This window comes from Phaenicophaeus curvirostris, chromosome 2 (assembly GCF_032191515.1).
Source record: "Phaenicophaeus curvirostris isolate KB17595 chromosome 2, BPBGC_Pcur_1.0, whole genome shotgun sequence".
In the NCBI taxonomy this organism is placed as follows: Eukaryota; Metazoa; Chordata; class Aves; order Cuculiformes; family Cuculidae; genus Phaenicophaeus; species Phaenicophaeus curvirostris.
The window spans coordinates 33,905,277-34,049,455 of record NC_091393.1 but is presented as its reverse complement, the minus strand read 5'-3'; the positions used below and the strand labels follow the sequence as shown (position 1 = coordinate 34,049,455).

At 39.9% G+C, this 144,179-nt stretch overlaps 1 protein-coding gene across 1 annotated transcript; it reads left to right on the top strand.

The window, feature by feature from the left end:
- The first annotated feature begins 35,068 nt into the window (after window positions 1-35,068).
- On the top strand, window positions 35,069-140,070 carry LOC138717806 (prolyl endopeptidase). Its single transcript, XM_069851661.1, has 15 exons — window positions 35,069-35,242; window positions 36,538-36,612; window positions 43,787-43,920; window positions 46,932-47,062; window positions 49,595-49,804; window positions 52,285-52,406; window positions 67,439-67,544; window positions 90,107-90,298; window positions 98,709-98,906; window positions 101,276-101,379; window positions 123,795-123,931; window positions 129,825-129,919; window positions 132,817-132,948; window positions 137,225-137,381; window positions 139,529-140,070. Exons 1-15 carry the CDS (start codon window positions 35,069-35,071, stop codon window positions 139,821-139,823), a joined length of 2,262 nt encoding a protein of 753 aa, XP_069707762.1. The 3' UTR covers window positions 139,824-140,070.
- The last annotated feature ends 4,109 nt before the right edge of the window (window positions 140,071-144,179 follow it).

The window sequence follows — 144,179 nt, the reverse complement described above, 5'->3', positions numbered from 1 at the left end:
AGAAACCCTCTTCAAAAAGTAATACCCTCATGCTCTCTCTATGGCCTGTGTTGTTGGACCTGTTCTCTTGACCAGCTCAAGCTCCTAGCCCATTGAAGAGCTGGAGTGTGCAAAGAAACTGACTTTGCAGATGGTCTGAAGCAGCTCTGGAAACATATCAGACATTGCAGGACAAAACCAGAAATCATTTGAACTATTCCCAGGACTCCCCGTGCAACATTTGTTCCAAAAAGAAGAAGCAATGGCAGAAAGGATGCGACTCCCAGGCTGTTCTTTGGGCCCGGGATCTCCCTCTCTAAGACAGTTCCCCAAGGTATCTCTCAGGATGGGTCCCAAGAGGCATTTATTAGAAATCTGGATAGCACAGAGTGTCTCCCCTTCTCTTGCTGACACGGCAGCCTGAGCAGCGGCTGAGTTTAGAGGCCCCAGGACAGGGCATTCAGATGAAGATATTAGTAACAGGAACCTGGGGGGTGTTTTGGCTGTAATTTTAAGAAGTGGACGAAGTAGAGAGAAAGGTGAGGTCAGCAAGAGTGCAAAAAATAGGTCCGAAACAACTGCCTACAAAGGTCACAGCAATTCTGGAGCCTATTTCCCAGTCTTTGTAGACCCTTCCCAGCCTCTGAGCACTAGATGTGCGTCCCGGTGTGCTAGGCCTGGGAGTTCCTAGGAGCAGCTGAGACTAGCCCCACCACGCTGGTGGCAGGAGGCCAGTCAGCTTGCTGCTCACCTCTCTGAGATGTGCCTTACACCTGCTTCAGCCCCAACAGAGCCTTTCCAGAAACATCAGCATTACTATTGCCTCCACAGGACCTTCCAGACTTGGAAGACCTTTCCATCTGTAGTACCCTGCTCTGCTCCCTGGATGATGCTCTCCTGGCCAGCCTGGTGTCTCTGCAGCACAAGACAGCCACCTTCACAGCCTGCTTTTCCCCAAGCAATGGTCTGTGTCTGAAACAAGACAGCCGGGCTTGGCTGACTCGTGGAGGATGCTGGAGACTGAAAGGGGGGAACAATTTCTAAGCACTTCTGTTTGGACCTGGAGGAAAGGAAGGAGTGCTAAGCTGTCCTGCTGTCTGGCAAGGAGTGATGGTGTCAGGCCAGGCTGCTCTGACATGTGTTTATGATGAGCGGTTGACCAGCCTCCAAGCCAGACAGTCGGGCTGGATCTCACATGTGTGGCTGCAACACCCCTACATACCATCTTGCTGCCTCTCTGGGGGTGAGCTGGAGGGAAGGCAACCAGCAAGTCAGGACACCACATGTCCTGAAATCCATGCCTTGTGGGCAGTATTTCACATCCAAAGAAAGACCACACCTATTCATGCTTGTTTTTGCTGCCTACCTGTTTATGCACAGTAGCTACAGGCAGTACTTTTGCCCATTCATTTTTCCCAGGCCCACTACTGCTTCTGGGTGAGCAGGGGATGGAGGAGGATTCCTGAGCAGCCCATGCTGGTGAGGCTACACCACTGTATGGGTACCCTGCAAGGAGGCACCCTTGCCTCCATCCTGGTGCAGCCACTTTCTCATCAAACACAGGATGCCTGCCACTGGTGAAATAGGGTGGCAGGATTTCATTGCAAACCAGGGTCCAGGAGGGTAGTGGGTTGGTCTCACTGAATGGTAGTGGGGCTGAGGAGAGTACTGCCCCCAAACATGGATTGCCTTTGGGATGCTACTGAGGTTGCAAGAAGGAAAGGGGACTGTTGGAGGAGTGGTGACTTCTGGAGGGCTGATAGGGACACTGTAACAGGACAACATGGACAAGGTCTGCATGAATTAAAAGAGCCAGTGGTGGGCATGAGCTCAATAGCATCTTGGTCCTGGGTTCACAACAGATGCAACTCCTTTCAGTCAAGGGAGAAGCTCTTTTGTTTTCTTGGCTATGCATGAGGAATCCAGAGGCTGAAAATCTATTTATAGCTAAGGGTAATCAAACATGCATTGACTTTCTGCTTTTTCTAAAAAGTGATTTTAAAAATCATGTTTGAAAATACTGAAGAACTTGTGCCAAGATATTTCCATGGGGAAAAAAATTACTTCACTCATATTTTTAAATTCAAATAAGGAATGTGCCCTAAGTTTAATTTAGGAACAAAACTGCTGAACATAAATATAAAATGACGTGAACTTTGGCATATATCTGTTGGAGAGCTGGAATTTAGTTCTCCATGCTAGGGATGAGTGGATGGGTAAAACATGTAGGAATATCCCTCCTTCTTACTTCACACCATTACAGAACTTTTGCCTGGATTACTGGCTAATAGAATACTCTAATTGCTCTGATGACTAGTACGTTTGAGTAATGATTTGCCTGTTGGGGGAGAAGACAGAGGCTTACAACTGATTCATCTCATAACGTCTCTTTCTAAGCAAGTATTTATTTCATTCTCCAGTGACTAATTGCACACCGAGACTAGGTTCTGAAAATAGTAGATCCAAGTGTAACAACATTGTTTTCATTTTCTGTGGACCTAGCGAAGTCAGGAAAGCTGCTGTGCATCCACCAGAGCTCTCTACCACCCCTCTTGGTGACAGCCAAGCCCAGTCTGGCCTTTGACCAAAGGGAGACCAAACAGCTTCCAGAATTCTGGACCAAAAGGGAAGGCCAGAGTAATGAAATAATTGTTTGATAATGCTTCATCTTGACCTTATCATTATTTGAGTCTTTATTAGGCCTTTTGAACAGGGGTCTAAGACCACTTTGGTGCACAAGCTCAACCAAATATTTTGATGACAGCAAAGGGTTCCTGTGAGACCCCAGAGCAAACCCATGCTGGGAGGCAGAGGAGGCTACCTTCACCTTGCAGCAAGGCCAGTCACAGCACAAGTGAGGCTAAGCAGGCTTGGTGAGGGTTCCCACTGCCCGTCTCAGAGTGCTTTATGTCAAACAACCCCATTTGGGCAAGCCACCTGGTGCATGCTCCTTGCTGAAAAGGCCCATGTCATGGGCAGCCAGATCCTCTGGGGAAGGCAGGGAGCCTGGATGCTGAGCTGCCCTGAGAACAATGTGCCTGCATGACACACACACCTTGGCAGCCCAGAGCCAGACATACAGACTTTAATCATCCCCTGACCTGTGTCTCACCTTACAGTGTGCATTTACCCAAAGAAACTTCAGTTTGATATGCTACGATGTACTATACCTGGTTAAACAACCAGAGTTAAAATAAACGCAACCTCTTCTAAAGGATTTGGGGAAATTAGGGGTGAAATGTGTTGCCAGCCTGTCAAACAAAGAGTAAATAGTAGTTTATCTGTGTGTAGCTGGGTCAACGATTCATTAATTTATCCCCTGGGGTGATGCTGCTAACTGTTCTTTTGAAGGGGAACGAGTTTCTAAAGACTAGGAATCGCCTGTATGGATACAAACTGGGAGGTTATGGTCAGTCCTAAGATGAACAGCATGGAGATTTACATCAACATAAATGACATGAAATCATATCTTTTCAGTTATGTATCCCTATTTTCAGTAAGCCTTAGGACATTCACTTGCTACACTGATGAAAAGCTGCTCAACAACCTCAAGACTTAAAGTTCTAATATGTAAAAGTTTAGTATATCCAGGGATATACATAAAGTGGTCTTAGGAGGGAGAACAAATGGAGGGAAAAAATGCCTCCCATACAGAGGGGGAAATATTTTCTGACAAACAGCATTTGGTGAAGGTGTAGGTGTAGCGTCTAGTGCTTAGAGTCCTTCTTGGTAAGCATTGCCAGTCTGAAAAGCCTTGGGTATTTAGTAGTGCTCTCCCTCTTCAGCAGGAAAATAATCTGTCACTTCCATTGAAAGGCAGATCTTGTGAGAGTTTTGAAAAGTCCTTCCACAGGTGAATTAAATAAATCACCGATGGAGGCAGCTCAGATTTGCTAAAGGTATTTCTTCAAAATAAAATTACCCCTCTTTCAGCAGATTTATTCCTTAAAGGTGCACTGGGTTAGCTTGTCTGAACTGTTGCCGAAAACATTCACAGAAGAGTCATGCTAATTGTCATATTGGACATTGAAACTATGCTGTGTGAACAAATTTTTTAAAAGGTTTTTCTTTCAAGCTTGGTGAGAAGTGTCTGCCACCCCACAATCAGTTTATTCATTTGAAAGATTTAAGTCTCAAGCTGGATGGCTGCTGAAAGCCTGCAACAGTTTCCTAACCTAAGGCTGGTATGGTCATTTTCATGCAAGTGATCTGATCAAGTAAGACATGGCTGGTACAGCCAACCTCCATTTCATTGGAGCTCCAAGCAGGAAGGAGACTTCAGTTAGTAGGAACTCTTCCTATGAAGATACTTTGGTTTTGCAATTTAAGAGGAATTGAACACTCTTGGCTTGCTCAGTACTATGTCAGTGTGTGCTGGTTTAATCTGTCCCCTTTTAGCATAAAAACATAAGGCAAATAACTGTAAATCAGGCTTAGGCCAGTGAAATTAAGGAACTGTCCTTCTGGACCCTGCAGGTCTCTGGAGCTGTATCTGCAGTGCCAGTGTGACTAGCCACATCTTCACTTCATAACATGACCATGGCTCCATGTGGGACTCATTTCATTAACATGCTATAGCATCTCACTTGTACTTAAATCAGCGCGGCTTCCATGTGTTATCAAGTCCAAGCTGTATCTTTTTATGAAAGTGGCTGGAAATCACCCCATTTAAGTTTACACACCTGCACACCTAATTCCTCTGTCCTATTTCAGACACATACCTCTGAATGAGTTGAACTGAACCTCAGATGTGCCCATTTCTCTTCAATGCTTCTAAAAAGAACCTTGAGAACTAACTCAGACATAGATACCTACATGGTAGACATTTAATTTTGGACTAAAAGTCCAACCCAGTACAGAAACACAGCAGATTCCTATGTAGCTCAGTTTAAGCTAGCTAGACATACACCAGGTCCACGCTGAAAGTCATAGCTGTGCTGTCATGGCAGCAAGCCCAGGCTAATAAACTGTATTGATGGAGTGGCAATAAAAAAGAGGCTACTTGACTTCTAGAAGGGAGTGAGCTAGGTAGGGCAGAGTCTGCTCTAATTATACAGAGAGTGAAAAGGCAACTGTCTGCACTTGTTTGTGTGCCTTTTCTGCATTGTTTAGTCTTTATAAAAACTTGTGATTGGCACTGGATCTGTTCTGGATTCAGGATTTTGACTGAATCAAGTGCCTCCTCAAATGTGCTCATTAGGTAAATTCTACTGTAACACATTAGTGCAGAGCAAGTCAAGAAGCTTATGTCTTGCCAACTAAAATGTTATCCAGCCTACGACTTAATAACTCTTAAAAGTCTTGCCAGATTTGCTATGAAGTGTGAAAAATTCACCTGAAGCACATAGTCATGCCAAAAGAACTCTAATGTAGATATATCAGCAAAAATGTCCTTCAGCTGGTGTAGCTTATTTACATCAATAAAAATTATAGTTGCTTATAGCTGTATTTAATATGCATCCTTGCGTATGCAGACACTTTTTTATATTACACATATATACCAGTTGCTATGGTATAGGTAGACTTATAGCAGACTATTATTGAATACAAAGACTCTGCTGGAGGAAGATTTCTGGATATGTTTTTTGTGATGTTTGAAATGTACATTGTGTTAATGGAAAGATTGTACACTTCTCCCAATCTTTCTTAACAGGATATAGGTATAGTGTTCCCAGGGTAGGTTTTTAACTTGTTGGGGGCTTTTTATACAAACTAGTTAAATTTTCCTAAATGAAGAAATGTAAACTATTCACGGCTTTTCTAAACTTAGAACGAAAACAACGTATAGTTTGAGACTCAACATGCAACAATTTAAATATATGAGTTTATTCATTTGCCCAAGGCTACTTAGGGCCTGATCCAAAGCCTATTTTAAGACAATGGGAATCTTTTGACTGGCTTTAGGAGATTTTGGATCAGGCTTGGTGGGCTATAGAAAAACAAAAAGAAAAGAAAGAATGTTGTCACAATTCAGCCAAATAAAGGAAAGGATCTGTCACTTATCATGATTTGAAATTAATTGCATGAAAAATTAGATTTATGCCCCTCGAGATCAGAGGGAAGCTGGATTCAAGCACTTTTTTCCCCTTGTATTTTATAATATTTTGTTTTCACTTTGTTAGCTTATTTTCAAGAAGCATAGAATCACAAGGTTGGAAAAGACCCACTGGATCATCGAGTCCAACCATTCCTATCAAACACTAAACCATGCCCCTCAGCACCTCCTCCATCTGTCACCTCCAGGGATGGTGACTCAACCACCTCCCTGGGCAGCCTGTTCCAGTGCCCAATGACCCTTCCTTTCAGGTAGTTGTAAAGAGCAATAAGGTCTCCCCTCAGCCTCCTCTTCTCCAGGCTAAACAACTCCAGTTCCCTCAGCTTCTCCTCATAAGACTTGTTCTCCAGCCCCTTCACCATCTTCGTTGCTCTTCTCCGGACTCACTCCAGAGCCTCAACATCCTTCTTGTAGCGAGGCGCCCAGAACTGAACACAGTATTTGAGGTGTGATCTCACCAGTGCCGAGTACAATTATAGCACTGTCCTATAAGTGCCATAACCAGAACTGATATTCATGGTTTTCCAGAAAAAAAATTCAATTCCAACTTTGTTATTGTTATAATTGCAACCTTGGTTTTGCATATGAAAAGAGAGAGGGTGAGAGATGAGTAACGATAAACAGAGATTGACTTTTGCTGCTTTTTTATGCAGCAGCAAAGTTCTGGCTCTTCTGGCTGCCTGCGCTTGAACCCCCTGCACCCTCCCTGTGCGGAGCCTGAGGTGCTGCTGGCCCTGGGACCCTGGTGAGTGCTGCCTCCAGCCCGGCCATTCAGGGGGCACAGGGGAAGGCACCTCCTTCTTAATCTCACCCCAGTGCCTTGGCTCTGCTCTTACTCTAAATGACTTGCAAAATAAATAAAATACATTTTAACCCAACTTGGAAGTGATTTTTGAAGAAACTAAAGGGAATGCACATGCTTTTCTCAGGCAGCCTTAGGAAATGGTTTATAAAAATCAAGAAAGTGAAAATGAGGGACTCCTTTCAATCTTGTTTTCTTGCTCAAGCAAACAAAGCTCTGTTTGTTTATTTGGGACAGATTTTCAACTTGAGCCAAGCAGATTTGCTGACTAGTCTATTCATTACCCTATAAAAATTACTCTACTTAAGCAATCAACAAGACTCATCCTGCAATTTCCATGTGCTCACTATCAAAGTAGGAGAGCTGAAAAGCTCTGCATATGAGACGCATGTGGGGGATCCAGGGCGCCCTTCTAACAAACCACGTTACGACAGGCTTTTTGGTGCACGGCCACATTCCAGAATTTCCCTTATGAAAGGGAGACATGCAGCAGCACATCCTCCTGCACACTAACCCAGGAGCTGCAGCAAGCTGTTTGTCAGGGCCCTAAACAAAGGATGGGTGAAATTGTTTTGTCTCATTTCCAACCCACTTGAATGTCATGGGTTTTAAAGTTCATCAGCCTTGAATGGTTATTTGGTTTGCATTCCTCCGAGGTGAGGCTGCAAGGGTGGGGTAAAGCAGGAAGAGGTCCTGGATGAAAAAAAATGGGACAGAGCAGACAAACAAAAACAGAGTGACAATAAATACAGGAGCAGAGAGGAGGAAGGAAAACAGTTAAAATAATGAAGTATGGCCTATATGTATTCTCTATAAGGCATCTTATTGTATGCCACTGACAAGTGCTTCAAAGGTAAATGCAATTGTATTTATATTTATAAGACTTAGGGCCTTAGGGCCAATTAGCGGGTGAGAGGGAGAGAAAAGAGGTCAGAGAGTTAGACTTTGAAGAAATGTGGAATAATGGGCTTTCCTCACCTCAACAGATACTCTTTTACTGTATGTAAACAAACTAGAGATGGGGTAAGGGAAACCTGAAACATTAAATGCAGGAACAGTAATGATTAATTGTGATGGGAGTTTGATTATTGGGATAGGATTTAATTAGGAAGAGATTAGTTATATGGAAAGATAATGAAGGGAAAGGAATCACAGGAGAAACTCCAGTGGCAAGGGAATGAGGGAGAAGGAAGAGAGATGGAAGGTAAAAATAATGAGGGGACTGGCTGGGAGAAGCTGCAGTAAGTTAGCGCCCCCATTTCTCATGCAAATTCTGCTTTCATGTAAAAGTGATGCCAGCTTGGGGGTATTGTAAGGCCTCTTCCATGGAAGCTTTTTTCTTATCAATCTCCATTTTCCTCAGGATGAACAAAAGCTTGTGCTGAACTAAATGGACAAACAAGGTCCATCTCTGCTTGCAGAAATGCATCTTCAGATTCTAGAAAAGGAAAGTTCTAACTCAATCTCTTGACCAAGGCCTGAAAATTAGCTCCTGGTGGCTCTTGTCCCCCCTCCGCTTGTGACCTGGATTCTCCAGGGATCACCTCTTGGAAAGCAGCAACTGGGTTCTGTTCCCAGGGGACTCCCAGAGCCCCCACCAGAGTAGGATACTGACAGAAAGATGGCACATCCTTCAGCCTTCTTCCCTATTTGACTTTCACTCAAGGAACTCTAGTGCAGCGAGTGGGAAGGGAAACAGCTGCAGTCCCTGCCAGGTCACCCTCCACCCGCTCTTGCAGCCCAGCAGAAGTGGGAGAGCCTCCACCTCTTCTGCCTCCCTTCTCGGAGCTGCCCCAGGGCCAGCATAGGTCTGCACCACCCTTGTTGCCAGATTGTATTTAGAGAGTACATTGAGTTCCTAGCTATTAAAGAAAGACCTGAGGGTGTTGTGTGCGCTGTGGAACACGTGCATTGTGCTAGATCACTTTTCAATAGAAGGAGTGCCATTAGCAGCTGAACGGGTGGTGTGAGGTAATGAAACATTGAAAGAGCATACACTGTTCTGGGAGGCTCCGAGCAGAGCTCTTGCATCACCGATGGCATTTGGCTAGTGCTGAGAAGGGTGGATCAGGCACCTTGCTGCTCTCTGTAGCCTCACCTGCAGCTTGCACTTTTCCTTGGCATATTAACACCCTGACTGACACCAAGCTGTCAGCATCTTCTTTTGCTCAGCAGGAATGCCAGGCTACACTTTTTTTTGCTGTAGCTACCAGAGAGCCTGTAATTTTCTGGTAGAATGCAAATGAGAAATTTCAGCAAAGTGGATGCAATAACAGAATAAATGTTAATGGTATAATACCCTACTTTCAATGTCTCCACCTGCCTTCTATTTTCACTTAGCTTCAGAGATAATCCCTAATTTAATGAGCTTTTGTGTAGGCTTGCTAGCAGAATGCTTTCAATTGTGTCTTTAGAGCAGAAAAGTATGTTTATCAGGCAGATTTTTTCAGTCTTTTGCAGCTGCAATTAAAATGTTTGCAGAAAAAATATAACTGTGGTTAAATTTCTGATTACTTGCTTGTGGTCTGCATTGTTTTCTGGATTCAAAAAAACTACCACTCTCACCTCACATGATAAAACCTGACAGAAAAGAGGATCTACACATGATGCCTTCCACAAATTCTCCAGAGCAGAGGCTTGCAAGCACTTAATTGTTTTTTATTTAGCCTTTTAACTGAAAGTTTTTAAATTACCTTCACTTACTAGAAACTTTTTGTGAGGGTAAAAAAAGTGACACTGCAGAGAAACTCTTGCTTTCCTTTGTCCTGTTTGATGAATGGATATTGGCATAAAGTATCTGCTAGGCTCTTGGCATTTTCCATATCTGACATTTCTGTGCCTTCAACAAAGGAAGAAGTTTGTTTGTTTTTTTTAATCTCTACCCTTCTATTAGAAATCAGAGAACCTAGCTCATGCCTGTCATTAAAAATGAAACGGTGATTATTGTACAGCTCTATTGTTTGTTAGATAAATTCATTAACTAGCAGTAATGCAGATGGAAACCTGGCATTGCTGTTCCGTGCTCAGTACCTACAGGTAGTGTGAAACAGTGCCTGCCACAAACCCATGCAGCTGAAATGTATCATTCAAAGGACAAGGAGAAAGGAAGTGATCCTTAGGCAGGAAGCTGAGTTATGCAAGGATACAGCCTAAGTCTGTGTCAGCGCAAAAACCAGGACAAGTCCTCTGAGTTCTTAGTGCATTTTTCTTAAGGTTGTGTCTTTTTTTCCCCCCATCAATTAAAATCATTTTAATGATTTCAGTGTAAAGCAGCAGGAATTCTCCCAAACACTTTGACATCTTAAACGCAAACCTGAAAAATCATGAAGATTATCTGGCGATGCTTTCTGCAGCCCGTGATACCTTCTGCAGTTATTTTTTTGACTGAAGAGGTTGCCTCAGATAACCCAGGGAGACGAAAGTACTTGCTTCTTGGCTCCTCAAATAAGCAGACATTTCTTACTGCTGTCCTCCCTGCCCACTTCCTATTTCTCACAGCAATCGCTGAGGATCGCTCCTAACCTATCAGGATGTGTCTGTGGCGTTGTTCCAGGCAAGTAAACAACACTGGACAGTTTGGGAATACCAGACTGGGAAGTGTTTAGAAGCTCCATCGTGGGCTGTCTCCTTCATTGTGTTAGCAACTGAACCACCCAGTGCTTGTTTCCTCCAAATAGCAGCCCTGTAATTGTTTCCTCTTGTCTAGTTCATTTTTAGAACTGTTTTAATTTTGCCCATTGTTGACCCTGCTAGTTTAGTCTATTAAGCTTTACATACACATGGAAAAAAATAACAGCACCTAGCTTCCTGCCTTCCATCAGCCTCAAGAGTAACTCTCAGGGCAACACACACAAGGAATCAGGAAAGATGTATTTTAAGCCGTGATACTATCATGGTGGCAATTTAGAAAGTTAAACTGGGCAGGATTTAAGGCACAAAAGGCAACTCATCCCATGCATTGTTCACTCATGTCGCATACTCTGCGAAGCAAGGAGACTGGATTCACTACCTGCAATTTGAGATGGTGCCCAGGGACTGTCTTGTGGCAGTATTATGTTGCAGTGGTATTAGTTTTCTCTGGTTTTATTTCATACTTCCTCTTTCTCCCAGACAAAAACTCCAGGCTCTTTGTGAAATTCTTGGGAGAAGCTGCCTATTTCAAGATGTTATAATACTTACTATTTTGAGCTAAGCTCTCTGATAATTTCTATTAATATGTATTCTCATCTCTATGTTTAATGCACTGTAATGTCTTCACCCCAAGCCATTTCAGAAGAATTTCATCTGATTTCCCAACAATTTTCTTGTTGTCTGTTATAACCTTTTAATAGTGTATTGGCTTAATGTTGCTTTCTAGTAGCTGCCCTGTACTGGAAAGAAGAGCTCTTTTTTTTTTTTTTCCCACACAGCTAATGGAGTAGCTTGTGCATGTAGAAAGACGGGCATTCTGGTTTGACTCCTGTAGGCTTTGGATTGGGTCCTGGTTACTGAAGATCTGAGAACCTCACACTGGAGCTCTGAGGCCATCTGCATCCACATCTGGACTCATCTATACCCAAATGGCCTCCTAGGTGACCTTCTGGCAACCTTCAGCACTTGATAGAATGTGTTGTCCGTGGCAGAACAAGAATGTACTGAAGCATCTGTTACTTTAGCAGAACAGTGCTAAAACCAAGGTGCCAGGAGGAATTTCAGCCTTGGAATAACCCACATTGAAGGTTGGAGCGCCTGGCTGTTGAGGTACCTAGAAGGCTGAATGGGGAGAGATAAGCACCCAAGAATGAATTCCCACCTGAGTGCTTGACTCAGCATGACAGGACTTCCAAATCAAGCTATAATAAGCACTGAAAAAAGAAGAATCAGGAATAATTTTCTTTTGCTTGGATTTGGCACTCTTGTGAAACTGGGCTTCAGAGCCTCAAATACTTTTCCATGCTTGGGGGAGTAATATCATGCCCTGTATTTGCTTAAGCCTGGATGAAGAAGAAAGTATACGTGCATACCTTGTGTGTGATGCCACAGTCCCCTTACCCAGGAAACCGGAAATCTGGCTTGTATCCTCAGTCTCAAAGGGCTTGACTCCACAGTTCCCACATCCCAGAAGAGCCCTGTAAGCACCAGATCAGTTCTTCTGGGAGAGATAAACCTCCACCCTTCCTGCTGGAGATGAGTCAGGATGAGCTGCAACAGGTCAAATCAAAGGTCCAAAAGGCGAGTAAATGAGAAAGCATCTGATGCTGTGCTCTCCTGAGGAGGACATGCAGCAGGAGAGATGAGGTATTCCCATCTGCCAAAGAGCCTTGGGTACAGGGACCCGTGGTGGAGAGATGCAGCAGCACCAATTCACTGAGAACCTTCCTTCTCTGTTCAGAGAACTGAGTCCAAAGTTGAAACATTTTGGTTGCAAATATTATAGTGGGTTTTGTTTTCCTTTTCCAAGTAAAATCTGTTTTCAGTTAAATTTACATAAAAAGCCTGGAAGAAGCTGTAAATTTTAGGGGTTTATTATACTTAGATGAGCAATCACATAATATGTAGACAGAAAGTGGGAGATGATATATGATACGTTTATATACTCAGCCCTTTTGTTGACAAAGCAATTTTATCATCAAGAAGAACTGTCATGACTTGTAGCCTGAATGACTTTTTCTTGCGTACAGTAGTGTGACAAGATATACACCAAACTCCTATCTTTGGTTTGCTATACATATTTGCCTTTTTATTTTTTTCATGTCTTGTTGCTTTCCCAAAACCAGAAAGTGAATTTAAATCTCCAGTTCTCTTCAACTACATTTTCCTGATTCCAATCTAATTTCTATTTTTGCATTTTAAAAACAACACAAAAAAGGACCTTGAATTTATAGAAATAATCAAGGTCAAATTAAGATGCTCTCTGTGAGCAAAAGCATAGGTGGAAAACAGAGATCTGTGTCTCTTCTCCATCTGAAGCACCTATTGCTGGACGCATGATTTAGTCGCAGTGGGAAGGAGGCTGAGCACCATTAGCTGGCAATAGGAACAGATCATATCACTGGTTTGATAAGGAAATGCAGCAAGTTTCATTCATGGCTGTAATGGCTATCTAGCACTCCCTGGTTTGCTGCAGCTACAACACAGGTTCAGAAATATGCCTATAGAAGAAAAAAGGACATTTATTTCATGTGTGCCAGTGGTATTGTTGCCAAGCTCTGATTCAACAATAATGTGTGCACATTTCTGAGAACTGGAGACTTAAATTTATTTCTAGTTCAGGGTGCTGCATTAATTTATCTAAAAGTATGAAACATGTGAGTCCAATATTTACTTGAACTACAAGACTAAGCCTAAGAGTTTCCAAATGCACTGAGCTTTCTTCCCTTCTTTTTTCAGTGTTTATCTCACGAAATACTTCTAAATGCTACTGTGTACTTCTTCCAGTATTTATACTTGAATGAAACATAATGCTCAAGATAGCAATGGGTTCTAAGTCAACTGTGAACATAGATTTTGCCATTACCAAAAAAATATGCTGGCAACAATAGCAGAGTGCCCCAACAATGAAAGAAAAATCTGGAAGCTTTCAAGTATTTTGAAACCAAACTCATGAGGCCTCATATTAAAATAAGGACATGTGGTTTCTCTGCTCACCAGGCACTGCTTTTACCTTCATTGTAACTACATAGTTCCTAACAAAACAAGGCCTCTTGACCTCTTCATAAAGACAATTGATAATAGGTAGAAATTTCAGCTGTTTGAATAATTGCAAGCATTAACTGAACTGCAACTCTTTAAGCACTCCTGAAACTCCAGTGCTTCATCTATTATCCTGAACAATGTGAGTGATATATCATGTAGAGAAGAGTGACAGTGTTTGCTGACATTCCCGTTCGTAGAAAGCAAGAGGAAACCTAATCCTAAAAGATCCTGACAACACTGGTTGCCAGAATTCTTAATTTTCAAGGAAAGGAGAGCTACTGGGTGTTAAATTGCATGTGCCTGCATGCTGCTGCTTAGGGATTAATGCATGAGAGAAAATCCATTTATGAAGACTCCAGTGGCATGTTAGTGTGCCCTAAAAGTAAATACATGACAGCTTCTCCCTGCTCTCTGTGCCATCTGGTATGACTACAACACTGTTTACCCACCTGCACGTGCCTCAGCATGTTATGCAGCGTATGCCATGATATCATAGCTAGCGCTGTGTCACTTGAATGCCTTTCAGTGCATTAAATGACACAAAGAAATGAAGCAGAAAGAGTGATGTGACATTTCTCAATAGGAAGTGTTTATCTCTGTTCCGTCAGTGTTTAATTGACTTGCAAACCTCTCAGGACTCTACAAACGTTAAGTGAAGAGATCTTTAGTAGACAGTGACACTTTACACTGAGTGTTTTTAAACTTTTTCATAGTATAAATATTCAATAAATAATACATTTTATATACACAAACTGTGAACACTAACAATGACATTTACCTTTCAGTTTCCCTATCTATATAATTGTAGGAAATTTATGTTTAGCATGCTAAAACTATATGTGGTGTTACACAGTGAAATTTCTACTTGCTCATATTACTTCACCTTTCTTTATTTCAGTCTGTGCTTTGGCGTCTTATGGTGTGATCATGAAACGTTTGCAAGTATAATAATTGTCATTAATGCATTAAGTGCATAAGTCAGTGTCTATCATATGTTGTTTGTTTTCTTGTCCGCTTCCCAGGAGGAGAAGCATACAGTTGTTTGGTTTTGCTATAGAGTTCTGCCCTTTTTTTGCCTTCCATTTGTTTTTTTTTTTTTTTAATATGTACGTTACTATGTGGAATCTAAGACTACCACAAGCACTTGGATACGGACAGCATGACTAAAAGGATGCTGAGCACATGTATTCCATATGTCACCATCTACCACAAGCCATATATTTCCTAGCATACCACAGAAAAAAAAGATTTGTGAAGATTCTTGTGGGACTATGTAGTGCCACAAGAAGGGAGCAAGAAAAAAGCAGGTCAGGGGAGGTGATTCTGCCCCTCTACTCCACTCTTGTGAAACCTCACCTGGAGTACTGTGCCCAGTTCTGGAATACCCAATCTAAGAAGGATATGGAACTCTTGGAATGGGTCTAGAGAAGGTTCACAAAGATGATCAGAGAGCTGGAGTACCTCTGCTATGAGGACAGGCTTAGAGAGAGTTGGGATTGTTCAGTCTGGAGAAGAGAAGGCCCCAGAGAGACCTTATAGCGACCTTCCAGTACCTGAAGGGGCTACAAGAAAGCTAGGGAGGAACTTTTTATAATGGCATGTAGTGATAGGACAAGGGGGAATGGCTTTAAACTGAAGAGGGAAAGATTTAGACTAGACATTAGGAAAAAATTCTTCACTATGATGGGGGTGAGGCACTGGCACAGGTTGCCCAGGGAAGCTGTGGATGCCCCATCCCTGGAGACGTTCAAGGCCAGGCTGGATGGGGCCTTAAGCAGCCAGGTCTGGTGGGAGGTGTCCCTGCCCCTGGCAGCAGGGCTGAAACTAAATGATCTTTAAGGTGTCTTCTAACCCAGACCATTCTATGATTCTATGATTCCATAAAATCAAGACCACAGATAACTTCCCATTTATATTTGCTGTTTGGCTTGCTCAAAGGGTAGCCAGAAATTATTTATTTGCCTCTCTGTAAAGAAGCCCCCACTGCCTCCCCCATGGGCCTTACCAATTTGGCATGAGGGAAAATGCGTTCTTGATCCCAAATCTAGTCATTACTTTATGTACCCAAGGTTAGAGTCCCAGTACATCCTGCATAATATCCTTGGTCTTACTGTGGATGATGTTTATTGCTGCAAAAGGAAGCAAGAAGAAATTATTTTAAAAACAAAACAAATTGGGAGCTGAGTTTAAAGTCAAAGAAGAGGAAATAAATCTTTGCTATCTGCAGGTGGCCAGCAGAAACATGAAGCCTTACATTGATGTGACAGAGCTCATCTCATGAGCAACAGGGATCACATCCACTTTCAGTGATGATCAGAAGATCCAAATATGAAACAGCCAAAGACTGATGGCTCAAAAATTAATCTCTATGCTGGGTTCATTTTGTTTTGCCATTTAATCCCACCCATACATTAATCTTAGAAGTAATTTTGGATTCTTTCTCCTACAATTCTGTTAGGAAGACTATTTCAGAACCTGCTATTGCAGTGGTTGAAAAATGTCTTCTATTTTCTTTTCTAAATGTAAGTGGTCAGTAATCACTGCCTACAGGGCAGGCAAGGTCCAAGAAATGGGCCCCAGTATGCTAGGCTCTTGAAGGGGAAGTTGGCAGAATTTGTAATATTCCTCAGACCCCACAGGAGTTCATGAGTCTAACTCTTTGACTTTTGCAGAGATTGTCATCCTTATTACATTTAGTTTCACTACAGCAGAGGAAAGTTTTTGCTGACTGTGGTCTTCACCCAATAGCCTGAGAACTTGGTTTGTGCCTCTAATAGTTTCTGGAAGCTGGAAAAGAAAAGGATTTCAATAGCTTCAGATGAGCTATGTCCTGTAGTGTCCTATGCCTTTTGAAGTTTCTTCAGCATTGAAAGCCTTTGTATATCACATCACTACTGTACCCTAGTGAATAGGCATAAATAAGCAAAGCCAGGTCATCATCTACTGAGATTAGAAGGAAACTCTTCACTAGCCAGTGGTGACAGAAAAGCAGCCCTGTTGTCATCTAGGGTGAGCAGTACTTCAACAATATTTATAGATTGCAGTCCAAATCAACCTATTAAAGCCAAGAAAAATATTTACTATGGCTACAAAGTCATCAAATTACTTTCTAGCATCCACTCACTCAATTTCTGTTACAGCATTATTTCAGATCAATCATCATAATCTGACCTGCCCAACAAATAGGCTGTTCTGGTAGTACCAGTATAAAAGAAATGTGGAAGAGATGTAAACATTAGGACTTCCTCCAGGGAGGTATTGGTTTATTTCTTTGACCTGAAATTGTACTACTTCTCTCATTTTCCATCTATGTTAGTATAAATACTTTCCTTTTAAACAGGCCCTACTGTCCTTATTTAAACTAATCATAACTGAATTTCCATTGAGATCCTGCTGACTAAAGATGTCAGCAGGCACTGAGGAGCAGCTAATGACAAAGTCTGTAAGATTTTGTGCACTGCTTATATTTCTGTTACTTTAATAAGCTTCACCTATATTTCTTGCTTGATTATTTTCAAATGTTAAATATTCTCTGGGTAGGCACATGATCTGCACGTCACAGATTTTTCCCTGTGTTTCTGCCATATTGCAGCAAAACAGTTTAGCAAAGCAAGGAAGAGAAGAGGTTGTAATTCCATCTCAGCCATGTCTGTGTTGTCATATGACAGCGTGCATGGCACTCTGCCTGTTACATGCACAGTTGAGGCAAGGAACTCAGGTTACCATGATGCACATATCTCTGCAGACAGCTGTTTAATTGCACAGGACCGGTGTCTGTGGATTGCAAAGCCTGTTTCTCCTTCACCTGCCAGTTACCAGGCTGGTGCTGCTTATCTGAATAGGTGTCAAGGAGGCCTTGCTAGTGATAAACACTGTTAGCTAAAAGTGTGTAGCAAATTGTTTTTCTATCCTAAGGTCCAGCTCCACGTTAATGAAGTTTCTTATAACAGTACTTATTTTTTAGTACCTGATATATCACATAATAGCGTCGTATAGCAGTATTGTGAATTCTCATTGTATCAGCTATTCTGGCACTTCTGAAATAATTTGCACTGCAAACACAAACAGCCATTTTTTTTGTTACTTAAAACACTCCTTTCAACTTTCATTGTCATGAAGACAAAATGGCTTCAAACAAAAAAAAAAATCTCTAAAGCAAACAGATGAATGAAGGGTCATGAATCCTTAAAAATAACAATGCCACAGGTCTATTTTGGTAGTTCTCTTGGCAGAGTAATATGGAAGCTTCTCTCAAATGAACTGCTTCCAAGTTTCAAGGGAACAGGTCAGAAATAGATTTTTCAGGAAATTGACAAAGTTTGGGTACGATAAAGAAAGTAGTTGATTAAAGGCAAATTTTGAATTTACCTATCTGACTAAGTTACAGCAGCAGCGCACTTGTCTGTCAAACAAGACACCAGCATGTTTCTTCTTCTTAACCCTTTATGGTTTATTTTTCTAAGTTAAATCTCCATCCTTTTCTTAGCAGAGACTTTATCTCTGGAGCCACAGATAGCCTTTAAGCCAGCCAAGGAGAGGACACAGTACAATAAAGGACATAGAGGTCTTTGTGATGACAACAGGAAAAGCTTCAAGGAAGAAAAAGAGAGTGGTGCTGAAGGATGTGTGCCAGAGAGGGACAGGGAGGGAGGGGATGCTGGAGCCAGAAAGGGAAGAAGGTGAAGGAGTCCTGGAAGTCACTGTTATTTGAAGAGATGGCACAGATAGGCAGAGAGCGGCCGCTGACCTTTTGCAAGCTTCATGTTACAGCAGCCATCAGCTGCAAGCACCAACAGAGCTGGTCCATCTTCGGCAGTACTCCAAGACAGCCCCTCTCTGACTTACTGCGACTCCTTTCTCCTTTACTGACAAGACACACTTTCCACAGCTTCCTATTTCAAATGCCTGTGAACCTCCCGACTACTCAATCAGGCTGCGTTCACTCAACATAGAGCTGGCAAAAATTTGCACCAGAGGGTAGCAAGAGGAATGGGTGTTTCGATTTCCTCACCAAAATACGCCAGCTTATCTTTAATCATTGTGAAAGAAGTCAAAATAGAAGTCTGAAGCATTTCCAACTTTTCTTTTCAAGGGGAAACTACATATACAAACGATTCTATTGTCAGGAAATAATACATTATAAAAGGGACAGAAATTATGTGGGAAGACTTTCTCTTCCTTTTCAAAACCTTTTTTTGCTGAAGATAATAAGTCTACAGTTTTGGGGGGGTTTTAAATACGGAAAATCAGGAATTTCTCAGTTATTTTTCTAATTTAAATTTTACCTCAGTAAGTAACACTAACTTTCTTCTGGCCATCTCTCCCTATATATGTATATTAAACTGGAAAAAGATACAACACAACTGGCATTGTTACGATTTTTTACATTAGTCATAAAAAGAAAACGACACATTCAAACTTACCATGCTATTAATAGCAAAATAATTACATTAACTGGGATGCTTTCTCCCTAAAGATCCTAAAGCAGTGATGTACTGACAGTCAGTCATTCTTCTGCTGAAACTCAGCACCTTGTTGGCAGCAGCTCTAGCTGGTTATTTAAGACAGGACGTGAAATGCATGTCCTTTAATTGCAGGAATGATGTATGTGGCTAGAACTGTACTTTGATATGGCGTTTGGTCACGTCACACATTTAATAGCTATGTTATTGTGGCAAGTGCTAGGCATTTCTCCACAGCCCAAGCGGTCAATATAATTTCATCTGAATGATGGCATCTTCAATAGTGCAGTACTACCCTAAACATCAGCTGGGACACTGATTCAGTGCTGGCTCAGAGAGGATATTCTAACATGCTAAATTACAAACATTGTACTCTATACAATGTGTTATCTGGACATTTTTTTCTCAAAGCAGCATCTTTTTTAATCTTAGTTTTGAGAACTGAAGAAGAGCTAGTACATAGGGTGTGAAAGCCTCCTAGTCACCATTCATTCTTAGTTAGCTGTTCTGATCTGGGCGGGCTGCTAAACAAAAAGAAATAGAAAAATGCTGCTCATTCTGTGAGATTTCAGCAGACATTTTATTGTAGTCTGTATAGATCCTCAAAATAACTTTCACTGACATCCACTCCATTTTCCAGAAAATTGTAACAGAATTTGCTTTCTTTAAAAGTGGGAGAAATAGCAAGTTAAATCTTGCAGACAGACTTGTTCAAACTTATACGTGACTCATCATGTCCAGTGAATATACACATAAGCACTGCAGAAGGTATCACATCAAGAAAGTGCAGCACAGCTTCTTGTGATCTCAATAAGCCTGTTGTGTTTGTTGGTTGGAAGCTTTTTGTATCTTTTCTATCTTTTGGCTGTTCCCTTGTACCAGAACTGCTTTCTGAGGTATGTGAAGAGGTATGGCCTCTTAGTTACTTCCCCCAGCCTGTTTTGTGAGAGTAAGACAAGTTAATTGTGCCTGACGATATGGATGACCCTTTCAAGTCATGTAAAGTGATACTGCTCTGCTTATCACAGGTAGATAACCATTAATATTACGTGTACTGTCTATGGGAAGAGAAAGGGTCTTGTTTGTTTTGAATGTTTTCAAAGGTAGGAAACAAAGGGTCCTGTGAGGACACCAGCACACAGCAGACAGTGCAGCCATACAAACTGAAGTTAAAAGGCAGGAATCTGCAATAAAAATGGGTGAAAGACAAAAACCTGGCTGTTTCTTTGCAATAAGGCTAAGCCATTTCACTGAGGTGTACAGCAATACAGAAGTAGAATAATGCTGCATTTAACTCAAGCAGAGTTCTTGGCTGGAGTTCCCTCTGGGTCAATCAGTATTTTTCCTGAATGAAATCCTCAATTCTTATTCATTTTTAACCAGGCTTATGTGTAATAAAATCTCTTAAAATAATTGGCATCTCTCAGAATCTAGGCCAGAGATCTTTCAGCCAGATAAGGCTCAAAGCAAAGGGAGTCTAGAAACTGAAGCCTTTGCATTGTTGTAACATTAATCATTACAGCTTAGGAGCACAGATCACAGTCTTTCAATCTAACCATAAACAAAATGTCTCAGTGCAAGAGTCTGTCTCTGCAGCCATGGGCACCGCTTAGTTTATAGTAGAAGGGCAAGGCAGGATGAGGATAACTAGTCAGCTGGGTAAGTGATGGGAGGATTTAATGAGTTTGAGTTCACCTTGGTGCAGTATTTTATAGCCACAGAACAGATTTTTCAGCTTGATTTGGCCTTCTGAGACCAGTGGACTTTGGATCTAGCCTTTAAACTCCATGTTTAAAAACCCCGAACAATACAGCTTCCTAAAAAGCCCTGAAGTAAAATGCGCCTACATGTATTGCACACGGAGGAACCACATTTTTTAGTCAGTGGAAAAAGTCTCATTATCTTGAGCTAGCTTTGGATCAAGTTCCAGAAGGTTTGGAAAAGACATTGCCAGTGTCTGAGGGCTTCAGACAGCCTCATTTTTTTAAGTGGAATATAATAGCTACTAGTGTTATTTAAAACGTATAACGTGCACTATGTGATTTATGGTAAAACAGTATAATAACAAATACCACCTTTACATTTCATTTCACAGATTTTGTGTTATCTGTAAAACAAGAATGTAAAGTATAGAATTGCTGGGCAGGCAAAGAGCTGACTGAGGAAAGGGATCTCTCAGCAGAGCTCAGTGGAAACACCGTGTTTTAGAGTATAATGAAGACCCCAGATCCCCAGTGCCTCAGTACTTTTGAATAATTAGGGGTTCACTTACTAGGGGTCAGATCATCTCATTGACCTCTAAAATTTCTGATTATTAGGAATCTCCTCAAAACAGCAAAAACCCAACAAGCAGGTAGTATCTGCTACCTCCTAAAGGTTTTGGGTTTGAAGCCTTTCATAAAGGCAACTGTTGTCTCAGCTGAGTAAAAACATAATGTATTTCTTACATCTTACAGACAAGAAATGCATTTTAAAAATTACTCTAAAAGAAAATTACTGTTTCTAGTTACAAAATAAAATTTTTCAGGGCAAATATTTTTACATTTTGACTTTCGTTTTTCATTGTGGAAAAGCTATCAATTTGAAATTTCTTGGAAAAACAAATTTGGGGGAGTCACGAGGCTGATATTTTGAAAATAATGCATTATTATTATTATGCACATTATTATTTATTAGAAAGATTTGAAACAGTAGGGACATATAAATATAAAATGTACGGTTAATACAATATGCCATGCAATGAATATTAGGATGGTAAAGGCGGCACGCATGGGTGAGTCAAAAGATTCAGTACAATATTTATCTGGCAAATACAGTCACTAAAGTGCTTTGAATCTTTTTGATTTCAACAAAAGATCTATCATTCTTCTTCTCCAATAATAGAAAATCTCAACATCATGGTGTTTGAAACACTTCCATAGCATATCTCTGAAAAAAAAGAGGCATAAAAATTGATGAAGTTGAAAATTAATGTTAATACTATAAATGCAGAAATAAAATTATTTACATGTTTATGAATAGTATGTGTTCACTTGATTTACATAAGATTCAAAAAAACCTATTGCAAACTTTTTACAGGGCAATAGAATTTAATATTGATGTTGCTGTTTGAATTTGAATGAAAACTTATAATGGCTACATAATTTTAGTTCACTCGTAGCATGAGACACTAGAGTTTTTAACTTGAAAGAAAACTATACCATTGCATGATTATATTTTTTCCTGTGTTTTACAAAACAAAAGGATCTTCTGACTTTCCTTGGATGCTCCTGATACTGCCATGGTACATCTCTTTAAAATGTTACATGAAGATTCCTTCTTTTAAAAGAAATATCTTACCGTTGTAAAAATTGTTATAACGATGTGCTTACCTTCTTCTCCTAATAAAACAGAATATTAAACTAGCAACTTCAGAGAACTTAACAATTTCTTTGTTATTCAGATGAAGTATCTTTCAAAAAACAAGTGTCACAAACATCATTAAATCCCCTTGACCTTGCTACTGCTCTTAATGTTATGTAGGAGTCGTTAAGGTTTCAAAGACCCTTATGTGTCAAGCCTCTCTGAAATCATGATACTTGAAGTATTTAAGCTTTACACTGCAGTGATAGGCTGTAGCGTGCAATTCTTAGGCAGAAAGCAGTTCTCTTCCAAATTAATTTTTCAACAGTAATAGGAATACTTGATCAATTTGGTATTGTGAAGTAAAACTCCTCTTTAAAGCAGTTTTCATGTATGGTTTCATTCCATCTACACAAAAATCCTCAGACATTTTGAATCCTTTAGGAAAGGCACTACTGACCTACATGGAAAGTAATTTGCAAGAAAACACTGTGAGCATAAATTTTAGAGCTCTCATAAAACATTATGCATGGGACAAGTGAGGCCGTATTTCATAGGAAAATGGACTCTGTCCATAGACTTATCAGTTAGGTTAGTGGTTAATATGTAATCTCAATCTACAAACCCTGGAAAATGAACTCTCCACACTTCATATCACCTCAAAAAATGTGTGGGTATAGTTACTTTACATGGTCTTATAAGTTTATCACTGATTTTGTTAACTTCACACTATTAAGCTGAACAAAAATTCTTCTGTCTTTCTGCCAAACAGAAACACTTCATGCTAGAAAGTACTTCAATAATTCTGCTATGTGCAGATTTATTATAATATTTTTATCTAGATCGAACATTGAAACTATTCTATATTTTCTATACTTGTAGAATCCAAAACTGTATCAGAAATATATGAACATCTTGAAGATGTATTTAACTTAATTTATTCAAGGATCTAATATACCATCTTGTACAAGACTGTTACCATTTTAATGAAGTTGGTCAAGTAAGGTGCCTTTTTTGTCAATACCTTTCTAAATGCCAAGCTGTATGGTATTATACCCACCAAGCCTCTATGCCAAGCTTGATTTAAATGCTGAGAATTTTTTTACTGCATTCCCTTCCATAGTATTGATATACATAGGGCAGAGCTATGGAGGTACTCTTATAACTATTTTGGTCGTTGCTACTTGGCACTAGAACTACCAGACTCACAGAAATAATATTTGTTCCAGGTGAGAATGGGTTGGGCTATGCTCTTTTCCTTTACTGTCATCCATATCCAGAGGAAACTTTCTCAAATAGAAAGGCTCAGGGGGACATTGTGTTCCCTCAAAGCCCTAAATAAAGATCTTCTTCCCTAAATTAAGACCCTATTCCCTAAATAAAGACCCAACAAATTCTGCTTAAGAAACTACGGAAGTGACTGAACTTTTATTGAACCTCAAAGTTTTGTCTTATCGCTTGGGCAATGGCTGGGCTGGTTCTTATTTATATCCCTATTTAAAACAAGCAGATTAATTCCTAGGTTTGCTTTCAAATTTAGTCACACATGGAATGCCTTAATTGTTTGTTAAAGGAACAGCACATTGTGGTCAGGGTCAAATGCCCTTGTGCTCAACAGATTTTAACTTTACATAGTACTAACTCTTGAGACCATGATAAGCAAGTAAAGCAAACCTAGAGGAAGATCTCCATGCTGTATATGGGGGAAGTGCTGAGTGTGAAGGTATGTAAGGGTAGGGGCAAGGGAGGAGGGGACCTGAGTTCATGAAACTAGGCATTTTTGCCATATTGGACAGCATAGAATGTAGAGGTTAATGGGCTTTCAGTGCATGCATATCAGGGAGTATGGGATTCTGCAAGATTAGTAGGAAAGTAATGCAAGATATCTCTACTACAGAGTTAACTTGGATATTGGCAGAAGGGTTTAGGTATATGGACTGGAAACTAGGTTCTGTGTTAACTCCTGCTAGTAACTCATCACCTGTTTTGTAGGCAGAGGCTGAACCACAAACTCACTAATGGTCCTCCAGGGGTGCCATTCCAGAATTCCTTGTTTTCCTAGACCATATGGGGTCCTCCCTGAGTCACTGGAGAAGGCTCTTCAAGTAGTTTATTCTCACAGAGCATAAGGTATCATGAGATTTCTGCTCACATATGGTGAAGAAGTCTTTCACATGTATGTGAGGAAAGGTGAGGGCCTAGTGGATTGACAGAACCATGAAGTACCCCAGGAGACCTGCCTGTAGGCATGAGCTCACCAGTTCAACCAGTGTAGTCATGAGAGCCATGGGCTGGTTGGGTGGTTTCTAAGACAGACTCCCAGGGAGCTGGGGGATGAAGGCTCTCTTCACAGTTTCTTTGCTGTCCTTCCAAATCTGATCTTGCTCATTTAGGGACAGATTATGAGGGAGTTCAGAATGGCTGGATGGCAAAGGGGAAGACATGGTTAGATCTCTTTTTATGTGATCTGTGAAGTGTCAGGCTCAGGGGTTTCACTCCCTGTGATTGCTGATCCTTACTGGTAAGTAAATCCTCTCAAAAAGGAGAAGTTAGCAGCAGTAAATAGGGGTAGTGTTCAACCTCCCCAGACTGCAGTGGGTCAGAGGAATTGGATGGCTCATCAATCCAACTGCCTGTTTCAAGTCAGTGGTTGGCACAATGTCCTTGCATATCCGGCACTTCCAGGGAAGAAAAAGGGTTATTTTAAATCACCAGTCATAGTTTCAGCTCCATGCTCTTCTGCGAGGAGAAAGGGGAGAGGTCTCCTGTATTTGGCACCAAGGGACTAGTTTTGTTTGGCTTCCCCTGGAGAAGACCAACTGCCAGCTTTTCCACTCCTTGGAAAGAGTAGGCTTGGCTTCATTTATTTTCAGCACCCTCCAGGAAATGAGGCTTTTAGGTTTATTATCCTGAAGCTAGAAGGCCAGTTCAGTTTCTTTAGTAGGTGTAGGGGCACAGTTACTAATTTTACTGTGCTTTTTTCCAAAGAGTCAAGCCTTGGAGCAAGTCTGCTATTCCCACTAACTACCTGATGTGTCTTTGGCTGCAGCCTGTCTTCTCTAATCGTGACCTGCCAGTGAGAGCAAAGACTTTATGTAGGCAGCTACTTTAAGTTAGCTCTGGTAAAAGAGAAGGCCTAAAAGCTGTGTAGAAATAATGTCTATTTGGATGTGGTTGTGTCTATATGATATCAAGCACAGCAGCGGTATAAGTTAAGGACAGTGAGTGCAGAAATTATTAAGAGGCTGGTTTACAGCAATATGCCAGTCTTCTACAAGACAAAAAGAAAATCCATGTAGCATTACACAAGAGAAAGGCAAATTTCTTCCTCTGATCTCTTTAGTGCTTACAAGATTTAGATAACGTGCTTATCATGAAGCAAATGGAGATATTTTGCAAGTTTTACTTGGTGTGGTAACAACTATTACCCTTTATACCTTTGTAAATACCCTGAAGTTTGCAAGAGTAAGGGCATGAATAAAGCGAACAAACACAGCCTAAATGAATACCTCTTGACTTTTCACACACATCTCTAATTAAATGATGAGGGTGAATTTTTTGTGAAGTTGTAATAAAATACAATTATTTAAATAAATATCTGAACAAAATAGTCATACAGACAGAATAAAGTACCATCATATTTTTAATTACTGAAGTAAGTTTTGGTAGGAGGAAATGAATAGTATTAAAGGATTTAATTAGTGAATTCTGAGGGGGTATTTACAACACTAACACCAACAACATAACATCTAACATAATTAGAGATCAAAGAAAGTCTACCAGGCAAGCAAGACCCCACTTGCAGAAGAAGATGTGGTTTCCCAGACTTTAAATCTTGTATTTCTCTCCTTTAAGTTTCTTTCCCAAGTACTTTTATTTCCTCTAGAACGTTTAATCATGGATAATTAAATAATTTTTGTATGGGATCAAATAACTTGCAGCAGTATCCTGCTGGTTCTACAGAAGGTAGGCAGCAGAAATGGCTGATCAATATTGACTTCACAATACCACTACATATGAGAGAAACAAGTCAAGGGGAAGCAGGAGACATCACTGTTACATAGCACAAACGCTGATTTGAATTTTGTTGACAAGATGCATAAAGGGTCCTTCCAACCTGGGTGATTTCAGCAGTGTTTTGGAATAGTAGGTCTATAAAGTTATAAGGCAGAGGCTTTTTTTCTACCTTGGCCTTTTCCTGTGCCTTTTGATGACTCTCCAGCAGCATGTGCAGGGTTTAGAATAGGACTCCTACCAGGATGTAAAAATTAATTAGATTAAATTATTTAGAGGAAAGTTTGTGAGGAATTTTTGCAGAATTTTCTTCCACCCAAATGGGTCATACTTATTTCTGCAATTTCTTTGACTTGTTCCATGTTTCCTGGCTGTGCTTAGAAACCTGTACCAGTCAGTGAAAAGGGTGCCTCCTCTGCCTGTACTGAAGGTGAAAGAAGAAGATCAAAAATGTTCAGAAGAGGAATTGATTTTCACATTTGTCTCAATTCCCCTTATTTTATATCAGAATTTGAAACCCTGCTGATAGATATTTTTTCTTAAAAAGAGCTTGCAAAAATTTTATTAAAATTACTAGGTAAAGAAAATGTAAAACTTATTCTAACGTCTATCCAATCTTTGAAAATTCTGCTCCTTTGAAATTCCTGCACATTCCTCCAGGAGAAGGAAATAACAAAATACGTAAAAAACATAGTTTTCAGTATAATTGCTGTAACTTAAGAAGCTTAAAAGTCATCTCCAAAAGTGACTTTTTACTCAATAAGCCATGCAGGGCTTCTGTACCAGCTCCATGCTACATTAGAATTTGTGCCCTTAAAAGTTTTGGTAGTAGGATTTTAAATCAGTTATTAAAAGCTTTCCATATCAAAAAATCACATGCTGGAACAGGAGAACAACACGTCCTTGTTTTTCTCCAGCTTGCTGTGGCTCCAAAGGGCTCTGCCCTTGGTCACCTTCCCTCCTCCCTCTGAACAGGGCACCTCCTCTCCGGGAAGCTCGTCTGTAAACACAAGTGCAACTGCACATGCTGATGACTCAAATCCACCCGTATGCTCCCTTCTGTCCAAGCCCAAAGCTCAGCCTCCTTCTCTCTGCATGTCTCGCCATCGGCTCAAGCTCAGTATGGCTCACCAGAGCTCTTAATCTGTCTTCTAAGCTCTCTCTGCTGCTGCTTTTTCCAGTTACTGTGGCTGACATCATGGACCCGTCTGCTGCTTGGGCCTTGAAGTTGTCAGCACCTTCAGACTGGGACTCTGTCCACCTCAGCTTCTCTTATCAAGGCTCTGTGTAGATCTTGATACATAAAACTTCCAAACTATGGCCTTCCTCAGACTTACGTACAGCTAAAATTACCAGTTCGGCTTTCATCCTTTCACCACAAGATGCTTCTCTCTGTTTTTGACAGAGCATGTTTCCCACTCCTTGTGCCCACAGATGTAAGCAGGTTTCCTCTCTCCTCCCATCTTCCCTCCAGCTCCCCTGTCATCAAGCACAGCATAATTCTCCTCCATGCAGATTGCTGCCCCACTGCCATCTCTGATAACTCACGGCGCCACCTGCAATCGCACATTTGTAAATCTTTCACACCAGTCACATATTTTTCCTACACTGTCCTTCAAGCCTGGGAGGAGTTCTCTGTAAAAATACACAGCATTCTGCCATTATGCACTTTCAGAATTTCCCCAGGAGTTTTACTTTTTCATAACATCTGCAAAAAACAGGTTGCTGGCACGCTGCAAGTGTAGTACACACAGTGACCAGCAATCTCATACTGTTTTCTTCCACATCCCTAAGTGTAGGTACCTGTTGTTTTGTGTTTTCTGCTTTGGTCATAAACCTTAGATCATAAATGCATCAAGCATCAGTACCACTTGGGCATACATGGAACAGGGCACAGCAAAGCCGTGTCCCGTGTCTGAATTGCACAGATGCTGCAATACTATAAAAAGAAACACAGAGATTTCACATTCAGCTATACAAATGTTGGGAATGCATTATTCAGTTACAAGACTAGGTTTAACTCACACTCCTTCAGCAGAGACGCTAAAGTTACCCCTGAATATTAAAAAAACAAAAGGTTCTTTACAAATATAATTATATAGAGTCTACCAAAATGTGGTGCCTTTCTTAAAGGCAGTTCTGGAATTGAAATTATTTTTCCTAGTATTTTGTCTCTGTTGTGGAATTGTAGTGGCAATATTTTAAATTATTTGTTACAAGGGTGGCTAGATTCCTACAGTATGTAACGTAGCACATTGTCCACTATACTTTGCATTTCAGACTCGGTGGTCACTGAATTGCATACAGTTTTCTTTCTTACTTTTTCCCTTGTATCGAGGTTCTTCTCAAAGGCATGAGCAAGTCTTCACTTGGAATTACATTCTTGGTGCACTGACACTAAAGTTTTCGGGGTTGTTTTTTTTGAGGGTTTTTTTTTTTTGGGGGGTGGGATTTTTCCTGCAGGGATCTATAGTTTCTATAGTGTTATAACCCAACCCAAATGTTTTCTGAGGTACAATAGAAAGCTCTATTCCTAAGCCATCTGAACACATGTGTTCGAAATGTATTGAACATGGGTAAATGATAACTGCAGAAGATATTTCTAGATATGGAGTCTTTTAAAAGGAGCTAAAGTTGTTTTCCTTTCCAAGGAAAAATATATCAGTTTCGCTATGTTTTGTGTATTTCAAATTCTGTCAACAAGCCATAAGCTGTTAACAGAAAGGTGCCTTCTGTTTTGCTTGCTGCCAAGAGAGGGGGTCACACTCCTAACCCCTTGAAATCAGTGACAAAACTTCCTTTCACTTCAGTAGGCAGAAGATTTAATCCTAAGCAAGAAAATGCTTATCCTTACATTTTCAGAACTGAAAAGAATAAAAATTCTCCTTCCAGCTCAGACTTATCTTCATTTCCAGATACCACCATGTAAGAATAATTTATGCTGCCATCATTTTCAGTATAACGGTTATCTTAGTTGGTTTTGATGCTTGAAAGCAGAAGTTAGCTTACAAAGTCATTTAGCAGGATAGAATAACAAAAAAAAGAGTAGTTCAGAAAGACCAAAGCAAACAGGGAAATAAGCATTTCTCTCCCCATTTTATTAATATGGATTTGCTATCTTTCCACACACAAAAAAAATGAATATAATTTCATTAGACAGAAAATGATGCTTATAAAGACAGTTGTTTTTTCAGAGTGATTTTTGGTGTGAGCAGACAGAGGAAGGGTTGATTCAAAGATCAGTGAAATAAGTGGGGAAAAGCATAGACAGAAAAGCTTTTATTGATTGTGTGGGGCTTTATATCACAACCTGCCCCCCCTGTAAAGTACTGTGTAGCAATGACAGTTCAAACCCTTCTGACTTTTCTGAAAGAGTCTTCTTCAGAAGAACAGCAAAATACATGAGCCATGGAGTCCCAGCTGAATTGTATAAGATTAGGTGCATTTCCAGAGATGCTGAAGTAAGTATAATCTAGGCATCAGGTGGTGATCTGGTGCATAAGTAGGCAGTACCTAACCTTACAAACTCTGGAGATGTCTCTCTCTGACAACTTATTAAAAGACCTAAAGACACCAAATTAGGTGAAAGCTCAGTACTGACTATCTGCCCAGGGATACAAGGGCCCAGATCTCTGGTGTTGCCTATGTGGTCTCTGGTGTTTGGCAAATCCTTCTTTTAATGGTCAATTGCTATCCGTTAAAAACTGAAGAATAAAAACAAACCATCAATTAAAAAAAAGTGGTCATCAGCATCTTCTAGGATTAGAAATTTTTCATTCTTCCGTTCACAAGGAAGATCACTGCTGAAGGAAAAGTCTAGACTGAAACACCTTAACTTTTATTTGTTTGAAAAAAAAGTTTTTTAACCGAGTGTGGTTATACTATGATCTGCATGTTGATAGTCATAAGTCAGCTTAGATAAATTTATCACAGCTAATCAGGGTTTAGATTGCCTACCTCATGAAATAGTTTGAGATACTACTTTGTAATTATTGTTTCATACTAGCTCCCCACGTGGACATCACTACATTGCTTAATTGACTTCACAGCACCAGGAGTATAAGCATACCAATGCACAACCCCAGGGCAAGCTAGATATGATTCTGCAGCATGCCACTAACTTCAATGCACCCATCCTGTCCCACAGCATGCAGAGCAGTTTACCACAATGAAGTATTGTTTTGCTTGATTGTACTTTCAAATACTGACCAGAATTACATCATGTAGAATTTTCTGTAACTGAGATAACAAAACCATATATTATGTTATGTAAGCTGCTTCATAACTCTGCTCAAAAAAAAACCAAGCAACCCTTCAACTATCCATAAACAAGACACAATTTTCATAATAAATTTGTACAAGTGATGATCATAATTTAGGAATCAAAGATTCACTAAAAATCAACAGAACTGAGGCTCTTGAGTCAGTGCTTCTGAAACAGGAATACAGCAGGGCAGACACTTTGAGTCACGTTCTTCTGAAACTCAAGTTATTTGTACACTTCAGCACATACTCGTGACAGTGAAAGGCTGAGGTTTTGCTGACACCTGTTGATAAATATTTGAACAGCAGAACTGATGTCTTACATTTGAATACACTAAGCTAAAAAATATAGAAGGAAACAGCAGTAAAGGTATAGAACTGCCTTCTTTCTATAGCAGAAAAGCTTCCAGTCATTGCCAGGTCCTAATGGTGGAGTGATGTTGGGGAAAGGACAAAAAGTAAAGGTAAAACCAAAATTTGCTGCTAGATTTTTTGTCAGATCTTGCCTGACAAGGACAATGAGGTCACTTCCTACTGAGTCAATAAACTACTTGCAGTGAGTCATTGTGGAGATGCTGACTTAGCTGAAAGAGATTTGCTAATAACTGGATGTGATATCAGCAAAAGTGTAATTAATATCAGCAGAGACCAGTATGTGTTTTTCAAATGATCTGAGCGTAATGAGATTATAAAGACTACTCGAGATTTTCAAGCACCTTTTTTTTAAACACAGAAAGAGAACTTATTGCTTACACATCATCTTATCCTCAAAACTCAGCAAATATCATATCTGAGCTCCGCTAGGGTTTGTTAGGCCTAAGAAAAGGTAAAATTTTAATAGAATTTTACTTGCTGCTACAACACTAAACAACAAAGATGATCTTCAAATTTTCAATTATTATGTATTCCTAGTATTGGTCACTTTTAATGTCGTGTTAAACAAGCTTACTGAAGGAGGGAGAAGACTGCTACACCTTTCATCACCAGAACTTCTGTTCACAGCCTGCATGCTGCCCTACCTTTCATTTGTACTGTGTAGATGTACTGCTTTTGCTCTTGGTCACATATGATCCTCCTCCTCTCTACCAAATAAACAAAGGAAAAATTTACAGTATAGACAAAATTCAATTTCTGTCCCTGGTGCTCACCTTTGAAACAAAATTATTGCTTGTAAAAAAAAAACCAAAACAAACAAACAAACAAACAAACAAAAAGGCTCAAAAATCTTATCTTGGACAACCAGGTTCTTGGGTTTCTTTGTACATTCCCGCCTTCTCTGTACTCAGAATGAATTGGAAGGTATTGTAATGGATAATTATTGTGATTACTGGATGTTTTCCAGGCCATTCAGGATTACTGTGCCCTGGATTGAAAAGGTTGCTGAAGCCTGAAAATCCGGAGCCACTATGTGCCAGCGGCACCGCCGTGTGCAGTCAGACTGCCCTCTCCCGGCACATCGAATCTCTTCATGTGTCAAAAGCACATCTGCCCGAAATTTCCAGTACACCTCAGCTTGGCTGCTTTTACAGCACAAACCTCATCTATGGAGACATGGAAATGCCCAACATACATGGACATACAGCCTCTCAGCTAGAGATATGTCCAAGTCTGACCGAGCTGCTAAACATCCAGAAATTCTGGACAAATGTAAGATACATTCACCTTTACAATATTTTCAGGCAAAAAAAAAAAAAGGTAAATTGCATCTTTGAATCAGATACAGGGCCTTTGCTGTGTATGAAGTGAATGTGCAGTCGAGAGTGCTCAAAACTCTCAGATACGCTGTGCACATACAGTATGTTTGTGCAGCACTTAGGCAAGCCACACGCTTTACAAAAGTATTGAGCTAATAATTCTCCATATGATACCAGTTCATGTGCATGTGTACTTCTGTCCAGAAAGCTCTAGACACAAATGTGACAGACTTTGCTTGCCACTATTTACTTAACCAATCAGCAAGCTTCTATCAGCATTGGACATGTCAAGGCATTGCCATCAACCACCTTGCTGGCTGAATGTTCTTGAGTGCTCTAACACAAGGTTTAGCTGGCAGCTGTGCTCCAGCCTTGCAAAGGAATAGAAACAAGGTAGAAAGGAAAAATGACCAAAAGGGAAGGGACAAGACACCAGAAGCCATGCAGGTATTGTTTAGGATATAAGTGAAGTTAATGAATGCAGTTATGTCACTTAGAAACAGTGATCATTAGGGGACTGGCTTATTTCCTCATATGGACACAATCCTCAACCTCCCCACAGGATGCCCAAATAGAGATGGTAACTCTTTTCATTAAGAGTAAGCAATCGAAGCACATTTCTGAGCTGGTAACTATAAGCATTTGGTGCCACTTTTTAAATGGTTTAGATCATTGACATTCCAGGTGGATACTTTATCTTCAGCTGTGAACATTCTTTGGGCTGATCAAACCTTTAAACACCACTGCGTGGTGCCACACACACACACACACACGCACACGACTTTATTCCAGATAAGCTGCGGTGTCGTTCTCCCTGGGCTGACAGGAAAACTTGGTGCAGGCTGTTGGCAGCAACTCCGAAGCAACAACTATTTGGAAGAAAATAAGTTGAACTGTGTTGCTAGTCCAAGGACCACCTCTACTGTGCACGTTCCCTATATATTCATACAAAGCCAGGCCACTGGGTATCCACCTGGAAGGACAAAAATGTTTTCAAGTTTCCCGACCCAGGAAACCCTACTGGAAAATAAATGGCTGGCCGATAAGCCTGAAGTCACCCGACCAAAACGCCTTTAGTGGGTGCACATTAACCCAAACCAGAGCCCACACCAGGAAGGGGCTGAAGCCCCTAACACCAGGGGTGCAGCCATCATCACAGGGACCCAAGGGACAACTTAACCCTGGTTCGAGGGTGACGGGGAGCCTTGGCAGCTTGTGGATAAGCAGGTTTGATGGAAACATGCTAAAGGTTTGGGTAGACCCAGCCCGAACCCCACCCGTGAAAGGGCTGCTGTATTCTGGGCAGGACAGAGGGGACCTCGCCAGGTCCTGCCCAAGTCTTCCTGCACCCTGTATCAAGGTGGCAAAGCTGAGAGGGAAAAGAAGAAACTCCCACGAATTTCTACTTTTTTTAAACGCTTCCTATAAGGAGGAGGGAGCACATTGTATGGGTGGTGAGTGCAAAACGACTCCTGTGGCAGGAGAAGGGAGCAGCGATGCAGAGAAACACAGATACCCAGCCTGACCCCTCACTCACCCCTCCCACTACCCCATCCTGTCGCCAGCCAAGAGGAGAGCCCCAGCCCCAGTCGTAGCACTAGCCTAGACCAGCCCCAGCCTCAGCTCAACCCCAGCCTCAGCTCAACCTAAGCCCCAACCCCGTCCAGCCCAGCCTAAGCCCACCCAAGCCCAGCCCAGCCCAGTCCCAGTCCCAGTCCCAGTCCCAGTCCCAACTTGTCCCAGCCCAGCCCCAGCCTTAGCCCAACCCCAGTCCCAGCACCAGCCGATCCACAGCCCCGCCTAAGCCCAGCCCTAGCTCCACACCCAGCTCCAACTCTAATCTAAACCCTAGCCCCAGCCCCAGTCCCAGACCGGCCCCGGCCTCAGTCTCAGTCTCAGTCTCAGTCTCAGTCTCAGTCTCGGCCCCGGCCCCGGCCCAAGCCCATCCCCAGCCCAGCCCAGCCCCAGCCAACCCCAGCCTCGCCCAAGCCCAGCCCGAGCCCCAGTCCCAGCCCCAAGCCCATCCAAGTCCCAGCTCCACACCCAGCCCAGCCAAGCCCAGCCCCAGCCGATCCACAGCTCCGCCCAAGCCCAGCCCTAGCTCCACACTCAGCTCCAACTCTAACCTAAGCCCCAGTCCCGGCCCCGGCCACAGCCCCAGCCTCAGCCCCAGTCCTAGCCCCATCCCCAGTCTCAGCTCCAGCCCCAGTCCCGTTCTCAGCTCCAGCCTCAGACTCAGTCTAAGGCGCAGCCCCAGCTCCACACCCACCCCCCACCTCAGCCCCAGCCCCAGCCTAAGCCGCGGCCCCAGTCCCAGCTCCACACCCAGCCCCCACCCCAGCTCTAGCCCAGCCCCAGCCCGGCCAAACCCAGCTCCACACCCAGTCCAGCCCCAGCCCAAACCCCAGCTCAAGCCCCAGCCCAAGCCCAGCCCCAGCCCAGCCCCTGCCCAACCCCAGCCACGCCCAAGCCCAGCCCGAGCTCCACACCCAACTACAACTCTAACCTAAGCCCCAGCCCACCCCAGCAACGTTCCAGCCCGAGCCCCAGTCCCAGCCTCAGTCTCAGCCCCGGTCCCAGCCTCAGCCTCGGTCCCAGCCCCAGTCTCAGCCCATGCCCAGCCGACCCACAGCTCTGCCCCAGCCCTAGCTCCCCACCCGGCTCCAGCTCTAACCCAAGCCCCAGCACCGTTCCAGCCCCAGCCCAGCGCCGCCCCCGCCGCTGCCATGTCCGCGGTGCCCTGCAGGGGGCGCTGCGCGGGCGCGGGTTGGGGGCGGGGCTTATGGCGGCGGCGCTCCGCCTGTGCCGCGCCGCACGCCTGCTGCCGGCCGTTCCGGGCCGCGTCCCAGCGCCGCCGCCGCCCGCCCGCCTCGCTGCTGCTGCTCTTTCCCGTCCCCCCGCGCCGCCCGCCATGCAGGCCTTCCAGTACCCCGAGGTGCACCGCGACGAGACCGCCGTGAGTGCGCGCGGATCGGGGGGCTCGGGCCGCGGGGCTGGCGGCTCCCGGGGCCGCCGCGGGGTGCCGGGAATCCCGGGAACGGGGCCGGGGCGGGGGGTTCCCGTTGTAGAGGGAGCTCCCCTGCGGGAGGGAGCCGAGGCTCCTCGGCGAGGGGAGGAGAGCGGCCTTTCGCCTCCCGGAGGGGCTGCGGGAGAGCTGAGGAGGGGCTGTTTGCAAGGGCGTGGAGTGGTCGGAACGGCGGGAATGGCTTTGGGGGCGGGGGGAAGAGTTCGACATTAGAAAGAAATTGTTCCCGGTGGGGGTGGTGAGGCCAGGGGAGCCGTGGCCGCCCCATCCCTGGAGGTGCTCAAGGCCGGGCTGGATGGGTCTCTGAGCAGCCTGGTCTGGGGGGAGGTGACCCTGCCCATCGCAGTGGGGCTGGAATTACCTCATCTTTAAGGTCCTTTCCAACCCAAACCGTTCTGTGATGCTAGGACAGTCAGTCTCCTTGTGTTCCAGCCATAACTTGACCTGTAAGAGTTGCTGTGTGAGTTCAGTTCGGTTCTCCTTTCACAATGGCCTGTGCTTTAGGCACTAGACCAGGAGTCGTTTACTGAACGAACATCTTTTTTGAACTAAAATGTTTGCTGATGTGAGCCAACACGGGGAAAAAACTGTTTACTTTCATAGTTGAGTGAAAGGCTGATCTGTTCAAATCCTGACAGCAAGTACCTTCTAGTCTTGCTCTTTATACTGGTGGAAGTAAGCAGATAAATTCAGCATGTGGGTTAGTCTCTTGTATTGGATTGTTTGGGGTTTTTTTTCTGTTGTTGTTTTTTTTTTTTATTTATGTATATACTCACATGCTTGTGAACAGCAGTAGTACTGAGGGCTAAACCAGGGATGGTTCCATAACTAGAAACTACATTTTGGGTGCATCCAGTAATCAGGTTTTGTAATTTGACTTGAACATATGGATTTAGGGGAGGTCTTGAGTTGTTTGGGGTTTTTTTAGGGGTTTTGGGTTGTGGTTTCTGTATTCTTTTACTGATTTATCTTCTGAAAGGAATTTATGTTTGTTTAGTGTTTTTCTGGTGTTTTGTGTTTTTCTGGCTGCCTTGGTCCTGTCACCAAAGAATGGTAATATTAGAAACTCAAACCGGAGCAAGGTGTTGTTTTTCTCTACCTTTGTTTCTTAGCACTTTGTGCTTTGTGAAGTTCCAAACAACCCTTTGTCTTCACTGCCATTCTTTGATGGAAAGAGTTTGCTTGTGTGAATGTCTTTTTTAAAGTATTGTCTTTTATAAATTCAGGTGTTGGATTACCATGGCTGTAAAATCAGTGACCCATACTGCTGGCTTGAAGATCCCGATAGCGAGCAGACAAAGGTAACCTTTCTTTGTGCAGGAATGGCTATTTTGACATGATTCTCTTTTATGGACCAGGTGCATGGGTACTCTGTTTTTGAAGGACCTGCCAATACTTTTTGAAAACTTAAATAATGAATATAAGTTTAGTTCATGTGATATCTTACGGTGCCAACAGCAATGCCATTATTTTCTATCTTTGTGCTAGTGGGGGAAAGATTGGAACATTTGGTATAACCTAGATCACAGAATTTGGAAGACTAAGGCCTTGTTTATCTTGCAGCTGTTTTCTTAGACAATTTAAATGCTCAGGGTGGTGGTGTCACACTGAAGAGAAACACTCTTGATTTTAGAGCACTTTACCCACTATCCTAAGTACAAATGTACTACCATAATAAAGTAGTTAGGAAAGAGCAAAAGGAAAACTAATTTGACTTGCTTTTCTTGTACAATTACAAGGTGTGCAAAAACATTTTTGTTTGTTTCTGGACATCTTTTTTTTTAAAAAAAAACCCACAAAACTAAAAACATTTTCCTTCTGAAATTAGGCTTTGTTAGTGGGTTTTATTATAGTTTACAGGTGTTGCAGTGTTTTCAGCCTGCAGTCTGGTATACCAAGGTAGTGCTGCTGGAACTGGTATTTTGCTAAGAGAGAATCCTGAAAAATAATAAAAGTATGACTTTGAAACAGTTCCTCTGATACTCATGGTATAGGAAATTGCAGGGATGATGGCCACAAAGTAGTAGGTGGCAGTGTGGAAGAGTTTCCTCCATAAGGGCTAATAGATTTGTGTTAATTGTCATTCCAGATCTAGATCTGTCTAGTGTGCATGATGATGGAGGACTGGATCTCCATTTAAAAACAAGTTGGGTGAGAACAGTTGAAAGAGGGCAAATCTCATTCTCCAGAGGTTGTAGTTTAAATAGGAGGCAGAATAAGGAATGAGGCATTATAACATCCTCATAAAAATGCAGCAGCCCAGACACAAGTTGTCACATTAGTGGAATGAAAATAGTGTTGTGTCTTACTTGCCCACACTCTAAAAAATACACCTCTTGGCAGAGTTTTGCTGTGCAGTAGTAGTATGATGCAAAAAGTGGAGGGAGTGCCTGTGTCTATAAGTATGTGAGTAGGTCATGTTTTTCCAAAGTTCTAGGAGTTACCAAACAAAGGGAATTAAAGTATTTTGCTGTTCTACCACTTTTAGAAAGAGGTTAGAAAAAATAATCTTGAAGTGCTAAAATTGTTTCGTCTGTTTTATCACTCACTTCTTTGTGTTCTGCAGTGGAGGTTGCTGGTGGTCACTCTTTCTTGTTACCTGTTCTTAACAGTATAATCTTCAAGTTCTTGAGATAATTTGCAGGATTCCTGCCATTCTGCACCTAACAGATCAAAGAATAACCAGATGCAGGTATAGAGGCAATTGAATGACTGTTCAGGCTTCAGAAAGAATTTGTAGCATGCTTTGTAGACTTTTAAAGCCTTCAAGTCGCTGACCTTGAGACTTGTGACCTTCCTATTCTTCCTTCAAGTTGCTTGCCCTCTTTATTCCCTCCTTAATATCCCAAACCTCCATTTGTTTTGGGGAAAAGTCAAAATACCCGTCGTACACCTCCAACAATAGGCTACCTTTAATTTTCTACATACTAAGCACAGAACTAGGAGAATTCCTTGGGCATCCATGCTCGTCTGTAGTGAAAGAGCCCATATTTGGTTCCTGTTTACAGCGTGCTTGCTTGATTTGAATGTCACAGTGAAAGTTCTGGTTTATGCCAAGAGTGAAGACTGAATGTCATTTATTATCAGGAATCTTTTTCTCACACACCAACAGTCAAAAGTATTTGATGTGTGCTGTCAAATAGACACACAAACATGTTGGAATTCTACTTTTCTAGACTTAGCAGAAGTAGTCATGTCAAGCATTGGTGTGATCACAGAAAATAAGTAGGTAGGCCTAACATAATTTCTGTGTTGATGTGAGTTAGTGAAACATCAAGTTTACTATTTCTCGAAGCACAGAGAATGAAGCACTGGCAAGTGAGATCGGTTTTTAACTAGAATTTTCATAGTAGTTTCACCTGATGCCCACTGTAGGGTTAACAGGATTGAGGCTGAAAGAAATTCCCCACAACAGCTATGAGTATGAAGAATTTTTCTCAGGCTAGTCCTAGTAGGCTCTGATAGTTAGCAGCCTAGAAACATGTGACCATAGAAGGGTGGGATTTTTTTTGTAATTGGCTTAAGCAGGTGTTTTTATAGTGAGAGTAGAGTGCAGATGGTGCTCTACCTGATCCACTGTAGCTTGCAGGTTTCCATTAAGTCAGGAGGTTCTGTGGTTTCTCTCTCCCCTCTCTCCCCTTCTTGTTCTGACTTGAATGCTTCTGTCCTTCCCTTGCATGGATGTAGCCATTACAAGGTGGTGTTCTTGGAGGGAAGCCTTTGGTGGATTAGTTTTCTGTTGGCACATGTGCTTAATCTAGGTCGCCCCAAGGCCACATGGTAGTTGGATCTAAGGTGCTTCAAGAATGGGATCTTTCCTTTTATAGCAGCCCACAGCCTAATTTTCACTAGGTAAAAGTTAAATAGGTCTGGAAATCTTTCAGCCAGGTCACCAGGGTGATCTTATTCCATAAGCAGTGTACGTATCTGCTATAAAAATGAGGTTATGGAAATCTGCAGTTGGCTATGCAGGACTGTTTATTGTCAGACATGCAGTCTTTGAGCTGATCAAGCTGTTCATCAAGGCACTTACTCTCTTGTGGAAAAGCTGTTGTTCAAGAAGCATAGATTTCTATTTTCATGATTTATGTGCTTCACTATATCACTCATTTTCTTGTGTGCGTAGACATGTGCAGCTATAAGCAAACAAAACTCCTTTCTCCAGTAAATGAAAACTGAGCACCTGGTTAGATATGGAGTTCCTAGCTGTGGAAGCCACGTTCATGCTCTGCTAGTATTTGGCCGTTGATCATAGAATCATAGAATGTTTTGAGTTGCAAGGAACCTTAAGGATCATGTAATCACCCTCCCTGCAATGGGTAGAGATGCGTCCCAGTAGACCAGGCTGCTCAAGGCCCCATCCAGCCTGGCCTTGAACACTTTCGGGGATGGGGCATCCATGGCTTCCCTGGGCAACTTGTTCCAGTGCCTCACCACCCTCATTGTGAAGAATTTCCTCCCTACGTCTAGTCTAAATCTGCCCCTCTACGGTTTAAAGCTATTCCTCCTAGTCCTATCACTACAAGCCTTTGTAGAAAGTCCCTCCCCAGCTTTCTTGTATACCCCCTTCAGGTAGTGGTACTTGATCTTTAAGACAGGCTGAAGAAGCATCTCCAGCATGGCTGAAATGTTGTGCTACACTGGTAAAAGACTTCGGGTAATGACATAGCCCACAACTGCAAAACCAAGCTTTTACTGTTATCTTGGGTTTGGCTTGGTAGGACTTCACAACTTCTTGGTTTGTTTTTACACTTTGTGGGAAATAACCTCTTTTTTAGACTGCAACAAAGTCTTTTGCTGCTATAAATATATCTGTCATATACAGCATCTTAACTCATTGATAGTGCAGGCAGTAATGCGTAGTTTGTTTCAAATATGAGGGATAGACATGGGGTGAAAGAGCAGGGGCCATGTAGAATACACAGTTTAGTTGTGGTATTATATTAGTAACAGATGTATGTTGGGATTATAGAATTCAAAGTCTCAAAGCTACAATTAAATGGATTTCTAAGTTTCATAAATTTCCATTTGGACTTTGAATTTTTCTTTGCCAAATACTAAAGTAAGTGCTAAGAGGCAAGCCATCAGAAGTCTGCTTAATTTTATTTTGTAACACTTGAAAAATTCTGTGTGAGCTTATTGTAGGTGTTGAACTGAACTACCTTTTTCTGAGAAGATATAAATATATGAAGATTTTAAGGGTAACTATTAAACTGTAAATACTTTATAGATTAATGAGAAAGTCTGATAATGTTGAAACAATTTATATCCTAAGATTTCTCCCTGGGAAGTATACCATATGTGGAAATCATCTCTACTCTTAGTACAACAGTTTAGAAATTCTTTTGGTTTTCAAATTAACTTATTTTCTGAGATACCCATAAGCACATGCCTTACTTGGATGCTTATTCTGTCCTTTCTTCTGAAGCAAATACTGTCCTAGTTCAAGGCTTGTGATCGATTGTCAGATGCTGATTACTACAGATAAAATAAGAGTCTTTCTGCTTAGAGTTACCATTAGCCCTATAGGCTGGGTGACATCTGCTTAGCTCAGTAAGGTGAGTGGAATTATTTACTGTGAGAGTTTCTACTGACATCTCTTGCTGTACTTTACCTAGAGCAATATTTCAATTATGTATTGTTTTTTGAACATGGCTGCAACCTCGTGCTTGAAAGTGTAGAAAAACGTTTGGAAACAGAGTTGAAAACTGAACTGGATTCTCCTTCTGGAACTTTTTTAAAAAAAACTCTAATTCCTACCTCCTTTTTCAGATAGCAGTGGCGGTCCGTTTTACAAATAGTCTTGGAATCTTTGGTGCATACTAAATGGAAACAGGAAGAATGCGTTAAGTTTCTGTAAAAGCAAAATTACTAGTGAATTCAGTTGAGTGTAATAATTAGTATGTAAACATGTTCTTGTGAAACAAATACTTGTGAAGGAAAGTTTGTCTCTTCTTTGAATGCCAGCAATTAACGCAGGTGTGGCAGATGTGACTGAGCCTTTAAAAGTCAGTAATGCACAGTTCCAGGATACTGTTGCAGCAATGTTTCCATTTCAGTGGTGTTAGGATAGATGAAACAAGGGCATGTGCCAGTTTGTCCCTGAATGCAACTGAAAAGTGCTTTTGCCCATCCAGTACAGTGGATGGTTTTATGCATGTTTTTATAAGATTTCTTTTCTCTGAAAATGTCACTGCACTTTCAGTAATTAGTTTCTGTGTAGCATGTGTTGTCTGGATGTGTGGTCTTTGAAATTTGTGTAATTCTGTTTAGAGAAAACAAATTCAGACTTACATAATTCATGGGTAGATTTAATTAAGTTCTTTCATCATCTGATGGGACAGGGGTGTAACTGTTATAGTGGTGTAGTGTGGAGGCTGCGTGCTGTTTTGATTTACCACTGGGATGTGCTGTGCTGCCATGCTGGATGTTAAAGCTGTCTGTGCCAGTATGATCCTGGAAGACAGAACAGTAGCAAAAATTGGCCTTCCCTTGGCAGTTTATTCATCTCTTTTCTTTTTCTCGGTGGATTATTTTCTGACTTGATTTTCACTGATATGTTGTCTGATTTTTGAGTAAAGGTTGAGAAGTCATCATTGTTAGCCTTCTGTATTTGTTACTTTTCGGTGTTGTAGTGCTTCTTTTTTTTTTGTCATCCTTCAGTGGTGACTTGTGTGTAGCTAGTCCATGTGTTCAACTAACATGTTTTAGTACTTTGCCAGGTGGTCTCATGGCGTTACTAATTCTGCACTCACATGTTTAAAGGTTATCAGTTTCTGTATGCTTGGTTAGGCATGAACAAACACCTCTCAAGTGGAGACTGATCATAATTAATGCACTTTCTCATTTACCTTTTGGCCTAGCAAGTCTCTGAAAACACAGCTTGGCGTGTAATGCAGCTCTTGGCTGCACTGCTGTGGCAGCAAGGGGCATTATTTAGTGGTGGAGCTGGCAGTGCTAGGTTGAGCATTGGACTAAACCTTAAAGGCCTTTCCAACCTAAACAATTCTATGATTCTGTAGTTCTGTGAAATAGGAGGAAGAGTATTTTTCCCTCTGCACTGTGTGCTCACTGCTCACCATGTGACATGTCTATAAAATGCTGCTGGAAGGGTTTTATGTTCTATTCTTTCCCCTTTTTCACCTGAAGAATTAAGAGGTGAGTAAATGTTGGTAGCAATTTGTAATTTGTGCCAGATACTCCATACAGCAGCTGTCTTTTCTGAAGAACTGTGAAACACATGTTTTGGAATATGGACTGTAGCCCTGCTGCTCCAGTGGGTGTTGCCCTGTGGTGGAGTGTGGCTCAGGTGTTGATCTGCTTGCTGTGTGGCAGATTCAGGACAGGTGGAAACAATAGCCTCTTTCAAAACAAGTGGGGTAGAGACCTGTGTAAGCAAGAGATTGGTAGACAGGGTTTCTGGCTGGTACCTGCAGCCATCATTGTGATGTCTGGCTGTGAATTATGGCCACACACACAGTGTCCTGTCCTTCCTACTCCGTGTAAGAGACAGAAAAGCCTGTATGTCTGCTGCCTAGCAGCTGTGGTTCACCTTAAGACACTTAGGTATTCATTTTATGTTAAAACACTGTGCTATAAATAGGGATAGTGAAACACCAACAGAGCATTTGTTTTTCCCTGCACGCATGAAGTGGCAGCCTCTGACAAACAGCTGGAGTGGTAATGGTTTGGCCACTATCCTTAAGTGTATGTGACTAGGAGGTGGAGTGTTCTGAAGAAACCAAACTCCTCAAAATTCTCTTCTCAGAGATTGGGAATTCTCATTCTTTGTAACTAAGAACTAATCTGTGGACTGTATTTTGACCTTTCCAAGAAATACTGGCTGGGACTGATCCTGTGTGTTATGTTAACAGGATAAACCGAAGCTGCACAAGGCATTTTGTATCATCTTTTATCCCTTCACAGCTCCTCAAGTTATAGCGCTGTCTGCAGACATAACGGACTCTGCTCTTTATCCATCTTGTAATTTATTTATCATTGAGTATTGGAGTATCATATATTTGTGGTGAAGAAAGGGAAGATGGTATATTCCTATAGTATATACTATTCTATATATATACTATATAATATATACCTATTCCTAGGTATATACTATAAGTTAGCTTTTCTATGACATTTGAGCAAATATAAGGAGAGTTTATAAAAGCATGAGGTTTGGGATTTTTTTTTTTTTTTTTAGAGGGGAATGGCAGTAATCTAGCTTGTTTTTGGCTGAACCACTGGTTACCCCAGTGCATGCCCTGGAAAGGTGTTACTCAAGATGTAAGATCGGTTTGATTACAGTATTGTGGCATAGTGCAAATGAGTATGTAAGAATTTTCAGGCGTGACTCCACACAACCTGTATGTGAGGGAGAGATGTCTGTGACGAATTGCTTCAGATTTTAGTATTTTCTGTAGGAACTATGCACTTCTGCTTGAGTTCATGTGGGTTTGGGGGTTTGTTTTCTTTCAGGCATTTGTGGAGGCTCAGAACAAGCTTACAGTACCCTTCCTCGAGCAGTGTCCTGTCAGAGGACTGTTCAAAGAACGTATGACTGAACTCTACGATTATCCTAAGTACAGTTGCCACTTCAAGAAAGGAAAAAGGTATGTAAGGAATGTCTTTGTACGTGGTGATGGATGTGGAACAAGTCAAAATCAACTACTAGTTAGGAAAACAAAAATTATATTTGTATTTTTTCCTTTATAGTTGGTAATTAGGAAAAGTAAGCCAATGTTATATATATGGTTGCATGATTCAGAGCACTCAGTGCTTGACTGTCTCCAGTTCCTGGCCATATTATCTTGTTGTACTTTTATTGTCTTTATATGGGAAGGACTGTGAGCTTAGAAAAACTCAGACAGCTGTTGTAAAAGTAAAGCTTCGAGGAGTTCCTGTCAGGGTTGATCGCTGTTAGTGCAGTTAAAGGCACCTCATCCTGAAAACAGCACAAGTCTGTCATGAACATGTTGTTCTAAATATTTACTAAAATACTGCTCTTATGTTGGACATACTTTGAGCAGCTTTTACGATTTTTGTTTACTCATAGCCAGTGAAAAGCAATGGCAATTCCCTTGTGACAAACAGTTCCTCTATCTGCAAAGGATGGGGGAAAAATTGTTTGGAGGGATAAAGGTAACTGATTAAAAAAGATCTGTCTTTTAAGAAATAAAGGAATTGTGCCATGTTCCGATACTTGATCTACTTGTATCCCTGTTTTTGTTCTGTGGCTAACTAAGGAGGTGTGCTTGTATGGCTTATGGAAGTTCCGGAAACTGCAGCTGCTACTCAGTTTTGTGTGACCTCTTTCAGAAATGCTAGCAGTCTACTAGTGGAGAGGAGTAAAAGGATGAAACTGCTGAATAACATAATAACATCCAAAGATTGTTTTAGTAGTTGAAAGAGATGTAGTGTGAACAGCCAGCTGTTCATAGTCAGGGTAAATGCAGACAGTTGTTTTCAGTATTTTCAATTTGTTTGATCCTTGTTGAGTGAACACCCAGAAATGCCAGGTATATTCTCACTGTCATCCACAGGAAAGAGCAGAAGATATCTCATTGCCTTAAGATTTCCGCACAGACATTGAGGGAGATCTGCTTCTCATTAGTGATCTGTCCCACGCTGTGAGCAGGATGTGAATAATTGTCACTGAGGGAGGGCAAGCCTGTGCTGTGTGTGGGTTTTTTTAAAATGATATTGTGAGCAGTAAACCCAGGCTGATGTTGATTTAAGTTGTCACTGATGTATAGAGGTGTGAGGGTTAAGCCCAGAAGCAGTGAAGCTGCTGTAGGACAGTATTGCTTCTGGGGAAATGAGCCTTGCTGAGCAAGTCAGGCGGAGCTTATTAGTTTGTATGTGATGCTCATGCAGATGTAGTTATGCTGTATCTGGTTCTGGAGCAGGCCTGTTCAGTGACTGCTCTGGGTTCTCTGACCCATTCTCCCTGTACAGTGCAAACATGCCTGGGTGTGGTTATCTTTAATGCTGATAAGGCTTGATATTGCGGAACTATACATGGCAGTGATGAATATAGTCTCAACTGGGAATAGAAAGTCTTAATTCAATGCAGCTGACTGTCCTCCAGGAAGTGCATTTATGACAGGAGCTTCATGTGCTTTAATTTATGACACCTTACCTTGATTTTAATAGATGTCTTTTTAGTTTTTCTGACTGTTACTCTGATTCTTGGCATGTGCTGAACTTAAATCACAGTGCCTTAAAAATCATACCAAAACCCCACATACTGTGGTGTTTGAGGAGATCAAGAGGACTCTACCAAGTTAAGTAACACTTACTAAAGGGTAGGGGGAGGAACTGTTCTATTTGAAGAACCACCTAAATTTCCTGTGACACTTAAATTCTTAAATTTAATTACTCCAGTTTTCTGTTCAAGAATAGCTATTAAAGGACAGTATCTGAAGAGCTGTTCTGTAGAATCTGCAGAATGGAGTGTACCCAGGGAAATGCTGTGCCTGTCGCATTGTTTGACCTTTTCTTCCCAACTTATTGCCCAGCATTGCAGAGGTGCAATTGGCTAGAAAATGCATGGTCAAATGGAAAATTGCATCTTTTACTTATGTTCCTTTAAATCTCTTGATTTTTTAAATTTTTTTAATTATTATTTTGTAACTGTTGCAGTTAAACCAGAACACTCTCAGTAAGCATTATTGTTAGTATTTGAACATATTACTAGTTCGTATTGTTAGCCAGGCCTTTGTGAATATAGTTCCTCCTTCTTGGTTTACCAGGTTCCTGTGCTTGTATCCAAGTACTGGAGAGTTGTAGAGAGTGTGTGAATTTGTTTAGGTTTGAACGTTAATGCTTAAATTCCCCTGTACCCCCAGGTCAAGCTGCTATTTGATTTATAAAGTCACAGGTTTGTGTAGTAAAGTTCAAAAGTCCTATGAAGGAAGAAAAGTGTAGTATCTATAAATTGCATAAATAGTTATTGATTTATTTGCACTCTGTAGTCTTATGATGTGAAAAGTATTTCTTACTAATGAGAATTCTGTAATTCTCTTCTTCTCTAAACCTTTTCGAAACACACACAGTTTTAGCAACATTAGGAAACAATTTCACTTGTAACATCTGTCTACCTCCTGATACCGATTGAAAGCAGCAATATGAATGACTAAGCTTAAAACTTAGGTAATGGGAACCTTTACCAATGTTTGTAACAGAGAAACACTGTGGCTGCCAGAGCTGTTTAACATAGACAGTTATTTAACCTTTATAGTATGCTTAGCTTTGTTTGAAATGCACTGTGGCAAATACCAAATACAGCTTTTATTTTTAAAAGATGTTTTAGATGCATCCTACAGGCTCATCTCTACAATCTATATCACATTGGGATGAGAGTCCTCATTTTAAGAGGCCTAGAAACTGGTGTTTGGGCTTCTTCTGCACTAGGTGGGAGAGAAAGCCACCTACAGAGGATAGTTAAATTCCCGATGACCACAAAGGAAGCTATAATTCTTACTGTACTGTGAAGCTTGTGTTTCCCTTATATATTTATTTCTTTTATTCAATTCATTACAATCTCGTATGTGTTTTTCTTGCTTGTCTAACTGAAAATCTGTGTTCTTCCTACTTACTGTTCCCTTTTCTGTTCTTTTAGGTATTTTCATTTCTACAATACAGGACTGCAGAACCAGCGAGTTTTATATGTACAAGACTCCTTGGATGCTGATGCCAAAGTATTTCTTGATCCAAATAAGCTTTCTGATGATGGCACTGTGGCTTTACGAGGTTAGTGAGACAGCAGTTCCTGCTGAATAAATCTCAGTCTTCAGGAGAAGCTGGAAATGGTTTCCAGCTTTTCACCTGTAGAAGTATGGCTTGTTTTAATCAAAGCAGTCACAATAGCCATATGTGTGTTTGTATAGTGTTTCAGAAGAGCACTGCTAAATCTATATTGTATTCACAATTAACTTGGTTTAATTTCTCAGTCTTTTTTTTTTCACAACTCTGTAAGAGGTTTCCACTGAAATATGAACAGATCTTTAGGCTGTCCGTAGCAAGTAAAAAAATTTATGTATTTATATTTAATTATCTTAAAATTGTATTTTGAATCTTTAACATAAGCCAACAAGTAAGAGACTGTGAATGAATGTAGCATTAACTTTTAGGAGAATGACAGAATTACTTGAGTTCTTGAGGTCTTTTACTTGTGTTAGCTGTCCATTTTCCTGCTCCCTTTTGGCTTATTTTAGAAGCAAACTCTTGGACGTAGAAGTCCTTTAAGTCTATTCAGTGCCAGTTAATAAAAACAAAGGAAAATTAGTGAATGCTGCTTTAAGTGTGACCTAGTTGAAAAGAATCAATATGGCTTTTTTCGATGAGAAGTCCTGCCTTACACTGTGGATGTAATGAATTTGGTTCATATAACCTTTCTGTTTTTCTACAAAGCTTATGACGAAATCTCTTTCTAAATGCACTTAGAGAAAGAACAGCTATGGAACAAGAGAGGGAACATCTGTTGTTGATAAATAATTTATTGAAAGGCAAGGACAAGAATAACTGATTGGCACTCAAACTGGAAATCACCAGCAGAGTTCTGCTGGGGACTGTGCAGGAGGGACTTGCACTGTTCAGTGTGTTCATTCATATTAGAAAAAGGAGTGAGCAGTGGGGTGGTAGTTTGGTGACAATGCAAAGTCATTCCAGATAAAGGCTGAAGAATAACTGTGATAGAGCTGCAGGAAGATAACAGGGAGTGAGCGATGAATTAACAGGTAAAAGTCTCTGTGCAGATAAATAAGTGATGCACGGGGGACAAACAATCCTAACCTCATTTGCAGAGGCGTGGCTGGAATGGACTCTGAGCTGACCTTGACCACTTGGGAACAATTCTTAAGCTGTAATAATAGATTGTTCCATGAAAATGTTGGCCTAGTTCTCAGTAGCAGCCAAACAAGCACATCAAGTGTCATAAATGATTAAGAAAGAAATAGAGAACAAACTAGAAGACGTCATTACATTAGCAACTCAGGGATTTATGCACTGGCATTTAATTCTAAATATAGTCCAGTCCCTTCAGCTCAAAAGGGGCTCTGAAATACAGTTCAGAGAAGGGCTGTAGGAACAATCAAAAGTACAGAGCCAAGGTCAGGAACAATTGAGTGTGCCCATACCAATCAGTCCGGAAAAGGACAGTTTAGCAGGGATATAATGGAGGTCTGAAGAATCATTTGTGGCATGCAGTAACATGAAGAGAGTGAATAGGTAGGTTATTAGTGGGTTTTTTTCTATTACAAGAATGAGGGGATATCAAATGAAGGCAGTGGTAGCTGATCCCAGAGCAGACAAAAGAAGGTGGTGGTTCCTAAGCTAAAAATGATCAGAGTTTATAAGAATATTTGTGGGAAATTCTACATGTGCTTGCATTGTTCTTACTCTGGTAGGCATTTCCTTGTTGTTTTTCCTGAGGACAGCTAGGTGCAATCTTGTTCTGAATCGGAATGGCCACTTTTATGTTCTTGTGGGGGAAGAACATATTAGGGTGGCATAGTGGTGTCTCTCAAAGCTATGATTTCTATGACATGCAACTATTTTGTTTTTTTCAGTAGTTACTTTCTAGTCTGTACAGGCCTACAATAATTCAATCTCTTCATTTGAGTGGATTTGCAAGAATGAATTTCATAGAATCATAGAATAACCAGGTTGGAAGAGACTCACCGGATCATTGAGTCCAACCATTCCTATCAAACACTAAACCATGCCCCTTAGCACCTCGTCCACCCGTGCCTTAAACACCTCCAGGGAAGGTGAATCAACCACCTCCCTGGGCAGCCTGTTCCAGTGCCCAATGACCCTTTCTGTGAAGAATTTTTTCCTAATGTCCAGCCTATTAATTCCGCTTTAAGTTCTCTACCTGTGTGCGTTTTCAGGCTCCGCCTCTTCACCCCAAACTCAGGGAAGCAGAATTATTGCACAAATCATAGTTCAGATGTTGCGCTTAAGTGGTGTTACTGAACATACATACTTGAGTATGCATGCCTAAATTCAGATCTGTGAACCACTTGAGAAGTCCACAGACTGGAAAAGTGCTGCAAATCCCAGATGACAGCAGGTGTAGTGGCACTGCGTCTTGGAAAATAAACCCTCTTTGGTGTTTGATGAACACAAGTCTTACATTGACTTCCCATTTTCACCTCTTTCATTGGAATTTGGTAATGTGTAGTAAATAATAAAAAGCTGTGTGGCAAAATAACACTTTTTTGAAAATACCGATTCCTTGAGCTGGTTCTTACTTGATTTTGTTTGGTTCTAATTTCCTAGGTTACGCATTCAGTGAAGATGGTGAATACTTTGCATATGGCCTGAGTTCTAGTGGCTCAGATTGGGTTACTATTAAGTTTATGAAAGTGGAAGGTCCTGAGGAACTTCCAGATACACTGGAGAGAGTTAAATTCAGTTGCATGGCTTGGACCCATGATGGGAAAGGCATGTTCTATAACTGCTATCCAAAACAAGAAGGAAAAAGTGATGGTAAGTATGGCTGTATTAATTGCATGCATTTGGAAGCAAAATGGCCTTTGCGGTAAATTTGTGCAGGAAATAACTAGCTCTACTAGTTGATAAAATTAGATATCGGATGATGTCTTGTATGACCAAAGCCTATACTCAGTTAATGTGTGTATGCTCTCGTCTACACGTCCCTGTCTTTCTCCTTAAAGTTTGTTGCTCCTTTTCTTTTTCTCTGCAATGAGGGTGTTATTGGCTGGAATTTGATGTCTGGAGACAGCTTACTTAGGTCTTTACCCCTTATGTATTTGTTTGGGCATAGATGAACAGGCTTGAGAGGTTGACCTGATGGATAGCAATCTGGAGCATAAGTTTTTTGTTATTCAACCAGATTAGTTCATCTGTGTTTCATAGCACAGCAACACAAAACATTTGTGCTAGCAAAACTCAAGTAGCTGCACCCAAAGGGGAATAAATTGCTGAGGGCATCAATAGGGAAGGACTTTAGCAGCTCTTATTATGAGCACTGCTACTGGAAAGCTTCTTTTGGAGCTATGCTTTTTGTTAAACCTTGGAAAGAGCCTGAACTTTGCCCCTGTATTTGCTTTTGCAGCCTCTCTTTTTGCCAAACTCACGAATTAGATATCCACCTTGTGTTTTTTAACTTTTAAACATGCTTGTAGTTCAGACACTGAAGTTGCAAGAAAAATGATAATAAAAAATCAACTAGCACTACATGCAGTGCTTTAAAATACTTCATTTTTTATTTTAAGCAAATGGAAGTATGTCTGTATATAGGCATATTAATTAGCAATAAGTCTCCCCTTAGTTGCTCAGAGTGAACTGGAAGCAAAAACATCATTGGGGGTGGCAGGGATTGTTGTAATTTTTCTTAGCCTGCCTACAGCTTCTAGAAAGCAAAGCTTGAAATGATAAATCTTCAGATTTGGAGGATGTATTATCACCAATAAAAGCAAAGGGTAACTGAGCAGGTTTGCAGTGTGGTTTGAAGTTTTGTTTTGGTTTTGAGCATGGTGGTTGTTTCCAGGGAAATGATTGTAGACTCGAAGCATTCATAGTTCTCTCTGCTGAATCACAGAAAGATTCAGGTTGGAAAACACCTTTAAGATCATCAAGTCTAACTGTTAACCTAGTACTGCCAAGTTCACTGCTAAACTGTATTCCTAAGCACTACATCTACAGATTTTTTAAATAACTCCAGGGATGGTGACTCAAGCACCTCCCTAGGCAGCCTGTTCGAATCCTTGACAGACCTTTCTGTGAAGACATTTTTCTAGATATCCGGTCTAAACCTCCTATAGTGCAATTTGCCATTTCCTCTCATCCTGTCGCTTGTTACTTGGAAGAGGAGACCAACACCCACCTTGCTACAACCTCCTTTCAGGTAGTTGTAGAGAGCGATTAGGTCTCACCTGAGCCTCCTCTTCTCTAGACTGAACAGACCCAGTTCACTCAGCTGCTCCTCATAAGACTTGTGCCTCAGGCCCTTCACCAGCTTTGTTGCCCTTCTCTGTACATGCTCTAGCAGCTCAGTGTCCTTCTTCTAGGGAAGGGCCCAAAACTGAACACAGTATTTGAGGTGCGGCCTCACCAATGCATGGTACAGTGGAAGGATGACTTCTTTGGTCTTGATGGCCACATCATTTCTAATACAGGCCAGGATGCCATTGGCTTTCTTTGCCACCTGGGCATGCTGCTGTCCTGTATTCAACCAGCTGTTGACCAACACACCCAGATCCTTTTCCACTGGGCAGTTTTCTAGCTGCTCTTCCCCAAGCCTGTAGTGTTGCATGGGGTTATTGTGGCCCAAGTGCAGGACCTCACACAGCCTCATTAAACGTCATACAGTTGGTCTCAGCCCATTGATCCAGCTTGTGCAGATGCCTTTCTAGAGCCTTCCTTTGCTCAAGCAGATAACACTCCTGCTCAACTTGGTGTCATCTGCAAACTTACTGAAAGTGCACTGGATCCCCTCATCCACATAATTGATAAAGGTGCTAAACAGAAGAAGCCTTAACACTTAACTGTGAGGAATACCACTTGTGACTGACCTCCAGCTGGGTTTAACTCCGTTCACCACAACCCTCTCAGCATAGCCATCCAGCCAGATTGTGCCCATTCAAGCCAGAAGCATTCCATTTCACCACGAGATCCCTGTTGTAAACAGCATAAAGGCTTCACAAAAGTCAAGGTAGGCAATGTCCACAGCCTTTCCCTTGTCTACTAAGCAGGTCACCTTGTCATAGAAAGAGATCAGGCTAGTCAGGCAGGACCTGCCTTTTCCAAACCCATGCCAACTGGTCCTGATCACCTGCTTGTCCTGCACGTGCAGCGTGATGGTACTCAAGATTATGTGCTCCATAAGCTACCCCAGTTACTTTTTCTTGTCTATTCAGAGAGATACAGAAGTTTCTAAGGGTTTTATCTGGCTGTTGTTGGATTTCTTTGAGAGCTAATTGATTTAAATATCTGCATTTCACTAGGCACCGAGACTTCCACTAATCTGCACCAAAAGCTGCATTATCATGTATTAGGAACTAACCAGTCAGAAGATATCCTATGTGCTGAATTTCCTGATGAACCAAAATGGATGGGTGGAGCTGAGGTATGGTGAACACCCTGAAGCTTCTAATTTTGTTCAGTTTTTCAGATTCTAGCAACTTGTAATAGTTATAAAGCAGAAAACATTTTGTTAGTGTTACAGGGTTGACCATTGAACTAAGTATCATTGACTTAAGAATTGCTGAAAATAAGACTGGTCTGCTTTAAATCAGTCCTCAATCCTGTAATGACACAATCACATACCCTCTTTCTTCATTGAGGACGTTCTGCCTGTTGTGAATTCCAGGACAGACAAGGATCATTGATGGACAATGTGTCACTCTTCTTGTTTGTTCTTAGTGTCGAGTCCCAGCCTTCACTTCATACACAGAAAGCTTATTCCAGTAATCGGCACGTCTGAGTATTCCCTGACACTTTTTTAAAAAAAATATTTATTTTTCTGTTATCTTTCCTGAAAATGAAATACATCTGTTCTACTTACTTGAAGAATGCAGGCATGCAAGGTAAAATCTGGTAATACTGTGTACATGGCTGGAGACTTTTACGTTTCCATACAACAGGTTTTATCAGCACAAATATTGTGTGGAATGTGTTATTGGAGATGGAATAAGTAACTGCTGGAATTGATTTCTTAAGCTTATTTTGTTGAACTACTAATATGTTGTGCAAAGTCCCCTTGAGCCATGATGGTAGGTAACCGTGCTCTGATCTTCCTTACATTAACCATTCAAAAAAGCTCAGGTTTTGTAGTTACTGTGTGTTTTATTGTTCATATAAGTTTTAACAGTGCTTGACAGCGTTAGCTGTTTTAAGTGCCGTTGGAATGTAGTGGTGGTCATTCTGTTTATCAAGGAATTGACCTTTTTCCAGTGGATAAAGCCTGTTGTAATTCTCTCTGTTCTCCTAGCTGCATATTCAATTGTTATATTTTGTTTCTATACAGGGTCTGTTTTGGTGTGACACTCTTTATAAAATGAAATGTTTTTACCGTGATTTGGGGTATTCAGTTACTAGAATTCCTTTTTGCTGAGAGTTTCTCTTTTTTAAAAATGTGATCATCAGTCTGTGTTCACTCTTCAACATATCAACCCATGAACATGTTGGAGGTTTCTTTTCTGTACCCTGCCAGGAAAGAAAGGTTCTTTCAAAAGACTTGAACAGAGGGATTCAAAATATGACAGTGAGTGAGAATGCGAAAGGCTCCCCAGGAAAGTTACCACACTGAGCTTTCTATATACAGATCAGACTTATCTGTAGGTTCTGTTGTGTTTATTTGGTAATAAAATGGAATTTGGAAATAATTATCCTTATTTTTCCCTAGTTCTATAAATAAACGGGCTTTCTTTTGGTGACAGATATCTTGTACTGATGTATCCACTGATTCACATGAATGATGCATATTATTATTATTATTGCTGTGCAGTGTCGTGAGGTAAACTACACATGTTGTTGTGAAGGCAAATTAATTTTCTGTGGAGGAGTGCTGTTGCAGTCTGATTCATTAGACCATACAGCTTTTTAGGGTAGTGAAATTTGGCAGTCTCAGATGGTATTAAATGCAGTGGAAATGATACCATATGTATTAGACATGGAGGTAGACATGTCTTACAGGTAGCAGAACCTTCTTTGAGGTCATAGCACACGAACAGAGCCTTTTCTTATCTAAGTTGAAGAAGTGGGGAAGGAACATTTTGAGATAAGAAACAGAGCCGAATATGAGGAGGACCGGTGGCAGAGAATTTGTACTATAGCACAGTTAGTAGCAAAGAGTTTGCCTGGCCAGGGTGCAGAGAAGCAGCCATCTCCTGGCTCTTCTATTGTGAAAGAAAAGCTTGAGGCAGCCTTATATGTAAAAGAAGTATCTTTTTGCCTGATATAAAACGTCTCAGGTAATATATAGCCCTTGTATGAAATGACCAAAAGGTCTTTGAGGTAGGAAGAGGGAACCGACACCAATAGCTCTTGCTGTAGAACAGGAAAATAATAGAATTTGGTGCAGCTACCAGTTTTGAAACCACTGGAATTGAAACAGTATTGGATGAGTGGCGATGATAGTGAGCAGAGATCAACCTCGCTACTGTAGGTTCTTGTCTAATAAATCTGTGTGACTGCCTTATGATGTTTTTCCTGACTTCTAGCAGGTATAAACTTCCAGAGATGTTGGTATTTTCTTAAGAACAGCTATTTTAAGGAGGAGTGATAAAGCAGTGATCGAACTTGCAGAGAGAAAATCAGAACGGCGAAAGCCCAACTAGAAATTGAATTGGCCAATTCTGTGAAAGGCAATTTTTTTTTTCTACAAGTATATTAGCAATAAAAGGATGGACAAGGAGAATATCTGTCCTTTACTGGATGCAGAGGGAACAATAATGACAAAGGATGAGGGTAGAGCTGAAGTACTTGATGCCTTCTTTGCCTTAGTTGTTAATACTAAGGCCAGCTGTTCTCCAAGTACCCTGTCCCCCTGAGCCAGAAGACGAGGATGGGAAGCACAGCAAAGTTCCAATGATCCAAAAGGAAATGGTTAGAGATCTACTCAGCCAGCTGGGTATTCACAAGTCTATCGGGCCAGATGGGATCCACTCAGGGGTTTCGAGGAAACTGGCAGAGGTGCTCACCAAACTCTTTTCCATCGTCTACCAGCAGTTCTGGCTGACTGGGGAAGTTCTGGTGCACTGGTGGTTGTCAAATCACAGAATCACTAGGTTGGAAAAGACCCACAGGATCATCGAGTCCAACCATTCCCATCAACCACTAAACCATGTCCCATGTAAATGCTACGCCTGTTTACAAGGAGGGTCAGAGGGAGTATCCAGGGAACTACAGGCCTGTCAGTCTGACCTCGGTGCTGAGGAAGGTCATGGAGCAGGTCATCTTGAGTGCCTTCACACAGCACATGCAAGACAATTGAGTGATCAGGCCTAGTCAACAGGGGTTTATGAAAGGCAGCTCCTGCCAAACTAACCAGATCTCCTTCTGTGACAAGGTCACCCACTTAATGGATGAGGGAAAGGCTGTGGATGTACTGTATCTGGACTTTAGTAAAGTCTTTGACGCTGTTTCTCACAGAACTCTGCTTGAGAAACTGGCTGCCACTGGCCTGGACAGGTTCACCCTCTGATGGGTTAAAAACTGTCTGGATGGCCGGACCCATAGAGTGATGATAGTAAATGGAGTTAAATCCAGCTGGAGGCTGGACACAAGTGGTGTTCCCCAGCGCTCAGTTTTGGGTCCAGTTTTATTCAATCGCTTTACCATCTGGATGAAGAGATTGTACTCTGAGTAAGTGTGCAGTTGACACTAAGCTGGGGGGAAGTGTTGATCTTGAGGGTAGGGAAGCTCTCCCTGAATATTGTGTTCAATTCTGAGCCCCTCACTACAAGGAGGACATCGAGGCACTGGAGCAAGTCCAGAGAAGGGCAACGAAGCTGGTGAAGGGGTTGGAGACCAAGCCTTATGAGAGGCAGCTGACAGAACTGGGGTTGCTTAGCTTAGAGAAAAGGAGGCTGAGGGGAGACCTTGTCACTGTCTACAACTGCCTGAAAGGAGGTTGTAGCGAGGTGGGTGTTGGTCTCTTCTCCCAAGTAATAAATGATAGAACGAGAGGAAATGGCCTCAAATTGTACTAGGGGAGGTTCAGATTAGGTATCAGGAAAAATTTCTTTACTGAAAGAGTTATCAGGCATTTGAATGTACTGCCCAGGGAAGTGGTTGAGTCGCCATTCCTGAAGGTATTTAAAAGACTATACAAGATGCTCAGGGGTATGGTTTAATAGTGGACAGCTACAGTTGGACTCAATGATCTCAAGGGTCTTTTGCAACCAAGCAATTCTGTGATTCTGAGAGCTTGGTAAATAATCATGAGCTTATCTAAGTGAAAGTACTTTAAAACAGCCGACATTCTGGAGTTGGGCTGTGAGCCCCAGCTGTGAAATGAGGCTCTGTTATCCTGACACTAATGAAAAATGGGTTTTAATGGTCAGGAAAAAAAAATACTCTGCAATTAAAGAAACCAAGCCAAAACAATGCAGTTGCAAAATGTGGTTTCATCCTTGTGCAGTAGGTCTTTTTAGGCCATTCAGACAAATTTTCTGGTCAATTTTTTTAAAGTATGTTTTTGAGAAAGTGGAAGACCACAAAGTAATGGGTTAAAAATTAAAATATCTTTTGTATAAATCAAATTATGTGGCTTACTGGCACTGTCCTGAATATTCTTACTTAGCATTAATGCAGTGCTACAGATTGTTGAGCTGTGCAAAGATATATTTTACATTATATGAAATCCTGCTTTCATGCATTCCTGTCAGACTAATAAAGAAATGTAAGAAAGCTTTGATTTTACAGGGCCTTGCTGTAAAAAGAACATAAGTGAACATTTTGGGGTCTCTTATGTTTTACAAAAGCTGCAGTGAAGAGAGTTGGATTATGGTGGTGGGGTGTAGTCTCAACTAGCAAATATCTATGTATAGTGGGGGCAGAATTTGTACTTCCATACTGGGGTTTAGAGCAGAGTTTGGAGGCCTTGCAACCATTGGGTCGAGAGAGCAAAATCCATTACTTGCAAGTGAAAAGCACCTGACAAGGTGATCCTTCAGAGACTGCAAAAGTGATAATGCTGGCATGATACTTTAAAAAATGAATGATCTTGGGGTGCGCTGTAGGAAGTTGATGTAGAGAAGAAACCAGGTCACTGATTAGGACAGAACAGTTGTGTAAAGTTTTTTCAGCTTCATACAAGATAATGTGTAGGAATGTAGCTTCAGGCTTTTTCCTCATTACCCGTTCAGCACCAGTCCTAAGTATGCTTGAGTTACACAAAATCTGTGGTGCTGAAAATGATGTTGGCGTAGAAATATAGATGCATTTCGAGCTCATCACTTGAATGGATTGCTTGTGAGGAAAAAAAATCTGTTTACTGTTAGTCAGAGTTTTATATTTACAGATGGGTAAGTTTTGAAAAAGAGGCTCTTACACTTTTTCTAGACTAAGGAGCAGATTTATGTATTTCTGGGATGGTGGGGAAGCTGCTCAGAGCAGGGATGGAGGGTTTTTTTAATAACATCCCAGTAGAGGGCAGTCTGGGATGAAGATTTTTAAAACCTTGGCATGTCACAGCTTCTCTTGGAAAAAAGGAGCTTCCCATGCTTCTCTGTTGAAGTGGCGAGTTCTTGCTTCCTCTGCAGACTCATATAGCATATTTCTCTTTCACAGCCAGACTGTTATTCTCAAAATTAAACAATAAGTTATATAAGAGACTTTCACAGTTTGGTAGTGTTAAAAGTCCCTATGGTACTGGCAGGAAAGTAAACAGGAGAGAAAGGAGGGGCTGAGGGGAACCCTCCCATCGCAGTCCTGCCAGCAGTAAAACAAGTACAGTTTTTCATGTTGTTGTCTAGGAAATTATGTGCACAGTCCCTGAATTGACAATAATTTTTTTTAATCTTTCAAGCTGTCAGTTAACATCAGTGGTTTGCAGCCAGGGAGGTGATTTTGCAAATGAAATTCAGCACAAAGGAGTAAGCTGTTCCAGATACATGCTGGCTATGGTGTGTTTTCACTGCAGGAACTTGGAACAGCAGCATGCATAGGGGAAGAGTGAGCATCATAAACAGGAAAGGCTCAAAACACTGTCAGTTTGCTCCAGTGAGATTCACTGCTGGACTGAACAGCACTGTGGTAATTTTTCTGAATCCTTAACACCGTCTTTGTTAAGGCTGAATCTCGAATAGACACCTTCTATGAAATATATATATATATATGTTTTTGGTTTTGTTTTTTTTCCAGCCCTGGCAACAGGTCTGGAGAATTTTGCCATTAGGAAGCAGGCAGGCAATCTTTCTGGCTGCACATGGGGCTTTGGTAGCTCTTTTACATAGCCAAATTCCTGAGGCTTTGGTGCTTTCATAGAAACATAGAATCATAGAATAACCAGGTTGGAAGAGACAAACACTAAACCATGCCCCTTAGCACCTCGTCCACCCGTGCCTTAAACACCTCCAGGGAAGGTGAATCAAACACCTCCCGGGAAGGTGAATCAACCACCCCCCTGGGTAGCCTGTTCCAGTGCCCAGTGACCCTTTCTGTGAAAAATTTTTCCTCATGTCCAGCCTAAATCTCCCCTGGTGGAGCTTGAGGCCATTCCCTCTTGTCCTGTCCCCTGTCACTTGGGAGAAGAGGCCATCACCCTCCTCTCTACAACCTCCTTTCAGGTAGTTATAGAGAGCAATGAGGCCTCCCCTCAGCCTCCTCTTCTCCAGGCTAAACAACCCCAGCTCTCTCAGCCGTTCCTCATAAGGCTTGTTCTCCAGCCGCTTCACCAGCTTGGTTGCTCTTCTCTGGACTTTCATTGCACTCAAAAGCAAGCTGAAAGCCACAGGAAAGATTGTGATGTCTGTCTGTAACCTCAGAAGGCCACTGATTTTGCTCTGTGCTAGAGTTAAGAAAGAGAAAGCATGTAAAATATGCATGTACATATTGCTGTGTTCATCTTTTGAACAAGGCTATCTCCTGTACTGTTAAAATTGAAACAGTCATAAGCACAATGATGTAGTGTCAAATTCACATTTCTCTGGCCTTCATAGGTCTACTTCAACCCCAGGCTCAGAATAATATGGTCAGAATAGAAATCTTCTTTATTCTAGCAAGGTGTATCTGAAATCAGAAAATAAAAGCTTGGCTGGCATAAGGAAATTGAGTTAATGCCCTAAGCAATTTTTCTATCTTGGGGAATGGTCAGAGAGAGAGCACATTGGAAAGTTGTTTACATATAATCACTCTGTGTCCTGCATAAAGCATGTCAGGCCTGCTTCTTAGAATGTAGCAAGTGGTTTCTTTTGGACATGATTCTGAAATTATGTATTCCTGTGATAAGCAATCATTAGGTCTTTGAAATCTAGTTGATTAAACCAGTATGATGCAAGTAGAGAACAAAACAATTTGCAGCATTATAGGAGCTTAGGTGGTCCCAAGAAGTCGCTTACTTCTTGTCCCAGTCCTCATCTTCTCAAAAGTCTGCTAGAACTTAAAATGCGATAGGAGCTACATGTAAGCTTCAGTGACCTTCTGGCATCGGTGCAAAGATACTGTCAGAACATAGTTTTGTGTTCCTTTCATTACAAACACATCACAGACCCTTCTCCCCCCACCTCACCAACCAGCCTTTCCAGGTCATTTTACACTATGAAAAACTGTTTCTTGTTCTAGGAGAGGAAACAGCTTAACTTTTTCTGGTAGTGAGTTAATAAAAGCAGAATTTGAAAGGCTGGAAGATTACAGTGGGGGTTCTTGACTTTGTCATCGTGCAAACAGAACTTAATGGCACTAGAGCATGCATATGGCTATGATGTTAGAGCATTTGATTGAGGCTGTTCAGACAGCGTAATCACTCTCATGTTTTAGTGACCAAATATTTTGACAAATTCTACAGGAATTTTTGCTTTTTTCCTCTGTGGAAGAATTGCAGTTTGTGGATTTTATGTTCAGTATTTTGTTTTACTCAACTGATACAAAGCTGTAAAATACTGATACATAAAGCAAGGCAGGTAATTTCTGCATCAATCTGAAATGTCTCTTTCATGTAGATTCTTCTTGGTCAAATCATATTCGTGTTCAGTGGTGTAATGCAAAAATCTTTGTCTGGCATGTACCTAAAGTTTAGCTCTGTTTTATTGTGGTGGCTGGGTGCATTCCTAGATGACTACAAAAAAAAAATAAAATTCCAGTTAATCACTGTGGATGGTTTAAACTGTTGTATCCATAGTGTATAGTGAAAAGTGTAGGAATTTTAAAATGTGGCCTATTGGTGCTATGAGTTTTTAATTCCTACTTAATAAATGCCATGCATTGCATGGTGGCATCTTTATTGCTGCCCATTCTGCCTTCTCTGGATGGTTTGATATTCCCATACCTGGGTACATGAACTCCAGTTACCAATTTGTCCTGTTGACTTGATTTGAAAGCTTTGATTCTGTCTGTGATTTTGTAAGCTTTGATTATTTTTTTAATGTGTTTCATTTGCTCAGTTTCATTGGAAATGCATTAGATAGCAATGGCAGCTGCCATCTTCCATAAGCAAAGGAAGCTAGTGTATGAAGAACAGTAATTTATAAAATAATTGCAGACCAGGTTGTAGATTATAATAGTGTTGATATCTGCAGGTAAAGAAGTCCGTTTAGCTTTTCCTGTGCACAGGTATATTATAACAGAGTTTTATTTAGTTTTTTAATATCTTGTTATGAGGAAACAAATTATTATTAAAACAGTGATTAGTTTTTTTCACTTTGATAATAAAAAGGGCAAAGTTGATAAGACTTTCAATTGCTTAGCTTGAAAAGGAGTGATGTGTATTTATAGCTGCCTTAACAGAGAACTGTGCACTCACAGAGCCTGTATTTGTGAACTAAAAATAGAGAGCGCCTCCTTACCCTGAATCTTGCCACGGTGACTACCCAGGTAGCATTCAAAGAGTTAGCATTAATGTTCACGGGGGTTGCCGTCATGCACTTTGCTTGGAAGAAAAGCACTTTAATGTTGTCTCTCCTATTGATGTTTTAGCTGAAGAGTAGTACATAAAGTCAGGAAGACAGAAAACCTGACAGCCTTCTGTTCGTTCTTCCTTTTCTTCCTTTTTTAAATTTTTTTTTAATTATGTATGAATTTTTAGTCTGAAATATGCTGCTAGTAGACAAAATATTTAACTTAACGTTTACTGTGGATCCTTATAGATGGTCACTTCTATTTTAAGTGCAGAACATATAACTGTTTGGGGCTCCTTATGTGGCTTATACAATTAATTAACTCCATTTTATAATAAAAATAGAAAAATAAATGGTTGAAAAACTCCTTTTACTCATTAGGCTTTAAGTTTTCTTCTTTTGATATCTATTGATTATTGGAGTTACCGGTAAACCACTTCATTTCCTAATATTTTTCTAAGCAGTGGTTACTTTTCATGAAAATGGAGTGAATGTATAACATTGAAAAAAATTGCTGGTAAAACCAAAAAAATATTCCACTAACTTCTCTATAAAGATTTTACTTCTGAGTGTTTGATCCTTGAAAGACTGAAGAGAGTAGTACTTGTGAGCACAGCTATCATAACAATACTTCTGTTTGTTTGTATGCTGTCGAGATGGGCACAGCAAATATTCCAGAAATAATAGATCTAAAATTCAAAATTGTTAGGTGGCTGTATGGCAGCAGTGAAACTACAAACCATATACCAGCATCAACACTTTAGTAAACAAAGGATTATTTCAGTGCTGCATTAGGGATTAGTGCTGGGTTATACCAATAAAATCATTGTTGTGCTGAGTGTTTCTAAAAGCTCCAGTTGAAAGGCTACAGAATTTCTGCTTATTTTTGACACAACCTAAATATAATTTTAAGATATTCAGTTACTTTATAATCTCCTTACCTTTACCAGTAGGTGGTGTTTGAAACATCAGAAATTATTTTAGTGAGAAATATGCACTGACTAGTGTTCTAGATCTCTCTCAGAAATTCTTGAGATGTTTCCTTTTCAGCTTGGTTGTCAGAAACCAGGAGAACTTACTTCTGATCCACCCTGTCACTTCTGACTTTACAGCTATCTCCCTTATGCTGAACCATGAGTGCATTCTAAGATTTGAGTGAAATGCTGATAGGAAATTTCACTTCCTAAGTTTGTGGGCCAAGAGCAAGGATTGCAGTTCAGCTTATGAAGATGATGCAGCAGCATAAGAATAACCCAAATGACAGTTGGGAAATCCTGTTTCCTTTTGCCATTCTGAAACCCAGACTCTTCTTTGTTCATGATATAGAAGAGTCAGTGGCATTCAGGCTGTGATTACACATTCATCAGTACTGTCATCTGAGCTGCCCTAAGCAATCTCTGCCCCTGTTCTTGTTTCCAGCTGCTGGTGCAGTGTGTTAGCTCAGCCTTTGTGTTAACTGCACAGTGAACTGAGATACTAACCTATCAGAGGAACTTTTTCTTTTTTTCTTATTGTGTGTTTTTCTTATTCCTCTTCTTCCCTCCTGGATTCTTTTGTTTTGTTTTACTCTGGATTTCTCTCTCTCTCTTTTTTTTTTTTTTGTATTTTTCGAACTTGCTATTTTTTTAAGCTGGATCAGCTGCCTGGTCTGGTTTATCACACAAATGGTAAATGCTTGTGTTGGCCTGACAGGGGGAATGAACTTGCATGGGTACAAGCCATAATAGCAATAGAAAGAGCTAGAGTTAGAAACAGCATAAGCTGGTACTTCTGCCAATATTTTCTCATCAAACCATAACTTTGTAATGTAGATGTCTAAATCTGCAGTATAATAATAAACATTTTATCATACTGTAGTAAACAGTGTCTTGTCCTATTCCTGTCAAATTCCTTTGGGTTATAGAACTCTCTGATACAAGAACAGCTTTAGTGATAGAGACAGACCTAATTGGCATCCTACCACCAGTATGCTTTGGGAATTCCTGCTTCAGATTAAACATAAATTGCTATCAACTCTTCACTAGTCCAGCTGGGAACATGGAAGGGTGAATTCATTAGATGTACTCAGATTTGCTGTCATCAGAGGTTCTGAATTGCCCTTGCAACAACATCAGAAATTCGCAAACAAGTTTTCTTTGTTGGGTAAAGTGAGCACTCCTCTGTTAACTACTAACTCACAGCATCAAAGAATAAATTTATGTGGGTTCTGACTATGACTGCAAGAATTTCATGTCATATTCTGGAGTTTAACTGAAATTTATATTTGTATATACCACTTGCAATTATTTAACGTGTCCTCTGAATTAGTGAGGAAGAGAATGAAACTTGGTGATTTTAGAAGTGTGAACTGTTGTTTAAGCAACATATTGCAGTCATTGGTTTAATTAAAACTGACACTTGCAGTTAACGTTCATCTAAAAACACTGAAGATTTTTCTTTCGAAAAAGATCACCTGATCTTGGTTTCCATATCTGAATATACTTCCATCTTAGAAGGAGGAAGCAAAACGTCTCAATTTTGCAGGCTGCCCTGTTAAAGCTGTCTTAGCTGTTTCATATAATGGTGTGGGAGTTTTTTTAGTCCAGTAGATATCTTATGTGTTCTTTTCTGTTTGCCTTGTGAGCTTTCAGCTATATGGGTTTGGTTGGGTTTTTTTTAAGTAGTATAATTCATTGTTGACAAAATATCTGTAAAAAATACAGCTTGGAAACCCTAATTTGGTTGAGATTTTTTTTTTTGTTTTGAGGGGTCTTTGTTGAGGGTTTTTTTTTGTTAGTTTTCATATGCTGAGATTTAGCTCTGTGTTCTACTAAGTTCCCTTCTTGTGTCTTCAAAACTGATCTGAATAGAAGTATAGTTAGGAAATAATTCTTCTGAAATTTATTTTGCGTAACTACTTCTACAGACATCTTACACAACTACTGTTAGGAATAGTAACCAAAGTAAATCTAAGAATTAATTATAATATATGAATAACATTTTTCTGAAGATGTGTCTAGGGCAAAAGGGAAAGTTTCCAGAACTCAGACTCGTATTTTGTGACTAGAGGTTTAAATTTCCATTAGATTCTGTCATGTAAGAATGTGAACAGGAAATAGCCTTCTGTATAAGCTATTAATAAAACATCTAAATCTGGTAATTTTGGAAAATGCTCAAAACTTGGTGAGGGAACTTTTAAGTTGATGATTTCCTGTTCCTTCCTGCCATTCCTTGATGGACTTGCACTTTCGAAAGTGTTGCTAGGGAACAGAATATATTTGCAAAGCCAGAGTAGAAAGAAAGATTCATTGATAATTTTATGCACCAGCAGATACCAGCTTGGAAACTTTATCGTGTGTGTACATGGATGTGTGAAAGCAAACAGAGAAACTTCATTGGAAAATGTAAGATGTGATTGTAGCTTATAATGTTCATTCAACAGCAGCATTAGATTTTTGTGTATGTAAACCTAATGAAAATGGCAAAAATTAAAACCTCATAAGCATAATTTAGTTTGCCATAGTAAGCAAAAACATCCTTAAAATTACCAGCTTGGATGGTTGCTAGGAAATTTCTTACCTTATTAATTCTATCACTTGAGAACTTGAGGGAAAACCTACTGTGAATTAAGTGACTGTCATTCAGGTGGACTAAGCTGTCAGCTCTTTTCCACCTCTGAGATGGACTTCTGGCAGATAAAGGCAGCCAGAAATCCAAATCTAACTTCTACCACTTGTAATTTTTCTGATGTATATCATAATATGAGTAACAGTATTAAGTAGGTGAGTATTCGACTTCTGTTTTAAAAAACAGATTGGCAGGGCAGCTATACAGAGCAAGCATGTTTGCCAAGCGCTGACTTGATAGTTTTCACTGTCTTGCCATTGTGAGCAACAGTTTTGGTTTTCCCATTCAAATATTGTTCTGATTAAACTCTACTCTTCTGTACATAGTACTGTGATGGCATGTGCAGAGGTGTGTCTACATCAGCAAAATGGTCTTCCAGAGCTTCATTCACCAAAAATATGAATCTAGAGTCATTTGCTGAACTTGGACTTCGGCATAGCTAGGATATTCACAGGCTCAACCGCTATCAATGTTGGAGTTGCTGGAGAGAGGAAGCGTAGTGAGAAGACCTCACCATAAGGTCTCCCCATGAGAGGAGACAGCAGTCAGTTTATGTAGGCCTATAAGACACACTGAGGGCCCATGTTAAGAAGTTAGTGACAAACTCTTTTCTGTAGGTTCTGTAGCTGACAGATTACACAGTAAAAAATGAGTGTTTACACAGGGATCAAAATAAAGACTTGACCAAGATAAATGCGTCTTTCACGTAAGTATTAGCAGTTTCAGCAGCACAGGTTTTCATTTGATGAGCAAGTGCTGCAAGTGAGCTAGTACATCGCTGCATCTGCTAATACACCTGTTAATACGTATATCTGAAATTATTGATTTTTCAGTGAGATACACATCACTGGTCCTTCCCTTGTCGCTTCTTGTCTCCATCCATTTCAGTAGGATTGGGGGTGGGGAGAGGTTGGTTTGAGTTTCTTTACATGGAATTCAGACCTTGATAAAGAAGTTTAGAAGTTCAGGAGTTTTGTTGTTGTTGTGACAAGGAACTCTTAATGCTTTTTGTTGGACAAAAGCCACTGGTCACTGCTGTGTTTTTACAAAGGTGACTCTTGCACAATTTAACATTGGATTTGGATGCTGACCTTATAGTCAGTGACTGTAGAGAAACTGGATGCTTATGCCACCAGATGTGTCTGCCTTGTAGTTTTTTGAGACATTTCTGTGGAGCTATATAAATCTATGTTTTAATTGATGTAGGAGGATTCTTCTGGAGTACTATAGTTCTGTAGGAGTCTGGCAGTCTAATTGATTACAAGACTAAACCAGTTTATATTCAACGTTAAATTCTGTGTTGAAAGCATTGACTGTGAGATGTTTTTAATGTGGTTGTGTTTTTGGTGTGGTCGGTTTTGCTTTGTTTTTTTATTTCTTGGCAGCAGGTTTTGGTTTTAGACTGTTTATACTGAGCCCATTCTTAGTTACTGAAATGTCAGGTTAGTGCTGTGTATTAGTTGTTGTGTTAGGTTTATGTGGCAAGGTTTTGGTACCAGAGGTGCTACAGGGGTGGTTTCTGTGAGAAGAAGCCAGGGCTGCCTCTGTGTTTGACAGTGCCAATCCCCAGTGCAATGCTGGCAACACCTCTGTGATAACATATTTAAGAAAAGGCAAAACCCACTGCACAACAGCAGTAAGAGAACAGTGAGGCTGAGTCAGAGAAACAAACTCCAGAGCCTTTCCCTTGTCCATGAAGTGAGTCACCTTGTTGTAGAAGGAGAATAGATTAGTTGGGCAGGACTTGCCTTTTCTAAACCCATGTTGACTGGGCCTGTTCACCTGGTTATCTCGTAAGTGCTGTGGTGGCATTCACATTGATCTGCTCCATAACCTTCCCCGACACCAAGGTCAGGCTGACTGGCCTGTAGTTCCCTGGATCCTCCTCCCGGCCCTTCTTGTAAATGAGAGTCGTGTTTTCTAACCTCCAGTCAACTGGGACCTCCCCTTTTAGCCAGATCTGATGATAAATGATGGAAAGTGGCTTAGAGAGCACCTCTGCCCGTTCCCTCAGTACTCTTGGGTGGATCTCATCCAGTCCCACAGACTTGTATGTATCTAAGTGGTGTAGCAGATGGCTAACCATTTCCTCTTGGATTGTGGGAGCTCCATTCTGCTCCCAGGCACTGTCTTCCAGCTCAGGGAGCTGGGTACCCAGAGAACTAGTCCTACTATAAAAAACTCAGGCAAAGATGGTGTTAAGTACCTCAGTCTTTTCCTCATCCTTTGTCACTAGGTTTCCTCCCACATTCACTAAAGGTTGGAGATTCTCGTTTGCCCTCCTTTGCTGCTGATACGTTTATAGAAGCATTTTTAATCATACTTTACCTCAGTATTGAAATTAAGTTCTAGTTGGGATTTGGCCCTTCTAACTTTCCCCTTGCATAACCTCAGCATCTTTGTAGTCCTCCAGAATTGCCTGCCCCTTCTTCCAAAGGTCATAAGCTCTCCTTGTTTTTCTCCCCTGAGTTCCAGCCAGAGCTCTCTGTTCAGTGAGGCTGGTCTTCTTTCCCCCTGGCTTGTCTTCTGGCACATGGAGCTGCCTGCTCTTGCACCCTTAAGACTTCTTCCGTGAATAATGTCCAGCCTTGCTGGACTCTTTTGCCCTTCAAGACTGCCTCCCAGGGACTCTGGAGGTTGCTCTCCTGCAGCCTTTGGATGTCCACAGTGGAGCAGATACCCACCCTGACTTGTTTAGACGCCTTTTTAGATGGAATACTTCTAATAATCGTAAACTGGCTTTTTTTAATTCATGGTGGAAATAAACAGACAATGCTGTTGGGCTTTTATCTCCTGAAATGTCAGCAGACTACGCTTATGTTATTTCTTGATGTAAGGCATGAGTGGGGTTCATATTTCATACATATCTGTTAATTCAACTAACTATAACATAATTTTTTTTTTGTTAGGGATTTAGGGACTAACTTTTCAAGTTTGATTTTTTTTTTTTCCCCAGAAGATCAATTGTCTTTGATTTTTCTGTAACTTCTTAAAGGTGTCGGATGATGGTCGATATGTCTTGCTGTCTATCCGAGAAGGGTGTGATCCAGTGAACAGACTGTGGTACTGTGATCTGCAGACAGAGTCTCAGGGTATATCAGGTATGCATTTTCTTGCTTTGTAAGTTTTGTTTCATTTTAAGACAGTGTAAGACTTTATTTTTAAATATTTATATTTAAATATAAGGATTGTTTAGCATCCTCTGTTTAATGCATAGATTATGAGAAAACATGCACTACTTCTGCTAGCATCCCATTTTCTATTATGTATCCGTAAATGGAAAGCTCCATTCTTAGTTCTGCAGTTTGTTTAAAAGGTCACAAGGAAAAAATGAGATAATATAAGCAGCCTTAGCAGTGTATGTTCCATTTCTTTCGACAGCATTAGTACTTTTTGATGTTTAATTTTTTTTTACATTTTAAAAATTCATGTGTCTCCCTTCAAGTGCTGATCTCCGTTCTTTGAAAAAAAGTGCCTGGTTTATAGGTAACATTTTTTCCCTCCATATAGTACCAGGAAATGAATAAAAATCCTCTAATATTTTAGTAATATAACTTTGCTTCATAGCATTATTATTATTATTATAGTGTTATCTACTCATGATTCAAATGCAAGTTCATGAAATGCTCCTTCTTGCCTTCTCACTGGATTAGCCTTTGGCTTTTTAGCGTCAATGGTATGGGCTGATAATATTGTACTTTGTTCCATATGGCTGTTGTTGCTTATTGGCATAGTTAATTGTTTTACTGATCAGTGATTTTGTATTTCCAGAGTATGGAATTATTGAAATGTCTTCCTCAATATGTGCTTTGCATGGAACACAACTTAGCTCTTTTTGATTCTCTGCAGCTTGTGTCTTCAAAAAATTCAGAAACAGAATCAGTACTGCAGTAGCTGCTTGTTAAATATTGCGTCTGAAGAAACTTATTCTCTTGCACATAAACAGAAAACTTCAGGTTTATGAGCATGACTATAACTGATAGCAGCTCTGCAGTACTGGGTGTATAGTTCTATTTTTCCCTGCCTTTGTTATACTGTGTGTGGTCTTCCCTTTGTTCATCAACAAGTCATAGTACAATATTTTCCATTTTGGTGAGTTAAGTATTAGTGATTATAGTTAACAGTTTTATACTCCTTTCTGGGAGATTTTTAATTATGTTTTGTGGACATGTCACTCTCCTTTTATAATGGGTATTTCTTAAATACTTTTAAACTTGTCTTGGACAACTGAGTAGTTGTTTAATGTCCTCTTAAATGTAGAAAATGGCAGACCTAATAAAAATTATTACAGGTGCTTTCCATGTGAATTTATTACAAACTTAAAACTGTATAGATAAAACTGTTTAGTACAGTGAAGTATTTTTGCAAATGATAAATTGTATTGTCATTCAAGTTGACACTTCCCAGCTAGAGACACAATACATAAAATGCATAGTACTTCCCCCATATTCACCCTCCCATTTATAGACACGCTGGACAGCCTTGAAGAGAATACTACTTGATAGACCATGGATGAGATAATAAAGCTTCCATTTTGTACTACCTGGTATAAGGTAAACCTACAGTTTAACCTTTTCCAGGCTTGGAAATGCTTCTTTAAAAAGTTTTTTTTCTCTGAACCAGTCTTTCACTTGCCTTCCTATTTGTTTGTTGTTGGGTGGGAGTTGTTCCAAATTCTCCCTTTTTCCCTATAAAAGGAAGGATCTAGCTGTAACCCTTTGCTTGCACAAATGATCTAGTTTATAAACTTTCCATATCTGTCTCCCTAAGTTGCTCAGTGCATTTTCAGTACAAAGGTTATTATCTTCACTCATGTCTTTCTACCTCCATGTTAGTAAGCACACATGTAACAGTAAACACCTGGGGTGTTTACTAGAGTGGATCTTCCATGCAAATGTAAACACTTTGAACCACTAGTCCTTCAGTCATTGGTGGCCAGAGGCAATAACTTTAGCAAGCATTAATAATGTCTTGGCTCTATCAGTCTAGACAATGTAATTTGAGTTCAACTTTTGATGGAATAGCAAGTGTAAAAGAGATTGCTTTTGAAGTTAGGAGAAATTAATGCCAAATTTCATTATTGAAGCTGTTCTAGACAAGTAAATAAGCAGCTCTAGAATAATGGAGTTCAATGGCATATCTATTTCTTGACTTATGACTTGCATTTAACTGCCAGTTTGTATAGACTGCTCAGTAATATCTCAGGGTGTGTTCAGATGGGTTAATCTTAAGTGATGCTTAGAGAATTGAGTATGACAAGCACATTCGTAACGAAACAGTGGGATGCAAAAATACTGGCTCTTGTTATGCTGTCTGTAGAATGCATTGTTCTGTACGAGGGTCTGTGTAAATATCAAACCATACCCCTTGTGTGCTAAGAGAATCAAGTGTCTTGGAAAAGTATCTGCAGTTTTAAAACGTATTACATTATGCTTCTATCGCTTAGAACACCATTTGTGAGTAGACATCATACCTTTGGTAATATCTAAGATGCTGCTTACCTTTTTCCTCCTTCAGAACTATTAAATGTTTAATCTGAGACTTTTTACTTGACCTGTTTATATCTTACTTTTGAAAAAAAATATGAAGGAAAGGAAAGTAGGATAGCCAGTGTTTTTCCTGTGTCCTAGATGGTACTTTATATAGATGAATAATTAGATTTTCAGGCACATTTCTTCTAAAATTTCCTGCTTGCTGTTTTAGTCCAGAGTGTCCAAGAATATGCTAGTTCCTTAGAAAATTATATTTTTATGCCTTAGATCTTTCAAGTCTCAAAACTCTCTAGACTTTTCAGAGGACATCAAACAGAAAAACCAATGAGGCCTTTCCAAAAAGTAACACGCAGTAATATTTCATATAGCACCCGGTACTTATACCATGCATTTTTTTGAGGAAGTAAAAGCAACTGCTAGGCAAAATTTAATGGGTGAGATTGAGATTCTGTTTCTTACAAAGTTTGTGGCAAACTCTTAATATAGAGTGACACATTTTAGCAGGTTGTTTTTAAAGCTGCTCTGTAGCATATGTTTGTGAAATAATATTTCAGTCACATAATCATGAACTTCTCTTTATTTTAAAATATTTTCTGTCCCAATATAAACATATCATGGCATAGTTCTTTTCCTTATGATATACTGAGGCCTTGTGGAATTAACTGTAGTGTAGAGATGATGGTTGCAGTGATAAAGGCTGCTTATTTGCCCTCCTTGCTAACAAATGACTGTGAAGAGGTCATGAAGTTCAGTGTTGAAGCTTCAGTACTGACTGCTGAAATGCCAGGTGGTTGCCTGTAGGAAAACTACAGGGATATCTGTGAAATGAAGATCCTTATGGTTCTAGATAAATAGCTTATTCTTGAGCTAGAGAAACTTTTATTTTTACTGGGAGATAAATATCCATATTTCTTAATTCAAGAAAGGTAACATGGGATAATTTGATTTGAAAACAAGTAGTGCAATTACTTGTTTATGCTTGTGTATATTTTGGTGGTTCAAAAGCAAAGAAATTGAGTTCTGAAAACGAAATGTAATGCTGTTATTAACACTTCCTGCTTCTGAAAAAGTACAGGTTTTTTGAGATATGAGGTGGAAAAGTGTCTCTTGCATGTTGGGAACTACAGTAGCCAAAAACTAGAGGAAGAGAACGGTTCCTCAATCTGTAGATTAGATGAGAGTTTGTAGAGGAAGGGGTGAACTTGGAGCACAACAACCCTATGCAGTGCTACAGACTAGGAGAAGTCTGTCTAGAAAGCTGCCTGGAGTAGAGGGACCTGGGTGTGTTGGTTGACAACCGATTGAATATGAGCCAGCAGTGTGCCCAGGTGGCCAAGAAGGCCAATGGCATCTTGGCTTGTATCAGAAATGGTGTGACCAGCAGGTCCAGGGAGGTTATCCTCCCTCTGTACTCGGCACTTGTGAGACCGCTCCTCGAATCCTGTGTTCAGTTCTGGACCCCTCACCACAAGAAGGATGTTGAGGCTCTGGAACGGGTCCAGAGAAGAGCAACAAAGCTGGTGAAGGGGCTGGAGAACAGGCCTTATGAGGAGCGGCTAAGAGAGCTGGGGTTGTTTAGCCTGGAGAAGAGGAGGCTGAGGGGAGACCTCATTGCTCTCTACAACTACCTGAAAGGAGGTTGTAGAGAGGAGGGTGATGGCCTCTTCTTCCAAGTGACAGGGGACAGGACAAGAGGGAATGGCCTCAAGCTCCACCAGGGGAGGTTTAGGCTAGACGTTAGGAAAAAATTCTTTACAGAGAGGGTCATTGGGCACTGGCAGAGGCTGCCCAGGGAGGTGGTTGAGTCACCTTCCCTGGAGGTGTTTAAGGCACGGGTGGATGAGGTGCTGAGGGATATGGTTTAGTGTTTGATAGGAACGGTTGGACTCGATGATCCGGTGGGTCTCTTCCAACCTGGTTATTCTGTGATTCTGTGAAAATAGCAGGGTACATTTGAAAAAGTGAGCATGTGTGTGCACGTTCCCTAAACAACTTTTCCTTCTTTAATACTTGTTGCAAAGTTTGTGTTAAAAAAATGCATAATGTCTTTCAGTGGGAAGAATGTCAGGACAAGACAACAAAATTTAACCAAACATTTGCACTAGACATAATCACCAAAAAGTTGTATCAGATCTAGGTCCAACTGTGTCCCAATTATTACATTGAAAAATCGGTGGTTTGTTTCTTATCCAAGATGCATCAGATCTTCTAGTTATTGAACCTGTTAGCAGTATTGATGGGGGAGGTCTGTTTTCTTCAAACCAATATGTAACTTCTTGCTTGTTTATTATGGTGAGATATGTTTTGCAGCTTTAAAATTGACAACTTCAGTGTCAGTCTTTGGCATTTAACTGTTACTATACTGATAATGGTCTTAATTTCTAGACAGAGTTAATGCAGTAGTGATAGGTCTTTGGTTGGTTGGGTTTTGCCTTTGCTTGTCTTAGGATTCAGTCTTCAAGATTTACACTTGCTTTAGAGGTATGGAACTCTGGACAGAGTTCACAGTCCCAGGGTCTCCTGAAGCCCTAAATGAGTTGGTAGAAATTGGAAAAAGTAGCTTCTTGAAAACAATCCAGCCTTACTAAAAAAGAACCAAGTTGCTCTATTCAGTGAAGACTGCAAGAAATTTCTCTTAGCAATAACATGTCATCATCACCATTCCCTGAATGAAATGAGGATTTTTTTTTTCCTTCTCCTAAGCCTGAATGATTATTAATTCTGTAGGACAGATGAGTATCTTAAGTTGATTTTATTCAGATTGAGTTTGATTAGTTAGGAGATGTCTTCATTGCATAGTGTATACAGTAGTAGATTTCATTAACATGCTATTTCATACTTTATCTAATAGTCTGGTTCTTCAAAACAGTGAAAAAAACAGTAATTATAGTCTCTTCCAAAGCTGGACCCAAACAGTCTACTTTTTCAGTATTTAATGTGCTTTGGAAGTTCATAATTATAATTTGACCTTGTCCAATCCTGAAGTATCTTCATTCTTGTTTCATAGGAAATGAAAATGCAAGCTGAAAAACACCATGTGTTAGGGAGCACTGAGAGAACAGAAGAAAAATATATTTGGCCTCTTCAGAGAATAGTGTGGCACATTTTCATAGTGTGCCACTTAATCAGTAGTGATCTCCGAAACTGACAAAAATCTGATTTCCAGGGCAGCTGGGTTCCAATTATCCTAATAACACTTTTAAATGCAATTAACAAACAGATTCAATTGATACTCTTACAACAAGCAGCATAATTAATTATTGCTATCCACATGTTCATCATTGACTGCTGTGAGTTCCAAAGCGTGGATGAGACAGATAATGAGTTTTATCACGTTGTGCTATACTGCAGGAATTTGGTCACTGCCACATTCTATGTTGGACATACAGTGAGAATCCCTTTCAGAACCCTAGATATGTTAGAAAAGATGGACTGAATTTACCTGTTTAGACCATTAGCTGAGGTCCTTGTGTTCCATGTATAGCTATTATGCATAAAGAGCCTGTGTGAAATGAGAGACCTCGGGATGATTCAGTCCACATGGAATACAAGTAGGCTTCTGGATAGGTCTGGACCTCTGTGCTGATTGCCCATAGCTGTGAGCTATCATGCTTCTGAAAATAAAAGGAGGGAAGGAGCCGGGAAAACCCACAAAACTGAGATCCACTTTCAAAAATTAAAATGGGAACATTCCTCTCATGGCAATTGAAAGAAGTACAAAGCTGAGGTGAGAGAAGAGAATGATCTGATTAAGGCAGGTGTTTGTGAGAGAAGATCTCAAAAAAAGAGAACTAGTTGCAGGCCTATAAGTGAGTATTAGTTATTTCAGAAATAGAACTGACTGGCAAAGAGAGAATAAAGGAAATTGAAAATTGAAAGAAAATGCTAGGTTATTATAGGTATCTTAGGACCTAGCAGATAACACTTCTGATATAGATATTTTCTGTATATTTGAAGGACAGGGTGCTTTGACAGTGAAACTCCAGTTTAGTGACCTTAAAGAAGAGGCAAAATAACACTAGATTAGAAAGAGGAGAGGTTCAGATTATTTCAGTTAAAATGCCTTTACATCCTGGAGATGCTTGCTAGAGAAAGATGTACAAATAGTCTGAATTGGTGACTGAAAACTGAGATGATAGCCTTTGTATTTTATTTATTTATCATCATTTTTAAGGTGATATTGACTAAACTAATTGTGGATTGTTGAATTTGATTGACCAAAGAAAGCTTCTGTCAAATGCCAGAGATAGGACTATGGTTTTGTAATGAGGAGAGAAAAAATAACAGAGCTGATAATTAAGGGAAAGGATTCCATATACAGAATGCACCTTTAAATTGAAGAGGCACAACTGGCTTTTTGGTATTACAAATAGTATTGTAATAATTCTGTGCTTAGGTTGTCTTCTCCTTCCCTTTTTTTGGCTCCTTCTGTAATAAACCCCTGACATCCCTGTTCCCTATGACACTACTAGTATTTGCACCTGTCCTTTAAAATCTAACAAAGGATGTTTATAGGACTGTCCTTTATCCTATTTCTTTGAGACATACCAGAATTTAAATACTGTTTGAATGGCAGGTAAAAATAAGTGCTTGTACATCGATGTAAGGACTAAAGCCGCCCTACCACTGCGGGAGCTTGTATATTAAGGGTACTGGGTATGTTGCTCTGCAGCAGCATTCTGGCAGTAGCAGGAAGGCAGAAGCATGAATAGGTGGATCTGACTTCTGTTTTCTAGAATGGGCAAAACAAAAAATAGAGCTTCCCTTAAATACAAAGGGACTGAGGTACTAAACTACTCCTATCCCAGACATTTTATAGGCATGTAACATGTTGCTAGCTCTTGTGGTACTGAATGGTAATGTTCTGGTTGAGGCCCTTGTATTAAGTGAAAGGCATTTATGTTGCCATAAGATGATTCGTAGTTTGTGATCCCTTTGATGTGCTATACAGTTTATTTAGAAATAGTAATTGCTTTTGTCATTTTTCCCATTTTCAGAAGGTCTTGCCCCAAAAAATTGAAAAATTCCATGCACTAAGGCAATCTTACATGGGATGTAATTAGAGGTTGGGAGGTGGCAGATTTCATGTAAGCATATACAACTTTCTCTGTCATGTACAGAGATTATGAAACAGTTTTTCATTATTGTATTACTCTTCAAAGGTTTGTTTGTTTTATCTGAACTAGCCTAATTTATCAAACAGATAGGTATATAGGAGGGGATTATGCTCTTGTGGAATATTTCAAGTTTGGTGTTAACTAATTTCCTGTAGTTATGAATGTATTTACGTTATAAAATCATGGTTTAGAAAGTTACATTGAAGTTTCTCATTGCAGTAGAGTAGATACACTGTGCTTAAAGAGGGCTGCTACAGTTAATACTGGCTAGCTCGATTAAGGTATTTGTTTCTAGCTCAGTGCATATTAGAAACATGGTACAGGGGTTTTTTTGAAGTTTTTTAACCTATGTTGTAGCAGACCCGCTTGCTTGGAGTTAAGTTTTATTTTCTTGTTCTGAAAGCCAAAAAAAAATTCCCTTAAGCATCTCGTTGAATTATTTTGCTTAAATTTGCAGGGTGGAGTGGAGAAGTGGGGCAAGGGGTTCCATCTTGGGGAAAGAAAGAAAAAATAGGAATGCAAAATGAAACAGTATGTTTCATGTATGGTAATGAAACCACTTATCAAAAATCTGTCCGACAGAACTCAGAAGATGACTGTGAATTCAGGGATGAGTCATTGGGTCATTGGGCACTGGAACAGGCTGCCCAGGGAGGTGGTTGAGTCACCTTCCCTGGAGGCGTTTAAGGCACGGGTGGACGAGGTGCTGAGGGATATGGTTTAGTGTTTGGTAGGAACGGTTGGACTCGGTGATCCGGTGGGTCTCTTCCAACCTGGTTATTCTGTGATTCTGTGATTCTGTGAGTCAGCTACTGTGGGAATTACTGAGACACGCAAGGTAGCTCATAACAGGCTTGCAGGAGTTCAGATACATTTTTGCCCTCTCCTCTCCAGCGGAAGGAAGGAATGCATAGTCTTCCCTTTTAACTTTTATTTAAATGAAGCATATTTTTTGGCAAGAAAAAGCTTTCCTCTTAAAATTAAATACATTAGTTTCTGGCTGTTTTGAAAAGATGAATGCAACAGGGTAAACATATCCAATTAAACAAAGAGTTGTGAAACCATTTTTGCCTCCTTAAATTGTGACCTTCTTCCATACTTATGCTCAATTACATGCCTATGCTGTTTTTATTGTATATCTAGACAATACAAATAAACAAGTAGGTCTACAGCTTTTCCATTGCAGAGGTTGAAAGAGGAGATCCAGATTGTCTAGATTTATTAAAAGGGAAGATTCAGCAAGAACGAGAACAGAAAGTAGTAAAAAGTTCACCCGGTTTTGCTAACAATCTGTAAGTTTGTGCAGACCTGGGCTACATGTCGGTTCTATAAAATTCAGACAGAGACAGGGACCACAGAAAAAAATGCATAATAACCTGCCTACTGACCTACTGAAATTAGGAAATAGGCAGTGTTGAGGTGAGAGGGGAAAAGATTGAAACTGCTTGGGATGTAGGCACTCTGTTTTCAAAGGTAGCTCCCTGTCCGAACTGTCACGAAATACGTTTGGGGGCATAGTATGGGAACACATGGTGTCTTTTCTTTGACTGTGGATGTTGCCTCTTGGGGTGAGGCTTTGTATTCACTCCATACTTTGCCTTCAGCTGAACTTCTTAGCCTAGATATTATATTAATCAAATCAGATTCTAGAGAGTGTTGTTTCAAGTACTCAGGGAAAACACGTTCCTAGTGGAAATCATCTGCTGGGACCCCTGTCACTTCTGTGCATATCAGTATGGTATTCTAGGTGTCAACCAACCCAAAGTAAATTGCTTTGATGTAGAGGGAACCTCTGGCTTAACTTTCTCACAAGTTATCTTTTTGTGAAACGTGATTTGCCCAATATTTGCCACTTCATTATTGCTTTAGTAATGTTGAGTTAATGCATTTCACCAGCTTCCTGCACAGCATGAGTTGTAGCTTCTGTTTGTGTGTACTCCCTTTAAATTGTAAGTGAGGAGATAATATATAATACTTGTTCTGCTGTACTAAGGGCAGTTGTATCTTTTGCATTCATTGATTCATTAATTCTTGATATGTGTCAGTGGCTGTGGAAGTTAAGTTGCTCTGTGTTGGGCAGGAAATTATCTTGACTCTGAGGTGGAGATCACATCTAATAAATGAGAATGGACTATTTCTAAATGTTTAGGAAATTTAAAGGAATTGACTGGCTTATTTTTACACTTGAAACTTCAAGTATGTGTGACAGCCCTTCCCCCTTTATTGTGATCGCTTATGATATTTTATCGACAACCATAGGCTGGTTGAATTTGCAGTGCAATCTTCTGTAATAATCCTTGTCAGTTTACTTTCCCTGGAAGATAATCAAGGCAGCAGTATTTGTTTCTTTCCACAAACATTACAGGGAATATTTGAGCATCTTTTCTGCTTCGCATTTTAGCAAAAATGTTCTTCATGCTTCCCTTCACCCTTCATTGTCCTTCTACTGTATACAGACTGAGTCATTTTCCTCTTCAAGTGTTCAAGTTGTTTGCTAGGTTTTAAAGTGGGCCATTGTGAGCTATTTGTCCCAAGAATGCTCTTTTTTTAGAATAGAAAATCACTGTGATAAGTAACTTATGACAAATACATAGATATTTTTTATGAGACTTTTAAATTAGTCTGAAAAGATGAGAGGTTTGGGGGATATTCTGCTGTCACGTGCATTTTGTGAATCCCTCCAGGTTAACCCAGCTTGTAGCTTAGTTTTTACCTCAAAACCCTTTGAGTTAGAAATGGCAAGGTTTGCCAGTTGAAGTCTTATTTTTACAATTAACTAGATGCACTTTAAAAAATAAGCTTTTATTATGTCATATTAAAGTCCTTTGCAAATACTCCATTCGTCGAGACTAGAAACCTGCAGTCATAATTCATAATATTGTGGTAAGACAATACTGGGAAAAGACAGCTGGACTGTTCTTTAAGCTTTTGGAGGAGCTCTCTTGCTTAATTCTGCATAAGCTAGCTGTGGGTATGGGGACTTTTCCCTTTATGCTTGCCTCTCTGGTTGCTTATGGAGTAGGGTTTAGAAAGATTAGGGAGAATTAAAATGGTGAAATTCTTGTCAGGGTTTCACCACTCTTTGTCAGCCGTTGAGTGAACTAATACAGTAGCAGGGGTGTAACAGCCGTGCATTGTGTCAGGAAGGATAGCACTGTGGGTCCACGTCCAGAAGGTTGTCCCTCATTCAAGACTCTAGATTTCCCTACTTATCTTGCCAAATTGCAAGTAGGATTTTCAAGCCTTGACTTTTGTAGCAAACATTTTAAAGTGATCTAATGTTGTGTATTTCTTTAAAAACATGCACACGTATTTTCTAGTAGCTCAGTATTGTAAGGCACAGTTTTTTAGTAGCTATTTTATCAAACTTACCTTCCAGAATGCAGGCAGCACTCAAATTTATTTGTATGTTGAAACAGTCTCTCATTAATCACTTTGCTTAACTGTTATTTTTGTATCTGAAAATACCTCATGCTGGCCAAATAGCTGGATGCATATTAATCAGAAAGTTATATATTGGCAAACCTTATTGTACACCTCACAAAAACAAACCCCAATCCAAACTAAAATATGGCAGTGCATTTTCTGTAGCATGTCTCTCACTCTTTCTGTGCCTGGTAATAATTGTTTGTTTCTTTTTCTTGAGAAATAAGATTGCTTCTTTTTAGTTAGATTGTCAGCCCTGTCTCTTTATTGTGGTGGTAGAGGAAAGAGGGGATTTAGCACAGATCTGTTGGTGTGCAACAAGAAATAAATTAAAGGTCTTTAATCAGCCTTGGCTGTGAACTTAAAGCAACATGACATAGCCAATCGGTCTTGTTGAAGTTGTTCTTAAAATTGACCTTTTTCTTTATTTTGTATTATGGTAGCAGCTAGGAAGCCTAATAACAAAATCAGAATCCTCTTGTGAGCACCAGAAAGCTGATTTATGAGTCACTGAGTCAGAGCCCTGGGCAGCACCTCGCTTTTGTCCTACAAAAGCTGAAGCATGAGGACAGAGGGGGAAAAAGGGAGGCATATAAGGCAGTGTTGGAAGCAGAAGAGGTAGCTCTCATTATAACCTCTGGGCACTGAAAAACTTTGAAACGCTGCTGTGACCTCTGGAATGCAAAAAAAAAGTTGAGAGGGATGGCTAGTTGCAAAGCACAGCCTGGGTTGTTGCATTGGAAGGGATTGCACTGGCTAGAAGCTAAACATGGGTTTCTGTAAGTTGGAGGTACGAGGAGTTTGGGTAGACAGGACAGAAGAAGGGGTTCCTATGCTTAGGTCCTAGGCTGACTGGCAGTTCATCTGGTGGGAACAGTGGGAGGTGGTGGGAGGACACGATATGGGAAGAGGAGCTAGTGTGAAATATTAGAGAATCAGTGGCTTGGAAAGGTGCAATAAAAATTAAGAAAAAGCTGGAGTTAACAATTTGCTGGTTGCTTAGTCGTTGTTAGCTGGAACTGTTTTATACTAGGCTGTCCAAGACAGGTTGCAAGAAGGAATTTAAGAGGAGAGCTCTCGGCCATAATAATTTTTATTTTGTTCGTTTGTTTAGAAGGTTGTTCTTTATTTACCCCACACTGAAGAAAGCAAGTAAGTGCCCTGAGGGCTGGTGGAAAAACAATGGTGATATTTTTCTACTTCCTGTTGAAAACAGGATTATCTGGCCTTTTGTATTTTAGTTTAGTCTTGCAGTTTATAAGGCTCTCTTTTAAAATAAATAAATAAAAAGCACTGAACAGTGCTATGTACAGTAACATCAAATAGATGAGTCAGTGTGTGTCGAGTAGCCTGAAAAAGTGGATTAAAAGCTTTGTAAGGAAGATCAACTAGAGAAAAAGGATAATGCAGACACAGGTGGAACGTGGTAGGAGGGAGAGTGCTCATCTTTTTTTTGAAAGAACTCTGTGAGTGAAGTAGCTTAAAAAAAAAAAAAAACAAACCAAAAACCACTTTCAAAAGTCATTATTGAAACATGACCATTATATCTAGTTCCCTAACAAATAGGGAGAAAAGAATCAGTTGAGTTTTTGAAAATGTGTGAAAGCCTCAACAACAGAGTGTTTACTTCAGAAAACTGTTTCATATCCCTTAAATGGCAATTCCAAAGAGTTTTGCTTTCAGTGCTGTTTTTCTTAATTGGAGGAAAATCGTTAGCAATTGAATTAACTAGCTTGCTAATAATTTGAGCAAGGAGATCTTCATGCTGCTACTGCGTGACTGGATGTTATATTTATAAGTAGCATTCACATTGAAGTTATTTTTTAGATTATGTATTAGTGCTTTTCTTTGTGCATACTAGAGAAAGTGTGGCAGTAGACAGTGTTCAGTCACCTTTAGTTCCTGTTTTTCTGTTGCTGTGTTCTGCTGCATGAGGACATAAGCTATAATTCTCTCAAAACAAAGCATATATAGTCTCCTGTCATTTGAGTGATCATCAAAGTGGAAGTAAAATAGAAGCCTTGAAACTGATGGAGAAATCTCTGCTCATAAAAGTGCTTGTTTTCCTTTCTTCTGGGATAACCTTTGATATATCTTGCTGTGCCTGAACTTTTTAACTCAAAGGAATAAATATTGCCTCCTTCCATTTGTTCATTATTTAAATTGAAAATACTCTAGCTTCTGATGACCATTGAGTAGCCATCATGCATCATCTGCAGGTTGAGTAATACTGTGAGCTCTCTCAGTACAAACACAACAAAGTTGCATTCCTTCCAGGGACATCTTAATATCTCCTCTCCAGTATTCCCCACCTCAGATGTTTTTAAGTGAAGTCAGGTCCCAAGAGATTAAGAGGTCTTACTTTCAAAGAGAGTCCCTGTTGTTTAAAAATCTCCCTTGCCTTTGGAGACCAGAGTGAGACACTTAATTAAATATTTGTGGCAATGAAGAAGAAAAAAGCAAAAGCCCCTGAGTTCTTTTGTATAGCTGCCTGGCTCACAGCAAGAGCTTGAGAGCAAGTTGAGTATTGTATGATTCAAAAAGAAATTAGATTCCAATGCCATTCATTTCCCAGTTATGAACTGGGGTCCTGAAACAGTCACTTCCAGTTTGAAGCACGCAGTGTACCATGAGATTATCTATCTTCTATTGAACATAAAAACTATTGTTGATGATATTGAAATTTGGAAACCTTTGAAAGTATGGATTTTCAGTGTCTGAGTCTCTTAAATAACAGTTTGATGGATCTGACTTGCTTTAGTGAGCCAGTATTCAGCCATGAAAGCGTGCTTCTGCATGAAAACTCAGATACTTTTAAAATGATGACTGCACCCTTAATTATGTGACCTTGAGCAGTTAAGCTGATGACTGGTACAAGTGGCAGAGGTTAAAATAAAAATATTAGCCTTTATCTGCCTATCAACATAATTGTTACTTTTGCAGGTTATAAACTTCTGTCAGTCAGCATATTCACCACTACCCTTTTGTTTGTTTGTTATGATTTTGGGACACCAGCAAAGGATGATGATTATCTGAACTGTTATCATTCTAAACATAGTGTGGATCTGTCTGTCAGTCTCTTATGTTCTGCAGCTGGGTGAGTTGCCGGGGTTTTTGTTTTGTTTGCTCTTTTTTTTAGTAAAGCTGCTGGTAGAGCAAAGTCGGAGGACTCAGAAGGAGTCATGTCAATAGAATAGGATATCTGAGTCATAATTTCTGAGTATTTCTGAAGTCTTGAGCCACTGGAAGATGCAAATCAAGCGAAGATGCCAGATGATGCAGCTGCTGACTGGGGAAGCAGGAAGCAATAGACTAACATCAGTGTGGTGGCTTGAGGTTTGCAGGTGAAGTAAAACTATTTCAGTTAGAGATGCTCTAGCTTATAGAAATCTCCTAAGCACCGAGGTTCTTGGGTATGTTTCTGCTTTAAGGATAGAGTCACTGAGGCAGACTGGAGGGATGGGCACAATGCATCCATGTATAGCCATGATCTGCTCTGCTTTCCTTCCCTTTTAATTGCACCATGAAATTTGTGTGGGGCTTCCTCCTCCCTGTGATGAAAGGCTTTATGTATCCTATGATTAAGGTTTGTGGAGGTGTAATAGAGGTTGCCAGGTACCTCTAGCAAGTGAAACAGACTTTCAGTTAGTGATTAAAACTTAATATGTGTGTGTATACGTCTGCACGTATATACATATATGTATAAATATATATAAACATATATATACGTATGTATTACAGATTTTAAGCCATTTTTATTATGTAGGTAGGTTAATATTCAAAAATAGAATCTAAAGAGGATGTAAGTGATTCTTTAAGAAAACAAAATTTAGGGACTAAGAGCTTGACATTTAGTGGGAAACAAAAACCTGAAATTTTAAGGGAATGAGTGCTTTTAATCCATTTTACTCAGACTGAGAAAAATAATAATAATCCGCTAACAGAGTCCTAAACTGTAGAGTTTGACTATTGATTATGCAAGCAAGGTCCTTCAGCCTGCTGTCACAGTGGAGGTGAGGAATGGAGATCCATGCAACAGCAAAGACACAAGGGTTCTTGATGTGTTAGAAAGCACAAAGTGCCTGCGAATAATCATGTAGGTATTAGGTCTTATCCCCCAAAAAGCTGGCAGGATCAAGAGCCCCACTGAAGTGCATCTGCACCAATGCACGCAGCATGGGCTGCTGACAAAAGTATTTTGAATATCTAGAGCTTAATGATAATGACGATAGTGTACGAAGGGAGCTGGTGGAAGCGCTCATCAAGCCACTTTCAATCATTTATCAGCAGTCCTGGCTTCCTGGGGAGTTCCCATTTGACTGGAGATCAGCTAATGTGACACCCATCTACTTGAAGGGCTGGAAGGAGAATCAGGGAAACTATAGGCCTGTCAGTCTGTACTCAGTGCTGGTGAGGCTGTACCTCGAATACCGTGTTCAGTTTTGGGCCCTTCCCTACAAGAAAGGTATCGAGCTGCTGGAGCATGTCCAGAGAAGGGCAGCAAAGCTGGTGAAGGATCTGGGGCACAAGTCTTACGAGGAGTGGCTGAGGGAACTGAGGGGTTTCAGTCTGGAAAAAAGGAGGCTGAGGGGAGACCTTATTATTTCCTATGACTACCTGAAAGGAGGTTGTAGCAAGGAGGGTGTTGGTCTCCTCTCTTGAGTAACAAGTGACAGGACAAGTGAGGGGAAACGGCCTGAAGTTGTTCTAGGGGAGGTTTAGGCTGGATGTTTGAAAAAATGTCTTTACTGAAAGGGTTGTCGAGAATTGAAACAGGCAGCCTGGGGAAGTGGTTGAGTTGCATTCCCTGCTGGTATTTAAAGACATGTAGATGTGGTGTTTATGGACGTGGTTTAGTGGTGAACTCAGCCATGATATGTTTATGGTTGGACTTTTTATGAACTTAAAGGTCTTTTCCAATCTAAACTATTCTATCATTCTGTTTCCTTCCAGAAATAAAGATGAAAACAAAGCCAGAGATCATAGAGGAGATACAGAGAGACACACTCATTTCTATTTATAAAAATTTCAGTAAAATGTGTTCTTCCCTTAAAGGAATGGGGAAAACATAGAAAATTAATGGAAATAAGTTAAAAGTGCTTATTAATGTATGTACCCATGGGACTTCTGCTTTTATAAGGCTTTTTTTGCAGTGTTCAGCTCTCGGGAGTGTTAAGGCTGTGAAGTTAATGTCCTCGTATGTTCTACTAAGATGTGCTGTTGTATAGATGTCTATGTTGATTAATCTGTGAGTAGCAAAGCATTGAACTACACCAGCATGTTCCTCTCTCATCTGTCTCTGATGCGAGTAGCACTGGATGCACAGATATTCACATTTAGGAGATGATTGTGTTATAATTCTAGTGTAAAACATACATAAAAGCCATATGCTCTAAAGTTAGTTTTGCACATGGATGTTCATGGTGGATATCACAAAAATAAATTACACTGATTTTAAGACTTCTCTGTGAGCAGATTAGATTTAAAGGTATTTTTGTTTTGATTTGCATTTTCTCTCTAAAAAGAAATCTTCCTTATTGAAATAAGGGAGGCAGGGAGGCTCTGCAAAGGGATCTGAACAGGCTGGACCGCTGGGCAGAGTCCAATGGCATGAGGTTTAACAAGGCCAAATGCCGGGTCCTGCACTTGGGGCACAACAACCCTGTGCAGTGCTACAGACTGGGAGAAGTCTGTCTAGAAAGCTGCCTGGAGGAGAGGGACCTGGGGGTGTTGGTTGACAGCGACTGAACATGAGCCAGCAGTGTGCCCAGGTGGCCAAGAAGGCCAATGGCATCTTGGCTTGTATCAGAAACGGCGTGACCAGCAGGTCCAGGGAGGTTATCCTCCCTCTGTACTCGGCACTGGTGAGGCCGCTCCTCGAATACTGTGTTCAGTTCTGGGCCCCTCACCACAAGAAGGATGTTGAGGCTCTGGAGAGAGTCCAGAGAAGAGCAACAAAGCTGGTGAAAGGGCTGGAGAACAGGCCTTATGAGGAGCGGCTGAGAGAGCTGGGGTTGTTTAGCCTGGAGAAGAGGAGGCTGAGGGGTGACCTCATTGCTCTCTACAACTACCTGAAAGGAGGTTGTAGAGAGGAGGGTGCTGGCCTCTTCTCCCAAGTGACAGGGGACAGGACAAGAGGGAATGGCCTCAAGCTCCACCAGGGGAGGTTTAGGCTAGACGTTAGGAAAAAATTCTTTACAGAAAGGGTCATTGGGCACTGGAACAGGCTGCCCAGGGAGGTGGTTGAGTCACCTTCCCTGGAGGTGTTTAAGGCACGGGTGGACGAGGTGCTGAGGGATATGGTTTAGTGTTTGGTAGGAACGGTTGGACTCGGTGATCCGGTGGGTCTCTTCCAACCTGGTTATTCTGTGATTCTGTGAAATGATCGAGGAAATTATCATCTTCAAGATGAAAGGCAGACTGAGTTCCAAATAACTGATGAACAGCTTTCAAAATTAATTCTATTTAGAAAGTCATACCTGTAGCTAAGTTGGAGACTAATTTGTTAAGGCTGAAGATGAGTGGCTGGGTTTGTATGTTTTCTCAGTTCTTGTTAACCTTCAGATTACAATTCAGAGACAAACACATTATATGTTTATATTCCAGCACTTCCCTGAAAAATTGTTCTGGAGTAAAATCTAAGACCTGAAAGATCGTGATCTTTCCTTGAGTAGAAGTTTGCCTGCTTAATGCATGTGCCATAATGAAATTTGGTGTTTTCAGGTAGAAAGCCTGTCCCTTCATCACAAGCCAGACCTCTTGTTACACTTCCTGGGCATTCTCAGCACTGCCCTGTTTACAGAAAAACTGTCTTATGAAAAATACAACTGTCAAGTTAGAATGGAATATAAATTTATGGAGACTAACATTTGTGTCTTCACCTGGGAATTTTGACTGCTAGAATGCATGGGAAAAGCTGAATGAGACTGTTTACCTTTTGAAAACTTTTTTTCATAACATTAGATAAAAAAAACCTATCATTGGTTGATTACTGAGCCTTGTCTTCCTGGCCAGCACAGTTGAAAGGTTATTTACCATGAATGGATTGTTTGGTCTTTCCATGAAATGTGAAATATGGAAGGAAGTATTGAGAACATTTTGTGAACTGATGAACAATGACTCTCAGCTGCTCTGTCCTTTCTAAGACAGGGTTGATAACAGGCTTTCTGCGGTCATTCTTGCTGTTTATAATGTTTGTTCAAATTAGCTTTTCCTTCTCCTGTAGTTGTCATCATTCGACTACAAACCTGCTTCATCACACAGGAAGCTCTCATCAGACCAATAAATTATTTGCTGTGTTCAGAGGCCAGTACGATATTGAGGGCTTAATCTGTGGTACTACTGATAGAATTTCCCATTTCATCTTCTACAGATCCAAAGCTTTTGTTTAAACATTCTGTCTGTATTCTCTATGTTGCTTTTGTCCTAAGCATTGCACAAAAAAGGGCTAACTCTGTAAGACTGATTTTCTTTTGTGTGGCATGGCTTTATTGTCTATTGAATAAAGTTTATAAATTCGCTACCTGCAGTTACTATTGTAATGCGATTATTTTACGATGGGTAACAGGCTGATATGAAGTATATAGGCAAAAGCATCTGCAACTCTTCGGCAATGTGTTTTAGTGAAAGGGCTGGCAGGTGAAAGAATTAGGTTATAGCAGCAGTATACTGTAAACTGTCAAGATCTTCAACCTCATGCTTTTCCCATGTATAATAAATCTGCCTCACTGTGTGCTTATGTAGATTAAACAGAAGTTTCAGCCTCTCTCTCAATGCCCTTGCCTTGTGTATACTGGCTGCCTTGTACATAGTGGCACTCCTCTGCCTGAGGAGTGAGCTGATTCAGGTGGTGAAAAAGAAAACTTTGTTTTAGAGCACATTTTTATTTGATTTTGAGTCATTAAACTTGTTTAACTGGGTCACTTACTGGGGCGGCAGATGAGCAAAACAGAAGCAGCGGGTTTGGAGTAATGGGATGAAAGACAAACTTATTTTCAGTGATGGTTAGATGTTAGCTCAACTCAGCTGCATGGTCAGAGTGCTTGGCAGGGGTGCTGTGCCACACTAGTAGGCGGCATGGGCCTGCCCCTTCCTTGTGCTGCTGCTGCTGATGTGACCTGGGGATAAACTGTTTCCCCTCTATGTGAATTTTCAGCCATATTAGGACTCAGTGGATTGTCAATGCTAGTCACCAGGTTGTTACTTCTAGCTAAGTAGGGTGATCTAAGGCAAAGCTAGAACATCCCTTTCAGTCACAGGGCTATAACTGGATCAGCTGCAACCAGCTGTAAATTTGCGTCCTCTTATGTCTGATATCTATCTTATTGCAAAGGGTTTCTTCCCCTCACTGAAAAACTATGGCAGTAAAACTCTGTACAGTATTGAAGATGCACCTGATGTGATGGTCTCTTTCAGCTGCTTGTAATTGCCTTGTTACTGCCTTGGTTTAGACTAGATACCAGCATATTCAACCACTTCTGTGAGACAATACTCTAGAGGGAGTTCATAGAGTCATAGCATTGTTTTGATTGGAAAAGAACTTTTAAGATCATCAAGTCCAACCCTAAACATAACACTGCCAAGTCCACCACTAAACCATGATCCAAAGTGCCGCATCTACACATCTTTTAAATAGCAATAAGGAATGCAACTCAACCACTTCCATGGGGAGCCTTTCCAATGCTTGACAACGTTTTTGGTGAAGGCAGTTTTTCAACTATCCAGCCTAAACCTCCCCTGGCACAACTTGAGGCCATTCCCTCTTGTCCTGTCATTTCTTACTTGGGAGAGGACACCAACACCCTCCCTCCTACAACCTCCTTTCAGGTAGTTGTAGAGAGCAATTAGGTCTCACCTGAGCCTCCTTTTCACCAGACTAAACAGCCCCAGTTTTCCTTCAGCTGCTCCTTGTAAGACTTGTGCCCCAAGCTTTGTTGCTCTTCTCTGGACATGCTCCAGCAGCTCAGTGCCTTTCTTGTGAGGGGCCCAAAACTGAACACAGCATTTGAGGTGCAGCCTCACCAGCGCTGAGTACAGACCGACAGACCTATAGTTTCGCTGGGAGAGTGCTATCGGAAACGGTGTCAAAGGCTTTACTAAAGTCAAGGTAGACAACATCCACAGGTTTTCCCTCAGCACCTAAGCAGGTCACCTTGTCATAGAAGGAGATCAGGTTAGTTTGGCAGGATCTGCCTTTCATAAACCCTTGCTGACTGGGCCTGATCACCTGGGTCTGCTGCATGTGCTATGTGATAGCACTCAAGATGATCTGCTTCACAACCTTCCCCAACACTCAGGTCAGTCAAATGGGAGCTCCCCGGTTAGCCAGGACTGTTGATAATGATTGAAACTGGCTTGGTGAGCATTTCCGCCAGTTCCCTCAGTACCGTAATCTGCGATATTTGTCTTCTTAAGACTATATAACATCTACTTTAACTAGATGAATGCTCTTCATTTTGTAATAACAACTTCATGTATCCCTATGGAGTATCAACCCTCTCTCTGTTTTCCTAGCTGTTCATTTGGGAGTGGATGAATGAGTTGCAAGGCAGTAATGTCAATCCGTAATTATGTAATCCCACATTACTGTCCTTTTTCTTCACAGAATCCAACTTTTGTTGTGATCGTGGAGACTACTGTTATTGTGCACATATGCCATTAAAAAGTGGGTGTTTTTTCCAACAGTCTGAGGATTCCTTTTTCTGAAGTCTTGTTCTCCCTTAGTAGAATGGTTTCATTCTGTCAGATACTAAAATATAAATGTTCTGATATTGTTATGGAATTATGCTGTGGTTAAGTTTTTATTTGCTAAAATGCTTGTGCAGGTGTCTTGAGATCTTAAAACAGTTTCACTGGTATATACCAGAGTTCATTATGGGCTGGATTTTCTTTGTTTTACTGGGCATCAAAGCAGCTTTTCTCTGTAGACCTCTGAGCAACTGGAGGGACTTAGCAGGATTTTTCTTCACGTGAAATCTCTCAAGAAGGAGAAAAGATCTGACCTCAGCAAAAACTAAGATTAACGTGCATTTGGTTTACTCAGAAACGAGATACTTAATTGGCTGGATTATCTTGGAAGTTTATATTACATCAGTATGAAAAGTAGAACTTAATTGGCTTATCTATCACTTTGCATAAAGAAATAGGAAAGTTTTCCTTACACCAAAATGGCAATTAAGAGATAGGAACTTTGTGAATGTACTAGGCATGGCTACATTCTCTTATTACATTTAATGGTTTTTAATTTACCGTAGCCATCTCACTGCTTCCTCAATTATTCTTTTATTTTTTTCAAACTTACAGTAATTACAGCTCAGCTATGATCTACTTCCATTATTCTACTTAGCTTTTAATATTATAAAATAAGCTGGTGTGCTGTTTTATTGGCGCAAACATTATATTACAGAGTTTCATTAACAGATGTATGCACAGTTTACTTGTTTATACTTCAAAGTAAAGACCCAATCTTTAGTTTTAGTAAAGAAGGATAGAGTGGGCCGTATTTTATATTAAGATAGAAAAGCTTTAATTTCATGTATCAATAGGATTATGACTTCTCAGCATAGCTAAGGCATAATACTCATAAGTTTGGTTGATAGGTTTGGTTGTAGATATAGCAAGCAGATTACATATCTGATCTAATCTTGCTGCTTTTTCTTTCTACTAGCCTCTATGCCTATTGCAAAACAGTAAAATGTAAATAAAAAGTAGTGGAGTCTTTCAGTCCCAATTCAAGGTTGAGTCAATACTAAGGCTGTGGTACAGAGTGAGTAAACTGAGGTAATTAATGTTTGAGAGAAGTGTGCTTTCATTACTGAGTGTGATTCTAGAAGGTTGATAATGAAAACACAATTTCATTGTTCACAGACTCAGAAGTTAATATTTTAGCTAACTGCAGTTGTCCTTTTGTGGTGACACGGTTCTGCAGGAATGTTGTTTCTGAATTGATGGTGAAATTCCTGATGCTGAAGTTTATTGTTATCATTCGAATAGCATCATTTCCATTCTGTGGGAAGGTCCAGCGTTTTAAGGAGGATGGAAAACTTTCCACTTTAAGAAAAAGTAACTTTTTTGCAGAAAGAAAAATAAAAGAATACTTTGTTATAATTAAACAGTAATTAAAATGAAATGTTAAAAACAAAATAATAAATAAAAATGAAGCTTAGTGCAAAGTCTTTAAACTCAGCTGCTACTCACTATTCCAAGAAGTCTGTAAGATTGTGTGTGTGTGAGCTCTGTTGACAAGAGCCTGATGTGCTTGGCATTTTTAGCTCCAGGGTAGTTGGTGTGGTAGAAGTACCTCTGCAGCAAACATCTGAGCTTCCCAGCAGATGCTGGACATAGTTATGTCAGTATTCTGCATGTATTTTGCTAGTAATCCCTCAAAACCAGTATGCTAACATGTCTGTGAACTGGCTTTTTTGTGCTGCAGCCTGTTAATCTGGAGAATTCTTTTTAGGTTCTCAATACTTCGTACATACTCAGCCCTTCCCATAGGTGTACCTCTTCTGGTTGCTGTCATTGTTCAAGAAAGAGCCTACAGCAACTGTCAGGAAGACCTTGCTCTCAGGTATTAAAAGGTTTTGTTTCAGGAGGTGAAGAATTTATGTTGTATGTTTGATTTTTCAGGAATTCTTCAGTGGGTGAAGTTGATAGATAACTTTGAGGCTGAATATGAGTACGTCACCAATGAAGGAACAGTGTTCACCTTCAAGACAAACCGCCATTCTCCAAATTACCAGTTAATCAACATTGACTTCAGTGACCCAGATGAATCTAAATGGAAAGTTCTCATTCCTGAACATAAAAGGGACGTTCTAGGTAAGAGTTCATGTCAAATAAAAGATTTTCTAGGATGCTTTTTTCAAATTATTTCAGTAATTAGTCTATTCAATGACTTCATACAGACTTAATTTTTTTTCCTGTGTTTAAACTTTGCTCAAGATTTGTGATTAAAAGACTTGCTGGGACTTGAGAGACCTAGGATTCTTTTTTTTTTTTCCCCTCTTTCTCTAATGTCCTGGGTGGCTGTAGTGAAGTTGCTTCATCTGTCCTTGTTTGAGTTCTGTGTTCATAGGAAATGAGGGGAAAGTATTTTCCTGCTTCATGTCAATGTAGTAAACATTTACTAGACAGTCACGGATTAGAGAGAGAAGGACTTTGTAAGCAGGAAGAAGAGAAAAGTGAGTCTGGCAGTACTGCAGCACACTATGAAGAGAGTTGATCAGTTTGAGACAGGATTTTCTGTTTTTCCTGGGATAACAGGATTAGACAACACTTGAGAGAAGGCCTCAGGGAAGGTATAGGACATGGAATATTCTAACTATGAAAGCAAGTTCAAAACCTAAATCTTAGGATTTGAGGTAATCAAAATGAAGGTGTATTTTATCCCATCATTTTTGGGAAAATGCCATTAAAAATTAGGTTTCAGATAATATTGAAAGACCTCTTCTGACTTGTTTTTATCAGATGCTTTGTGTATTATGCATTTATGTAATCTGTCCTCCCCACAGTGCGAAATAAAATTATGATTTATCTGACTAACATAATGATATGTATTAAAAACATCTCTGATCTTTTTCATTTATCCATCCTTATACAAATTCATTCATGTTCGCTACTTTTCCAGTGAAGAGCTGCTTCGTGGAAGTAGAATTCTTTCTGTGTATGTGATCCATTTGTGTATGTTCAATAACTTCCATCTTTCCCCAGTAAACCAAACCTGTTTGACCACTCTTTCAAATTCCTCTTAAGATCTTGCTTTTCAAGATAACCTAAAAAAAAATTTATTTCTTTCTGTTTCACAGTGTGTTTCATGTGATTTCTGCCACAGCCTAGACAAAGTATGTCCCCAGTGTGTCATAAATGATGACTCTGAGTGCAGTCAGAATTGTAGTGATATTACAGACAACTAGAGTTTAGATTATTTTGGGTATTTTGGTAAATACCAAAGTAGAGCTTGGCGAGATACATGTCTTTTTTTTAAGACTGTGAATTCTTTGAATTAGAGACTACCTTTGTCTTAAATGAAGTACCTTTCAAGTCCTAAGCAGAGAATAAATAATTGGTGTAAGTGAAAAGTTTCTTCCAAGTCTAATTTCTGATTGTGTGCGAATTTGCTGACAGTCTGTGAAGCCATGCTTAACTTACAAGGAACAGCAATTTATAAAGTGGGACCAAGGTGAAGAATTGACTTGGAGACAGCAAGTTTCCGAAGAGAATGGGACAGAAAAATGTGATTGATGTGAAATGTGGTTACCATGTGTGGATTTTCACAGAAAGGGTCACTGGGCACTGGAACAGGCTGCCCAGGGAGGTGGTTGAGTTGCCATCACTGGAGGTATTTAAAAGACAGATGGATGAGGTGCTGAGGGGCATGGTTTAGTTGTTGATAGGAATGATTGGATTTGATGATCCTATGGGTCTTTTCCAACCTAGTGATTTTGTGATTTACCTGAGGTGTGATCTGGGTAGCCAAAGGATCTTTGACCAGTGGCTGTGTAAGCACTGGCTATATATTGCTTCCCAGTAAGATAAAGGGCACATCTACTCTTCACTGCACTGCAGTATTTAGCTCAACTCTATTTTGCTTTTGTTCTAAAGGCAAAGTTGTGCTGAGTTCATGGTTGTGCACATGCAAAAAAAAATTTTATGCATGCTATATTCCTTTAATGGAGTATGCATGATGGCCTTGACTCTACAAACATAACAAGAACTGCATTTAGAAGACAAAAAATGGGTTTGCTGAGGGCTTTGGCCTTCAGACTGTAAACATGACAGGCGTACAGCTTTTAAACACTTGAAGGCAAACATAATTTGTCATATAAAACCATCAGACTCACTTTCAGGAGTCTATTGTGTGTCATTAAGCTTCTACTAGAATACAGAGAGTACTACTACTACTGTCCAGAGAAGGGCAAAGAAGCAGATGAGGGGGCTGGAGAGGAAGTCTTATGAGGAGCAGCTTGAGGAAACTGTGGCTGTTCAGTCTAGAGAAGAGGAAGCTGAAGGGAAACCTCATCGCTTTCTTTGGCTGCCTGAGAGGAGGTTGTAGCGAGGTGGGTATCTGTCTCGTTTCTCAAGTGATTAGTGATAGGACAAGAGGAAATGGCTTGAAGTTGTCAGAGACAGTTTAGATTGGATATTAGGAAAAAATTCTTTACTGAAAGAGTGGTGAATCATTGGAACAGGCTGCCCATCAAAGTGGTGGAGTCGCTATCCCTCAAGGTGTTCAAAAAATGTGCAGACACAGTACTTCGGGACGTAATTTTGTAGGCAAGATAGTGTTGGACTGATGGCTGGACTTGGTGATCTTAGAGGTCTTTTCCAACCTTAATAATTCTATGCTTCTACCACATTTGAATGTGAAGCCAGAGTAGGCAATCATATGTACACTTCTCTCTAGCTTTTTGGATTGATATGTAAAGGAATTGGATTAAATTAAAAATTAAACGCTCTCCATGAGAAGATGAGTTACAAGTAGATCTTAGCACTACAGTAAAGTAAGTTTGAATTGTTCAATTGCTTCTTTGTGGCAGACACTTTCAATTTGGTAGTGTATCCTTAGCACCAAGAGAAGGGAGTTTTTCCATCTATTAGGAGGTTTTAGCCCTGAATAAACAAAATTCTGGCTCATTCACTTGATGAACTCAGGAAGCAAGCCAATTTCTATGTCATGTTTTAATCATTCCAAGATTTGTTTTAGAAAGACATAATTATAGCAGAAAGCAATTAATAATTCATTGTCTTGAAAACCTTGCAGTCAAGTGACTTTGTGATTTTGTGTGATCCAGAGATGACAATGTAACGAAACGCCTTCTGCTAAAGCTAGGACAGCAGTGGTTATCAGTATTGATGCTTGTCCAATTTTACATATGTGTGGGAGTGACTCTTTACCAAGATGTAATTAGCTGTATTAAAATTTCTTCATAAAATTTATAGTTAGTGATGCTCTAGGTCACAAATTTTTTTTGCTGGAGTGTATAGATATTCAGCTCAAAAGTCTTCTACTCTGGTGTGATCTTCTTGGCATCCATAGCTGCCTTTGTTGCAATGTGTTAACTTAGATTCAGTTTCATGAAAGCTGTACCATGGATACAGAGAGAGTTTTATTTATAAACAATAAATTCAGAATTAAGAATTGATGGTCTACAAGTGTCTGTCAATGGGTAAAACAGAAATTCCACAAAGCAGCATAATGCATTCTTAGGGAAGATGGTATAGCTGATGTAATCTAACCAAGAAATAAACACACATGCCTATGAGGTGCTTGGATGTCATTTGGTGGATGTCATTTGATTTCTCCAACATATTCTTCAAGGTAGACTTTTTTTATTGTCTTTGACCTTTTTGTTTTCAAAGCTGTTTATAAATGAGCTAATTTGGGAAATACAGGGGAAAAACCGATCATATTTCTGCGGTGAGGTTGTACACACACCTCATTTTACAACTCTCAGCAGAGATTGAGGTATATTTAGATCTTTACTTTGTGAGCTGAAGGGAAGAAATAAATGAAAGCTATTTTAAAATGAAATTAAAGGGTGGCCTCAGAACATATTCGAGTATGATGAGACTCATTTTCCCCCCTCTGGAGTTTGTTTATAAAGTGTAACTTTTAATTTTCAGGGAGTCTAAAATAGAACCATAGGAGAGATTCACATCTATTGCTGAATGAGTGGTTTAAATGACCATGTAGCTGTAAGTAGATAGTTAAAAGGTAGCTAAGAAACCGTACACGCAGACTGATCATTAGGCACTCTGACTCTACTCTTAAGACACAGGATAAATCTGCTGTCTTTAGAAGGTTAAATAATAAATTCTGAGAAATGTGACGCTCAGAAAAGTGCCCAGTACCAGTGGAGCATGGCAGCATGAGAGTAGCAGTTATATCCAGCCCTGTACTTGTGATGATGAAAAGAAAAACAGAATAGATCTCCTCAGTAAGGAGAACTAAGAATTAAGACATATTCCTGAAAGTGTCATAGATGAGGTGAGTATCTTGAACCATTAGTTGAATCTCAGTTGGCTGTGGTCCTGTACCTTGTCTATGGCTGCACACCTAAACTCTGTGCATGTAAAATGCTTCTCTTCCCTCAGTTAGCATGTGCACACCAAGTGAAAAATAGTCATTCATACCATTAACCTGCTAGCTAATTCATAAACACTTAAGAGGTTGGGGGGGGGAGTTACTACAACTACTAAAATGTTACGCTCCATCAGTGTCACAAAGATTTCTAGCTACGATTTTACAAATTTACACTCTAAAGCCAGATTTTGGGTCACTGTCCTATTCACACCTGAAGTACAGCATGAAGTAAAAAAAAGACGCAGGCATTCTTTCAGATTTTAGATAATTCTTTGTAAGTAGCTTACAGTGGAAAACACAATGTGGAGACCAGATACTGAGAAACCCCTTGCTACAAGAAGGATGTTGAGGCTCTGGAGCATGTCCAGAGAAGAGCAACAAAGCTGGTGAAGAAGCTGGAGATCAAGTCTTACGAGGGACAACTGAGACAGCTGGGGTTGTTTAGCCTTGAGAAGAGGAGGCTGAGGGGAGACCTCATTGCTCTCTACAACTACCTGAAAGGAGGTTATAGAGAGGAGGGAGCTGGCCTCTTCTCGCAGGTGACAGGTGACAGGACAAGGGGGAATGGCCTCAAGCTGCACCAGGGGAGGTTCAGACTGAATATCAGGAAAATATTTTTCACAGAAAAGGTCATTGGGCACTGGAACAGGCTGCCCAGGGAGCTGGTTGAGTCACCATCGCAGGAGGTATTTAAAATACGAGTGGACAGGGTGCTCAGGGACATGGTTTAGTGTTTGATAGGAATGGTTGGACTCGATGATCCTGTGGATCTTTTCCAGCCTTGTGATTCTATGATTCTGTGAACAACCCAGAATCGTCAAATGCATTGCGAGATACGGTTATCTTTTGGCACTGTAGGGGAACCAGGAGGGAAAGTCTGGAATGACTACTGCAAAATTTTTCATCCCAAATTACAAGGTTGTGCATGGGTGTGAGTAATCCCTATGTTCATCTCAGTCATCAGGAAGCTTGTGCACTCCATTCCCCTGTGGTGCCTTTCAGAGTACCCAGAGCTTTACACGCTTTGGAGTTTTGCTTATGAAGCAGGTGCGTGTTCTGCTGGTATGACTGTTCTGAGGAGCAGTCAGGTGGCTTTCTGTGTATAGCCCAGAGGAAGCATCCTGCAGAGACGGCTAGCGCAGAAATGTGGCAGAGAGGAGGGAATTGGCTGGAACACACATTGCCAGATTGATAAGCTTCTACTGTGAAATATAAAAAAGAAAAAAACACGCACATGAAAAAAAACCTGGGGTGTGGCTTAACTCCAATGTTTCCCAGCAGCAAAAAGCACCCCCTAGAATCTATCCAAACTAGATACAGTCACTCCTTCACTGGGCACACAGGGAAAGATGCATGTTCTTGATGGAAAGTGTTATTCTGATAGGGCTTTTCTGGCTCTGTTTAACTCTGTTTGCCATGGAAAACCAGCATCAGTCAGATAACTAAGGCCTGTAGGTTAATTAAGGAAGCATTGGTCCTGATGTTTGCAGCTTCAGAAGAGCTTTGCCCTCTACTCTCCCTCCTTTGTATGTCTCATACTGAGAGGATGTGAGATATAAAACCAATCTTGTTGAAATTGGTTGGAGCTTTTCCATTAGCTTAAACACGGCAGGCTGTCACTGAGGATGGTGTCTCAGAGAGGAGACGTATGCCTTTTCATGTGTTGTGAGAGCTCATCAACATTTGCTCACATGTTTCAGAATGATTAATAGTTTATTCTGTATATCGCTCATGCTTTGCTTGCAAGTCTACCCGTACATAACCTTGAGTGGTGGTTATGGGTCATTTTAATTGATCAGCATAGATACCTGCTGATCTTCAGAGACACTGAAGTTTATGGTTGCTATCTGTGATGACCAAAGAAACCAAAATGACCTTCTAGGTCTATTTTCCATCTGAAGCTTTGACAGTCCGTCAAAACACATTCTTGTTTTGTTAAGTGGACACACAAGCACATTGAACAGCAAGTACAAGAGGCTTAAGTTGGAAAAGGCAACCTCTACATGGTAATTGTTTAGTAAAATAAATCCTTTGCCTGATGTGTCTTGTAAGTAGGTGAATTGTAAGTATGCTGTAGAAGTAGTAATGAGTAGCCCTGCTCATTTGTATTAGCTGAAAATAAACTGACCTTATGCATTTGGAGAGACCTTGGATGGTTAGCTTTTTTAAAAAAACACTTGTGTGAGTGAAGCTGCCCAGCAACTAATTCACAGTATTCCAGCAGGGTATCCAAAATAATTGGGTGAACAGCATTCTAAAGATGCTGATTTCTGCCCTTTGTCTATTAAGGGAGCCCACAGCAATGGTAGCAGGTTTAGATTTTAGATGTGAAATTTGCAAGCACAGAATCTTCAAAGCTTCCAGGAAGTACAGAGGCATATAGAATGTGTTCTGCAAAGCACGAGCAAAACCAAGGAGGTTGACTGCTAGTGCAACAATCTCGACAATATCTGCACATCTCAATGCTGAGTATGGAAATAGCAGAGACTCTGCTTGTAGCTTGCAGTCAAAAAAGACTTGTTAATAATTCATTATTGTTTTAGCTTGCTCTGTATATGTATGTTGGTTCTTAGTGTCTTTTTTTTTGCTTCTGCTCTTTCTAGTCTACTTCAGTGTTTTGCTCTGTTTGGATTGTCACATTTCCTTGTAGCTTCCATTACTGTAAGTTTGGGAGGCACTTAGCAATGCACTGAAACCAATTATAATACAGGTATTATGCACTGAAACTGTGATCCTAAATCTCATGGAATGTTTTAAAAACGTTTTACGTTGTTTTCTCATCTGTTACCTTCGCTATCTGAGAGCATCTAATTTGTAAACCAAAGGGTTGATGAAGAGTTAATATTGCTGCTGTTAACATGATACGCTATTAATATTATATGCAGTTAATATAGCTGGAATCCCCAAGTAAGCCAGCAGCACTAGGCCTGGGCAATTTAATCTTATTAATGAAAGATTATTATATCTTCTTAATATGTAAATTGAGGTAATAACGTATTTTGACTTTTAATGAAAACATCCATTAAACTGCAAAGTTTCATCAAATGATTAGTGAGGAATTAAGGGTCATCAAAATTTAATTTTGAAATAAAATAAATTATAAAATAAAGACTGCTTGATTAGTATTTTCCCTAAAGCAGAACTACATATTATATACATTTGAAGTTGACCTGAGAGTGTCTATAATCCTTTTTGTGAATTGAGAGTAAAACTGGACATTTTAGTTACAGCGATTACTGAGAATAATCAATGGAGTTCATGGGATCTCATTGCACAGCAGTTAATTCTGCAGGCAAAAATAGTGTGTTACTGTAAGGATGCTATTTTTTTTAATTCATATTTTATGTGGTATATTCTAAGTGAACTGGGGCCCTGAAGAACTTTTATATTTTGCAGGATATAAAGATGGGGATTGAAGTGAGATAGTCAGTAGAACTGCAGGGATTTTTGTAGAAATTGCCAGCCTTGATTTATCTTTTTAATGTTTGGATTTGCCAAATCATAATTAAAGAAAAACTGTCATGAAAAAGTTCATAGATCTATGGGGTTTTTTCTCTTTTTAATTCTTCTGAGGAACAAACTCAGAATATGAAGGTTCTGTGAAGCAGAAGCTCTTGTACCTGCACAGCTGAGGTGGGCATCTCTGCAGGGACCCAGAACTGCCAGGAGGGGTATAAAGGAAACGAACCTCTGCAGAATGATCTGTGCCTGCGTCCTTCTGCCAGTTTGAGTTCAGTCTGCTGAATCTTGTTGCTACTACCTTAGAGTCTCAAGAATGCCGTTCAACAACATTAGCTTCTAGACTAAATGTCGTGGTTTGGGTTTTTTGTGTTGAGGAGATCACCTCAGAATAGCCCTTTTCTTACACCTGCTAGAGCTTACTTAAAAGAATAGCCTCCTGAATTACTTGGGCAATAAAAAGAACATTAATAGTAACCTCTAGGTTCTATACTTTAGTGTGCAATACAGGATCGTGTGTCTTTTTGTTTTCAAAATTATTATATTCAATGCATGTCAGAAATTTTGGTGCACGTATTTAAGTATGCTAAGGAATTTTAGAATCTGATTATGTCTGATTGTTTTCTTGCTAACAAATCTTTTTACTATGTTTTCTGTGGCTTTGTTTTTCTTTTCAACCCTCTCCAGAATGGGTAGCTTGTGTGAGGTCCAACTTCCTGGTTTTGTGCTATCTGCACGACGTGAAGAATATCCTGCAACTTCATGATCTGGCTACTGGTGCACATCTCAAGACTTTCCCCCTAGAGGTTGGCAGTATTGTGGGATATAGTGGTCAAAAGAAGGATACAGAAATATTCTATCAGTTTACTTCCTTTTTATCTCCAGGTAAGATTATTTTTTCCCTTTGTTATTGTTCCTTTCCCTGGGAATGATATCTTTCTCATTTTCCTTTGTTTAATTGTTATTAGGTATGTCTAAGATGCAGATAAAACTGCTTCCCCCCATGTAGTGAGTAGTGATTGCGTGCTTTAAAATGCACCAGTATTTGATCCGTAAGGCCTAAATATTATGCCTACTAATATTCGAGAAACCTGCATTGAAAAGTTACTGGACTGCCTTATACTAGAGATGGAATTGTAGCATTCTTACCGCTTTTGCTTCATACATACATTTAAAAATTCTGTCAAAGACAATTGCCAGTGTACTTAGGTTAACCTAGATCTTCCTACTTTACTAATAAAAATCAATGTAATTTGCATTCATATTAAGTTGCGATTTTTTTTAATAATGAGAAACAAATGAACATACTGGTGTTTTAATACCTACAACAAAAGCGATAGTGAACATATATATGAAATAATTAATTAAGCACTTCTGAAACCATAGTTGCTGACACCATGAAAATAATTTTTGCTATTCCCTGTAGAATATGGTTATCCCTGCTCTCCATTCCAGTCAGATGCTTAAGTGAGCACTCTAGTAGTTTGTATTTATTTGGCACCCAGCAAAAGAGTGCAGGTCCCAATATTACTATGGTTTTGGATATTAACTGCCATGCCACTAAAAATAAAGTAGAACAAAAGATGCAGTACCAGGAGTTCAATTGCCTGTTACTGTAATATTAGGTTGATTGACTCCTGAAATGCAGTTTATGACTATGGTTATGCTTCATCATGTGGTTTCCTAATATGCAGCTATTCTGCCTGCTCTCTGTGTGATGTTTGCCAATATATTATTGAGCTTGGGCAACTCTGCCTGTGACCACCTGATGTGCTTTCCTTTGTGCTTTTGCATCACTTTCTGATCCTATTTTTTAAGGGAAATTCAGCTTTAATGCTTGTTTATACCTGTCACCCTGCACTAGGGTTGCTAGTCACTTTGTGACAAATGAAGAAAAAAAATTCCCAACAGGTTATAGTCATCCTACTTTTATTCCCCCCATTAATTCATCATTACAGAAAGAGGCACTATCAGTTATTAGAAAAGGTGGATTTCATCTGTGTTCCTTTGCCAATTTGTGTCCCTGATTTTCCACAGTCTATAAAAGTGATTTAATGAGGCAATTCCCTGTATCAGATATAGTTCCTCATTATTTCACATTTCAATATATTTTTAATAGCTGTAGCCTCTGTAATAATTAATTCTGTTTCCTCAATGTATCTAAAATATACACAGTACAGCAGTATTTCAATCAAGTCTTATCCACCTTGGTTAATTTTATTACATTGAGGATCACTAGAGAGGGCTTGTTCCCTTAACTTTTAGTGTTCTTTTCCCTAATATACGTCTAAAATTTCAGAGACCTGCTTGTTATAAAGGAGAAAAACAAACAATAATTAACACTGAGGTTACTTTTCTGTACTGTGTGTATCTGTAATACAACCACAAATATTAAGATTTTGTATTATGTTAACCAGTGTGTAGACGTGGTAGTCACCCTCTATGGCACACGCTCAAATGTTATTAGTGTTGAATGACAGGAAATGGGATTTATAAATAGCAAAATTCTTTTTGGCCAGTTACACATCTGTGTAATGTCCAGATTGCTGCAGTCTCTGTGATTTTGCCTCTGCTGCAAACTACAAGTTTTACACTGCTTATAGACATAAGTGTTCTCATATGCACAATCCTTTGGAAATCATAGGTACAATGCAAGCAAGTGAAGTTGCCTTCAGACCTGCAGGATCAGGGTGTAAAACAAGTAGACATGATCAAATTAATTTTAGTCCCATGGGTAACCTGTGCTAGTCTGCCACAATTTCAAGTGAATGCTTAGCTCTTTCTGTTATCTGAGGGTCTGTGTGAGTTCGAAATATTTTGTCACAAAGATAAAAATATCGACCCAAGTGAAATTCTTGATACATTTTTTTCTCAGTCTGGTGGCTCCAGAGGAGGTGTTTTAAAACTGACTTTATGCTTCTTTCTTCCAACATTATCGTTCTGAATAAGTGCTATGAAATAAGTTCATGAAAACAAATATTTTTTTCCATTTTACTTAACTCATTTTGAATACCTGCCTTTATATGGAGGGTGATAATTCTTTCTGTACAGAAAGCCTTTGCACCCTTCTCGGATGAAGTGCATGTATGTACGTGTTGTGTTATATTATATGTTAACTGAAAGAATGTGTCTTGAGCTTCTGTTTTTCACCCTGCTGAGTTACCTTTGCCTTTCATTATTCCATCACAGTGCCTCAATCAGCATCCTTTTAATGATGAACGTGCACTAAGCTGACAACCTGCACTCTGTTTTAGGTATTATATATCACTGTGACCTGACCAAAGAGGAACTGGAGCCGAGAGTTTTCCGGGAGGTGACTGTGAAAGGGTTTGATCCTTCAGTTTATCAGACAATTCAGGTAATAAACATGAATTTTGCTGTCTTGCTGTAATCACTTATGCAAGAGTTTAACGAAATTGCACTTGAACAAAGGTGCAAGTTCTTTGATTAGCTCCTGAGTTGCAGGTCTGTGTGCACTCTGAAGGAATTCCACCAAGTCCTGTTAGAGAGATTGGAATATGCCACTGCAAGAAACGGGGAAGACTCAGTCCTCTGTCACCTTACATTACAAGGCAATATATTCCCTAATTTTCCCCATGTTATGGTATTCTTTGATATTTGTTTTAACATGAGATTACTGCCTTTCCATGTTTATATATTTCTTCTACCAGGTCAACTTGTGTCAAGGCTTAAGAGGCAGTGGAGAAAAAGAGGAAACTTGGAATAGCTGGTCATCTTCTCAGCACTTCCACAGTATGCTAGAGCCCACTGTGGGGCATGGCTACAGTAGATAAAATGCTTTGGTCCCGATTACTCTTCTATAAAAATAGTGATGATTTTTGCCACAGATTCATATTGTGGATCTCTATTAAGACCTCAAGAAGAAATAGAGAGGAAAGAAGGAAATGCATTGATCCATCTGTTGATGGCATCAAATATGAGATCTGCCATAGAACTATTAAAGGTCTTAACCATGGTTCTTTGGAAAGAAAGCAGGAAAATATCTAGTGATGGGAATAGAAAAATCATGTTCATTCACACTGTGTAAGAATTTCTATTCTGTCCACCTTTCCAAGAACGCCATGGTATATAATGTATTCATTAATGCATCAGTGCAGTTACACTTGGAGCTACTCACTTTGATTTTTGTAAGAGGAGGGTTAGACCCTTAGCTTGCAGTGCTGGAGCAACTATATCAAGGAGCAAAAGATAAAAGCAATTTAAAACACATCCATATTCAGGACAGGGACCCTTTCGTTCTATTTGTACGCTACCCTGTACCGTAAGATCTGGCTCTGTGGGATGTTTCTTCAGTACTTAATAAGTAGTAGGTTAGCACTGCGTTAATACTCTTGTTTTAGCTGTTTCCCAAGGTTCTGATGCTTAGGATTCCATGAATAAAGAATTAAAAGACAAATGTATTTGTCCTACATAACATGGTTTCACAAAAAATAAGTGTCGTCAGATATACCTGCTGCCTCTTGGGAGAGCAAGCTTGCGTGGATCATTTGTAAAGCCACTGAATGCTCAAATTTCGTAAGAGGGGTTTTGCCTTGATGAAGAAAAGGATCCTGGATTTAAAAATTTGCACAACTGTAGTTAAAATTACAGACATAGATCATCTGCAGACTGGTTCCGTCAGAAGTGAGCACAGAGAGAAATGAGTGAGGTATTTCCTAGCAAGGTCTAATGCCATTCAGTAAATTCCTGAGGAATCTAGAGAATAAAATCTTTGCTGATGAAATATTTGAAGTCAATAAAGACTGTCAGATAACTAAGTAAGAAGTACAGCAAGTTACTGATTTATGATGATGTGAACTGCTTGTTAAAAGGTTCCAGTATAGAATCATAGAATAACCAGGTTGGAAGAGACCCACCGGATCATCGAGTCGAACCATTCCTATCAAACACTAAACCATGCCCCTTAGCACCTTGTCCACCCGTGCCTTAAACACCTCCAGGGAAGGTGACTCAACCACCTCCCTGGGCAGCCTGTTCCAGTGCCCAATGACCCTTTCTGTGAAGAATTTTTTCCTAATGTCCAGCCTAAACCTCCCCTGGCGGAGCTTGAGGCCATTCCTTCTCGTCCTGCCCCCTGTCACTTGGGAGAAGAAGCCATCACCCTCCTCTCTACAACCTCCTTTCAGGTAGTTGTAGAGAGCAATGAGGTCTCCCCTCAGCCTCCTCTTCTCCAGGCTAAACAACCCCAACTCTCTCAGCTGTTCCTCATAAGGCCTATTCTCCAGCTTCTTCACCAGCTTTGTTGCTCTTCTCTGGACTCACTCCAGAGCCTCAACATCCTTCTTGTGGTGAGGGGCCCAGAACTGAACACAGGATTCGAGGAGCGGTCTCACCAGTGCAGAGTACAGAGGGAGAATAACCTCCCTGGACCTGCTGGTCACGCCGTTTCTGATCCAAGCCAAGATGCCATTGGCCTTCTTGGCCACCTGGGCACACTGCTGGCTCATGTTCAGTCGGCTGTCAACCAACACCCCCAGGTCCCTCTCCTCCAGGCAGCTTTCTAGACAGACTTCTCCCAGTCTGTAGCACTGCACAGGGTTGTTGTGCCCCAAGTGCAGGACCCAGCATTTGGCCTTGTTAAACCTCATGCCTTTGGACTTAGCCCAGCGGTCCAGCTTGTTCAGATCCCTTTGCAGAGCCTCCCGACCCTCCAGCAGATCAACACTTCCACCCAGCTTAGTGTCGTCCGCAAACTTCCTAAGGGAGCACTCAATGCCTTCATCCAGGTCATTGATAAAGACATTGAACAGGTCTGGACCCAGCACTGAGCCCTGGGTAACCCCACTTGTCACTGGCCTCCAGCTGGATTTCACACCATTTCCCACCACTCTCTGGGCCCGGCCAGCCAACCAGTTTTCCACCCAGGAGAGTGTGCGCCTGTCCAGGCCAGAGGCTGACAGTTTCCCAAGCAGAATGCTGTGAGAAACTGTGTCAAAGGCTTTACTGAAGTCCAGGAAGACCACATCCACAGCCTTTCCCTCATCCAGCAGCCGAGTCACTTTGTCATAGAAGGCGATCAGGTTAGTTTGGCAAGACCTGCCCATGTTGACTGGGCCTGATCACCCGGTTCTCTTGCATGTGCTTCATGATAGCACTCAAGATCACCTGTTCCATGACTTTCCCTGGCACTGAGGTCAGACTGACAGGCCTGTAGTTTCCTGGGTCCTCCCTGCAACCCTTCTTGTAGATGGGCATAACATCAGCCAGCCTCCAGTCCAGTGGAACTTCCCCAGTCTTCCAGGACTGTTGGAAGATGATGGAAAGGGGTTTGGCCAGCACATCCGCCAGCTCCTTCAATACCCTTGGGTGAATCCCATCCGGCCCCATAGACTTGTGGGTGTCTAGTCGGGCTAGCAAGGCTCTGACCACCTCCTCTTGGATCATGGGAGCCTCATTATGCTCCTCTAGCTCCTGGGTTTGTACACAGATGGAACGACTTTCTTTACAATTAAAGACTGAGTCAAAGAAGGCATTAAGTACCTCAGCCTTTTCCTCATCCCCTGTCACTGTTGCTCCTTCTGCGTCCAATAGGGACTGTATGGTCTCCCTAGTCCTCCTTTTATTATTTATATATTTATAGAAGGATTTTTTGTTATCTTTCACAGACTTGGCTAATCTGATTTCTAGTTGAGCCTTAGCCCTTCTGATTTTTTCTCTACGCAATCTCACTTCCCTCCTGTAGTCCACCCAAAAGGCCTGTCCACTCTTCCAGAGCCCATAAACATTTCTCTTCTTCTTGATATTACTCAAGATCTCTCTGTTCAACCAAGCTGGTTTTCTCCCCTGCCGGCTTTTTTTCCGGACCATGGGGATGGCTTTCTCCTGAGCTGCTAGGATTTCCTTTTTGAAGAGCTCCCAGCCCTCATGGGCTCCCTTGCCCTTAAGTACTGTCTCCCATGAGACTTTGCCAACAAGCCTTCTGAAGAGTTCAAAGTCTGCCCTCTGGAAATTTAATGCTACTGTCTGGAAATTTAATGCTACTGTCAATGTGTATGACAATATTCATTTCAGTATAGCCAAATGAGAGTAAGAAATCTGGGAACCAGGAAGGGATTTATCCTACTTCAAAATCTTAAATCAGGTAGGTTGTGTCAGCTGGTCTACCAGAGCTCTCTTTGTACTCCATGGAAGGCCATAAGCTGCATCTACAGTAACAAGCAGCGTAGCACAATAATCGCAGGAGTGAAATGGCTTGTGCTGAGAATCCAGTGTCCATTTTGAGAGTTCTGCTTTGGACTGGCCGTAGTCAGTCCTGTGAATTGAATTTCCATTATCACTTGAAGTACTCTCAGTGCACTCCTGAAGTATCTGCTACTTAAGTCTCGTCCAGAAGGAATCCGGTCTGCAGACATGGAAACCTCCCTGCTGTGGGAACCAAGAGTGGTGGGGAGATTTGTTTTAGAACCACAGTTTTGTTTCGAACTGAAATGCTGTTGTAGGTGCACTAAAGGCTCAGACAGGTATCTCAGTTTAGTAGCATGGAAACTCCTTTGTGAGTGCCTATTCCTTGCATGTAAGTTAAGGCATGTAAGTTTAAGGCTTATAAAATTAAAAGAAATTACCTACAATTTAAAGAAGAAATATTGAAGGATGGTTTAATTATTTTGTATGTAGGATCTTGTATCTGTAGCATAAGAGTAACAGTGGAATAGAGGACTTTTTTTCTGTAGACAAAGGTATAAAAAGATTCAGTGCCTAATGTGGAACTTGAATAAGCTTAGTCTGGAAAAGGTGAAGTGACCTAGAAGATAGAGTTAAGCAACAGTGTGACAGCATGGCTTGGAGTCTTTGAAAGGAGATAAGATATTTTTCTTAATCTCTTATTTTTAATTTTACCTCTGGCACTACACAGGGGAGATTCTTGATAAGCATGCAGTAGTGTCTGTGCATGACGTGGTTATAAATAGGTCCATATTTTTTTCTCTGCATCTCCAGACAGAAATAAGAGTGTTGTAGAGGACAGTTCGCTGGAAATGTTCTCACAAAGAATATGTTTTTACTGCTTCACTCAGATTTATTAAGAGACTTCTGAGGGTAACTTCAGGGCATAGTGAGCTGAAACAGAGAAAAAAAGCAGCAATGTTTTCAGTAAAGAACTTGGTACAATTATAATACCATCAGCAAACTCAGAAGTATAATAATGGAACACAAATACCCCTGTAATTAAAACGAGTTTAGAAGGGGTTGCCATAAATTAGAAATAACGTATTTTTCTAGTAAATCAAATTTAATTAAATAATTGCCTGGAAAAACTAAATCTCATTTTACATTTAAATCAATTACATGCTAAATTAAGGTAAAGTAGAACAGTAATACACATAATTTAAAGGAGGAAGCATGCTGTTGCTATGCCCTTGGAAGCCTCCACTCTGTAAATTACTGGCAGTGCTTCACTACTCAGCTGTAATGGGGTGGAAGTTTCTGGTTTTCTCCTTACTCACTCCTGCTCACTACCAGCTCTAGGGAGATGTGGCCTGTGCAGTTACTCTGGGATCTGTGATTATAAAGAGCGCTCTTGGCTGACCACTCATCCAGTTTTGTCTTCTATCAACACATCATCCCAGTGTGGCAACATCTTCAAATTACTTTCCCATGTCATTCAGATTCATGGAGAAATCTCAACAGAGCTGTGAAACAGGCTGTTTGTCAGGGCCAGGGCTGGTACTGCCTGGTCATCTTTGTAGTAACTTAGCCTGCCAATGTTACACCCTTCTGCCAGGCTCCAGTCCTCATTTCTCTTTGTGGGGTCCCACTTGGAGCCTTAATGGTGCTTCTCCTTGGCGGAGGGAAGGCAGGTGGCACCTTATCAAAGCAATTTATAAATGGCTGTCAGCCTAGATGAGAGCTTTGCATAGCCATTGCGAAACTCAGGCAACACTGCAGGGAATTGTGGAAGAAACTCAAAATAAAAAATGCAAGAAATATACAGAGAATAGGCAAAAATTGCTGATTACAGGACATGAACAACACTGCAAAATGTTTCATTATTTTTATTTTCATCAGAGTAAAGAAAAATATTGCTGTCTCTGTCCTGATCCATGTCCTTAATGAAACACAGATTTCCTGCCAAGGTTCTTCCTTTATTTTCATGTATCTGAAGAAATACCTACTAAGACTAGCAGTCCTCCTAGCTTTGTGTGTGTAGCATATGAAATTTTAATGAGTTGTTGGCCTTCAGCAATCTTTGAGCATAACTGAGTTGAGAAGATTTATACTGAAGTATAAGGTGTCATGTGTATCTGAAACCTAAATTAATGGCAATTGAAAATGCCGCAGTGCCTGCTTTTTTGCTCTTTTGGATCCACTTTACAGTATTTCATAGATGCTGTGTAGATCAGTGATAAAGTTTACTACACTAAGTAAGTTTATGATAGAGCTGCTGCTTTATAGTACCTGGGGTTAAATTCTTACCTTTTGGCAGCCCAAAATAAGAACAAATTAACCAACTTATCTTGCAATCAAGGGAGAGCTGTGTCATCGTACCTGACATTTACACCAGAGTAAGAGCGTGCCTGTACATTGTTGACTCTATATGACACCCTGCAGGTACATAGTCTAACATACTCTGCAGTAGCTTGTGCATGTGCCCTTACCTTGAAAGGCTCTGTGTGACCTTCATGAAAAAGTCAGACTGTTTAAAATACTTGCCACACATCAAAAATTTATTCTGCCTACTCTTGTTATAATAAATGAAATATTGTGTTAATAACTTTCCCTCTGCCAAACACTTCTTGAAATTTGTCTTTGCCTCCCTGGATGCTTCTACCCATCATAATGACAGACTTTTTCAGGAAATAGCCTGGAGTGGGTTTTACGGGACAAAAAAACACTTTTGCAGGAGCTTAGAAATGGCACTTGCCTAAGCTGTTCACTGTATAAATAGCTCAATTGCTGCTTTAAACAAAAAGCTTTTGTCTTCACAAAGTGTGCAACTAAGTTATTATATGCCTGTCCATATTAACACCTCACAGTGACACTTAATCATAGATAAATAGTCTTCTGGCCTGGCTCACAGCTTACCTACTTCTAGGCTGATATGCAGGATTATAAGTGTTGAAATTCCAAGAATAAAAATGCTGTTTGGCTCCTTTTGCCATTCTTTGAATACTTTCCATTACTGCCCTTGAAATAGTTGGAGATGAACCAGAAATAGATGTTGCTATTGACAGGTCCTTCTCTGCCAGGCAGCTTTCCAGCCACTTTTCTCCAAGCCTGTAGCATTGCATGGGGTTGTTGTGACCCAAGTGCCAAACCTGACACTTAGCTTTGTTCATCCTCGTACAGTTGTCATTGGCCCATTGCTCCAGCCTGTCCAGATCCCTCTGGAGTGCCTTCTTTCCCTCAAGCAGATCAACACTCCCACTGAACTTGGTATCATCTGCAAACTTACTGAAAGTGTATTCAATCCTCTCATCCAGATCATTGATAAAGATATAAGTCTATGGGACCTGATGAGATGCATCCCAGAGTCCTGAGGGAATTGGCAGATGTGGTTGCCAAGCCACTCTCCATGATATTTGAAAAGTCATGGCAACTGGGAAAAGTCCCTAATGACTGGAAGAATGGTAACATTGTGCCCATTTTTAAAAAGGGCAGAAAAGACGACCTTGAGAACTACTGACCTGTCAGCCTCACCTCTGTGCTTGGGAAGATCACGGAACAGATCTTCCTAGAAGCTGTGCTACAGCACATGGAGGACATGGAAGTGATTAATGGCAGCCAGCACGGCTTCACCAGGGGCAAATGCTGTATGACCAACCTAATGGCTTTCTATGATGGGGTAACCGCAGCAGTGGACATGGGTAAACCAACAGATGTGATCTATCTAGACTTCTATAAAGCCTTTGACACAGTCCCTCACAACATCCTCCTCTCTAAACTGGAGAGATACGAATTTGATGGGTGGATGGTCGTATTCAGAATGTGGTGTCCCTCAGAGGTCCATACTGGGACCAGTGCTGTTTAATATCTTCATCAGTGATATTGACAGCGAGATTGAGCGCATCCTCAGCAAGTTTGCAGATTCCATATGAGGACAGGCTGAGAGAGTTGGGGTTGTTCAGCCTGGAGAAGAGAAGGCTCCAAGGAGATATTATAGCGACTTTCCAATACCTGAAAGAGACCTACAAGAAAGCTGGAGAAGGACTATTCATAAAAGCTTGTGGTGATAGGACGAGGGGGAACAGATATAAACTGGAGAGGGGCAGATTTAGATGAGATATTAGGAAGAATTTCTTCACTATGAGAGTGGTAAGACACTGGCACGGGTTGCCCAGGGAAGCTGTGGCTGCCCCATCCCTGCGGGTGTTCAAGGCCAGGTTGGATTTGGCCTTGTGTAACCTGATCTATTGGGATATCTCTGCCCATGGCAGCGGGGTGGAACTAGATGATCTTTAAGATCCACTCCAATCCTAACTATTCTATGAGTCTATGGTACTAAATGAAACTGTCCCCACACTGAGTTGTGAGAAACACCACTTGTTCAGTCTTTCACCCCCATTGTCGAGCCCTTACAGCACTGATTTCAAGTTATGAGACACTGATAGGGAAAATTTGTCTACAGTCATTCTGATTCCTAGCAGAACTTCACATCGTACAGTTTGGCACAGCAGTTAATCTCTGTTTCAGGAAAATACAGTGCTGAGAGAAGATGAGTCAAGCTTGAGGTTGATTGGCAGAGTTGTGCAAGTAACTTGTGCACAGCACCTGCCTGTGCTATTGCTGGTAGTGTCATTCCATGAGCATCGGATTCCCTCATTAAAATAAAAAGTAACAGAGGTCAGCAGAGGAAAGGAGCGTCCTGTGAAAGCTGTAGGAAGCTCAACGTGCTTAGCAGTGCAACAACTGCTGTTATCTCTGTGGTTTTTTAGTGTGGATATAGAGATGGTCTTACTGTTTTTTCTTTCCCTTACCTAAGTATTTATGAATAGGTCACTGGAGTTTAGAGAGAAATTCAATAGTTCCTGATTTATCTCTGTTGAGAAAAAGCACTCATACCAAAGAAGAGGCATGTGCTTTTTACGTTGATTCTGAGCAGAGACAAGGAATTCTCCCCTTTTCAAGGGAATAAGTTGTTTTGGAATCCTTTTCTTCCCCCTTCTGGTAATTCAGCGCAGCCGAAAGGGGATTCATTTTTGAGGATCTAGACTTTGTTGCTTCTAACAATATTTGAGATTTGAATCCAGCCTCACTCTCATGTGATGGCAGGGTAGAATCAATACTTGGGGGGAAACAAGTTAGTTACTGGGTTTTGTTTCTGTTTTATTCCGTTTACTTCCTTGTGGTTCCATATGGCAGTGAGGAAGAAATTGAAGAAATATTTGGGGGTGGGGAACAGAATGTGAAGAAATGCACCAGTTTTAGTGCTTGCCACAGTGTGACAGACACCTGCCCTCTTGCAGGGAGGAAATGAGCTTGGAGTTGCTTCCGTCAGAGCTCCAAGGAGGAAGATCGAAGTCTTCAGCTCTGCCAGTATTTGGCAGTAACAGTAGTTTTGCTGCCTGGACAACAGTCTTATCCTGGAGGACGTCAACAAAATCACAGTGACAACTGTGTCAGTATTGGCTGTCTCCTGATGTGAATTTAGCATCTTACACCTTTGACATGTGGTTGTTCTGAATACCGCTTTAATCTGCCATTACCTCTTCTAATTGCATGTCGCTGAAGAAACACTAACTGCAAACATAGTCCTCTAGTTTTAAGACCCTGCATTTCCTGAAAGCCAAGAGATTTTATATTACATATATTACATATTTGCAGCCATGGTGCAGTCCATTTTAAGGGGGGAAACTTGTTGGTATGAAGGACTTTACGTCTAGAAGTGTATCAAGTAAAGGATTTCCCATAATGGCCTTACATGCTCTTGAACTTCTAAACCCTTATGCTTGAGCAGATGAGTAGCAGTTGGCTCTACGCCCATTATTTTTAAGCAGCCCCACCCAATGTCCTTCATATAATTCACACCAGTAATTCTGGCAGACCATGACACTGCTTAAGTGTCTAGAGTATGAATCAATCTCCATATTCCAAGAGGATGAAGTGATAGGATTTTGCATTGCTTTCTTCACTGATCCAGTTCAAATTTTAAGATCTAAACGTCTGGGGTTGCTTTATCCCTTTCTTACATTTCACAGAGTATTGCTGCGCAATTTAGGATGTTGAGAGCTTTTGCTCAGCAGAAAGCAGAACAATGAAAACGTGGTTTGGGATGGAGATCGAGTACAGAACTGCTCTTAGGAAGAATTAGCACAATACCAGACCACACAGTGCGGAGGGATAATACAAGAAATGCCGGTCTCTGTGTTCATTTGTATTGTCATGTAGACTTTGTGATTCGGTAGTTCTAAGCTTTTAATATTAGATTGTTCCTTTTTCTACTAAGCGTGCAGGAAATGGAAAAGTGTCTTAAGAGAGTCTGTAGAACCTTCATACGCATGATATTAAAAAAACATTCATTTAAGTCTCCAAGTGATTGCTTAGTAGTTTAACTAAAATTCATTGTGAAATACACTTCTTATGCCTTACTCAGTAGAAGTAGCTTGTAGTGGTTTGTTTTCCACTTTTCTAGTGAATGATGTTGGCTGATGTACTTGATTCCAAGCTACATTCTGTGCTCCATTTCATTCTCAGAATTTCTTAAAATACAGCGTGAAATAACATGGGTTAAAATGGAATTATAATAATTGAACATAGTGTGAAGAATCTGTTTTCACACACAGGAGCTTTAAACAAGAACTTAAAAGACTGTTTCTGCCTTCCATGTCTTAAATGACTGTGTTATTAATTGTGAATGAAAAATAGTTTTTATTTTTACTATGAATGCCTAATACATTTTACCATCAGGTTCGTGTCATTCGCTCAGACACCTTAAATGATCTTGTGTTTTTAAGCTTTCAGGAATCGCAGTAGGTAGATTCTTTGCTGATATAGACAGATTAAAATGATAATATTTTTGCAGTGAAAGTGCTAGTTTATTGTCCTCTTTCTAAGCAAACCACTGAAGATTTTTCCCTTCTGTTTTTTCTCCAGCTTTCACATCCACTGCTGTGATTAATCTCACCCCCAGTAATTAACCACAAACACGTTACTATTTTAATTTACTCCCTTACTCACAAGATAAGTCGGAATTCTATTTAAAGATTCTCAGTGGGAATCTTGTTTCAACTTCTCTTCTCCCTTTTGTATTAGCGTATCAGTGTTATTTCTCAAAGGTAGTGAGTATTATTAGCTTCATTCTACAGGAGCAGAAACATTCAGTCCATGGTTGCACGTTGATGGGGTGTTGCGCTGCGGACGTTTTGATGATTTGCTATTCTAATGGCAGTGACTTGCTACTCCTCTTTTTGCTGATCCTCAGAGATGGATATTCAGATGTAGTTTGAAAACTTAATCAAGCAAGTCTTGCACAAGTGGCCATTCATAGAACCTCAGCATCAATAAAAAAGCCCCCACTCTTGTTATCTTTAATAGTATTAAATACTGACAAAATTCTGTCTTTTGATCAGTACAGTGTTTATGTGTCTCATGTAGGGCAGATTGAATTCCGTCATTGGTGGAGGATCAAACACAAAGGATGCTTCCACAAAAAACCTGCTCCGAAGCTTGTTTGTGGCTGTTCAATACTTGCTTAGACCAGTCATAAAATTGGAATATTCAGCACACTAAGGACTGCATGTATAAGCCTCTACTGAAAGAAAGACATGGTAGCTACCACTTTTCTGTGTCCCATTCTTGAGGCTAAATGTCGAACTTTGGCGTGCCAGCATTGTTCAGAATGAGAGCACTCCTCTGCAAGTGTGGGAATTTTCCTCTCCATCTGCCCTCCCATTACTTTGCCTTGTGGAGCCTTCCCAGGGGGGACATTAAATTGTGACAATAGTGCTGCATTGAGGACAGATCACTCTGGGACCACAGTCATTGGTTTTATTGACACAGTTGGCAAAAGATCATGAGATGATTTCAGTTGTCAGTCACCACTGGTGTGGGCCAGCATTCAAGCCATTGGTCTGGCAGAGAATTCCTTTACCACACCACTGAGACAACCAGACTCTTTTGGTTGTCTTTTTCAGTACTGTGCCAAGCATTGTCATGTAAGTCTGTTGAGTAGTCACTAAGTTTCCAAAGAAGGGGACTTTAATTTAGTAAAAGTTATGCGCACAGGTATGTATCTGTGTCTGCCATGGAATGTTTTTCAAATACATGAAGATTTGCAGAACAATAGTAATTACAGTAGCTGACTTGTTAGTGAAGCCCATGCTACCTGAGAGTAAAATATTGTGCATTCTGTTTATAGGTGTTTACACATTTTAACCATTTTCTGAAATTTAACTAGTACAAATTCTCAATAGAAGTGGTGAGGTTTTTTAATGTATCTCTATTCTCACCAGTTGTTCCTGTGAATTTTATATGTGTAAGCTGGTAACTAGTTTATGCAATATTTTATTAGGCTTGGCATACAGCTGATACAAAGAGGTTTAAGGTAGTACAGTAGCCTATAGAGAACAAAGTAGAAAGTTTTTACTCCTTTAGTCACTTGTGTTCTTGCAGCACTTAGGAGTTTTAGTCATGGACAACGTTCACCAGTGTGTTAGATGGCATACAAATTTAGGCCGTTGCAGGGCCCTTACCAACCAAAGCTTGAAAGCAAGGCAGAGAAATAAATCGTAGATTTGGAAGATTAATAATTATACATATGCATTAACTACATACAGGAGACAAAAGTTATATTTGGTAGTATTTAAAACAAATGAAAAATGCAGATAAACTTGTAATATATATTACAGGAACTCAATAAGATTCTACTTACTCTCCCCACCCAGGGCCAAAACTGCTTGATGGTTTAGGATTGTTGTTGTTGTTAATTAAATTTCAGCACTGTGATGGAAAACATAATAGAATTGAGAGTGGTCAATATTAATGGAAAACAGCAATTTGAAATGCTGGTGAGATCTTACATAGACTTGATTCAGATTTAGTGTAAGTTGTTCATAACCTGAGAGCCCCTGCAAAGTACATGAGGCTGTGTGGCCACTGCTTGGAGCAGACTGCAATTCTAAGAAAAAAAGGCAAACAAATGATAGCATATGTTGTCAACTAAAGCTCCATTCTTGCTTTCACTGTGAATGTGAAACCTTAAAAAAGATGTATATTAACCAAGATGGTCGTGTAATAGTTACGAGGAGTTCAGTTTGTACTGAGAAAATAATTTTTACTAAATAGAAATCAAGGGGGTTTGGAAAACCTTTCAAAGGTTTGTCTTTTATTAGTGTTCTGTGACACAGTCAAACTTATTAATAATATGTTGGAAGCCAGATGCTTTCAAGTGCGTAGTCTCCATTTATACCAAACAGAAAATATTACACTAATACCATGTAAGACAGAGCTTAGAAAACTACTTAGAATCATAGAATAAAATCATAGAATAACCAGGTTCAAGAGACCCACCGGATCATCGAGTCCAACCATTTCTATCAAACACTAAACCATGCCCCTTAGCACCTTGTCCACCTGTGCCTTAAACACCTCCAGGGAGGTGGCCTTCTTAGTCAATAGCTTTGTATCTAGGCAAGCCTGGGTTTTTTCTTTCTTTTGTTTTGTTGGGTTTTTTTTTTCCTGAAGTTGTCATTTGTTGGTGAAGAAATAAGACAAACACCAAGTGCTTTGATGAGTATCCAGAGCTTCAGTTGTCAGCTTGTCTATGTGGAACAGTCATCCGAGTGGGATTGTTCAGGAGACTTCTGTCTTGTCCCTCAGTATATACTAAGATCAGAAGTAGTAAAAATTTTAAAATTATGAAATGTTGGATTATCCTGAAGAATGTTTTTTCCAGGGAAAAGGAAGGGAGGTAGTAGTTCAGTTTCCACTCAGAAACAGTTATATATATATATATCAATAATTATGTGAGTTTTTTTCTGTGGGTTTCTGTCTGCCTGTAATGCAGTACAAATTCATCAGTGTACAGTTTTATTAAGGGTAACCTAGTTAGGATCTTCATTTAGTGGTTGATTTGATTTTATCAGCATTGCCCAGAGGTACTGATAGAATATCATCTTTACTTAGATTAATTATTTCTGCTCTGTCCTTGAGACATCTCCCAGGAAATTTATGGGACAAGGGAAGCCTCCTAGAAATACCATTATTATTCATAGTAACTAGTTTTTCGACTGCATAGATGAATGATATAAAAAAATAGATGGTTTCCTTAGTTCTGGCTTGCTCACAGACAGGGAGAAATTGATACATATATTCTCCCTGACAGCTCCCTGAACGGCTTGCTTTTCAGCCAAGTGGTCAATTATTTTTGAAAGTAATAGTGCACAGTGATCATCGCTAACAGCTGAAAATAAACAAGATAAATAAAAGCTTCAGAGCATAATGGTAGAATGCCTAAAATCAGGGAATCTTACCAATAGGTGTATTATGCTTTTAAAAAAAAAAGTTCCTCTTTTGTTGTTCATTTTTCTGCTCCTTGTTCCAACAGTATAATGTGGATGCATGAGCACGCTTGTTATTGTTCCTGTTATGAAGCACCTTAAAGTCTTGGTTGACATCTGTCTGGAAATTATACCATCAAGTGAAATTTTTGCTGGTTTGTTTTGTACTAGTTTCGGTTTGAGTTTTTTCCCTAAGTATTGTTACAACTGTGTCACAAAAACTCATTCTTGTAATTCTCTTGTACTTCTTGCTACTCGCTGGGTGCTTTTTCTTCGTTGTGCAATGAGTACTGCTAATCTGAAAACAATAGATGAGCCTGGAATAATGTCTCCACAGCAAGGAAGTAGTCACCAAGACACAACTCTTCAAATCAATAGCATCTGATCCTTGGAATTATTTCCTTCTAAGCTAGCATCCAAATTATTTTCTAGGACTACAGTTTACCCTTGACCATTCTCAAGGGACTTATTTTTTTCTGCTGCTGCTGCTTTGGGGTTTTGTTTTAATCATATACAGGCACAAGTTGATAACTTAATTTCAAGCTTATATGTCAGAAATTAAATTATTTGTACCTATAATTCGAGTGAGAAACCACAAATAGAAATGCTTCACAATAATTTAAAGTGACTGGTTTATTTCACTAAGTTGTTCAGAATAAATATTCACAGGATAAGTGATCTGAGACTGATTTTGAAACACACATTGTCCAGTGTAGTTGATTTCTCTTTCTTTTCAAACCAAAAAGTAGGAATGAAGAGTACCAGTTGTTTTTTCAATATTGTACTGGCCACGTGCAGAATTTTTGTAGGTGGTTAGTGATTTATAGCGTCTCTCTGGTTTTGAGTAGCCAACTTGACGTCTATAAACACGATATGAGTCATAGAATCACCAGGTTGGAAGAGACCCACCAGATCATCGAGTCCAACCATTCCCATCAAACACTAAACCATGCCCCTCAGCGCCTCGTCCACCCGTGCCTTAAACACCTTCAGGGAAGGTGAATCAACCACCTCCCTGGGCAGCCTGTTCCAGTGCCCAATGACCCTTTCTGTGAAAAAGAAAAATTTTTTCATAATGTTCAGCCTAAACCTCCCCTGGCGGAGCTTGAGGCCATTCCCTCTCGTCCTGTCCCCTGTCACTTGGGAGAAGAGGCCAGCACCCTCCTCTCCACAACCTCCTTTCAGGTAGTTGTAGAGATCAATGAGTCTCCAGTGAAGAGAGAGCAAACTGCTCTGAAATTGTACAACTATAGAAAGTAATAAATAAAGTTTCTTGGCAGTGTAAGTGGACTATCTAGGTCTTCTTGGAGCTTTGACACAAGCTGGACTCTCAACATCACCAGTGTCAAGTTTAAATTTGTTCTGTGAGAATTTTTGGGTACAGGTTTACAGGTGAAAGTTGAGCACTTGGAATCACATAGGTGTCCCTGTCTTAAGGAATAAAAACAACTGGGATTTTGTCATCTTTTTGAAGCTCATAAAAGCTCAACAGGAGGGCTGTGTTGAGATAATCATGCAAGTTTTGAGCAAGGTGGAGTCAGAAACAGAAAAACTGAATTAGTCAGTTACTGTTTGAGTGAATATATGTCTTCCTTAGCATACTGGATTAGATATGTGCACCTGTCACAGTGTAAAAGCCTAAATAAGAGTAGTTGTTGTGGGGCAGCTTGCATAAGGTAATGTTCTGCCCTTGCAAACCCCATGGTAAGTTGCCTCTACATTTTTATTCTCACAGTGTTTATCATCACAACTTGAACTGATCTCCACTGTGGTAAAAACAAGTGGTGTTTTCTTTCTAATTCCTCTACCTTTTTAAAGTGAGTTGTCTTCTGTCAGAGCAGTTTTCACAATGAAGTAAAGCTTGATTTAATGAAAAGAAATTGCACGAGCCAGCAGCTGTTATGTTTTTATTTATAACAGTGTGCTACTTCTGTTCAGACAGCCCGTTATTTATCATATGCTATACTTCTTCGTAGTAATATATTTCTTGAATGTGTAAGCACAGAGGTAATTCAAGAAAAAGACTAATTTTGTCTGAGGGGCTCTTCAATTTTTAACGTGACTAGAATGTATATTTAACTCAGATGGTAAATGTTAACCTCTCTGATATCTATCTGTCTCTATACTGTGCACTAAGTTTTCTTTAAGGCAAATTGATGAAAGAGAAGGAATAACTGTAAGTGGCAAGTGCTAATTATTCTGCTGCGGGAAGCTCTGACACTGAAAGGGGCAGAGGATAAACATTTAGAGGGGAGATGAAATCTTTCAGGCTGCACAAATGGAGCAGTGGGGTCTCATTGGATCACATTTACCACTAAGGCTTTTTGTAGAGGGAATGCTGCCTTTTAACTAATCTAGAAAAGTGTGATTTAAAAGCCATTTCTGCCGTACCAGTCCTGCAGGATTTCTGAACTTTCAGCTGTATTTTTTGCTTGCCTTTCTCTGTATCCTCCTACCACCCTACGAGATACTTCCCCGCAGTCATTTACAGCTAGGCAGCCAAACTTACTTAGAAGGAATTCCTTCTAAAAGACCACCTTCTGGCACTTTGCCTCTGACAGCACGAGGCTGCTTTTTGTCCCGGTAGGTGGGTGGTGGAACAATTTCTTCTAAAAGGTTTCCTGATTATTTTCATAATACTTTTGCAGATGTCTGTAGTGGCTGTTCTTTCTGGGCTTTACCTGCTTGAATTTTTACTGTACTGAGTTACTTTGGCCCCTGTCCAGTTCTGTATTAAGCAAGCTTTGCAACCCACACTGAATTGCTTTGAAGCTAATTTAAAAGGCTTTAAGAAGATTGATGAGGATTCCCCTCTGAAGAAAGGAAACCTGGGATCACATGGATTTGCTGTGTAGAGTGGTAATAGTTTTCTTCTCCTGGCTTCTGGTTCATCCTGTATACAAGAATACAAAGACTGCTGGTTAGCAAGAGCTACTCTTACAGGTAGCTCGTGATGTGATATATAGTCTCTAGCCCCAGATTAGTATCAGGTTTTCTTGTAAGGTCAGAAGTGATGAGGGATTGAATGAGACGTGAGGAGGAGTGTGCATAGCAGCACACAATTCTCTTTGAATCAATGAAATTTCTGCCCTGGCATCTCAAGGAGAGGATTTCTCCCTGTCTGCCAGTGTTCATACTTGCTGATGTGAAGGCAAGAGTCTTAATGACTTGCCTTTCTGAAGCAATAAGTAGCAGCTGTTAGTCAGAGGTGTTGCTGTGCAGTATTGTGCAACTTCAGGCACCAATAACTGTACCTAAATACAGGTTTGAACACCCTGATGCCACTGTCTTTGTAAAAAAAGCCTTCTCCAAAGACTGCTCCCTTAAATTGGGGGAGGATTTTTAAACTGATGAGCCTTTCAAAAGCATTTGTGATGTTTGGGAAAACGTGCATGACATTAAGTAGTTTCGTATGAATTGCTTATGCTTTTCTTCCCCAAATCTCAAGCCACAAATGTTGGTGTAAGTGTGATGAGAAATCTTCATTTCACACAAAATGAAGGAAATAATTTATGTGAAACTGGATGCTTGAAATGCAGTTCCAGGAAATAAAAACTGAATTAGTTTTTGCCTTTGAACTGCTCAACACATCCATGCATGCTTCACTCATACCTGTAGTGTGCTGGGACTTAGCAGGATTCTGTATTCCTCTAGCACAGCCTGTAGCTTTGTGGTGACCGCTAGTGGAATCACAGCAACTGTGTAAGAGGGCAGTCTTTCTTACCTAGAAGCAGAAGACAGCTGCTAAATTTCACGAGACTGCTACATCCTGTGTGTGCTTCAAATGGAAATATCTTAGTAAAACTAATAGAGAAGACATTGGAACAAAGCTCACTTTAGAGGCACTGTTCTGTGTTATTAAACCTAAATTATTGAACATAGTAAGATACTCTAGCATGACTTTTATACCTTTTTAGTTGCTTTTTGTAAAATTCTTCAGCATTTCACACAATGGATGTCAATCCAGCAACAAGTGTAACTGTTACCTGGTTTTGATCAAGCACACAAAGACATAGACAGAAGTGATATCTCTGGTATGTAGTACTAATCTTGAAAGAGAAGTTGAGAGAGACATTTTTAGAATCACTAGTGGCTTTCAAAGAATAGTTAGCCTACTGTGACTTGGGGGATGTTTTCAAGTCCCAGAAGTCAAAGTTTCTTTTCATATGTAAAATTCAAGTATTAACTACAGTAAATAATTCTTTCTGAAGAGCCAAACTTTTTAATTAGATTTTAATTTAGTGAACGAGGCAAAAAAATTATAAAAAGTTTCTAGGCATTCATACATCTTTCACAGCTTAAAATACATGCATTACAATTGTTCAGATAAGGTTATTTTTTATTCTGTGCTTTTCAGCAGTATTTCAAAACCTATGTTAAATCTTACCTTTATAAGATTAATTTTAAATCTGTACAAGTTTGGGCTTGTTTTTTTGCTTAGAAAAATTTTTTTATTCTCTAAAAGTAAGATAATTTCAGGTGTACCTGCACTTTTTTCCCAAACAATTGTAATTACATACATCTTTTAATCTCTTCATGTTTAAACAGAGAAAATGTTCAGATGAAGGAGAAAAAGTGAATGGTCACAAATTGCTATGTTTTTTAATTTTTAAAAGTGGAAGTTTGTATCCAATTTCAGTAGTTTTAGGTATTTTTAATTATGTGGCACAATGTGAGTATTCAGGCAGATTAGTTTTGTTTCTTTATTTGTGATTGTATCACTTCATTTAATAGTCAAAGATACTGATTTCATATTTACTCACAAGAGAAGTGCACAGTGGATGATTGCCAGAATTATTTTTAGGCCTGTTTGTAAGTGTCAGTGTCTGGCTGAAAGAAAAACTTTGTCTCCAGCCTCTCTCCTTCAAATTCTCTTAGCTTTTTAAGAGCTAAAATACTTCATTTTCCCTCCTGGTGATACAGTAGAGAGGATGCTTATTGTCACTGCAGGGGCAGACGTGGATACATTTAGAGTCTTTCTGAATTTAGGTTTGTGTCTACAGTGCTGGCTGATTGTTCCCAAACAAAAAACCAAAAAACCTCAACACTATATAAATATATATGTATGCATTAAGGAAGAATGAGTAAGATTGTATAGCTTAATCTTCATGTAGTTTATAGTAATGAGTAATTGTGCAAACCTGTTGCTTTCTCTCCAGGTTGCAATAATCGGAGTAGGTGCTATAAATTTATGCCTCAGGTTCCAGCGTCTGAATTGAAGGCGATTCTTTCTGACACCGAGACTCCTCTGCCATGTGACAAATAAGGGACTTCAGTGTGAGCTGAAGTTAGCTGCAGCTATTTCAGGGCTGGTGTACTGCTCCTGCTATCGTCCTAGAATAGCATGAAGGGTTGCATGCAGCAGGAGTGCCCTGTCAACCACACAGTTTGCTGGTGCATTCCTGGAGGCTAAAAATATTTATTTTTAGCCTGCCCCTCCTTAAATGATGAGTTTCATTATTCATACGAATATATATGAAGCATTACTCCCAATTCTTTTACCCCCAAAATTGCTTTGCTGATTTGTTCTCTGCTTATGTGTACTAATGACGGTAGTGACATGGGAGCCTTTAGTCCATATATACACAATGAGTAATACAATGTAGCCAGTACAAGTGGGTCACTCCTAACTGTGATAAAGCAGAAAACAATAGTAACCTTTTATGAGCATTTACTCATGTAAAAGCTGAGAGCTTCTAAAATTAGTTATGAAACACCATCATGGGAAATTCTTCTTTTTAGGGCTTGCCCTTTCCAGTTTACCTTAATCTTTGAGATAGAAGCACATCCCTTTATTGGTTACATGAATAAACCATTGGACTTGCTTTAGACATAACACCTAATTTAAAGGTGAGATTGAATTGGTTGTTGAAAATATTCTATTTGGAGGTGTTAAATAGCTTCACGTATCTCGGTGTCTCACTAAATTGATTTCCACCCCCTCTCCTGTTTGTTCATCTTGGAGGGAGAGGTAATCATTATTTTAGCAAAGATAGGAGTGAAAACTTAAATTGCAGGTGTCACCTTGACATGCATCTTTGGTTTTGTTGAGCTTTCATTTAATGGCACATTATTTAATATTAACTGATGATGATAAAAGTGCTACTGAAGACAGTTTTCAGAGAGTGGTTGAAAAAATATCCTCTTGTTCAGAAAGAAGCAGGAAAATCAGTGGCATCCTTTAACCATCAGGAAAGGACTAGCCAACAGCAGTAAGTGACTAGAAACATAGGAGGGACAGGTGCTCACTTTGCATAAATTACCGACAGCAACTGGAGTTGATAGATAACATTTTGGAGAGGAGTCTCTGTAACCCCTCATCACCAGCCTCAGCAGTTCTTCTGTCCATCAGATATTTTATTTGTTTATAGTATTCAGCTACATACTAAAAATGAGAATTCTTTTTATTTTGCTGCAGTGAGTTCTGATGAGTGTTTTGTCAGGAAAGGTATAGTTGTGGCAGGAGTAGAAAACAGTGACTTCATCCATGTAAAAATGCCTCCAGGGTTTTGTTCTGAAATTTTCCATCTGCTGGAACAGTTAAATACTGAATTTTGTCTGGAATATGTCTAAAAGCTTTGGTGAAGCCTTTGGAGGTAAATGTGGTTTCATTTGAAATTTCTCACATTTCCATAGCAATAATTAAACTAAAATTAAATGCAGTTATTTTGTTTTCAACATGCCGTGGATTTACATGTTTCACATTACAAGCAATGCTCAGAATAAATGTGTTGCACAGGTTCGTATTACTGTTGAGATTCATGTGTTATAAAAATAGATCCTGTTGACCATATGATTATAAAGTGTGGTAGGTTTATTTCCTTTAAAAGCACAGAGGTTATAAACATGCCACAAAATGGTAAGAATGTCATTCCTCATTTACTTCTCCTTTGTTCTGATTAGACAAGAAGCTGCAAGTAATGATGCTAAAACCAAAGCAATGAAACATAGTCAGCCAGAACTTCACAACAAGCAGTAAACTGCATTCACACCCACATGGTTTGCTTGACTGGCAAAATAAAGCGCTCTGGGTCCTGAATTAGAGCAGGCAGGCAGATACATGCATCAAAATAAGAAGATACAGAAACTCTGTTAAGCAATTGCAGTATGCGCACGGAATTTAGCTGTTAAGATCACACAGTGCTGTAGAAGTAATAGAAAGACATATGAAAACATGTACTATGTGGATAATTTGTGGGGTTTGAGCTGTTTTCCTGAAAGGCAGAAGGTAGTTCGGTTGTCTTGCCGAATGGGTTTTGGGGGTTCTACAGCATTAGGGTCTTGTTTCTAGCTGCTTGGTAAAAATGTACTGAAAATATACTGAGGCCTACAGAAGTTTCTGTCTTATGTTACTGTCCTCCTGAGACAATGCTTAGTCCCCATTTGCTGGATACAGACTTGCTTTGGTGAATTTCTGCTGCATGTACAAGTGTTGAGTAGTCATATTTTTGCTGTTATCACAGGACTTAGTGAGAAACAGTGTCTTCAGCTATTCAAAGTTTACTCTTTTAACTTGAGTCTGGTGTGTAGAGTGACTCTGTTGAAAAATATTGTTGATGCCAATGTATTTGTACTGAAACCAAAATACTGTGACTTTTTAAATATCTTTGGCCTTCTGCCTGTGATTTAATGTGTGTTTTTATAAGCAAAGACTGCTACATCAACTGGTACAAAGGAATTCTTTGGGATTTCAGTGGCATAAGATGAGATCTTCAGAGAGTTTTGCATATTTATTTGGTAGTAACTTAACTCTCTGTTATCCAAAAAAATGTGATATTTAGTGGGGTGTTACTAAGCGACCACCCTACCATGAGCTTCTTTCTTCTCTGTCCTCTGTTCTCTAGTGTCTGAAATTTTGATTTTTTAAAAAGGAGAAGTTTTTAGAAATCGTGATTTTAGATTGGAAGTCTAGGTTTAGTTCTGTTCATCCTTCTTGTCATCTCAGTCTTTGCTGCTTTCATATATGATGAACCATGCAGTTCTTGCATTTTCACAATGCCAGTCTTCTCTTGCAAAAAACTGTATTGGTTTTGTAGTATTTTCTTAAACCCCCTTGTATGTAGAACCAGTGGATAAAATACATAAAAATTATACTGTCGTATCCTTTGTGTTGTCTTATTTTGATGCATTTTCCAGAGCTATTCAGCCACCAAGCAGGTGATGGCCATCACGGAACCTGACCCAGGCAACTGTTGCAGATTCCTTGGAACATTTTACCCATTGGACACTGTGGAAGTCGTTGCCTCTGATTCTTTTTAGTAGCAGTTGTAGAGAGCTGTGACAATAATAACATTTCATATTTCTTTTTCTCTTGTCTTAGGTTTTCTACCCTAGCAAAGATGGTACTAAGATCCCAATGTTTATTATCCATAAGAAAGGAATTAAACTGGATGGCTCTCACCCTGCCTTCTTGTATGGATATGGAGGTTTCAACATATCAATTACACCAAGCTACAGGTAAGCAGAGTAATTTATACCCTCTTCTGAAGTATCTGGTGTTAACAGCTGTCACAGACTGAGGGCGGGGTGGACTGTGGATCTTATGGAGTAACACATTTCAGGTGCCTGAGAAGTAACATGGGGGCCATAAGGACTGCACATCTGTCTCCAAGCATCATTTGTCTGTTTTGTTAGTTCTGAATTCAAGGGTTTTACCCAAGGTCACAGAAAGACCTATGTCAGAGCAGAGAAGTCCTGTGAGGTTCAACAGAAAATCATATGGACATGTCTTAAGTAAGGATTTGAGCCCTTTCCTGAACTAATAACATAAGAAGTTATCTTTTCCAAGTTATACAATTGCCTAAAACATTATAGGAAATAAAATAGTTGTTTAAATGAATGTATATTGGCTGTATTTTCATATTATACTTGTAAGGAAATTACATTGGAAGCAAAATCCTACTCTGTTCCTTAATGATCAGGGAAGATTGTCTTGAGATACGTATGATGTGGGCTTTGCAAATGCAGAGCAATGCATTGTAAACCAAATATGCTATGTGCAAATCAGGATTTCTAGCCCTCAAAAGCCATAATCTCTATTGTATAGATGATCTCCTTAAAAACAAGGCTTATTTCTTCAGCAAGGGAATTTGAATATAGACTTACCAAAAGGCAGTGATTGGCTGTAATACCCAAGAAATGCTTCTAGGCAACAGGAGGAAAACAGAAATGCAAAGGACTGAATGGGGAGCAGTTTTTCAGATTATACAAGAGCAGCTCACCAACACAAAAATAATCTATTATGAAACCATCCTGTTAAGTTCAGGTGCTACTCATCTTGCTTTAGAGTCAGAACATTTTAAGAAATCCTTTGTAGTGCTTGCTTTTCCAGGTCACTGTGATTGTATTAATAAATAGCATTTACAGTTTATCATCCTTTCTAGCAAATACCTTGTCTAACAATGGGCTTCCCATCTTGTGTGCTATAATTATTTGTAAGCTTTTTATATGCCTTGTAAAGCTACATTTTTAATTGCCCTTGGGTTTTGAGAGGCAGAATTATATAATCAGAATAGTTTCTAAATTCCTTTTTAGATTAGGTTCAAGCACTGATTTATTACAATTTATTGTAGATGCTGAAAACTGTGATAAAACTATCCATGTTTTATTTTTTTAAAGTAAATACGTATCTGTTGATTTAAGGTAAATTTTCATGTAATGCTGACATGAGCTGGCTGCTGGTAAAAGGAGATGGTGTCTCACAGTGACTTCTTCCACCTCCCATCCATTGGGCCTGGTGTTTGCTGGAACCTTTGCTAAGCTGATTTGCCTCTCACGAATGACAGAAAACTAACCCAACAAAATAGAGTGGATGGTTTTCTGCCACTGTGGCAAGTTGAAGATTGACTCCCATAGGAGTCCAGTGAAGAGCAGCAAGAGGGTGCAGCTTATGGTCAGAAGAGAGGAGGATGAGGGGTGGGCACAGTGACCCAGTCTTCCTGAACCCTGTGAAACATTATTTATACAGTTCGTGAAATAGGAATATGAACCTGTCCCTTTAAAGTAAATGCTTTAGAGAGAACTATCATTCACCTCCACATCAAAATACATTATCCCTCTGAAAAGGTAAGTAAAACACGGTTCGCCACACCTCCCGCCTCATTCTCTCCCTATAATATCAACTCATCCCTTCTCAATCTTTGTCTTTCTAAAAGAAAAATAAGGAAAGCCAAAGCCTTCAAATGCATCTTCATTATTAATAACCTGAGAATTGAGTAGTCACTGAGGAAGCATGTTCCAAAAGCAGGCCTGCAAGATCAGGGGAAGGAAATTGTAATAGAGAATTTATGCCAGAAAGGCAGGACATCCAGTTCCCCCTTTAACTGGCAGATTCAAGTAATGTTTGACTACATCTCTATTATTATATGATGCAGTATTCCACAGTTAGTTTGCATGTCCAAGTGCTGCTCCAGCCACAGCCTAGCGCCACAATTCAGTCACTTTTTTGTAGGTGACCATAGGCATGAGTACTAGAAAGCAGCCGTGAGATGGTCGAGGCCGAGGCTTACTGCATGGTTCACCTGGTTCTGAGCTGAGATGTAGCTATGGAAATGCAAACGAGTAGTAGCCTGCTTACCTTTAAACAAACAAACAAGCAGAAGTTCCTGGAGAAATGCTCCTGATTTTTTGTTTCAACTTAAGGCTCCTACAACATTTCACAAAGCGTTCTGTCTTCTTTCCAGTGATTCATTTTTGTCTTTTATTTCTTCAAGTCAATACAATGTTTTCTCACTGGTGTTTCACACCCATTAACATGAGGCAGCTCTGTGGCTTGGGAAGCTTATTTCTGCTTAACTCAGGAACTGATATTGCATTTCATTTATTCTCCAATACAAAAAAAATGAAAATGGAGTCCTTTTCACTGAAAGCAATGGAAGCAAACCAACAGGCTGGAGGATCCAGAAATAACTATGAAAATTATAGGCCAAAGTCATTAAGTCAGTTACAGTAGTGGTTTATTTTTGAATACAAGCATGCATCTTTTATATGCTCCTCCAGACTGAAGAGCTGCATTTGGTAGCATTTTGAATATGATGCCCGCTAGAGCACTGTCATTAATTATGCAGCCTGCATAGCAAGTGCAAGTTAAAGCTGATGGAACTGTCAGCAGTGGCTTGGCAGAGCTGCTTGGGAAATGCCATCCCAAACCCACCACTAATGCCTCAGATTCAGCTAATTACCCTGCAGCAACCACCGTGTTTCCCTTCACTGTTCTGTATGTGTCTCTGTAGATACAGAGAAGCAGTTTCTAATGCATCCTGGAATACAGCTGACTGCGAAGCAGACTGTGAAATTGCATTTCACTGCCACAGGGCCAGGTTGTACGAAGCCTTTAAGCAAAAAGCTGGTGCAGGGAAAGGCCAGAGGAAGGTCAGGCAACACAGCAGCCAGGGTGCAGAGTGCAAGATTACTCTTCTGGTTTCTTTGTTGCTGTGCCCTTCTGCTCCACAAAAGGCAAGAAAGAACCAGATTCAGTGACTCAGTATTTTTTCCCTGTCACCAGTGCCCTAGCCTGCATTCCTGTCAGCTGTAATATCTGACAGCAGGTCAGTAATTCTGGCAAAGTATTCTTGTTCCTTACATTGTTCTATACTGTTAAAAACAATACCTGTCTTCTTGTTTTTTGTGTTATGCTTCTTAAGAGTGATAGTGTCTGGAAGGAGCTCTCCAGGGAAGTAACTGTCTTCTGCTCCCTCCACTGGCTCCTTCCTGACCCCATTTCCCTTGCTCCTTTTCTTTACACTGCTCCCAGGAGAGAAGGAAAACCAGGAATAATGCACTAAAGGCTACAGAAACTGTTGGGAAGAGCAGGGAGCCAGACTTGCCTCTGCAGAATGAGGTATTTTGTAGGCATCCAGAGTGAATGGGCAGTTTGCTGTAACTAAGACACCCAAGTTGGCTTGGAATCAATTCTGGAAGCAATCACTTGGAATTTTTACTTTTTTAAAAAGTTAATGAGTGCTGGTAATATGCGTGATAAAACATAGCTTCTTGGACTTAGCAGTCACTTTGAGAAAGGCTGTTATAATCTCTACACATATCTGCCTCGAAGGATTGGTCAACTTTAGGGCCTGACTTGCTTTACGACTAACCATACTAGAGTGGGTATTAATTGTCGTTGGCAGTGACATTACTGGATGTATATGTTTGGGTTTATGGGGTAATGCTTTCTGAAGTGTCTAAATCACAGTAGTATTGCTGGGAGTGAGCACAGATATACTAAACTTTATTTATAATCTTGGTAGTATAATGGTTGTTACCAGACTCTGGATTTTATACCATTGAAAGTCTGTGCAACAGAAAATTTGTTTGCTTATAGAAACAGAGTTTAGTTTCCTCTAATGCTTATTGCATATCTGATGAGATCTTAGAGGCACTTAGACTCCTTCAAAAGTTATCATCAAGGTACCATCCCTGTTACGGGAGTCCATGGACAGGATAGGATGCACTCAGTACTTTGGTTTTGCATTGCTCACAGATTCTTTACTGGTGGAATATGCTGATCCCTCAGATGGGCAGTTTCTTCCAGCAGATGGAAGAGGATGGACTCTGTTCAGGATTTTTTTATTTTTTAAATATTCTCTGGCAGCATATTTGGGTAGCAAGCTCTTACCTTACTTGGAATTCCTGTACTTGCTATATTTGATTACTAGGAGATTAAGTTTGTACCGAAAGGTTTCTATTAGTTTTGTTTGGAACAGAGACGGGGAAAAAAAGTGCAGAATATTCTGCAAGGTTTGGCTCTTACATACCAAAAATTAAGAAGCCACAGTCTCATGAATCAACCTACTATCAGGCTACTCCACATTGGCTGTGCAGCAGCGCATTGAAACTAGGCATCCTGGAGTTTGGCAGACTAGGGTGCTCTGACCTTTCCACAGCGTGTGTATGGAATATTGATCTTGCATCTGATCAGCATGTCACAGCAATCTAAAGAAAATACAATTCACAGTGATGGAGTTCAGAATTGATTTTACAGGTACAAAGATAATTCATGCTTCCTGAGGCATCTAATGGCTGCAGATAACCAGCCAAAGTGAAAATTTTTCCTTTGATGGATTAAGAAAACAGAAAAATCTCTGTTCAGTTATCCTTAGGCTTTTCTTCTTGTTTCCTTAATCCTTAGTATATACTCCCAAGAACAAGTGCCAGTATATAGATAATTGCTTTGGGAAGTGTGAAAAATATACCTGTTTGGATGCTACATCCATGTGATACACACTGTAAGAGTGTCTTTCAAGATGTTTCTGATAAGCAATAGGGCGACTTCAAGGTAAAAAGGCCAAATCCTTTTTTGCTCTCATAGTTGAACAGGATTGATTTCTGCAGGCAGTGGTTTCTTGTGTGAGCAAAGATTTCAAGCAAATAAGAAATATAAACCTACTAGAGGAAAAAGAAAGACTTGATAGGATTAAACTTGAATATTTTACTGGTCTTTTCCACATGTGTGGTTTGCCATCTGCAACTTCTGCTATGTTAAGCTACTGCCTCAACAGATCAGAGATCTATTTTACTTAATGGTTAAGTATCATTTCAATTACTCCAGTCCTTTTTGACATGTTATCAGTAGCTTTGATACTTTTTCAATTTGGCATGTAAGGAAAAAAAACTATGGTACTTTAGCTTTCAGTCAGGTTCCAGAGATGGATACTAGGGAGACAGAATTTGTAATTTTATTTTTTACTGTTTGTCTTGTATTTAGTGACAGAAGTGGCGAATAAATAAAAGGGGCATTGGCCAGAACTTGATTGCAGACCCCAGCACGAAACAGTGACAAAAGCAGAGTTTTTCTTTGCAAACGCAGCTTTATAAAGGCCCCCCAAAAATTACATTAAGCAGAAGTTGAAAAGGTGTGCTCATAAACAAAGATAAAGTGCTGATCTTAAGTCTTATTTCTTTGCTTTCTTAATTTGGGCTAAGCCTTCCTTTGCTCTCTGAAAAAGCAGAGGACCTATGGAAGAGGAACAGTTCAGCAAGCTATGGGGGTCCAGTGGTACTGTGTACCTCTAGTCCTCATGCTGAAGGCTTTGAAGATAATTAAAAGTGGTGGCATGTCCGTAGAGAAATCTTCTGTTATCTTCACTCATCACTCTCCTTCAAAGTGCAGAACTAAAGAAGGAAGAATGGACCAGCACTGGTTCCTTCCTCTCCCGACACTGCAAAGGGTTTAATTTCCATGGATAGCCATTGAAAAAAGCCTGACTACTCGGATTTGCCATCAAGGGGGAGTTCATTCATGATTTCATCATTGATTTTAGAGAATATCTTTCTCTCAAAGTTTTTTTTAAAAAGTAATAGGGATATAAAAATTGGAAATTAAAAATAATCCTTTATCTGTTTGCTTTTTCAGTGTGTCGAGACTTATTTTTGTGCGACATCTAGGAGGTGTTCTGGCAGTGGCAAACATCAGGGGTGGTGGTGAATATGGAGAGACCTGGCACAAAGGTAAATCAGTCCAAGTAGAGGAATAAAACTGAAGACTTAACAATGGAAATTACATTTTCTCTTCACTCCCTGTTCTATACTCACATCATCTTTTGCCTTTTGCTCCGTAGAAAAGTAAAGTATTTCCTGCCTCTTTTGTTAGATCTGTACATTGTCTAGTGTTGTCTGTTGGTTTTCCTTAGATTGTCTTAATTTTTGCAACCTAATTAAAAAGAGTTTTGCACAAACACAATGTTTTCCAAGAAAATTATTGTGGTTATTTAAGCACTATCAAGTTCCCTAAACTTAAGGATTTGAAAGTGTGGTTATTTTTTTTGAAAATCTGTTCAGGATAATGTCTACTTTGCAGGAGATCTGGTTTGCTTTCCCACACCTGTGTTATTATTTGCAGGTGTACATGGCACCTCATTTCTAGATGACCAAGACAACAGCAGTATTTAGACTGTCTTTATATCACACAAAAAAGGAAACCTTTTGCGGAACCTTACAGAAGGTGTGAAGTTCAGAGTACTAAATTTAACTTCCAGATTGTTTTTGCATAGTTTATAGGTAGATCTTTTTTAATATTTGATGAACGTGATTGATGTTCGTAGGAAAACAGTCAGCTCCCTAAGTCCAGTAACATGTCATCCCCCTCCACACTGTCTTCAGGGATCTAATTTCTTGTAGGCAGGCTTTTGACCTTTTTGGCTTTTTTAAGCTGACTTCTATGCTGTGGGGAAACCAGGTCACTCACTACAAAACCCTGTCAATCTCTTTTCCCCTTTTCTTAATAGCTTTGTTGTATTTCTGTCCATGTTTTTCTCATGCAATCCTTGCCTTAATCCTTTGATTGTCTCTTCACTTGCCTTATTGTTGACAATTTTCTGCATCCCTTCACCAGAGGAAAAAGCTGGAAAAAGTCCTACTTGTCTCTATAACATACCCATCATTATTTAATGGTGATACCTTATTTGCACCCCAGGAATCTGGTAGTTAAGTTGCTGGAGATGTCAGGAAGGCAAATGCACAAAAACAAGTGCTGCAATTTGCCATGGGGGTAATCCATGCAAACTTTTTATCAAACAAAAACGCTATTCCCAGATCATTACATCTTGGTTTTACTATTTCATCTGTGGTAACTTTTTGCCTGGGTCATTTCCTCACAATTGAGTTAAGTATGTCATAGTTTCATAAATAGAAGGTATATATGCTTGCTGATACAGGATATTATTGCTAAAGATGAAGTATCCTTCATTCATTTTATTTTGCTGATTGGTTTGTAATAGATTTTAATAAAATTTATCTTAATATGATAATGCTTCTTTGGTCCACCTGTTTCCTGCCTAATTTTGATTGAAGTGTTTTATTGCAGTTGTATAATAAGATATGCATCTGATCTTTGTTAATTCCAGAAGCAATTAGAGAAATCTGTTTACTTAGATGTAATTGTATAGATAGGATCCTGATCTTACACCAGACCTGAAATTTGAGCGAAGAGTAAGATTTATTTCTCCTTTATTCCCACACCTTTGAAGACTTTTGCATTGTTTCAGTATGTCTCTGTTTAATGGTCTTGTTAATGTGAGAATGACATGTATTTGTTAAACAGAAAATGAAAAATTTACTGGTCCTAGTTCTACAAGATCTGTATGACCAAATGTCAGAGTTATCTTATCAAACTTTTGCAAAATAGAAATAAAGCACCCAGTGTTAACTGGGTGTCTAGGATCACTGGCTGGACAAAGGAAGTAAAGAGACATGTCAGATTATACCTGATCTCACTTAGTTCAGGGTAGAATTAAGTCCCCTGGAGGTTCCTGGACCACAGTGGAAGCCTAAAGAAATTAGCCTAGAATAAACATCCAGCTTTTAAACAAAGAAGGAACTGGAGTTTGACTTGTGCATCCATTGAACCCTTGCTATGCTGGACCACACCTTTGCTACAGTAATGTGAGCATTTTCTTCCTAGTTTCCATTTTGTACTAGCATTTAATTGCATAAGAAAGAACATAACCACATCTTAAGGCAGAATAACCCTCAAGGAGAAGCCAGTTTTAGTCTCTTGCCAAACAAGCATCTAAAGCAGGAAGATTATAAGATTTGGCCAGCTGTGAGTTCTCTAGATTGATATTATTCTGCTCTAATCATTGAAAGATTATAGGGCAGAACCATCATTTTCCTTTCCTATCTTATTCTGCAAAATTTTTTGTTTTGAGAACTGGAAGTCTTACTGATGATGCCATCTGGACCTACATTTTCAGTCATGATTTATTCCTCATCACGTTTGGAATTTTGTTCAACAGGATGGCAGTGTCTTAAGCATTTCCATATTGGTAGTTAATTAACAAAATTTCAAATCAAGATGCAGCTCTGTAGTCCCTTTTTGACCACAGATGTATATCATCTGATTTGAAAAGAACCAACGGGAAGAAAAAAGTAAATTACCAGCCACATTTTCTAAGTCCAGGAATTCCGAAGTGCTTATTTTATATACTGTATTTTATAAGTTGAAGCTTTGTTGCCTTAAGAAACTGTCACTGAGTTTAGTGCTGGTGAAGTCCCATTAGATCAAACCTCAAGTGGATTGTTTGTGGTCATTTTGTATATATTTTGCAATGTAAAGCTTTTAGCTTTAATTTCACTGGTTAGGAACATTACTTGGCACTCACTCCACAGTATTAGGTATGTATTATTCAGAGTTTCTGAAAGCATCACTATTTATTGACAGAACTATCTTATACCCTCTCTGTGTTGAAAGAATCTATCATTTTGCTGTCCTTCTAAGCTACATAAATTATAAAAATGTTCATGAAACTGGAATTGTTCCCAGGTATTTTTGCACACGTGTTTTTTCTGAAGATTTGTTGTCAAATGGATTTTATGTTATCAACTGATTTGTTTTATTTGTGTGCTAGGTGGTATCTTGGCCAACAAACAAAATTGCTTTGATGACTTTCAGTGCGCTGCAGAATACCTCATCAAAGAAGGCTACACATCCCCAAAGAAGCTGACTATTAATGGAGGCTCAAATGGGGGCCTCTTAGTTGGTAAGAATTGCTCATTTATTTCCTGGCTTTGGTGCTGGGTTTATCAAAGTAACCAGACAAAAAATTATGAGAACCTCTTTTCAAAAGTTGCCAGCATGTCAATGCATTTATATATCAGGTGTTAAATGTACACAATTGTACTTCATTTGCAGTTTGCATACAACACTGAGGTTCTGCAGTCTCTAGCAAGGGCTCACTGTTAAAAGCCACACTTAGAATTACTGTCTTGTATGGTAGAGCTAAGTCTGCAATAGAATCACAGAGTAAGAAAGAATGCTTTAAACATATTTTTTTTCTTAAGGCTAACCATTGCAAAATAATTACTGAACAACCAGAAATCTTTTATATAGCACTGGGAAACTTTGTGTAATTTGTAGCACAAGCTAGAATTATGTGTCCTGCAAAGCTTCCTCAGAGTTTCTCATTCATTTTTTTTGTAGTCATGCATTCTTCTTCTTGGAGAGTGATTGAAAACATGACTTTTATGCATTTAAAGCCTTTGTACAAGGGACACGTAACAATTTGCCTCTACTTTTGTTGTATATTTAAAACATGACCACAAATAAAATTATGAATGTCTGTGTTGAGAAAGGTAAAATACAAGTACAGCTACTGGAAAAAATTGTGAGCTTTTAAGGGATGTATCAATGTGGCACTTTGTAAAAAATGCATCTTGTTCACATATAATTCAATGCTGTGTTTTTAAATTCAGAGAAATTAATAGCCTTCTCTTAAACAGGAAAGCTCGTGATAAAAACATCTCATTGTCTAAGCAGTACTTAAAAATATATAAAATTTATTTCTGATTAAATCCCTGTATCTCAAAGTAGTAGGAGAAAAAGGATGGTGATTTTGTTCAGTTTTGAAAGGCGAAGGAAACACAAATTAATAATATTGGGGTTTGTTTGTATCTTTTTAAAGAGTCTGAAAGGCATGTGACAGCATGACAGATTTGGACTACTTTTGAGAGGAGAAAAGCATTTCAAATTCATAAGCCACTGCTCTACAGAAAATCAGCAGATTTGCCAGGCTCACTCTTTTCTTGCTTTTCCTTTTGTAGTCTTCCTTGTTTATTTGCTGCTGAATACCGGCTTTGTTGATTTTATTTTATTTTTCAGTGAACTAGCATCCAGCATAAGAAACAGAATTTGGAGTTAATACAGTCTAAGCCACATTGGCTATTCCTGCATTCTTGTTTTTAACAAGCAGTTGTTGTAAAGATAAATAAGAAGTACCTGTAAAGTTGCAGTTTTGCTTTCTCCTTACGTGCTTCTCAGTTACAGGTGGCAGGACATATTTATGCATTGTAAATAAGAGCACCAATAGGTAAAGGATTAAAGGGGTTGCACACGATTGGGAGTGCAAGCATTGCACAAGTCAATTTTATGTGAGTATAAATATGTATTTGGAAGTGCAGGTAAACTTTCAAGATGTTACATTATATTTTATGGTTATGTGGACTTCAGTTTCAGTCAGGATGAGATTCATTCTACCCAGCTTTAGTCATCAAAAGAACTGGCTGAAAAAGTCAGCCGGGCTCCCTGTTTAGGTAAGGGGAAGCAAGTGACATCTGCAGAGTGTTCTTCATTCCAGTATGAGTCCGGTGTTAGGGATCTAGTCCTCCTGCTCTGAAAAATCTCATGTTAGAAACCTTCCCTTGCATTTGCAGATGGATTACAGTCCATCTGGATTCCCATCCTCTTGATGAGCCAGGTAGGGATTTCCTTTCACAGGGTAGAATTAGGTAAATTTAGGAAATTCTTGTAAGTGCTTTTCCATCAATGCAGGACTAAATTTTGCAATATTCATGCAGTACTAGAGACCTAAACTTGTGCTTCAGGTGCAAGGACCCACTGACAGTTCTCATTTTTTTGAAGAAAAAAATTACAAGGAAGAGCATTGTGTCTCTTCCAAAATACTGTTTCCTTTTCATCTGACTAACAGGAGATGTCTCTGAGGAGTGCAGAGCCCTAAGTTCTTGCCTCATTCAGCTGCAAAACAAGACTTCCTTGTCCTGCAGCGTGATCCCAAAGCTGAGCAGAACAGCACAGATGTGAGCTGAAAACCTCCTTCATGCAAATGCAGTGTTTGACCTTGTGTTTGCTTAGACAAGCAGTTTTGAGGTTTTGAAATCTTACTTTTGTGCTCAGTTTTAAAGTTCAAACTATGTGTAGAGGAATAAAATTAATGAATAAATTGTTGTTCCAGGTTACAGTTTATTAGTGCGTATAATTAAGTGTTATGGCTCATTAAAGGAGTGCAATGGGAATGGATGAGTGTCTCCATAAGTGATCTATTACTGAAGTAACTACTTCAGGAACTAGGAGCAGGAATTTTTTTTACAAAATTCTGAGCAACACCCAGTGCTTCAAGAGACACTCTAAAATAGAGACTAGTAAAATTATATGTTATCATAGTTGTTTTGACTTTTTTTTCCTACCAGAATATAATTTATGTTCATAAAATAACATGAAGGGGAGGGATCTGATCAAAAGCGTCATTTAAAAGTATAAAGAGCTTTTATGTGGCAGCTGTTTAAGGCACTATATATACTTTATGAAGTTGGCTCAGAAAGGACCCAGGAAGAGTTAGCATAGTTACATATCAGGGATGACCAGAAGGAAAATTGCATCCTTCAGAAAAAAGAATCATATCCAAATGAGGAAGACAGAGTAGAGCATAAACTCTGACAGGGATTGATGGATGACAGGATACTGATGAGCAAATTGCTTCTGATATAAAGATTGGCAATGAAAGCTTTCTATGCGCATCAGAAGCAGAAAGCTGGCCGGAGGATCTGTGGAACGTACAACTTAGTGAGGTATAAAAGGAGCATCAAAGAAAGAAAATGGCAGAGCAGAGCAACTAAATAGTCTGTTTGTATTGATGTTCCCTCCTGGGGAGTTCCCTGCACCGGTTTCTCTCTTTGTGGGGAATACTCTGAGGAGCTGACTCAAGCTGAAGTATCAGCAGAAGAGGTTTTGGAATAAATCAATCATATGAAAAGGAGTGTGTTGCCAGGACCAGATGGTGCACATTCAAGATCCTTAGTGAACTCTAATTTGAAATTGCAGGCTACTAAGCCTGAGTATCTGAGGAACAGAAGGGGGCAAGTGCAGTGCCAATTTTTAAATGGTTCATGGTGATCCACAAGCTGCAGATGAGTAATTCTGACTTCTCTAGTGGGCAAACCGATTGAAACCAAAAAATTAATAGCTAGCATATATGGAAGAATTTTGCAGGCTGAACTTCCATCTTGTAAATCTGTTTTTAAAGATGTGTTTACAGAGTATATATGTTTTGATAGCTGTTTAACAGGATGGCTGGACATAACTCCAACTTGGGGAAAACCTAAACAGATAGTTCAAAAGCTAATAATGTGCACAAAATATCTCCTAGTATTTGCTTAGTGTCTTTTCCCAGAGCATCTGCCAGTTGCCAAACTTATAAGCTGAACAGAGAGCTAGATGGGCCTACTGTGGTTATTTTTAAAAGATGAGACAAGCATTATTCTTAAAGAAATTGTCCCTTCCAGTAGTAGGAAGATGGAAATCATAAAAAACAAAAATACAACTGCAATTTCCTCTATTAAAATGAGGTTATTCCTCTTATTTTGTAGTAGTTTGCTTTTATCAAAAACGTTTTCAAATGGGTTTACACAGTCACTATGGAAGAAAACTTCCATCAATAAATGTAGGGCTTTGGCTCCTTAATGCCCTTTCTTTTGTTGATACTAATACTGAAAGTTTAAGCAGTGATTGATTTAGGCAGCTTCAATTCAGTAGTCCAAAAGCTCACATATTTTAAAAGTGCATTTCTCCTTTAAACCCAGTTTGCTTGTTTGGAATGCAGTTTTGAAAGAACAGCATATTTGATGCTTTCAGAACAGGGAAATAACGCTTAAGCTCTTTTGAACATGCCATCTTTGGGAGTCATAATTTTTATCCATTTGTGTATTTGCACTCAGTTTTCCTTAAAAGTCTATTTGTCTTCATATTCACTGGAATTCTTCTCCCAGTGCAATAATGTTTATGTCAGATATTTCATACTGATGCTTTTTGGCACCAGGAATTATAAGGTAAAGGATATTTCTTTTCACATTGTTTTAATGTAACATTTTTTTACATTTTTAAAATAAAAAAAAACAAAACACCTTTGAGTTTCTAAAAGACAGCTTTTCGGAAGTTGGTCATTCAGTAACTTGTCAGTGTACATTTCACTACTGAGCTTATCTCTTTAAGACATGAATACTAATAGAGTTGTTTTCCTGTTGAAGCTGCCTGTGCTAATCAGCGCCCCGACCTATTTGGTTGTGCTATTGCCCAAGTGGGAGTGATGGACATGCTCAAGTTCCACAAGTACACCATTGGCCACGCTTGGACCACTGACTATGGTTGCTCTGACTGTAAAGAACAGTTTGAATGGCTGTGCAAGTAAGTGCTTTTAAATATTCCTGTGGTTGTTAAAATGCATGTTCTGCTCAACAGCTTCAGGTTGTTGTGATCAATATCTATTCCAAGAATTACTTCATCCTTTCCCACACTGGATTTGGGGGGTTCAGCATTCCATTACAAGTCAGTTTTCCATGAAGACTATGTTCAAAGCCGTATTGAGTCAACTGGCAATATTTTGAAACACTTTGTTCTGCTAGCAGTTTCAACAACTCGTAAGGTTTTGTTTCTGAATAATGACTCTTTAGGCTGTCACAACAGAATATTCTCAAGTGAACCATTACATAAATTGTATTTTTAATGATGAGGGAGAGACAGTCATCATTGTGAATTGTATTATACATTGTGGATGGGATTTATTTGTAGGTATTGAATGGCAGTAGACCGTAAGAGGATATTAATTCATTTCTTAACTCCTTGCTGAGAGGACTGGAAAGATGATAAAACAACAAAAACAAAGTAAAAAAGCAGATGAGAGAGACAGCTGTGTGAGAACAGTAATGATCTGCTCATTGGATGTGGCTAATAATGAGTGTTAGATTAAGGACTAGAATTTTAAAACATTTTTCGAGAACCTTGTCTTCTGTTATTGCATTTTTATTCCTTTAATAATGAAGATTGACATTCCAGGAGAATGCTTCAGACTTACTAAGCTATTTGGCTGGTTTGAAATTTAATGGAGTGTTCAGATATTAAAAAGTTGTGAGCTACAAGTACATTGAGATCTAATTTGATCTAAAGCATTTATTAAAAAAAATTAATCAATGTCTAGTCCAAATACTAGATGATCAGCTGGGCCCACTGTAATTAAATTGTTTCAAAACCTCCATTGTCTAATTTAAGCTGTAAGTGGCAAACATGTTCTTGTAAATACAGTGCACAAACCAACAGATTTAATAATTCATCTTTTATCGATAGATAACTTGGACCATTTTTATAATAGTTAATATTTAATGTATTCTCTAAGTAATCATCATGATTTTGGACACTGAAACTTGCCTGCACATCTGTGAAATCAGGTATTCTGAAAAGGTAGAGTAGAAGCAAGGTTTTAAATTTGTTCTCTGATTAGGAGAAATGCATTTGTAGGAAAGAGTCATTCTGCGTCTACTTAAACGCATGCTTACTCACAAAATCTCAACACATAATTTTAGAAACATCTTTTATGGCAATACTTGAAGTATTCCTTTGCCCTCTTTTCAATAATATGGCAATTGCTTATCAAATGTAGGAAAACACAAAAAAAAAGGTATGTAATGTTGCTTAGACGTTGCCTTTACAGATACCAAAAAAATATTTAAGGCAAGTAGAGTGACATTTAGTGGCTATCGTTTCGCTTCTTTTCCAAACAAATTATAAACTGCAAATTCTCTTGCACTGTTCCTTAGATGAATATGAGAAAGCCAGGAATCTGTTAGGTTAGACATTCAAATCTCTCATGTGTTCTTGAAAAAAAATTGGACTTACATAATGAATATTCCTCCCTCAAGTGGGATATTCATTCAAAAAGAAAGCAAAGTTTCTTTCTCTATTTTGTGTCATTAACAGAGGGAACAAATAGTACCCTGCTCTTAATATAAGGAATGCAACAATATTCGTAGGTATAGCTTTGTCTAAATGAAGTGTGTGCACAGAGTATGTGCACATTTAGAGGTGGGCTAAATATTGGAGGGAGTAAATGTAATAACTGTAGAGTAGTTGTGGCTTGCCATCAGAGACTGTTTCCAAATTTACGTGGGAAGAAGCCATCCACATGCAGACCTGGACTACATACATATGCCAGGAAAAGGCCTCAATTTGTCTGTTTCTTCCCAGCAGCATGGATCCTTGGTGACAGCTTTTGCTGTAGTTTCCCTGTTGCCCATTCCTGATATTTTTGGCATTTCTGTGAGATGTATGCATCTGCCTCTCTAAAATGAATGAAATGTACTTGCTTCACATTTGAGAGTCAGAGATCAGTGGCCACTACCACATTATCAGTTTCCAGAAGTGCAGTTGTGATTTATGCAATTAAGAACTGTAGTATTTTGAGTGCTATCAAATGCCACTGTGACAAATTCAGTATGAGAGGACTTTCTTGTTGGGTCTTGAGGAAAAAAAATATGTAAACATTTGTGTGCTCTTCTCAGGTACTCTCCGCTTCACAATATCAAACTACCAGAAGAAGATGGCATCCAATATCCCTCTACGCTGCTTCTCACAGCAGACCATGATGATCGTGTGGTCCCTCTGCATTCACTTAAGTTTATTGCTACTCTGCAACACATTGTGGGCCGAAGCCGTAAACAAACCAATCCACTTCTCATCCATGTTGACACCAAGGCTGGGCATGGAGCAGGAAAGCCAACTGCTAAAGTTATAGAAGAAGTGTCAGATATGTTTGCTTTTATAGCACGATGCCTAAATCTTGATTGGATTGAATAGGCAAAATGCTTATTACTGTCTCCTGTAGAAAACAAGGGCTTTAACACCATTTAAGACCAACCAGACTACTACTCAGTGTAGTACTTACATTTAAGAACTGCAGTTTAATATTTTATTGATCCAACCTGCTATGGAGTTTTGATCTTCTGTGCTTCCCTCTGTTTGGCATTTCTTTGAGTTTCTTTTCTACTGTGTTCCAAAATACATTTTGAAATGCATGTTCAAATAAATAGCTGAGCTACTGTCAGTCCTGTTGTGATCATTTAGATTCTGGAGTAAGTGCTAGTTGAGCTTAAACGATTTTAATGTAAAACATTAAAACTTCTAAATGGTTTCAATGTATTTTATACCTATAAACTTATCCAGATCATCTGTAATTAAATGTAAGTACTGTCCAGATACAAGAACACTGAGCATACTTTACTTACAGAGTAACTTATTTAAGAATGTAAATTGAAGGTGTTCAGTGATAACCGTGAAAATACTGAAGAGACAGTAATCTGGGTAATTAAATCAAGTATTATTAAAAGCTGATATTACACGTGGTTCATAAATGTGTTGCAGTCTATAATCATGATGTTGCCAAATTGTTCTCTTTTTCCAAAGAGACTTTAAAATGTTACCTGTTTAATCTTCTGTCATTTACTTCTACTCAGAAGAGAAAATTGGAGGCTGGAAAACTTGAAGAATTCTTATATTCTTACTGTAATCTCAGCCGAGCTATAAAGATACTCTTCAACAACCCTTCTGCTGCTAGCTCTCTAGCTGTTTCTGAAGAGTAGACCAGACACGGGTTTAGAAACAAAACAATAACAGCAAAAAAAACCCACAGCGACCCAAAACCACAGCTTTGTCCAGATTGTTCAGGTTCAGTTTTTCCTGATGCCTTTGACAGAATGTTCTTTAATAAACTGAAATCTGAACATGCATATATAACCTAGTTCTGGCTGGAGAACAAAAGCTCATAGTTAGGCTCCCTAATGATTTGACACAGGCACAGTATTTGAATGGCCATTTCTTATATTTCCCATTTAGGCTGTAGAGATACAAAGAAAATGAGAGTATTTCCTGCTAGCTGTATAAACTCTGATACACTTCAGCAATTAAGGTTTAATTTTACATAGCAAAAAAGTATTCTACCAATTATTATCAGTGTTGTTGCCACTCCTGAAAACACTGCTGCTTCTCACTTTTGGGTGAACTGACATATTCTTGCAGAGTAATGCTCATAATTATATTCATTCTTAGACCCTAAGGCCTGTATTTTATCTATGGGCTCAGGAGTTTAAAGAAAAGAAACAGCATCTAAGCTGAGGAAGATGAGGGAATGGTGTTTCTGCTGATTCCCTCAAGATAGATCATCCCTCCCAAGCCTTATTATGCATAATTTGATTTTAGGAGGGAAAAAATAAAAATATTTCTGCTTTCCTGTGAAATACCACACCTAAAACTTGCATGGGATCTGGTGTTTATTTGTGATCCACAGACTTCACAGTCCTACCACATAATTTCATGGACTGATGCATCCTTATTACCACGTTGAACTAAACAATCAGAATAGGGACTTGAGAGAGAGCTTGAGTTTGGGGTTTTTTTCCCCTGTAGGCTGTGAAAACAGGGTTTAGGTTCAGTGCCTGCTTTCTCCCAGAGGGACATGAACAGCTTTCCATGATCATCTATCTGGGAATTTTGAACAGCTTCCTTGCACAGCAGAAACAGGGCACATTAGGCAGTGCCATCTCCACTTGTAACACCTCCCAGCTGTTGCATCTGGCCTGTTGATGAATATTACAGTATCATCAGGAGAGATCTTCACCTCCAAGAAGACAGCTTTGCTGCATAGGGTGTGTGAAAAACATGGTCCTCAGGTGATAAGGAAGTAGCACTGAATCGTGTTGGTGCATTGAATGCAAAGGTTTGAGCACAGACACCTCAATCATCTCTTCAGGTCTTTGTTCCTAAAAATGTGTTTCCTGGTACTCCAGCTGCTCGAACACAAAGCTCCTGGCGCAGGTTAAAAATCATTTTCCTCCTGAAGCTTTCTGCTGAAGCTGAGTTGCCTGAATGACTCAATATCGGGGCAGATAACCTGTGATGTGGTGAGTTTGGAAACTAAAATTTCTCTCTTAACTGTCAGTCAATAGTACTAAAGGTGGAACTGGCTTGTTTGAGACACCACTCACAAAATAAAAAAGTTTGTAGAATGCTGGGATCTCTATTGGGAGAACATTGTGTTTCTGTAATAGGGTCTTGATGTCAATATTTTAATCAATCTTAATCAGCTATGCCAAGTCCAGGATTCAGGTGCCAAAAAAGTGCTGTTGCAGAACCGTCCTAATAGCTGAGTTGCTCCTTTTGGTGCAGGAAGCGTCGTGCTCCAGCCAAAATCTGTAATTAACTCTGAGCAAGTAATGCTCTTGTAATATAGTGGGATTTAAAACCTTCAGGGTTTGGATTAAGTAATAAAACCTATGAAATTTCTGTTTTCAAGGTTAACTTCTCTGCAGTGAAGATGCTGTTTTATGAAGCAGCTGTGTATATGGTATCTTTTATTCCCAGTATGTGAAGCAAAATTCACTAGGTGGGCAAGATAACCTCCTGACAACTAGCTGCGTTTTCAAAGTCATCTTTCATTATAGATAAACAGATACCAATGTTTTGTGCCAAGATCAAAATGAGAAAAATCTTAAAAGTGCTGTAAGAGGCTTATGCTACATCAATGAAATTCTGGTTTTAAGCGTAAATAAATGAACTTTTTACCTATTGCTCCTTCTGGTACTCTTTACAACTAATGTGAAGATACCTTAGATGTCTTTGCTCCTACAAGAATACATCTGTATCAGAAATGATTTATGTGAAAAAGTTCAGAAGTATTTTTAAAACCTGAGAGTCTTCATATTCTTCACAGAGAGATATATTTTAATTCCTTTGCATCAGAGTTCATTCACATTCTGGTAGCAGAGGAAAAAACCAAAACCCAAACCAAAACACTGACTTCAGTTAGATGCTGCACCCTCCCCAGCAATGTAACCACCAAGATTTAGGGTGGAAGAAGGGTGGCTGGAAGAAGGACATTCAGACAGAGTTTGGAGACACCTGTTCCTGGCACCTAGGACTTCTGTTTCACCAAGATTTTCTTGACTTGACCCTAGTTTGCCATCTGTCTGTGGGAAGGCAGAAACATGAGCAGCAGTACTTTTGGATTCGATGTGGCAGGTAACAGCTTTCAAACATCTGTGTTGTCAGGTCACTTAGTTATTTTTAGCCTGAGGTAGCCCCTCAGGGTTGCATAAGGGTTTGCTAATAGTCTTCCTGACAACCTCTTGTATGAAAGGGTTTTCCAAGCTGAGTAGGATTTACAGAGGAGGGCTGAGGGAGGGACTTGTAAGCCAAGCTAATAAACAACCACACACTTTCCTGCCAAGCTCTTCCGCTTTGAAAACCTTTTGTAGACAGCTTTTGTGCAACTGCCTCTTTGTGCAGACCATCAAGGATTTGGATAGTTCATGTTGTTTGAACAGCCAGGTTTGGCAACTTTAATCATTTCTCCGTATGTTCTTTTAATTACTTCTGCCTCACTATTACTGCATGCCAGGAAAAAGAAAAAAACATCCTTCTGGCTTTTCTTTTTTTCCTTACCCTTGCAGGAAAGGGCAGTGGAATAGCCTTCCAATTCTTACGTCTCTGAAGATAACCGAAGTGTGTCCTCAAGATAACATTATTCCTGAATAGTCATTTCTGAATAACTTCATGTCTTCAATTGATTCATAGCAGAGAAATCCCAGTGATGGAGTCCCTCCATGGAAGGTGGACTAGCTACGGGCATCTGCGTGAATGAACCAGAATCTGCAGTAGAAAGGACCATGGTTTGGCCATTTCTCTTTGTTTTCCATAAGAAGATTAACTGAAAATTCAATATTTAAAACCAAAGCTGAGCAATAACATGTCAGTGAGAACCTCTGTTCTGTAGATACCCCTCTACCTTGCTAGCAGGATTAACAAAGGCAAGGAACAAACCTGGTACTCATGCCCTTACCCACTGCAGGGTAAGTTTAATGCACAAAGTCTAAACAGCAAAAGTGAACTTGTGATTTTCAGATGCAGCACAAGACTGGAGTCAGTGGATGGATCATGTCTCTGCAAATGTGATTTTTCTAACCTGCCATGTGCCGTTCAGAAAATTAGAATTTGTGCATGTGCAATACTTTCTCAGGCCGTCTGTGTGCAAAACAGAAGGAGCCATTGTCCTTGAACCGCTTAAAGAGGGGGCATGCCTGCTATTGTAACTAACTTGAGTACTAGGTAGGTATTTGATTTATAATTGTAACTGAAGCATTAAATTAGACATTTGTCTAT

Bases quoted from the DNA above. Each gene is read 5' to 3' on its own strand.
- LOC138717806 (XM_069851661.1), top strand. From the start codon at position 35,069: ATGGCGGCGGCGCTCCGCCTGTGCCGCGCCGCACGCCTGCTGCCGGCC. The intron at 49,805-52,284 runs GTAAGTATGGCT...GCATTTCACTAG, and splicing joins ACAAGAAGGAAAAAGTGATG to GCACCGAGACTTCCACTAAT. The intron at 98,907-101,275 runs GTAAGATTATTT...ACTCTGTTTTAG, and splicing joins TACTTCCTTTTTATCTCCAG to GTATTATATATCACTGTGAC.